General features: G+C 43.4%; 3 protein-coding genes across 3 annotated transcripts; 1 reads left to right on the forward strand and 2 right to left on the reverse strand.

Moving 5' to 3' along the window:
- Nucleotides 1-4,284: 4,284 nt before the first annotated feature.
- LOC139284920 (transient receptor potential cation channel subfamily M member 1-like) lies at nucleotides 4,285-35,578 on the forward strand. The gene is made up of 28 exons (XM_070905293.1): nucleotides 4,285-4,290; nucleotides 4,372-4,448; nucleotides 5,415-5,607; nucleotides 5,705-5,918; nucleotides 6,490-6,614; nucleotides 6,886-7,057; nucleotides 8,757-8,931; nucleotides 9,827-9,950; nucleotides 13,907-13,979; nucleotides 14,434-14,534; nucleotides 15,541-15,729; nucleotides 16,382-16,516; nucleotides 18,886-18,936; nucleotides 19,503-19,643; nucleotides 20,301-20,330; nucleotides 20,416-20,708; nucleotides 22,523-22,751; nucleotides 23,355-23,486; nucleotides 23,566-23,706; nucleotides 25,845-25,973; nucleotides 26,566-26,817; nucleotides 29,231-29,423; nucleotides 30,188-30,208; nucleotides 30,594-30,738; nucleotides 31,403-31,605; nucleotides 32,039-32,171; nucleotides 33,098-33,468; nucleotides 34,833-35,578. Exons 1-28 carry the CDS (start codon nucleotides 4,285-4,287, stop codon nucleotides 35,576-35,578), a joined length of 4,794 nt encoding a protein of 1,597 aa, XP_070761394.1.
- A 3,989-nt stretch (nucleotides 35,579-39,567) lies between these two features.
- tppp3 (tubulin polymerization-promoting protein family member 3) lies at nucleotides 39,568-48,212 on the reverse strand. The gene is made up of 4 exons (XM_070904589.1): nucleotides 48,130-48,212; nucleotides 44,142-44,342; nucleotides 42,538-42,691; nucleotides 39,568-40,563 (listed from the first exon to the last, which is right to left on the reverse strand). Exons 2-4 carry the CDS (start codon nucleotides 44,327-44,329, stop codon nucleotides 40,369-40,371), a joined length of 537 nt encoding a protein of 178 aa, XP_070760690.1. The 5' UTR covers nucleotides 44,330-44,342; nucleotides 48,130-48,212; the 3' UTR covers nucleotides 39,568-40,368.
- Nucleotides 48,213-53,419: 5,207 nt separating this feature from the next.
- Nucleotides 53,420-74,636, reverse strand: zdhhc1 (zinc finger DHHC-type containing 1). The gene is made up of 11 exons (XM_070904438.1): nucleotides 74,525-74,636; nucleotides 73,354-73,573; nucleotides 72,306-72,481; nucleotides 67,929-68,030; nucleotides 67,693-67,817; nucleotides 67,108-67,263; nucleotides 62,470-62,591; nucleotides 61,729-61,817; nucleotides 57,075-57,189; nucleotides 56,470-56,545; nucleotides 53,420-54,563 (listed from the first exon to the last, which is right to left on the reverse strand). Exons 2-11 carry the CDS (start codon nucleotides 73,570-73,572, stop codon nucleotides 54,040-54,042), a joined length of 1,704 nt encoding a protein of 567 aa, XP_070760539.1. The 5' UTR covers nucleotide 73,573; nucleotides 74,525-74,636; the 3' UTR covers nucleotides 53,420-54,039.
- Nucleotides 74,637-137,150: the final 62,514 nt, after the last annotated feature.

The raw sequence follows: 137,150 nt of genomic DNA on the forward strand, positions 1-137,150 counted from the left end.
TGTTCTCACAACAGGCTTCGAAAGTTTTAATTTCTGCCTGTATGCGGGAATCAGGTGGACCATGTCGTGGTCAGAGTGTCCCAGTGCAGCGCGTGTGACGGCGTGAAAAGCGTTACTGACTGTGGTGTAACAGTGATCCAGAGTGTTCCCCTCCCTGGTGGGGCATTTAATAAACTGTTTGTATTTTGGGAGTACATGACTGAGGTTACCTTTGTTAAAGTCACCGAGGACAATAACTAAGGAGTCCGGGTTGGTCCGCTCCGTTTCCAGTATCTGGTCGGCGAGTGCGCGCTGTGCGTCCTGCACATTGGCATCCGGTGGAATGTAAACACCGACCAGAATGAATGAAGTGAACTCACGGGGGGAGTAGTAAGGTTTAATGAAAAAGGTTTCCAGAGAAGGAGAGCAATGTCGTCGCATCACTGTCACGTCGTTACACCAGCTACTGTTGATGTGGAAACAAATACCTCCACCCTTTGTATTGCCGGAGAGGTGCGCGTCGCGGTCCGCTCGGAGTAGCTGGAATCCGTCCAGCTGCAGCCATGTCTCCGTGAAGCACAGAACAGCAGATGAATAAAAGTCCTTGATGATTTCTCATCAGTGGCTGGAACTCGTCCATCTTATTCCCCAGTGAGCGCACGTTAGAGAGAAATATTCCGGGTAGCGGTGTGCGTTGTCCTCGCCGGCGAAGACGCACGAGCGCACCGGCACATTTCCCTCTACGTCGACGTAGAGCTGCAAAGGTGAGAGCACCTTTGACCAGAATGTCCCACAAAACAGCTGAGGGTGCAAGATACTCGGGTAACAAATCCACTGGAGTTGTTCCCCTGATGTTCATGAGCTCTTCTCTGGTGAAAGAGCTCCGTGAACCAAAACAAAAAACACTTTACAAAACAATGCGTTCCAACAGACTGAGGCAGCCATCCGTGGTACCATCTTGAATCAAGTCTGATGTCCTCCTGTCTCTAACTGTGTCTGAGCCAGGTCTCTGTTGTAGAGCAGTTTATACTATGACAGAGGAGCTTCAATAAAACTGATGCTAACATACCACTAATAAGCTATGATAGCTTCCTCCATGTTGGACTCTGCAGCTCTCCGTCCACTCACGAAGTTCACCAAAGTTGAACACAAAAAGTCTATGTGGATTTACTTCCATGTTCCACCTTCTACACTGAAATTAAAGGATTTTGCTGCAACATTTTTTAAGAGAAACTTAACACTAAATTGACTTGATTGACTTGACATGACATAATCACTTTATTACATTAACTACTGATCCTGCTCCCTTTGTTAGTGTTTGCAACATGTCACAGAAAATTCAATAATTACTCAGAAAATTCAGTTACTCAGAACAGTCTGCAGACTAAAAAACAAATATTAAAGATTGCTGCAGTTTGTGCTTCTGTGGAGATTTAAACCGACTGATCCCAGCAGATGTCTGTCCAGCTGAAATTATGAATTATTAGTCAGGGTTTCACTGGGAGAGCTGATCGGAGGATGTCGAGTAACAGACGGGTGGGGGGGGGGGTGATGATGGTGGTGGGATGATGGTGATGATGGTGGTGATAGTGATGATAGTGTTGATGATGGTGGTGGTGATAGTGGTGGTGATATTAGTGATGATGATGATAGTGGTGGTATGATGGTGGTGATAATAGTGGTGTTGATGATGGTGGTGATGATTGTGATGGTATGATGGTGGTAGTAGTGATGATGATGCGGTGTTGATGATGACGATGATGATGATGATGATAGTGTTGATCGTGGTGTTGATGATGGTGGTGATAGTGGTGATGATGATGATGGTGATAGTGGTGTTGATAGTGAAGATGATGGTGGTGATAGTGGTGTTGATGATGATGAACAGCTGTCTGAGAAACACACAGGAACACAGTAACACACACTAACACACAGTAACACACAGGAACACAGTAACACACAGGAACACAAAGTAACACAGCAACACACAGTAACACACAGGAACACAGTAACACAAAGTAACACAGTAACACACAGGAACACACAGGAACACAAAGTAACACAGTAACACACTCGAACACACAGTAACACACAGGAACACAGTAACACCCAGGAACACACAGGTACACACAGGAGAACACAGTAACACACAGGAACACAGGAACACACAGGAACACACAGCAACACAGGAACACACGGGACGACAGTAACACACAGGAACACATAGGAACACAGTAACACAGTAACACACAGGAGAACACAGGAACACACAGGAACACAGTAACACACAGAAACACACAGGAACACACAGGAACACAGTAACACACAGGAACAGAGGAACACACAGGAACACACAGTAACACACAGGAACACACAGCAACACAGGAACACAGTAACACACAGGAACACAGGAACACACAGTAACACACAGGAACACACAGGAACACAGGAACACACAAGAACACAGTAACACACAGGAACACAGTAACACAGGAACACACAGGAGAACACAGTAACACACAGGAACACAGGAACACAGTAACACACAGGAACACACAGGAGAACACAGGAATACAGTAATACACAGGAACACACAGGAACACACGGGAACACAGTAACACACAGGAACACACAGCAACACAGGAACACACGGGAACACAGGAACACACAGCAACACAGGAACACACAGGAACACACAGGAATACAGTAATACACAGGAACACACAGTAACACACAGGAACACACAGTAACACAGTAACACAGGAACACAGTAACACACAGGAACACACAGTAACACAGGAACACAGTAACACAAAGGAATACAGTAATACACAAGAACACAGGAACACACAGGAATACGGTAATACACAGGAACACACAGGAACACGGTAACATACAGTAACACAGGAACACACAGGAATACAGTAATACACAGGAACACACAGGAACACAGTAACACACAGGAACACACAGGAGAACACAGGAACACACAGGAGAACACAGGAACACAGTAACACACAGGAACACACAGGAGAACACAGGAACACAGTAACACACAGGAACACACAGGAGAACACAGGAACACAGTAACACACAGGAACACACAGTAACACAGGAACACAGTAACACACAGGAATACAGTAATACACAGGAACACAGGAACACACAGGAATACGGTAATACACTGGAAAAACACAGGAACACACAGGAACACAGTAACACACAGGAGCACACAGTAACACAGTAACACAGGAACACAGTAACACACAGGAACACACAGTAACACAGTAACACACAGGAACACAGTAACACACAGTAACACACAGGAACACACAGGAATACAGTAATACACAGGAACACAGGAACACACAGGAATACGGTAATACACAGGAACACACAGGAACACGGTAACATACAGTAACACAGGAACACACAGGAATACAGTAATACACAGGAACACAGGAACACAGTAACACACAGGAACACACAGGAGAACACAGGAACACACAGGAACACAGTAACACACAGGAACACAGTAACACACAGGAACACACAGGAACACACAGGAGAACACAGGAACACAGGAACACACAGGAATACAGTAATACACAGGAACACACAGTAACACACAGGAACACACAGTAACACAGGAACACAGTAACACACAGGAACACAGGAATACAGTAATACACAGGAACACACAGGAATACAGTAATACACAGGAACACACAGGAACACAGGAACACACAGGAACACAGTAACACACAGGAACACACAGTAGAACGCAGGAGCACAGGAACACACAGGAGAACACAGGAACACAGTAACACACAGGAACACAGGAACACACAGGAACACACAGGAACACAGTAATACACAGGAACACACAGGAACACAGTAACACACAGGAACACACAGAGTCTTTCGTGCTGCTGGGATTTACAGAGATTTAAAGCGCCGCTCTGTGTTTCAGCAGCAGGATTAGCCGAGAGGATAAGAGGATTTAATGCATAAACAAATGCAAAGCTCCATTCTCCCAGTAATTAGCCAGATACATTCAGATTGTTTCAACTTTGTTTTAATGTGGAGCTGCACTTTAATATAACGTCATTCCATTCATCATTAAGCTCTCGTTGTCTCTGCCCCCCTCCAGCAAGCTACAACAACACATTTCATATGTGAAATGAAAAACAATAAAACAAATCACTGTCTTTAATGTTCCCGTTGTATTTGCACAGTTATTTAACCAGGTTAATGAAAAGTTAATGAAGCTAATGAATATTATTGAAGGTCTGCAGGAGGCGAATGAGAGTTTGTGTGTTTGAGTTTCAGAGTGTAAAAGAGAAACAGCAGTGTTCGAAGAACTGATGTTTACTTCCTGTTTGTCCTCAGATTCAGAGAGCGTGGATCGAGAGAACTTTCCAGAAGAGAGAATGTATCCAGATTATTCCCAGCAAAGACACCAGCAGGTACCGACACACCTCTGCTGCTTCACATTCATCACAAAGTGAAACTTTCATTTTAATGCATCCTTTAACTGTCTCCTGGTCAGAGTCCAGCTGTGTCTTTTAATTGTCTCCTGGTCAGAGTCCAGCTGTGTCCTTTAACTGGGTTGGAGTCCAGCTGTGTCCTTTAACTGTCTCCTGGTCGGAGACCAGCTGTGTCCTTGAACTGTCTCCTGGTCGGAGTCCAGCTGTGTCCTTTAACTATCTCCTGATCGGAGTCCAGCTGTGTCCTTCTCCTGGTCAGAGTCCAGCTGCATCCTTTACCTGTCTCCTGGTCGGAGTCCAGCTGTGTCCTTTAACCTTGTCGGAGTCCAGCTGCGTCCTTTAACTGTCTCCTGGTCAGAGTCCAGCTGTGTCTATCTCCTGGTCGGAGTCCAGCTGTGTCCTTTAACTGTCTCCTGGTCAGAGTCCAGCTGTGTCCTTTAACCGGGTCGGAGTCCAGCTGTGTCTATCTCCTGGTTGGAGTCCAGCTGTGTCCTTTAACTGTCTCCTGGTCAGAGTCAAGCTGTGTCCTTTAACCTTGTCGGAGTCCAGCTGTGTCATTTAACTGTCTCCTGGTGAGAGTCCAGCTGTGTCCTTTAACTGTCTCCTGATCGGAGTCCAGCTGTGTCCTTTAGCCTGGCCAGAGTCCAGCTTTGTCCTTTAACTTGGCCAGAGTCCAGCTGTGGCCTTTAACTGTCTCCTGGGCGGAGTCCAGCTGCGTCCTTTAACTGTCTCCTGGTCGGAGTCCAGCTGTGTCTATCTCCTGGTCGGAGTCCAGCTGTGTCCTGTACCTTGTTGGAGTCCAGCTGCATCCTTTAACTGTCTCCTGGTTGGAGTCCAGCTGCGTCCTTTAACTATCTCCTGGTCGGAGTTCAGCGGTGTCCCTGAACTGTCTCCTGGTCCAACGCTGTGTATAAACTATAAACTTGCTGTATTGTTGTTGTTCAGGTGCAGTTGTGGTCAGCTGGTGACGCAGCACAACTTCGTCCCTGCGGGGGCCCGAGAGGACGGGGCCCCTCAGGTCCAGTTGGAGGTCCAACCTGCAGAGAGATGGAGTCCCTTGAAACACACACAGACGTCCCCCACTGACGCCTACGGAGTTATCGAGTTTCAGGGAGGAGGACACGTCAACAAGGCCATGGTGCTGAATAACACTTTAATATTTAATATTATTAATCATTTAACGTTTCTGTGGTAGATCAACAACACATACCCCCCCCCCCCCCACCCACCCACAGTATATCCGGGTCTCCTATGACTGTAAACCGGACCACCTGCTCCACCTGATGGTGAAGGACTGGCAGTTGGAGCTTCCCACGTTGCTGATCTCCGTCCACGGAGGCCTTCAGAACTTCGACCTGCCTCCCAAATTGAAACAGGTTTTTGGGAAAGGACTGATCAAAGCAGCCGTGACCACCGGAGCCTGGATCTTCACCGGAGGAGTCAGCACTGGTACAACACACCCGGTCACAAACTGGGTTTAACTTTACATCAGAAACATCAGATGTCCCGTGTTGATCAGCAAGGTGTTTGGTAGCAGGTGTATTTTTGAACTCTGGACAGAGCCAGGCTAGCGGTTTCCCCCTGTTTCCAGGCTTTATCCTAAGCTAAGCTAACCTAACCTCGTCCTGACTCCAGCTCTGTACTGATAGACAGACATTAGATCTGAACATCTCACTCTGAGACAAAGAGAAGAAAAGGATTTCAAATGTTCAACTGTTCCTTTAAGTTAAGAGTGACATTGACTAAATGTGACTGATGAGTCCTTTTAGTTTTTCAACTGTATAAACACAATGATGAATGATGTCATAACACACATCACGTCATTAGCAGTAAAACACTGATTGATTGCTTTGGCTAGCGGCTGCTATGCTAACTGAACAGAAGCTATGAAGCTAACAGCTATATGATCCAGTTTGAGTTAAAATACAGGCTGAGTGTTAAATGAGCTGACGACCAACCTGACCATGAAAACCTTATCAAATATTATCTTTATAAACCAAACATCTCTGTGGTGTTTCAGGAGTGATCCGCCATGTTGGAGACGCTCTGAAAGATCATTCGTCAAAATCCAGAGGAAAAGTCTGTGCTATTGGCATCGCACCGTGGGGTATCATCGAGAACAAGGAGGACCTCATCGGGAGAGACGTAAGACGATGTGTGGTGTTTGCTACTCTGTGTGGTAGATGAAGGCAAACACTGTATGAGTTAATGTTCATTTCAGAAATCATCCACAGACCCCCTGCAGTGCCGGGGCACAGACCACTAGAGGACCACAGAATCTCCCAATGACCACTACAGGCGTTTTGAAAAATGCTGTATAAATAAAGTTTATTATTATTTATTATTAATATGAAGACTCAGTACTTTCCTGTCTCCTCCCACCTCTGATTGGGCCAATCACGTCTGTGTGTTCCAGGTGACTCGGCCCTATCAGACCATGTCCAACCCGCTCAGCAAGTTGTCTGTCCTGAACAGCAGTCACTCCCACTTCATCCTGGCCGATAATGGGACCAACGGGAAGTACGGAGCCGAAGTCCGACTGCGCCGGCAGCTGGAGAAACACATCGCTCTGCAGAAGATCAACACACGTGAGTAACACACCTGTGACATGTGACCTACTCCAACAACCAATCACTGCTATGAAACACACATGTGGTGTACTCGGAGGTTCCTCTGTCAGTGTTTGGCCATCAGCAGTTTAAAGGTTCACAGTTCACCCAAACTACTACAAACTTATTCTCTCTTCGCTCTGGTGGTTTCTATCCAGTCAAATTCTTTTGGTTTTATTTGTTCAGGCTTGGAGACATTCAGGTTTCTGCCTCCACCACAGTATAATATAATAATACAAATTTAGTTTTCATCGGGGCTATGTATATCTTTACGTGTCTCCAATGTGTTCTGTGGACGTCCATCCATAACTCCTGTAACTCTGTCAGACTCCACAACCTCTTCCTCATCAAAACCTGGCGTCTACATTACCCACAATGCAACTGGACCATCTACAGTTGTGGTGTGTTATGCTAGTAGTGGCTTATATAGCCTGGAGCCTCCAGCCTGCAGCACAGATGAGCAGCTACAGATCTCTGGTCAGCTCACTTCTTTCTGACTCCACACCAACAGATTGTTTTCAGTTTCAAACTTGTAGTCTTCAACCAACGCTGACTCAAGACACATCACTTGAGGACATTCATCAGACTTCACACAACTCCCTCTGAGACGCTGAAGACTTATACTACTTTAAAACAGGAGAACACCTGGAAACACCTGGAAACAGAGGCTGAGGTGTAAAATCAAGTTCAACTTTAATGTTTTCAAATGTTTTTTTTAGCATCAGTATTTTTGAAAAATACAGTACATACTGCATACTGCACTTGTTTGTAGTATGTAGTAGGCGGTTCTGAATACAGCCTCTGAGCTGGACCAATCATGTGACCTGTGGGTTTCCCTTTGTCATCCTATGCCTGGAGCTGTCTGTAAGGCAGGGACAGCAAAGGGAGGCTCAGCCGTCACCTCTCACTTCAACCACATACAAGTGCTGACCGAAAACACCAACAAGATTCGACTGTGCTCTTGAACCAAATGTCCTCTCAGGGACAGTGAAATGTGGAAAACTGAGGACTTTTGGCTCTGTTATTGTTCTTAACCTGGCTTAGCATGGAGACTAGGAGCAGGGGAAAACTGTTAGTCTAGCTCCATCAAAAGAGAGGAAAATCCACCTTCCACCAACTCCAAGTCTGTCCGATTCACGTGTTGTGTGTTGTTAGCTAACCAGCTAGTCAGCAGTTCGTCCTGTAGTCAGCTGGTTTAGTTGACAGAGTTCGGACGGTGATCAAACCAATAACTCCACTATGACTTCAGGAATTCAGAGACGCTGCGTGCAGTTGTTGTTCAAAAAATAGCTCCAATGCTAACTGCTGCTAAAACTGAAACTACTTTCTTTACATTTGTTTCAACACCTGATCAATAAACAACAGATGACATGTTCTGTCCTTCTGTTCCTTCCTGTATTAGCTTTATCCAATCAGTTAGCATTAAAATGTGTGACTTGTGTTACTCAGCCAGAATTAACTTAGCATCTTGTGCATCCATGTTTGTTATGTCATTAAATAACTTTACGCCATGAAGAGTGAGCCAGTAGTTAGCAAGCGAGCTAGCTGGTAGCTGGTTTGACAAGATGACAACAAACTGTCATTTAACTTCGGATTTCGACTAAATGAATGAAAGACACAGTAGCTCGGCTACCCCCATCTCCCCGTCAGATACTGTGAGTGTGTTTCTGTGTGTCAGGTCTGGGTCAGGGTGTCCCTGTGGTGTGTCTGATCCTGGAGGGGGGTCCTAACGTCATCTCCATCGTGTTGGAGAGTCTGAAGGAGGAGCCTCCGGTCCCCGTCGTCGTCTGTGACGGCAGCGGTCGCGCCTCTGACATCATTTCCTTCGCACACAGATACTGCGGGGAAGATGGGTGAGTAACATTCAATAAATTTACAATCCAGATAATCAAGTTCTTGTGTTCTCAGAGGAAACATGATGTAAATATGAGCAGAAATGTAACTTACACTGATCACCTGCCTGTACTGTGTTATACTGCTGATGGAGGCTCAGGCACAGTTCAAAACCAGGTCACACAGAAAAAAACACAAACCAGTACAATCTGCACTCCCTCCCTTCCTGTTAGGTCCCTGAAAGAGATCAGTACAGACAGACACTTGTAGTCCATGTTAGTTCTGCAGCGAAGTTCACACTCATCACACATGTAAGTGATTCTTTTGTTTGCATTCAAGATGTGCAGCTCCCATGATGCTTTGGGAGAGCGCTGGACTGAGCTTTAAACTTTAACTTCAAAGATTTTAATATTATTGACTTTGTAAATGTGTGTCAACTCTCCAGAAAAAAGCAGCAGTTTTATATATATATATATATATGTATATATATATATATACGTCTGGGAGCCCCGACTGCAAACGCTCTATCACCTTTAGAATCAATCTGGACCTTGGAACAACAAGGACCGAAACATCTGCAGATCTCAAGGGAACGATAAAAGATCTGATAAGTAACTTGGGCAAGGCCACTTAGGGTCAGAAGTGTCAATCAATTCTAAAAGCAGCTGGTAGCCAGTGTAAGGAAGCCAGGTCAGTGAAATGTGCTCATGTTTCCTGGCAGCAGAGTTTTGGATGAGAGTTACAGAAGTCTCATCGACCAGTTATAAAGGAAATGGTCTAAACCATGAAATGTTTCTGAGGTGATGACAGGAGGATTGCACCTCTGATTTTACATGTTTGTCTAAGCTGAGGTTTTGATCAAAAATCACACCAAAATTTATGCAATGTTGAGTTATTGAATGCTTCTCTGCTCAGGTTGGTGAGTGACAGCGTCAAAGATCAGCTGCTGGTCACCATCCAGAAAACCTTCAACTACAGCCGCAGCCAGGCACAGCAAATCTTCCTCATGGTGATGGAGTGCATGAAGAAGAGAGCTCTGGTAGGTCAGACAGGTCCTGTCTGACACAGCTGTATGTATATTCTTACATCACTGTGTTTATCCAAATCCACTTTCCATCAGTGCAACAATAAACCGGTTGTGTTCATTCATAACTTGTCCTGTGTGTCATTCTTCATCTTTCTCACTGCACTCATCATCATTAAGCAACTCTGTCTAAAAGACATTTATATATTAATATCATTGTTCTCCCAATGACTGTGCCTGGGTTATGTTCACATTCAGGTCAGAGGTCAGAGTGTTGGAGGTCAGACGTTGGACTGTTGGAGGTGAGAATGTTGGAGTTCAGAGGTCAGAGTGTTGGAGGTTAGAGGTCGGACTATTGGAGGTCAAAGTGTTGGAGGTCAGAGGTCAGAATGTTGGACTGTTGGAGGTCAGAGTGTTGGAGGTCAGAGGTCAGAATGTTGGAGTTCAGAGGTCAGAGTGTTGAAGGTCAGAGTGTTGGAGGTCAGACGTCAGAGTGTTGGAGGTCAGAGTGTTGGAGGTCGGAGTGTTGGAGGTCAGAGTGTTGGAGGTCAGACGTCAGAGTGTTGGAGGTCAGAGTGTTGGAGGTCGGAGTGTTGGAGGTCAGAGTGTTGGAGGTCAGACGTCAGAGTGTTGGAGGTCGGAGTGTTGGCAAAATAAGGTGGCAGGGAGGTGACCACGCCCACTTTGGAGACAGGAAGTGTATACCATTTCATACCATTGGTGCAGCTTGTAATGCACCATCTTCTGTTATAGAGTGTTGGAGGTCAGAGGTCAGAGTGTTGGAGGTCGGAGTGTTGGAGGTCAGACGTCAGAGTGTTGGAGGTCAGAGGCCAGAGTGTTGGAGTGTTGGATGGTCAGAGTGTTGGAAGTCAGAGGTCGGAGTGTTGGCAAAATAAGGTGGCAGGGAGGTGACCACGCCCACTTTGGAGACAGGAAGTGTATACCATTTCATACCATTGGTGCAGCTTGTAATGCACCATCTTCTGTTATAGAGGATCTGTGGTCAGGGGTCGAGGTGTTAGACATAAAGACTTCAGAGACTCCAGAGGCCAGAGGTCACATCCTGAGTCTGTCTGAGGTTCAGACAACAGAAACACTTTATTGACGGGTGTCAGTTAAATATTAATAATCACGTCACTAGATGAATCCAGGCCAGGATCTTTGTTTAACATGAACACAGGGCTGAGAGAGTCTGAATAGAACCAGAACACAGTTTCATGATGCTGTTGACATTGTGTCCTTTTCAGATATGGTCATTACGTTGATAACAATATGATCCAGGCTGCATCATGCTCCTTACAGAATGTACAAATGAAATGGATATAAAGGTAATTTCTACAGAGTTGCATTAACCTTTAATTTTTTTATTCAACACGAGCAATGACTCTGAGCAGCTGCTTCATTCAGTTTAAGTTCACATTAACAGTTTAACTGGGTTCTGAATTAGCAGCAGCTGGTTTCTCAAGTGTTTCTCCTCATTCTGGATTCTTCTTTTAAATGTTACTGAACACAGAAACTCATACAGGTTCATGTTCTGAACAAACAGATTGTAAACACCCCCACTGGGCTACATAAATAAAATTGTCAGTCTGGTGGACAGTGAGGTGAGATTACCTCAACATGTTTCTAATAAAAATAAACTTCATTGCACACAGATTCAAATAACCTCACTGCACTCTTTACAAGAGAATAAGACTTTAGCTCCTCTTAGGCCATAAAAAATATAATTTAATATTCTCCTAAAAAGACGCTTGATACAGATGCAAAAATCATCTCTATAAAGGAAACATGATTTAAAGTCACTGCATCAACAATGCAGCAGCTTTACACACTGTATGTTGTTATGCTAACATCATTATAGAAAAGCTCATCATCAGCTTCATCATCTTTTATTTAGATTGATTTAAATGTAACCTAACTGAAGAACACTAACACGGACTGTTACTTCCAGTATACTGCAGGTAACCACGGCAACAGTACTGATGACACTATGAATCCTGGGTGTAGGTGTGTATCTCCCTTCGACAGTACACAGCCAGCAGCTGACTGGGACATTAACATAATGACAAAGGTTTTACCTTTGACCCAAAACTGCACCACTTAATGGAGATTGTTCTGTGACCATTTATTTAAGCCCACAATCCTCTGCTTCTTCCTGAGAACAGCTGCAGCAGCAGACTGCACATACATTTAAATAAAGCAACATCAATTCACTTAAAATTTCTTTGTCGCATTAAAATGCTGCAGGTTCAGATGTTTCTCACACAACTGAAATAAGATGGAATAAAGCAACACTCAGAGAACAGATAAAGATATAGGAGTTTCAGAGTTAGTTCATGCTGTGACTCTTTAATCAAATGACCTCCATAGGGGCCCAACAGGAAATGTTTGTTTAGGGGCCCCCTGACAGGTGAATCTGGTCAGGGATGTTAGCATTTAAGATAAGATAAGATAAAATAAGATAATCCTTTATTAATCCCTCAGTGGGGAAATTTGCATTGTTCCAGCAGCATACAGGATGGTGCAATAGCAGAGACGTAAGCGCAAAATCAAGATATAATAAATAAAAACAATAAAGACTGTAATAAAAAAGCTACTAAAACTAAAAAGAACTGTCATTTACAAATTTACAAATTCACAGAAATAAATAAATAAAGGTAAAGGTATTATGCTGGATTGCACATAGAGGTGTGGGTATTGCACCATTGTTACATTCAGAAATATGTGGATTATCCATTCCCGTGTGCGTGGTCTACTGGGAGCACGTCTGATTGTAAAGCCTGAAGGCAGCTCAAATCACAGCTGTGTCTAATACACAGAGCAGCTAGCATGCTGCAGACTCTCCACTGGCTTCTCGTCAAGTTCAGGATTCATTTTAAGGTTCTTGCTTTCACATGTAGAGCCCTGCATGGTCAGACCTGCTCCACCCCCACATCACCAGTAGGTCACTTAGGTCTTCTGACACCAGGACACCTTCTCCTCATCCGGCTTCACTAACAGCCGAATCATGTTATCAACTCGGTGAGTCAACCCAGGGTCTCACAATCCAGCCACGAGCGTGTTCACATGAAAGGGGCGGGGTTTGCAGCATCTGACCAATCACAAACATGGACACGCCGACTGGCAGCAGAGCGGCATATTTTACAAACATATATATGTATATTTTTTTTTACAAAGAGCAAACTATAATATTAGACTCCGCCTCGACGCATACTCTTCCTCCTCTGCCTCTCAGATTGTTTCTCTCAACATTCAGCTCACCTGTGCCACCTGTAAACTCTGAACTGGCTCATATTCTGTTCAGCTGCTTTGTGAACACTTCTGAGTCGTTGTGTGTAAATGATGACGACTGTGTTGTAGCTGTGTTCAGTTTCTCCTGCCCGTGTTCACCATCCCACAACACAAGAATGCAGAATGTGTGTTAGAGAGTGCGATTGTGTTCACAGTGAATGACTGAATGAATGGGCTCTGAGGATCTGGTCTAGAGAAACACTCTCAGGTTTGATTCAGTTTTATCGTCTCATTTTAAACTTCGTGAAGGACTTTGTGATGTCACTCTCATATATACACTGTCATGTACACAGTCATGTACACGTCACAGTGTGTACATGACAGTGTGTACATCACTGTGTGGACGTCACAGTGTGTACATGACAGTTTGTACGTCTCAGTGTGTAAATGACAGTGTGTACATGACAGTGTTTACATGACAGTGAGTACATGACAGTGTGTACATCACTATGTGTACTGTACCACGACATGTACATCACAGTGTGTACGTCACAGTGTGTACGTCACAGTGAGTACATGACAGTTTGTACATGACAGTGTGTACGTCACAGTGTGTACATGACAGTGAGTACATGACAGTGTGTACATGACAGTGTTGTTTGTGTAGATCACATTGTTGTGTGTTGTGTGTGTGTGTGGATCACAGTGTGTATTCACAGTGTTGTGTGTTGTGTATGTAGATCACAGTGTTCAGGATGGGCTCAGAGGGACAGCAGGACATCGAGATGTCCATCCTGACAGCTCTGCTCAAAGGTAAAACCTCGTACCTTCAGTTTCTACACACATCACATGAACATCACTATAATCATATAATAACTAATAAAAAGTCATATTTTTAGTTTCCTTGAATCAGAATCAGAAATACTTTATTGATCTCCAGGGGGGAAATGATACAGTACAGGTGCTCCCATTCAAAAGTAGAAAGTAGCATACATTTAGAAAGGAGAGTATGTAAAAAAATAAGATATAAAAAATAAGAAATACAAAATATACACATTGACAAAATGTAAGTGAAAAATAAAAGTAAAAAAAATATACAATAACAATGTATACGAATATATATATTGCACTGTTGAGTATGCATATATATGTATTGCACTGGTATTGAGTTACACAAACTCTTGATTCACATCAGAGTGAGTTGTGTTTTGTGTGTTCAGCCAGTGAGCGACGACAAAGAATACTTTATTTGTTGATGTGATTCCAGGTACGAATGCTTCAGCCTCTGATCAGCTGAGTTTGGCTCTGGCCTGGAACAGAGTGGACATCGCTCGCAGTCAGATCTTTGTGTATGGACTTCACTGGCCTGTGAGTTTACAGATGTTGATAAATCAGATTACATCACTAATTACACTAGTGTCTGGATTCATTTCACTATCAATATGTTACATTCTTGTCACACACAGAATGGTGGAGCTAGGTCCACATCCCAAGTTACACTTTGGTTAATGCTGAAGTATTTTTTCTACAACATTAAATATTTATGGCTAAAGCAACAATCAAAGTGTTGACTATATCTTAAAGTATATTATGTATTTTTCTTATTGTAAACAAATCCCTACATACAAAAGTATTTTCTGGGTTAGTCACACACACACCGTCTTGCTGCCCCAAACACTCACTAGAGCACCAAATGTGGATTCATCCGCCGCTGAAAATAGTCCCCAACAAATGCACTATTTCCTGCTGTTAGTTTGATAAAAACTACAGAGAGCAGCTGTTGGAGGAAATGACTGAGCCTTTTGAAACATGAAACTATATATTTGTGAGGTGTTATTAAAGATTCACGTCTTCAGTAGGAACCAATGGGCTGTGAGCTGAGAGCCACAGACAGGAAGTGAGACAGGACTGAGAGACGGACTGACAGGTTGCTAGTTTGAGTCTGAACATGAGAAGAAAAATATGGAATAACACCAGACTTGACCATTAACCATCATGCTTTAGTCGTCATACTGTAAACATGTTGGTTTTGTCGATATTGTTTAAAGTGACACAGCATTGTTCATCCATTCATCTTTGTAAAATGTGTGGTTCTAGTCTTGGTGAGTTGGTAAGTTGGTTGCTGCGAGTTGATGTTTTAAATGCTTATAAGCGTTCTTGAAAGAAGTCAGATGTGTTGCCTCGACTTCTCCTTCCTTACGTCTCACAGATGAGGAAGAAAAAGATAGAAGTGAAGGAAATAAGAAGTCAATAAAGAGAATGAGACAAGCCCACAACGTCATTCTCTCCATAAACTGGCTTTCTTTCAGCTCTCAGGGAATTTGTCCTAAAGTCTGTTATTTCTGTCACTGTCTGTTTGATGGTGTCTCTGCAGCCTGTGAGCGCTTTACCCACCGATCGGCCTAAAAGTCCAGCAGCCCAGCGAGCAGCAGCAGGAGGAGTAGGAGGAGGAGGAGGAGGAGGAGGGAAAGGGAAAGCCAGGGGGAAGAAAGGAAAAGGAGGCAAAACCAAACCTGAACCACCTGAGGAGACCGACCCGAGGAAACTGGAGCTGCTTAACTGGGTAAGAGACATTATGATCCACAATAACCACCAATAGGATCAACACATACCCAAATACTTATAAATCTATTTATACTGAACAAAATCACAATGTAGTTGATATTCTACTCTTTGTATTATCTGCCAGGCTCTCATCATGTACACCACCACATACATTTTAGGCATTATTAAAGGTAAAGACCCTTGCACAGTTGCCGAAACACTAAAGTTAACAACCTGAATTAAAATGTTTTAGCTACTAGACTAAAAGGCGTGTACCAACAAATAAAGAGACAAACGGTGAAGGTTAATGAAGCGTGCAGGAGCTCTTTCTTCTGGTTGCCTGGGGCTCACGTATCAAAGCTGAAAGCTTGGCAAAGAAATTCTGGTGTCAGCTGTTAACTAACATGTTAACTCAGTTTAAAGTTAACCTTAGCTACCCCTCACCAAGTCTGTAGCTGCTAAACTGTCATTAGCCAAACAATTTCAGATACAAGTGAACTGAAGAATCTATGCAGCTGTTAAACTGACCCAACAGCTAACCTCTGCTCACTGATTTTATTCTCAACAAGTCATCAGCATTTCTGAGTGAGAAGTTGTTTTTGAGTCTTGTGGTCGTCAGTAATTATTGCGGGTTAGTCAGGTGACTGATGATGAAAATGATGTTGTGGCAGGTGAACTCTCTGGAACAGGCCATGATGGATGCTCTGGTGTTGGACAGGGTGGACTTTGTCAAGCTGCTGATTGAGAACGGCGTCAACATCCATCACTTCCTGACTATTCCTCGTCTGGAGGAGCTGTACAACACAGTGAGACTCACCTGATTCACCTGACTCTTCAGGGTGGCACCAAAAACTCATGTATCACCTGAATTTAAACTCTAGCAGCTATAAGTAGAGGACAAATCATTTCAGAGTCCAGTTATCTGCCAGTGACAACACTGAGGTCATGTCCCAGTAATAAATTTGGAATTAGAAGTTTTTAGAAACCTGGGGGGTTCATTCTGCAAAGAACATTTAGTTTATAGGCATGTTCTAGGATTTTGAGATTGAATACTATAGATTCTACCCTTACTGAAAAAGCACATCTGAAGTACATTCACACGAAGACAGCATTTCACAGCATGTCAATATGTGAAAAAAAAAACACATACAGTATATAACTTTTTAACCTTTAAGGAGGAGCCCAGGGACAAATTTGTCCATTTCCCCTTTTTGTTGTGCAGTTTTAGCAGTTGTGTATATGAATATTGGATATTTATCTGCAGATCTGCACAGCAGCAGAGCCTAAAACTGCAGACTGTCTATATTATTTCACTGTTTTTATCATTATTTGGGGGCTGGGGATGAGAGGGAGGAGTGGTTAAAACTATGCCAACAGTGTTTCTGGAGTTTTGAGCTCTTCAAACGTTTGTCTCCTCATTCTGAAGATGAGTTATGAAACAAAAGCTTTGTGCTTTAACCTCTTTACTCTCGTGTTTATCTGCAGCTTAACTTCCATCAGTGGTCCACTTCATCTTGCGTTATATCACTGCCTCACTGTCTCTAATCTTTATCTGCTTCACTCAACGTGCTGCTCATGTGAGTCACATTATTGTCAGATGAAAGTGAAGCTTTCTGCTGCCATCTGTGAGCCACCAGCTCTGCTTTATGATGTTCACACTGTGAATTATCAACAAGTCCAATTCGAGCAAACAGATGTGTCTGTAATCGAACAGCTGCACTTTAATCCGACTTCACACTTTAAACTAATTTTCATGACCAGCATTCTGTGATTTCTGTGTTTACATGAAAATGATTAGAAACTAACCACAATAATTCCCTACTACATTGTCTGAATGAGATGATCACATCAGGTTTTCATTTTAGAAACTTCTGCTGCTCAAATTAAAGAATCAAAGCAGTTTGTAATAAACAAAACTATTAAGTTAAGTTTGGTGTGTAACAGTAGAGCACAGTTCACTTGGATTATTATGCATGAATACACACACACACACACACACACCTTCTATTTGCATTTGTTTTCATGACAAATGATAATATCAGCTCAACGATTTGAGTGAAAAGTTGAATCTTTAAAAGATGTTCAGAGATTTCAGAGAATCTTAGTCTTTGGTATGTTCCCCTTTTGCTTTAATGACAGCATGCACTCCAGCTGGCATGGACTCCACAGGTTTGTGCCAGACCTGATGACCCATGTTATCCCAGCATGACCTGACAATGTTCCAGAGGGCTTCTTGTGATGTCACAGAAGGCTTGGCTTTCTGAGTCTTCAAGTGTCCCCATAAATAGTTCTATGGGGTTGAGGTCAGGTGACTGTGGAGGAAAGTCCATGACAGTCAGGACTCCTTGGTCTTCTTTGGTCTTCAAGTAGTTCTTGCAAAGCTCTGAGGTGTGTTTGGGGTCCTTATCCTGCTGCAGTATGAATCCCTCTCCACAAAGATGCAGACCAGAGGGTACAGCATGTCTCTGAAGAATGGCGTGGTGCTTCTCCTTGGTCAGGGTGTAGTCGATTCACTGCAGGGGTCCAGCTCCAGAGTAGGCAAACCCCCCCAGACTTGAATATTCCCTCCACCATGTTTCCCTGTTGGTTTGATCCACTGCGGTATCATTCTCTCTCCTGCTCGTCTCCTTACATACACCCTTCTGTTACTGCCAGAAATCTCTAACCTGGATTCATCAGTAAATAGGACTTTTCTTCATCCACAGTAAAATGCTGCTGTTTCTTAGCTCACCCCAAGAGTTTGGCCTTGTTTCCCCTTCTGAGAAGTGGTTTAGAAACTGCTACTGGTCCTCTGAGACCACTACAAGACCGCCTTCTTTTGACAGGCCTTTTGCTGATTGGAGTTTGGCGTTCTTTATTTAGCAGATTGTGTATCTGTGATGAAGGTGCTTTTCTACCTCTCAGGGAACTAAGCTTGATGTGTTGATCTTCTGATGGTGTGGTCACTGTTTCTGAGAAAGCCCCTCTTTGACATGTTTCCCACTATCACAATGCTGCTTAGTGAGCAATGACCTGCTGAAAACTAGTTAGATTGAAAATATCTTCCATAACTTTTTCAAAACCTCTTGTGATTTCCAAAACTTTTCCAGGCCTGCAAAAGTCCATTTTCAAATTCCATGACTTTTCCAGGTTTTCCTTTCATCAGTGTCCTGTTTGTTTCCTGTTTTGTTTGTAGAAGTTGGGTCCGGCCAACACACTGCACTTTGTGGTCAGAGATGTGAAAAAGGTGAGTGTTGTGTTTTATATTTATTAGTTTATATATATAATGAAGTCAGGTTAGGAGAAGGGGCATGTGAGGAGAGGAAGCAGGGGAGGAGGGGGGGCAGGTGAGACTTCACTGTCTTGGTACAGTTTCTAATGCTACCGTTATGAGCTGTTACACAGGTTTTTAAAGATGGAGGTTCGACCACGTCAGCAACTAAGATTTTAGAATGTTTGCAAGTCAATGTCTCAGCTACACTGGAGACGTTTTATGGACATGAATCAATCATGAGTTTAAATGAAAAAGTTGGTAAAAGTATTGTTTTAAAAACAAACTTTCCTCCCGGATTTCTCTTAATGTTTTATTTGCCTGCAGCAGCAATGATGGACACTATCTTAAGAAGTATGATTTAATAAATATGTAATCATTCTGAAATAAATACTAATTTCATTGCAATATTTGTTTTTGTTAATTTACCAATCATACATTAACAATAATATTGTACTTGATAATTATTGAATAAATACGTCTCTGTTGCAGATATTAAAAGATGTAAGAACTGATCAATAAAACAACGATTTGTGTTTCAGGGGAATCTTCCTCCAGATTACCAGATCACGTTGATCGATATCGGCCTGGTGCTGGAACTCCTGATGGGGGGTGCTTACCGCTGCAAATACACCAGGAAGAGCTTCAGGACGCTGTACAACAACCTGTACGGCCTGAAACGAGTGAGCAGACCTACAGATTACAAACAGAGTCGACATGTTGCTCACTGGTTTTAATCCACAACATGGAGAACTTCACACTTCAGAGATGAGCCACTAGATGGCAGCACAGAGGCAGTTAGAGAACATGTTAGAGAAGAACTTCACACTAAATCCACTGTGTTGAGTTAATAAATGACAGTACAGTCTCTACAATCAGAAGAAATTTGCTTTTGTATTTTGGTGCATATGCTCACAATAAACATGCGAATGTTAGAGAAAACTATTCATCCTCGTCCCATTTTATAGTGTTTATTGGACAGCAGTAATTCTGTCCTCGAGGCCCCCAGAACATCTGTGAAACATCTGTGATGTAACGTGAGACACTGTGACCCCAGAGCTCCCAGACAGCTGAGAGCAGCAGATTTATTGGATTTGTTGACCTCAGATGTAATAAACACTATGAAAAGGACCAGGATCAATAGACAGTGTAATAAAGTGACTGTACGTGTCATTTATTAACACAAAGTGAAACACAAAGTGGATTCAGAGAGAAGTTTCACTTTTAATTGAAGTTCTGTATAAATATCTTGTGGCTCTGTACATATATATATATATATATATATATATATATATATACACACACACACAAATATCAACCTCTTGCATTTTCTTTTACAGCCGAAAGCTCTAAAACTTCTTGGAATGGAGGTTTGTTCTTTTTGATTTTAAATATTTTTGAGTTGATGGTGGATTTAGTGTCTGACATGTGGACTCAGACATGTGGTTCCTGCAGGACGATGAGCCCCGTCCGAAGGGGAAAGGAAAGAAGAGCAAGAAGAAGGAGGAGGAGGTGGACATCGACGTGGACGACCCGGAGGTCAGCAGGTTTCAGTACCCCTTCCATGAGCTGATGGTGTGGGCTGTGTTGATGAAGCGCCAGAAGATGGCGCTGTTCCTGTGGCAGCGGGGGGAGGAGGCCATGGCCAAAGCTCTGGTGGCCTGTAAACTCTACAAGGCCATGGCCCACGAGTCGTCCCAGAGTGAGCTGGTGGACGACATCTACCAGGACCTGGAGAACAACTCCAAGTGAGTCCCACAGAGCCAGAGTCCAGGTTTCAGACCAGAGAGCCCACATCACATAGATCTCTTTCAGATCATTAATGATATAAATATTCATCATATTAATACCATAGACAGACATTTGATTTTCTCGTTATCAGTTAGTTCACTTTCTACAACTGGTGGAATGTAACTACTACTTTACTCAAGTACTGCATTTAAAGTACAAATTTGAGGTACTTTACTTGAGTATTTTCTTTCAGCTTCAGTGACTTTACAGATGAAAACATATGAAGAGTTTATGAAATGATATTTTGTTATTAAACAGTTTATTAAGTCCAGCTGAATCGATCAGTCCATTAATAGATCAGTGGACTGACAGGAAGTGAACTGATGGGGTAAAACCATTTCCTGGTTCCAGCTGCTCAGATGCAGATGTGCTACTTTCCCTCTGAATGCTGTTAATAATTGTAATGTCTTGTTAATAATGTGGAGCTTTGTGAAGGCGTCACTTTGGGCTCTGGGTCATTGTGACCAAACAATCGATCCATTAATGGAGAAAATAATCAGCTGATTCATCCACAATGAACTAATAATCATTAGGTGATAGTTCAGAATGAGCTCCACCTCAACCAACTCCAACAGTAACATCCTGCTTCACATAAATGATGAGGAATAATCATCTAATGACAGAATCTACAACAGGAGGACAGTCACAGGAGGACAGTCACAGGAGGACATCTGACTGCTGGAATACTTTAAGGACATTTTACTGATTATACTTAAAGACTTTTACTGGAACAGAGTATTTGTACTGTGTGGTATTAGTACTTTTAATAGGAAAAGGCTTTCCTTGAAACACAAAATTTCTTGAGCTTTCCCAAAGAATATCATCCGTGTTGAGACTGAAGGTTTGCAGAGATTTTAGTGCTGAGTTTGTCACCTTCACCTGTCCTGAAGGTTCACATGATCGCACCTCCCTCCTGATTCGTCGGTTACTAACTAACAGTAATCGACTGCAGTCTCATCAGCACAGGTCAGTACTTTCACTGAGTCCTCATGAGTAAAACAGTGGACGAGGAACACGGCAGAGATCTGTGAGTCTGCCAGTGTAGAACTGAGTTTGACATGTCCTAAGAAGGTGTCACGGCTGGTGTACGTAGGGTAGCAGAGACACATGTGGCGTAGGACCCAATTGCAGACACAGGGACAGAACTGATACAGATAAAAAAAAAAATATTGCAAAACCAGGGGAACAAATACTTAAAAGGTGGTAAGGCAGGCAGGGGTCAAAACCAGGAAAGCAGTCCAAAGAGGCAAACAGGACAGACAAGGAGCACGCAAGAATCAATAGTCAAGAGTCCAATAAACAATCCAAGAGTCCAAAAAGAGGTAGTCCAAAAAACACTGGGAACACTAGGAACACTTAGAACGCAGGGGAAACAGGGAGCCAAGACAAATAACAGAAATGATATACAACGAACTGGCACTGGACAGAGGGAAACACACAGACTAAACAGAGAATCAAGGTGGGATAATGAGGGGCAGGTGAAACCAATCAGGGCAGGTCCAGACAAACACAAAGGCAGGAAGTGAAGTTGTCAGAAAAGAGAGGAGAGTAAATTAACAAAATAAAACAGGAAACATGAAACATAAATGACTGAACTAAACACACATAGGAAACAAACTATGACACAAGGCCACCATACTGACAATTAATCCTTTGATTTAATTACCAACACCTCATGACAAGCTTTATTCCACTCGTGGTGAAGAGCTGAAAAGTTTTCTGGTGTGCAGTGAACATCACAGCCTCTAGACTGAGTGTGTTTTCTGTGCAGGGAGTTTGGTCAGCTGGCCTACGAGCTCCTGGATCAGTCGTACAAACATGACGAGCAGGTGGCCATGAAGCTGCTGACGTATGAACTGAAGAACTGGAGTAACTCCACCTGTCTGAAGCTGGCTGTCGCTGCCAAACACAGAGACTTCATTGCACACACCTGCAGCCAGATGCTGCTGACTGACATGTGGATGGGCTGTCTGAGGATGGGCAAGAGCAACAGCCTCAAGGTACCCACTCTGTCAGGTCTCAGGTCTGGATCTGGACTGGATCAGTCAGACCACATCTGGAGGAGGTCTGACTGTGAATGTAAAGAGCTGTGATCAGATACAGATCACATGTTGATACCTGGTGGAGACGAGCTCAAATCCACTACCGTGATTATGAACAAGTCATTTAGTTCCAATCAGGGGCAGATAACCTCGTAACTACACCCAAAAAACGCTTTTTTGATTGGTAGACTTTCATCTTAATTTCTCTTCTGTGAAATGTTGATAAGTGGTATATCAACAGAAAACAGCTGGAAAGACCAAATATAGATTTAAATACACTGCATGCACACATACACACACACACACACACACACACACATATACATATTTAAAGGAAAACTAATGAACAGGTAAAAGATTTGTGGAAGATTAAAATAAAAGTTGTAATTATTTCATCAGCTGAGGTAAAGAAACCATTTCTCTGTTGTTACAAACTAGTTGGACGTTAAAGGAAAAGTTTGAAGCCTTAAGATGAAGAACAGATGTGTAAATTCTGATGTCGTCAGGACAAACAGCAGGCCGCTGACGTGTGAATGATCAATAATTCTGTCCTCGTCCCAGGTGATTTTAGGGATTGTTTTCCCTCCTGCAATTCTCCTCTTGGAGTTTCGTCTCGGAGACGAAGCTTCGTATCATTCATCCAAAGAGAGCGACGAAGGCAAAACTAAAGATGACGACAACAAATCCAGCAAGGTATCAAACTACCAGAGCAGCTTCATCAGAGAGAGTCCATTAGTTCAAAGCAGTTTGAGTGATGAAGAGTTTGTTTCAGGACGCCGTCTCTAACGTCGACACTACGTCAAAGAAAGGAGATGAAGAAGAAGAGCAGAAGAAACACAGGAAGAGGACTCCCGTCGGGAGGAAGATCTACGAATTCTACAGCGCTCCTTTCACCAAGTTCTGGTTCAACACGGCAAGTTTTAAAATAATATGTATACTGTGACATGGATGTACTTTGAACTTACTTAACAGATCCAAACAAATTCAAAGACAAACATGGAGGAGATTCACTTTAAAATGAAAGATCTGCTCTGGTTTAAAAAAGGGGCTCCACCTTCAGATTGAAGGAAATCTGGAATAAATGGAATGAATCGTTAAAATGATCAGTCTCGTCAGAAGGAATCAGAATTCTTTTTGGTACATTGACTTCTGTCTTCTGCTTCGAAAGAAACACACAGACAGCTTCTTGCTGCTAAACGAGAACATTTATTTATAGCTGAACGTCTAATAACCGAAGGATTAATGAAGAGTACATGATGAAGAAAATAAACAGATGAATACAAGATCTTAAATGATAAACCTTACTCACTGGGCGAGAGTGAAGAGAGCTAACTCCGTTGGCCTGAGGAAAACTCTGTAAAAGTGTGAGGCTTAGCTTTTATAACAATATAAAAATCAAAAGAAATAGCTCTTCAATTCAATTCTGGAGATCGAGCGGGCTCTTTGAACACTGTGCCAAATAGGCGGAGTTTGTGATTCTGGACATATTATAACATAACAGTTACAAAATCATTCCTGGAACACATCCAAAATCATTCAAGCAGTTATCTAATATTCCTAAATACTAACTATCAAAACCTATTTCCATTATTGCTAATAGGTGAACAGAGAGTTAATACTTAATTTGATTACACAGTACAGTATAATAAACTACCATTTTACACACTTATAATTGCATCCTTAGTAAATAGAGACTCATTCTCTACAGTCAGTAGATGGCACTGCGACCACATGGTGCACAATATATTAAACCATGAATTAATAATTCAGTTGTCTTACATCGTACAGAGATCGGAGGTGCACTATTTTCCAGTGGAACACATGTTAAGTAATGTTAGCCACGTTACTGATTTCAATTTACCTCTTATTTTTATCTTGATTCAGGCTTGGGCTGGGAAAAGAATATCACAGTCTTGGAATGCACTTAAGTTTTATAACAGGCCTGGTGGTCATCTGATCTCAGACCAGGTCAGAGGTGAAACATGTTGCATGTGTGTGTGTGAGAGAGAGAGAGAGAAAGAAAGGGGGAGGAAAGTGGTGTTTTCAGTCTCTCCTCTTTGCCTTTAATCTTCAACTAAAATAATCAGAAGAGTCATGTTGATTCGTCACATCTGGGTGTTACTTTGTTATCTTGACAAGATGTGTATTTCTCAGGGACAGAAAGTCCTGGTACTTTCTCTGGGAAGTGTCTATAATCTATGTATATATACAGTATCTATCTATCTATATCTATCTATCAATCTGGTGCACTTTAAGGGCAAAATCTAGGCTAAATCTATGAAAACTGTGCTTTAGCAAACAATCAAAAACACATTGGCTGTGTAGTATCGCACTGAAAAAACTTAAGTCCGCTCCCACCTGTTGTGTGGACCTCACCTTGGTCTTGCCTTGGGTATAAATTGCATGTATGTATGGTGTGGTCACCTGTTCATGTTGTTTAGTTGTTAAACACAAAACAGTGACAAATGGTTGTTAAAGGGAGTATTTGGACATTTTGTGAAGCACACACTCTTTCTTGTTAGATGTTCAGATTGATACCTTTCTCATGTCTGTATGGTAAATATGAAGCTACAGCCAGCAGCCGGTTAGCTTAGCTTAGCATAAAGACTGGAAACGGGGAAAACAGCAACCCTGGCTCTGTTAACCAGTAACAAGCAGAGACAACAGGAAGTCAATTCCAGCCACGAATACAGTCCAACAGATAACCCCATCATAAATGTTGATTCGTCAAATAAGTAAGACAACATATAAAGAAATAAGTAAATGAAAGTTATTTACTGTTTGGTACATTAGACCATAAATGAAATGTAGATCGATATATGCTATTTTTGACATATATACATATTTATATTTTATATTTTCATTTTAATTCAAATCACTTTATTTGTCCCTGCGAGGCACGTAAAATAGTACAATGAAGGTAACACAACACAGGAAAACAATTTGAAACAAAAAAAACCCACATAACATAGTGTGGTTTAGAGTTATGCATTGTATGACATACAGTGGTTGCAATGTACAGCTGAATGTGAAGTTAAATGTGTGTGTCAGATCTCCTACCTGGTGTACCTGATGTTGTATAACTACATCATCCTGGTGAAGATGGAGCGATGGCCGTCTCTGCAGGAGTGGATCGTCATCTCTTACATCATCACTCTGGGACTGGAGAAAGTCCGACAGGTAAACGCTGAAACACACCGGAAGTCACTGAACCAAAACTCTCTGTTTTTATACTTTTACTGTTGTGACTCATCAGGTGAGACACTCTCAGGTTCTGGTCCATGAGGAGCTGTTACATTTCAGTCCAAGTGTTTCACTTGTTGATCTTTATTATCTTAAACGACTGATTAGTTCAACATAAGAGTCCAGCTCTCTGTAAAATGTGTGTTAATGTTAATTAATAATAATAATAATAATAATAATGATAATAATAATTAAACAAGGCCTCACTCAGCCTGTAAATACGTCTGAACTAAAATGGAAAGCTATTTGACAGACAAGTCAATAGTCCAGCTCTGTGATAATGCAGTAACTACTGAGGTAATAACACAGTAAGAACTGAGGTAAAATTGCTGTAACTACTGAGGTAATGATGCAGTAACTATAGAGGTAATAGCACAGTAACTACTGAGGTAATAATATAGTAACTACAGAGGTAATGATGCAGTAACTATTAGGGTCATGATGCAGTAACTATAGAGGTAATAACGCAGTAACTACTGAGGTTATTACAACATAGCTACTGAGGTAATAACGCAGTAACTGTTGTCAGATCCTGATGTCGGAGCCGGGGAAGCTGAAGCAGAAGATCAACGTGTGGTTGGAGGATTACTGGAACATCACCGATCTGGCGGCCATCTCCGTCTTCCTGCTGGGTTTGCTGCTGCGGCTGCAGAACGAGCCCTCCATGGGCTACGGACGCGTCATCTACTGCGTCGACATCATCTTCTGGTACATCCGAGTCCTTGACATCTTCGGAGTCAACAAGTACCTGGGACCCTACGTCATGATGATCGGAAAAATGGTACGACCGCACGTGATGACATCAGAGATACAGTTCAATTGAACTTTATTCTTCAGGGACGTGTGCGTTTCTAGTTGGGCGAACAAACTGTTACAAAGGAAGGCAAAATAAAAGCAATTCAACATTTAAAGCTTTATTGTCACACACACCAGAAATCGAGAAATTATAGTTTGTAAACTTTAACCAAACAATTGTCTGTCTGCTTTCATCTGTTGTATTCAAGATCTTTATTGTAGGTGATTTTCACATTCATATAGATGATCCCTCTAATCCCCTTGCCACAGAATTTCTAAACACTGCAACATCATGCAACATGTTTCTGGCCCCACACACAACCGTGGGTACACCCTTGATCTTGTTTTTAAATTTGACCTGACTCTGAACTCCATGCACGTCTGACTAAGTTTCTGATCACAAATGTATAATTTGACACTTCAGTCAATGCTGACTTCTCAGAAATTAACTCTACAGTCTCGCATCTTTGATGAGCACTCTGCAGCTCAGTTTTCAGCTCTCTTCTCTGATATGTCCAAGACAATTCCTAAGTTCTCCAATATTAATGACACCATTAACTGGTTTAATTAATTGTGCTCCTTAGCTCTTGATACTGTTGCTCCAAATTAGACCAGACTAGCCCCATTCCATTCGAAGCCATAGCAGAGATTATAGAAAGGCTGAGCGTAGATAGAAAAAACAAACCTCCATGTTCACTACCTTCACATGAAGGACCTATTAACCAAGATCAATCAACTCATCAAAGATGCGAGAGCAACATATTTCTCTGGCCTGATTAACAACCCTCAGTTTTTGTTTATTACTATTAAGTAACTTCTTACTGAATCCTGCTCATTCTGGATTTCCAGCCACCTCCTCTGATGACTGTTATACGTTTCTAAATTAAAGATCAGTGTTCACAGATCAAATTTCAACCCTGGAGTTTAACATTTTGTTCCAGTTACCTGCCTCGTTCTGCTGTCTGAGTTCAACCCAGTTTCCATGCAAGACCTCTTGGATATAGTTTCTCATTTGCATCTATCATCCTGCCCTGTCGACATTCCTGCTAAATTCCTTCAAGAGGTCCTGCCAGTCACTGCCCCCTGTCTTCTCTCCATTGTCAATCTCTCTCCTCTGTCTGCATACCTGACTGTTTCAGCCAGTGTCTTCCCTCCCTAGATACCACCGTTTTAGTTAGATACAGGCCCATTTCCAAATGTCTAAAAATTGGATGTCTCAAAATGTCCTCCTTCTCAATACCGTCAAAACAGAGGAACTTCTAGTGCATACTATGATCTCTTCTTGTTTAGAGAGACTGTAATTCCCTCTTTACTTGCAGTACTCTGTTTAGCCCAACTTCAATTTGTGCAAAATGCAGCGGCTAACAAAAACTAGTCATCAGTCTCACATCACAATTCTTACCTCCCTTCATTGGCTTCTAGTAAAACATAGAATCAACTTCAAAATGTATGCATGGCCTGGCTCCAGCATGAATAACAGAGTTGTTGAGAGGGGACTGTGCTTTTGCAGATCTTCTGAATCTGTGGTTTGTTTTAGGCAGCTGCTGAAACCTATAGATTAGTCTTTTTATGAATACTCTGTTTGCCTTTAGTTTTGTTTAATTTGGTCATGTGCTTTCATTTTTGTCTATGTATCATGTATATGTATGTGTATGTATATATGCAGGTATATATAATTGTATTTGTATGTATATTTTTTTCCTATATGTGAAGCACTTTGTTACCGTGTGTTTAAAAAGTGCTATATAAATAAGTTATTATTATTATTATTATTGTTATTATTACTAGTAATTAGCATCCTGGCTAACTAATAAAAGAAAGTTTCGAAGCAGAATGACTAGAGGTGAATGGACAAACTTGGATGAACTTCTTTGTCAGCTTAGTAGTCTCATGGGTGGACTGCGTTAGCCAGCATTAGCTTCACTAACACTACTAAAATTAGCATTATCCATGTTACCTGAAACGGGTATTTGGTGATATTCAAAACACTCTTCTCTTTTAATCAGTAATAGTCCAATAGTTTGGACTCTGATCAAAGGGTCTTTTATTTTCATTGTTTCAAGTTTTTTATGTGAATTTTAAACTTAGTTGTAGGAATAACAAACTGCCTGTTTTATAATAGCTTTTCACATTTTATTGATTGATTGATTTTATATTTTATATTTATGCTTTTTGACTCGCAGTACTTGCTATCTATCTTTATATTTTCTACTCACTATGTGTATTGTTATGCACCAATATACCAAGGCAAATTCCTTGCATGTGAAAACCTACTTGGGAATAAACTTGATTCTGGTTCTGATGATTGTAAAATGATTTTAATATTAATTTAATAAGATGTCCATGAATGAACACACAGTCTATTGGTAGTAAATGCCTCTGGTCTGATCGTCCTCCAGATGATCGACATGCTGTACTTCGTGGTCATCATGCTGGTGGTGCTGATGAGTTTCGGCGTAGCTCGGCAGGCCATCCTCCACCCGGACGAGGAGCCAACATGGCGTCTGGCTCGAAACATCTTCTACATGCCGTACTGGATGATCTACGGAGAGGTGTTTGCAGACTCCATAGACCGTAAGACTAGAGTTCATAGTAAGACTTCCAGTCAGCCGCCTGTTAGTCCTCCCCCGCTGTCCTCACCCCCTGTCTTCAGTCCTCACCCGCTATCCTCTGTCCTCACCCGCTGTCCTCTGTCCTCACCCGCTATCCCCTGTCCTCGCCCTCTGTCCTCACCCTCTCGCTGTCCTCACCCTGTCCTCACTCGCTGTTCTCACCCTGTCTTCTTCTTGCTGTCCTTATCTACTGTCCTCATCTGCTGTCCTCAAGCGCTATCCCCTGTCCTCGCCCTCTGTCCTCACCCTCTGTCCTCTGCTGTAATTATCTGCTGTCCTCATCTGCTATCCTCTTCCTGCTGTCCTCATCTGCTGTCCTTATCTGCCATCCTCTTCCTGCTGTCCTCATTTGCTGTCCTCTTCTGCTATCCTCACCTGCTGTCCTCTTCCTGCTGTCCTCATCTGCCGTCTTCACCCTCTGTTCTCACCCTCTGTCCTCCTATAAAGTTCTTCTTTTAGTATTGATTTGATGAATACAGATTTTTAAACATACATGTCCTTCTTGTAAAATCTTAAGAGGTTTCAAAGGAGTCTTGTTCCATGGTCATATTCAGGGTCATCCTGAACAAGACATGAAGAAATTTTCCACGTGGTATAATGTAATTATTCCGTTTAATTATCTCAATAAACTGCAAAGTAAAACAACCTCATATGTTAAATGTGTTCACCGACTCTTCCTGTTGTTGTTTCTCTTCTGTTGTTTATTATTTTCTGTTTCTTTTACCTTCGACTGTTCACGGAAAGTTTATGCGATGGAAATCAATCGTAAGTATCTCAAACACAATTTACTGTGAACTGTAAATGTAACAGTGTAAAAGATCTCAGTACTTCTTATTCTTATATTTATGGTTAGAAATACTACCATAAATCATTTTTCCAGCCCACTAAAGTTTTGAGTGGAAAAAAATGATATGTTTCCTTCCTTCCTTGTTTATTATTATTAATTCTATTTAGTTGTGTAATTTCTTTGTTAAAGACCAAGTATGACATTAAACATAAATGTTACTATTTGATTTATTGAACTTTATAGCTTGAAGCTAATCTCATCTGCAGTCCTGTAAGCACTTTCACACATGTGGGTCAACGTTAGAGTCCTCTTTGTATCAAGTGGACATTAATGAGACTGAGTGTGTTGTTTGTTGTGTCTCAGCTCCGTGTGGAGACAACATGTATGATGAAGACGGGAAGAAGCTTCCTCCCTGTATCCCAGGAGCCTGGCTCACTCCGGCCATTATGGCCTGTTACCTGCTGGTCGCCAACATCCTGCTGGTCAACCTGCTCATCGCTGTCTTCAAGTCAGTGCTCACAACCCGAAAAGAAAGAAAGAAAAAAGATATAAAATAATGCCAGAAAAGCAAAGTAAAAAGGAAAGAAAGACAGAAAAGACAGAAAAGAAAAGGAAGTCACAGGACTCATCACATTTCTAGTTCAAAGTCTGATTTGATATTTATATATTTATTGTATTTTTTCGCATCGCCAACTGTTCAGCAGAATAACAGATCAATACAAATCACATGTTTCATCAGACATTTCTTATTTTACACAATCAAATATTAAAGAGAAAAAGAATAACCAATGAAGCCCATTTCAGGCAACAGCTATATTTATTTTACATGGGATGTAAAATGTGATTCTACAAATTTAGCTAGAGCTGAAACAGTTAGTTGATCTGTAGGTTAATCGATAGTGAAAGTAATCATCATTTGCAGCCCTAAAATGAACCAGTAACTCCGGATAAATCTAGTGGAATAAAGTACAATATTTCCCTTTGGACGAAAGGAAAGTCTTCAAAATGTACCAAAACCTCTAAACTATACTGAAGTAGTCCCGTTTACTACACATAAATCCTTAACGTAAAAACTTAGTGATGGATTCATGAATAGCCGGCTGAACCCAGTCCATGAGGAAATAGGCCTGAGGAGACAGAAAATCAAACCTGCCTCTTCCTCCTATCCACAGCAACACGTTCTTTGAAGTGAAGTCCATCTCCAACCAGGTGTGGAAGTTCCAGCGGTATCAGCTGATCATGACCTTCCACGAGCGTCCCATCCTGCCTCCCCCACTCATCATCTTCCCCCACATCTACATCGTCCTGAAGAGGCTATGCTGTCGCTGCAGACGGAGGCCAGAGGGAGATCATGACGACCGGGAGAGACGACTCCGTAAGATCTGTCCCTCCGACAGCAGCACTTCCGATTCAAACAGGGATGAAATAACGTTTGTTTCCTCAGAGATGAAATAACGTTTGTTTTCTCTGAGTTGAAATAACGTTTGTTTCCTCAGAGATGAAATAACGTTTGTTTTCTCTGAGTTGAAATAACGTTTGTTTCCTCTGAGTTGAAATAACGTTTGTTTCCTCTGAGTTGAAATAACGTTTGTTTCCTCAGAGATGAAATAACGTTTGTTTCCTCAGAGATGAAATAACATTTGTTTCCTCTGAGTTGAAATAACGTTTGTTGTCTCTGAGTTGAAATAACGTTTGTTTCCTCAGAGATGAAATAACGTTTGTTTCCTCTGAGTTGAAATAACGTTTGTTTCCTCAGAGATGAAATAACGTTTGTTTTCTCAGAGATGAAATAACGTTTGTTTTCTCAGAGCTGGTGCTGAGTGCAGACGAGCTGAAGAGTTTGCATGAGTTTGAGGAGCAGTGTGTGGAGGAATATTTCAGAGAGAAAGATGACGAGAAACAGTCGTCGAACAACGAAAGGATCAGAGTCACGTCTGAGAGGTCAGGAAGACAAATATACTGTCTTTATAAACTTATATGTGTCTCTGTAGTATTTGCAAATGCACAATAATAGTATGATGTTCCCAACAACGTGCAGTGATCTACACTACTTTTATTGATTTGTTGTGAAGACAGTGGGAGTCAGGATTATAATAAAACACCACATACACAAAAAGGTCATTGAGCAGAACTAAGGAGACATTCAAGCTTTCAATTTTTTCCACTTCATGTTTTTTAATTAATAGTAATTTCATGATTTCTATTTGATAATAAAGATTCAAAAATCTTAATTTCCACATCAATCTGACGAGCAAAAAATACAAATTTAATGAAATGTTCCAATTTTCTACTATTTAATTTTTAAATGTAAAATGTAAATAAGTGTTACACAGACCCTAAACTATGGAGGCTAAAGTTTAGTTTTGTAAACAAACCAGTGAAATGTACAGAAAGCTGCAAAAACACATTTTGTTTGTAGATACTGAATTTTTCCCACTCGTTATCAAAAGGTAGAGGGCATTTTTAGGTATTATGTAGGTTTTATATCAATGTTTTTTATGGGTAAAACTATTCATTAAGAAAGACCTAAAAATAAAGTCAGTATAACCTTTCTGTTACACAGTTAACAAGCTAACCAGTCTAAAACTTTAAACCTTCTTTTTTTCTCCACTTCACTGCATCTGTAGTTCTTTAGTCCTTTAGAGGGCAGATTTGTTGAGACAAATAATCCCAAATTGAGGATGTGATTAATTGCAATAAATAAATACAAAATTGCAAGAAATTGAATGTGGTGAATCTGGTAAAGTGTCTGCAGATAACAGTAACAGCAGCATGAAAATAAAGTTCTACTCACAGCAGTAGAACAAACAGAAATATCATATTCACAGTGAAACCAGTCAAACGTGTTTCTTCTGTCTTCTGTTCAGGGTGGAGAACATGTTTATGCGCCTGGAGGAGGTGAATGAGAGGGAGCACTCGATGAAGGCGTCCCTGCAGACGGTGGACCTCCGCCTTGCTCAGTTGGAGGAGTTCTCCGGCCGCATGATGAACGCTTTGGAGAAGCTGGCAGGCGTCGACCGGGCCGAGCTCGTCCGCACTCGCTCCAGAGGATCGTCCGTCTGCGAGCCAGCCACTCTGCTGCGACACAGCAGCATCAACAGCGCCGATGGATACAGTCTGTACCGATATCAGCTGGAGCACGACGACAGGATCTCTGTGGCCGGAGACATGGATGGAAATGACAGGAGGGTCCAACTGAGTCCAGAGAGACGGGGGGCAGAGGGAGGAAACACAACAGGTAGGATGAGACTCATGATGCCTTACAACAAGGGAAATGTGACAAGACCTGTATGTAACATTAGTAATTATGATAATTAACAATAATTATTGGTCTATGTTCTACCTTAAAATAATCTTTCAAATAAGGTTTTAGTTCAATAAAGGATTATATTTCATTAGTTTATCTGTTTTTAGATAAGGGATATTTGGTGGTGAGACGTATCTAATGTTGTAATAGAAGACCAGCTCAGCTTCTGACTACTGTAATGTCTATCTGACTACTGTAACATCATTCTGACTACTGTAACATCATTCTGACTACTTCAATTCAATTCAATTCAATTTTATTTATATAGCGCCAAATCACAACAAAAGTCATCTCATGACACTTTACAAAACAGAGCAGGTCTAGACCGACTCTTTATAATGTTGTTACAGAGACCCAACAGTTCCCACCATGAGCAAGCACTTTGGCGACAGTGGCAAGGAAAAACTTCCTTTTAAGAGGCAGAAACCTTGAGCAGAACCAGACTCTAGGTAGGGGGGTCATCTGCTTTGACCGGTTGGGTTGGAGAGAGAGAGAGAGAGAGAGAGAGAGAGAGGGAGAAAGAGAGAGGGGGAGAGACAGACAGACAGACAGAAAGAGACAGAGAGAGATAGACATAGAGACACAGACAGACAGACAGACAGGCAGAGATGTATGGCAGCCCTAGCAGTAGAAATAGCAGCTATAATTATAATAATAATGGAAATATGACTGATAATAGTAGTTACATCTGTAATAATAGCTGAGATTAATAATAGCAATAACAGCTTTAATAGTATCAAAACTACGACTAAACATAATAACTGTAGTGATGAGAGTCAAGCGGGCCCATGGCAGCAGCAGCCAGGCGTACCAGGACCACGATCCACAGGAACCTGCGAGACGACAAAGCACAAAGAAACTCCAGGAAGATATAAAGTTAGTAACATGCATTGGAGGGACATGAATATGTTAAGATGGAGAGGGAGTGGAGGAAAGCTCAGTGCATCATGGGAAGTCCCCCAGCAGTCTAGGCCTATAGCAGCATAACTAGGGGCTGGTCCAGGCAGGCCTGAGCCAGCCCTAACTATAAGCCTTATCAAAAAGCAATAAGTGTAACATGACTAGTGTAACATCATTCTGACTGCTGTAACATCATTCTGACTGTTGTAACGTCTATCTGACTGCTGTAACATCATTCTGACTGCTGTAACGTCGATCTGACTACTGTAACGTCTCTCTGACTGCTGTAACGTCTATCTGACTACTGTAACATCATTGTGACTACTGTAACGTCTATCTGACTACAGTAACGTCATTCTGACTACTGTAACATCATTCTGACTACTTCACTTCAGGTGAAGTGAAGGAGTTTGGGTGGACCCTAGAGGTTAGTGGACTGAAGGACAGGACTCAGTCTCCATCCAATGTCGACATCCTGATCTCCCACTGCAGCTCCGACCACACCTGTCTTGCTTCACTTCAGTCTGACACGACGGAAGCTAATGTGGAGAAACCAGCAGAGAAAACCCGACTGGAGGCGACGGTGTCACTCCCTCTGGAGAGGTCAAAGGTCACACAGTATTTATCTTCTCCGACCCTTAGTGGATCCCCCTCCTCCAACAGGAAGTCCATCAGCACCATCGTCTACAGCCCTGCCCATCAGGACCAGGAGGGGGTGACCAGTTTGCCCACCCTCGGCTCACATCAGGCCTCCAGATCTCCCACCATGCCTCACTGTGGAGTCCACCCCTCCCCCAGAGTAATGGTAGAGAAGACTGGAAGCAACGAAACAAACCAGGAAGTGGAGGAGAGAATGTGTAGGTCGTCCGACGGTGAGCTGGGGGGTGAGATGGTGGACAGTAACCATGGTAATGGAGGGGGGGGGGAGCCATCAGAGGAGCTCCTGGTGGGGGAGGACAGGATGTACCCGACGCTGCGCTCCAAGAGTCTGAACGCCAACCCGAGGAAGATGAAGATGAAGAGGAGGGAGAGCAAGGAGACGCCTCACTCAACCGGCAGTGTCAGAGACCTGGTGTCAGCATTCAGTGGTGGCGTGGAGGGGACATGGTCCAAGATCAGGTCCAGAGACTCTGACTGCTGATCCTGAAGGACTGAGGAGACTCTGAACTGTCCACTCATTGTGTTTAAGTTCACAGCAAAGGTGTTCATTAAAGCAGCTCTAGTGTATATATTTATAATAACAATGGGTTGGGTGTCTCTTGTGGTGAATTATCAGCTGAATCTGAGTTTTATTGTGAGTTTCAGCACATTGTGTATGTGTCGGGCCCACAGACAGCAGCCATCACAAGAACTCCTGGAGGGTCTGACTAATGAGAGCAACTGAAAGAAACTACCGAGCAGTTTTTATGTTGAGATTTGATTTGATGGTGGGAGATATCAGATCCTTTATTGCAGTAAAAGGGTCAAAAACCAGAATGTGAAGTAAACGTTCTTCAGGGCTGCAAATAACCATTATTTTCATTGTCGATGAATCTCCCAATTATTTTCCCAATGAATCGTTTGTCAATAAAATGTTAATAATTTATAAACCAATAGACTAAATTATGAAAATAATTTACAAATGAAATATTAGGTAATCAATAAATGGACTAGTATTGCATTTGTAAATTAAATGTATAATTCCTCTTTTTATTCCCCATTAAAATATTAAATAATGAATTACTTTTATATATTAGTGTAGTCTATTTATTTATAGATTCATGAATTAATTTGTAAACAAATGTATTAATGCCTATTTCTATACTACAATATGTTATTAATTAATGAAATGCTTTATTACGATTTCTGTGACACATGAGGTCCTCCATACTTGTGGTCCTCCACAGTTCAAGGCCCAAAGTGTCACAGAAAGGCTAAATGGAGAGGCTAACAGCTGAACAGCTAACAGGAAAAGGAAAAGCAATGGGGAAATGAAAATGCCAATGGGAAAGGAAATTGCCCTAAATGCCTGATTAAAATCTGTATTCTCAAGGCAATTTGTGAATCCAGTTATTTATTTCTCTTTTTAAACGTCACTTTCAAATAGATTTTTAAATTCCATAATTTATTTATGAATTATTTAATGTATTTTTGAATTATGTACTGAGCATGTGATGCCTGTTTGATGTTGGTTTTGTAAATCCCTTTTTAATTTGAACTATTTATTCATATCTAATTTGTAAATTAGTTTATTATTATATTATCATAATTCCTCTTTTTATTGACATTAAAATACCAAATAATGCATTAGTTTGTTATTTAGTCTATGTATTTATAGATTAATTCATTAATTTCTAAACAAATATATAAGTATTAATGCCTATTTTTATTGTACAACTATCTATTAATTAATTAAATGCTTTATTACTATTTCCGTGACACTTGTGGTCCTCCATACCACCTCATTATCTGTCCTTAGCTATAGGATATTACTTATTACATATCTGCGATTTATTGATATTATTTCATATTAGAATATTTAAAGTAGTTTATTTGGAATTAATTTATTACATTGAATAAACAATGTAACCATTAATAATGTGCAGTTAAAGATTAGTTTGAAGTTAATTTATATTATTTGTGGAGGGAGTTTTTATCTAATTTTCACGTTTTGCAATTTCAGCACGAATATTAGTCAATTTAAACTGTTTTTCTCTCTCGTCTCTGATTCTGATCTGAGGTTTGAGACAGTTTTGTAAAACAGCTAAGATCAAGATGTTCAATCAGAGTATATTTAATGGAAATCTTTCAGCGAACAGCTGACAGAAATTAAAGGGAATGAAATCTACCTCTGAATAATTTCTTCTGAAAATAAAAAACTAAATCATCACAGATTTGTTGTCTCTGGATTCATCTCCATGTTTCCTTCTCTTGTCTGTGGTCACGTGAATTACATGTAAATGTCCCTGCAGATATAATCATAGGTCAGTAAAATATGAAAAAAAATATCAGACACATATTATTTGAATTATTTGACAAATATTAATAAAACATCTGACAAAATATTAGTAGAGTATGTAAAATATCAGCATAATATCCCTGTAACAGACACTAACATATCTGCTAATTATCCGACAAATATAAGTGAAATATCAAAAAAGTATCTGACAAATATCAGTAAAGTATCAGAAAAATATAATATCCAACAAGTATAATTAGAATATCAACAAATATGAGTAAAATGTCAAAGAAATATTGGCAACATGTCCAAAAAACATTAATGATCTGAACAAAAATATCTGAAAAATATTTGACAAATATTAGTAAAATATCCCCCAAATTAGTAAATATACTAATATTTGTATATAGTATAGTATATAATATTAGTATTATTATAATATTAGTAAAATATGCTAAACAATTCAGCATAATATCCCATAAATAGACAGTAACATATCGGAAAGGTATCTAACAAATATCAGTAAAATATCAGAAACATATTAGAATAATATCCAACAAATGCAATTAGAATATCTAAGTATCAGTAAATTATCAGTAAAATATCAGTAAATATCATTAAATATCAGTAAATATCAGTAAAATATCTGTTAAACATCAGTACAAATATCAGTAACATTTCAGTAACATTTCAGTAAATATCATTAAATATCAGTAAGTAAGTAGTCTGATCAGGACTCTGCTGAGGCAGCAGCTCTGGATCTGATTAGACCAGAATCCAGACAGACACACAGAGAGCTGCTGCTCAACTGTTGTGTTGTGTACACTGTGGCTGCCATGACAACAAGGAGCTGCATCTGCTTTCTGTTTCTGCTGCCGAGGACACACTGGAGGTTCGGGTCGTTCATGCCCCCCCTCAGCTTTCACTTTGTTTCGTACCCGCGTACACGTGATCCGCACTCCGTAGCAGTTGGCGGCGGTAATGCGCCGTAATGTTGTTTACCAACCGCCATAAAACATCAGAAGAAGAAGAGTACAACACACATTTGTTGTAGAGAAAAGTACTGTGTTTGTTATTATCGCTGCCGTGGAGACGATGTCAAGAACGACCCGCTCGCCTTCCTTCCTGCTTCTTCAGAGAATAGTTGAGATCGACGCGTGCTGAATGGTGCAGTCAAATAGTTATGACGTCACATTCATTAAGAAGGCGTCTACTTCCATTTTGGTACAATAGTTTTCGCACCTGAGGTGAACACATGAACCGTACTCGAGACCACCTTTTCAAGTAGTACAGTACAGTGTTCACACTTTAGGGTCAAGTGTACTCTGATCCGGACCCAGGTCCCTGATGTGAAAGCCCCCTTAACCTGACATTAACCTTGAACCAAGTCTGAAGTTTGAACCCTTGTTGGGACCTGCTTTTATCTTGAGTCCTCACAATGTGCTGAGTGCACAGACTTATGTCCCCATTAAGATACGTTCACACACACAGAGAGTCAGCAAATCTTTAAAGAACAAACAACAATTAACAATGAACTCGGCCAACGTCAGCTGAGATCGGCTCCAGCCCACAGCGACCCTCGGTGTGTGGATGGTGAATGATTAAATGTACCTTTACTGCCTCAGCTAGTAGCACATATTTAGGATGGTTGTATAAAAAGAAACATGGCGTGGTTTTCAGCCGGCTATGAAATGATCTTATTATAAACTCCCCTTTCATTTGTTTCTTTTGTTTTTGAATATGTTTTTCTGTATTTGTTTTTTCTGCATTTCTTCTTCCCTCTTTTGCAAAATGTGAGAAAATAAGAACAAAGGAAATAAAAAGGTGATCTTATCATAATGTTTTTGTGCAACAGGTTACTGAGCTCTGAGGAGTTTGTGAGACTTGCATTATATTATATCTTTACCCAACACGCAAAACAATACATTTTCAAAAGCTAATCTCAAAATCAGCTCAATAATTCTGCCTTTTGGGAGAAAGTCTAGTTTCAATAAACCAGCTGAGATGATGAAGGAACTGCAGGGACCAAGAACTTTATAGGAACGTTTAACCAACTTTACGTACGTTTCCAACGTAAAGAACAGGGTCTAATACGTTCCTGAGTTCCTAAAAATGTTCCTGAAAAAGTTCCTGTCGTGGAAACAGACCACAAGAGAACAAAGAGAGAACAGAACACTTTTTTTTAGCTTTTATTCATTCAACAAAGTCACTGCAGTCCAGTTTCTGCACCTGCATCAAGTCCAAACATAAAGAGTTTCACACAGAAACAAGACGTTTAAAATAATTGTATTGCAGAGGAAGAACAAGGCTGTGAAAATGTATATATTAAAAATCAAAGACGGTTTCAGGATGCTGATGATTCAGTTTCATTCAACATGGATCCAAAAGCTGCTGCAGATTAAAGACACACAACTGAAACTATTACTGACACTATTGAAGGCTTTTCTAAGACTGTCTTGGTAGTTACTCAGAATTTAACAAGAAGAAAAACTTTACCCAAACTACAGCCTCCTTCAGACAGGATGGACATGACACTGACTTTCTTCAGTATCAAAGTAACTGATGAGCTTTTACTGGGTCTTGTTCTGCTGATGGTTTCAGTTGTTTCTGTCATCACATTGGTTCCTAAATAGGCCTTAATGTTGGTGTTAGCATGTCAGCATCTATCAGATTAGCAACAACATGTTCACCTCATAATTCATTACTTACAAACTGCAACACTTCTGTCACATCCTCGTGTTTACAGAGTTTACAGACCTGATCTGAGTGCAGCTCATCTGACTGAACATAAAGCTCTGTCAGTCTGTCCAGTTCAAACACAACATACACACACAGACACACACACACACAGACACACACACACACACACACACACACACACACACACACACACACACAGAGGGGTCAAAGTTCAAGGTTTGGTCCAGACTTAGTGCTGTAGAGGAGCTGTGCTTCCTGTCAGCTCCCAGCAGGCGGCGCTGCTTCCTGCCTTGTTATTTCTCTGCCTTCACCTTGGTGTCGTACGTCCCGGCGTTCTTGTACGCTCCCACGTAGCCAGTGTTCTCCACGAGCTCCTCCCGGCCCTCCCGACCTTTTCCCTTGCCGCTCTCGTCGAATCGCTCCTTGTGTGATCCGGTGTAACGAGACGCGTCAGTCAGGCGGTCCACCGCCGCCGTCTTTGCCACTTTCTGATGGACACACAGAGGACGGGAAATGAATAAGACCAGACTGAAGTCAAAGCACCTTATTACTGCTGACTCTATGCTGGCTCCATACTGCCCCCAACAGGTTAGAAAAGTACACAGGTACCCAACATGCTGCCCTCTAAAGGCCGAGAGCAGGAAACAAACAAAATGTGCAACTCGTAAAAAGAGCAGAAGAATGCTCCCTTTAAAATGTTTTAACTTTATTATATTTAGAAAAATGTTCAAGTCAAGTCCAAACTGACTCCTCACCAGGGGCAGAGGATAAAAGGTTATTTTACAGCAGACATTATTTTAATAAATCCACCACCTATTCAAAATCTAAGTGGTTACTTTCTCTGTTGCAAATGTAACATGAATTGGTATAATACTGATTGATGACGTTACACAAGAACAGACAGGAAAGACCGTTTTCCTCCCTCATGCATGATCACAAAGAACTGGAATATAATTATCAGCGATTATCATTTTAAATGTGAGTATTTCAGTCAGATTAGAGTTTACTGGGTCTTCTCTGAAGATGATCCAGACTGTCTCGCCTCTTGGCTCAGACTCTGATGACTTCAGCATTATAATAATAAACCTCTCTGATGAGTTTCCAGACATGTTCAGAGCACTCTCAATGAGCAACGTTTAATGAGCAGAGTGAGAGGTGTGTCTGTGGAGCTCTGGACTGAACGATGAAACATGAAGATGAGCCAGAGGTGATGTAACACTGAGCTGCTGTTTGTGCTGAATATTAAACATGAGCAGCAGATCATCCATCATGTTTGATCATGTTTTAATGAAGCTGTCTCTGCTGTCTCTTCTGCTCTTGACTGAATATCAAACCATCAGAGTTTAAAGGGCCACACACAATTTCCACTGTGGATGGGTGACAGGTGAAATCTCTGTAAACTAATCACTACTAATCAGTACTTCAATGTCCATTTTTCCATATGCCCCAGGGTGGGTTTAGAAGAATGGGGGGGGCGGGGTGGGGGGGGGGGGGGCACAGATTCCAGGGGAATTATTGAGGGTGAAAAATGAAAGCAACTTTAAATATTCTATTATGAAATAACATCTTCTTATCATCTAATATATAAAGGATTACCATCAGTCTGCACAGGACGTGAAGTTCAGATGTATGCCGACGATACTATAATTACAGATTGTGGCAGGCTTTATGAGTGAGGAGAAGGACTTTGAATTGCATCCGTTGTTGGACAGGGAGCCACTGGTGGTTCTGGAGGACAGAGGGGATGTGGTCACGGGTCAGAGTTAGCAGTGGGAGAGAAGGGGAGCAGCAGAGTTCTGGATGTACTGGACTTTATTTTGGATTTTGGATGATGTGCCATAAAGAATGCCGTTGCAGTACTCAATTCTGGATGTGATGAAGGCATGGATCAAAGTGTTGGCGGCAGACAAGGAGAGTGGAGACGCGCAATGTTTTTAGGTGGAAAAAGGCAGCTCTGGTGATTTCATTGACATGGTGTTGGGAGACATAGGGCCCTATTCACACGATCTATAGTGCATGATCTAAAGCGCAAGTGCATTTAAGACGTGTCCTACTCCCCTTTTGCTAGTTAAACGGCGCATAATCTGGGCTCAATGTAAGGAGCAAGGCTCAAAACGGTTGTATTTAGTCTCTTCATTATTCATAGGTGTGTTTTGGGCGTAACATGAATTAAACCAATCGGAGTGTCATCTTTAATTTTAATTTAATTCCCTTTAAAGCCAGGTGTGCCTGCCGATATTTAACTGACGAGGAGGAGAACTGCTGCGCGTCCCTGAGAGTGTAACAAGCGTTCAAGCGTTTTCTTCGTAGCTGTAGAGAACAACTTCTGAACATCAGAGCTTCTGTACTGAGTGTTTGTGTTTTTTGATGTCAGGTGATTGTTTCATCTCATGAAGTGGGTGTGTGTTTGTGCTTATGGTACCGGACGAAGCCACTGAGGGTCTACATAGACTATATCCTACCGTCACACCAACGTTGGAGGGTTCTCTGCCTTCTACCAGTTTGAAGATGGACTCCAGTGCCTCCTGTTTACTTTGACCTTTGAATCTCTTTGGAGCCAACTCCTCCAGAGCTCTCCGAAACTCCTCATAGGTGATGACACGAGTTGTCTTCTGTCTTCACACAGAAACACAAAAACACAGACAGATTCCACAGAGAACACTAAACTAGATTCACTGTTAACGTTACTACTCTGCGTTAACAGAGCTGCGGCTAATGTCAATTAATCCGTGGAGTCTTTTTACCATGAATCCTTATAAAATGCCAAGTATCCTCCAACCATCTATTTTACTTGAATTGTCTTTTTATTAGATTTATATTTTGTCCCCTCAAGAAGCCAGATGTCAGTGGTGAAGTGCTGTGTCTTTAACAGACCTAACCCCACCCCCCAGGACAGGCCTGTCTTAAAACAATAGTTTTCAACTTGCTGTAATTGTTGCTCTTGTTCATACTAGACATTAACAGATCTCTGTGATTCCAGTTGAAATCCACAATCCTCATTCTATGTAAAAATATATTAAGTTTATCTGAAGTTAATACGCAGCTTAAACAGTCCACATTAGTCAAAGCAAATGGATGTATTCCATAGTGGCAACCTTTTTGATGCCCTCTTTATGTTACGATCCTTCCACTGCAGCACAACAGGGAAACATAAAGAGGGACTTTTGTACTGAAAAGACTTTAACTATGAAAACTGGGGTACTTCTGTTGAGACACTGCCTTATAGACTGATGTCAGAAAACAATATTCTAAAATGAATTAACATCTTCTTGTTATCTTATATCTAAAGGATTTACAGTCTGCACAGGGTGTTTAGTTCAGATGTATGCAGACGATACTATAATGAAAGTCCCAATGTCTGTCTGGACAGACAGGAGCTACAGAACACTGACCCACACAGAGGCAGAGGAGGTTGATACAAGGGAAGAACTTCAATCCGACTGTCCAACATTAAAAGTGATCAGAAATCACAAACTATCATAATATGAAATTGACTCATTAAAGGGGACCTATTATACTCATTTCTCTATATTTTTATTCTGGGACTCCACTAGAGCAGCTCTGCATGCAGCTCCTCAGTTCACCCTCTGTCTGAAACAAGCCATTTCATTAAGGCCCCCATACCTAACAGCCCAGTTTCTTCTGATTGGCCAGCTCCCTGCAGCCTACAAGCTGCTGCTAACTGTAGCTGCCATTAGCTTAGTTAGCGCTGAGCACCAGGGGAGTGTTGGTGTTTACACCGCCAGCACAGGAGCTTTGGACCGCCGGGAGGAGGAGGTTTTAGAGTTAGAGTCAGCTAGCTAAGAGCATAGATATAGATATATATATCTATGACTAAGAGGACTGCTAGCTGCACAGCTAACTAGTGAACGGCAGCTACAGTTAGCAGTAGTTAACCATTACTTTAGCAACAAGTAAATCCATCTGTCCATCAAGAAACTAACCGACTTTCCTTCACAAAAAAAAGCATAATAGGTCCCCTTTAAGACTGGATGAGTTGCTGTATCAGCAGCTCTCTGCAGGTCCTCTCCTCAGCCGTCACACAGAAACTCGTCTGCAGACTCACTTGACTTTGGAAAAGACGATGTCCACGTCGGTGCTGGTGACATTCTTGCCATCAACAATCTTGCAGTCTTTGCACAGTTTGGCCCAGTTCTTGCCGTTCAGCTCTTTCCCCGTAGCCTTTGTGTCTCCGTGGATGGCAAACTTCTTAAAAGATGTCAGGAGCTGCTCCATGTCTGCACTTTCCGCCATGATGGGAAAATATCTGCAAAACAAGACAAATGAGAAGAAAGAGCTGATGATGCTGTGAAGGGAGTCTTCACCCGGCACTGGAGGCAAATGAAATGACACAATATGTCACAATAGGCCTCATGCAAGTGTTGAACTGAACATTCACCAGTATCTCTCAGAGAGTCTGTTACAGTATAACGCTGAATAAATAGATAGATACATAGAGGCAACATAACAGTGGTTGACTGGTTGTTATTTCTGTCTTTCAGAGGTGTTTAAAAAAAGAAATATTTGGAAAATCTCAGCTGTTACTCAGGTCAGTGGTTAAGGTTAGTTAGGGTAAGTCTCCAGGAAATGAATGTAAGTCTATGTAATGTCCCCAAAAAGTGATGTAAGTCAATGTGTGTGTGTGTGTGTGTGTGTGTGTGTGTGTCGGGTGTGAGACATGACCTCACTCTGGTTTCTCAGACTTGTGTGATTACACACACATTGATGCAATCCCTAACAGTGGTTGTCATTGTTACTGAGTTTCCACGCCCTTTAAGATTTTTAATTTCTGTCTTTTTCAAACAGTTTGTTTTCTGATGCTCACCTCCATCAAGTGTTTTCTGGCAAACAGCCATACCAATCAGAGCCAGTGTGAGCCATGGTGGGCGGGACTTAAATTAGTGATGTTGTTATTATGAATCCTGCTGTTGTTACGAGCAGAGAGAGAGAGCGAGAGAGACCTTCAGTCTGTAGTAAACGTGTAGCTCTGTGTGTCTGCCTCCCAACACACACACACACACACACACACACACACACTTCTTGGAAGGTGTGTGTGTGTGTGTTTACACTCGTGTGCAGGTGTCAGATTCCAGACAGTTGAGACATTTACAGTTTCAGTTCAGTGAGTTGAACATTAAGCTTCAGCCTCCGTTCCGTGGTATTAGAATGCTGCAGGGTGTGAATGTTAAAGTGCAGCTTGTTTCAGAGACTTTGACAGTAAAGTTAACTTCCATCACCTTAAACGTTGATTCATCTGCTGTCATGAACCTGATTCATGACGTCATGATTATAAAATAATGATTTTATCAGCAGCAGCTTGTTAATGACAGCTGGTTAACATGAAGTGTTTGTCCTTGTTCAGTCGTCATGACAACAGAAAAAGAAAAAACACAGCCTTTATAAAGAGACTAACAGAGTGACCATCAAACTGTAGCTACCTAAAGCATATTTTACTTGACGTTTTAGGTAGCTAGCATTAGCAGGATAGCTAGAAAACTAATAATTACATTACATGGATTTAGGTCACTGGCAGATTGAAGAAATAGCTCCCAGCAAGCAGATAGGCTGAGAACTGAGCGTGAAGATAAATCCCCTTTTTAAAAAATAAACTCTGAGCTCTCCTCCTGAAGGTAAACGGCTCCGGATCACAGCAGATCTGTTTCTGGTTAGCAGGAGATGTGGCCGACGCAGATGTTACGTCTTTTGCACGCACAAATTCCTTATTTTCAGAGGAGACGGGTGACAAGCGTGCTCAAAACCGGCATGCATTTGTTTCCATGCAACAGCAGGAAGGAGTTCAAAAATACTGTAAAATATGTATATATGTTTATGTATATATATTTGATGTTTACGTTCAGACAAAAAAACAACACGTTTGGTTGTGTGTCGCTCTCACATCCAGACGACAACGTTGATTCTTCATTTGTTGAGCTGTTGTCATCATCAGAATCAGAATCAGAATCAGAAATACTTTATTGATCCCCGGGGGGAAATTGTACTAGAGTGAAAAAAAGTACCAGAACTCTCTCCACCAGCATGTTTGAAGAGGGCACAACTTCAAAAGTCAGTACTTAAAAAAAGTTCTGAGTTAAATAAAGAAATAAAGAAGAAAAAGTCAAAAAAAGAAGAAAACAAACAGGAATGACTGTAACAGGCTGCATGCACGGTCGGCGTATGCGCACTAATCATGCTTCACTGTGAGTGGCTCAGCTGTTTCAGGGCGATGAGACTGGTGATGTGATTGGCTGAGACTGTATTTATTATCCAGCACACCCTCCCCCTGACGTCCTGACGCCATCTTTGCCTGCAGTTAATGACAAACCCACTCCACCACCTGAGCTACAGCTGCTGCTCCCTTTCCTAAAACATGAGTGTAGTTCTTTAAAAGCAGAGATGTTGAAGTGTTACGTGAACTTCAGCCTGTCGAACTGTGCACTGTGTGTTCAAGAGAGAGGAGAGTCTTTCATGTCTCATCCGTCCTGATCCTCTCTGGTTTCAGCAGGAGGTCTGGATTTCTCAGAGCCCAGCAGCTTTCCACCAGGACTCAAACACACGTGTGTGGATGTGGGCAGACATGTCTGACATTACTCTGGGATCAGTTGTCAAAGCAGAGCGTGTTGTGTTTAAGAGGCTGGATGGCGTCCCGGATTAGAGGCAGCCAGTTTCCTGGTTCACATCTCTACTCTTAACACTGTGTCCACACAAGAGACGTTCAGGTACACTATTGAGTGTAGGTCACCTGCTAGTTGAGCGCATAAAAATACGTTTCAAATTGCGTTGATTAATTAAATGAAATGGATTAAAATAGTAACACACGAGACGGATGACTGAAACAGTTTCTGTGTCCGTCTGCAGGAAACATTCATCGCAGCAATATGCATTTTATTTTGGCGGTGCGTCTCTGCTCATGTGATGCTGTGGAACAAAACTGAGCAGTTTGATGCAGACAGTCCCTGAGCTCACAACCCCCCACCAGAGCCTGAGATACCCAACAGGGTGGAGGCAGCAGCGAGGCTGCATCTCAGAGACACTACAGGTGGAGGACGTGATCAGAGGGTGTGCAACGGATGGACACTGTGTCCAACCTTGGTGACGGTGTACTGAACATGTGCCTGCCTGAACAGCACGTTTCCATATAGAATGAAAAGGATTCTTCCTGCTGAATCATGAGTTTAAAGTTAGTTCTCATGTAAAAACTCCAAATATGAGTTTGTTTTGGCCTGAAGATGGACTTTTGTCTTTACCTGGACATTTTAAAGATCAAACAATTGCTAGACAACATTAATAATGAATAGAAATAATTATTAACTGCAGGTCACTTTGAATATTAAAAATAAAGCTGATTTATTTACAGCAGAAGGTTTCTGTATGTGTTTGAGTTGTAGTGTGTCAGACTGTGTGTACTGTATGGGTGTGTCACTGTATGTGTGTGTGTGGTGGTGTGCACACTGAGTGTCGACACACAGTGTCAATCAGCCCAAAAACACTGAAACGATCCAAATATGACAGCATTAAACATTAAATGTGATTTTGACATGAAATGACTGTATTCTAGTGTTTGCACGTAAACCACCTCGCTATGTAGAGTCACTTATTATTCATAATTATTCATAAAACACATACAGTATTTATGTACAACACAATACCAACTACAGCTGAAACTACCTGCTGGTTCTTTCATTAGTCAATTGATAGAATAATAATGGCAACAGTTTTTAAAATAGATTTTAATAGATTAATCATTCAAGTCTTTTTTCTACGAATGAACTGGTTACATGAAAGGTTGCCTGCTTGTCACCTAAAACCTCTTTCACTGTTTTTCTCAGTTTGTTTGAGAGATCAGACTGTTGATTTTAACACGCCTGAAATTATTTCATGAAAAGTCTGGAGTCTCTAACTGTAGAAACATGATCAATTATTCAAACTAAAACATCAAGTTCGTTTTCTGAACATGTTTTCTGTCTCTGAGTTTTACATTTCTCAACATTTTCCTAAAATCCAGTTCATTCTCCAGAGTCACAATAAAACACACAATCACTGTCCTGCAGTCTTACCTGTCTGTCCTCTGTCCTCCTCTGTCTCTTCTTCTTCACCTCTGTCTCTCCTCTCTCTCTTCTGGCCCTCAGCGGCAGTCGCAGCATTCAAATGAGCTCTGCGGTGCAGAGGGCTTGTTATCATCTGTTTATCCCGTCACCATGGCGACATCCTGTCCCACATCAGGGGAGGGCAATAAAAAAGAGGGAGGGAGGAGAGGAGAGGAGGAGTGTTGGTCCTCCGGCAGGACGTCCATGCAGGCTGCTGCCTGCTCCCAGAGCTGGAGGTCAAAGGTCAAATGTTGGATGGGGAGGGACCTTTTAAAAAGTGCTAGGTGCCGTGTTCAAATAGCAATAAATCACTACAACATTAATACTTCTATACGTACACTTTAAGTGATCCGAATAAAGTGCAAATATAAAACAAAACAAGTACTCACCCTCTTCAGAGACGGCTGCATCTTCAAATCTTCACTGCTGTTTTTAAAAGCTGCACAATAAACTGAAGGAACATTTCATTTAATCAATCAAAGAGATGCAAAACCACCGCAAAGAGACGCAAAACCACCACAAAGAGACGCAGCAGCTGTATGAACATTGAGACCTGCTGATCCGGTCTGACTGGATTCTACCTGACGGTTCACCTGAACAACATAGAAGCTCTTAGTTTAAATAAGTGAATCCCACACATCACATCACTATGTAATCTGGAGCCATTGTCATGATTCAATTCAATTCAATTCAATTTCATTTATATAGCGCCAAATCACAACAAAGTCATCTCATGACACTTTACAAAATAGAGCAGGTCTAGACCGACTCTTTATAATGTTATTACAGAGACCCAACAGTTCCCACCATGAGCAAGCACTTGACAACAGAAACACAAACAATGACAACATGTGTAACAGAAATAAGTCGGAGGAGATAGGAAGTGTGTGAGGTTTGACAGGAAGACGGACATTTATGGATCTACAGACGGCAGATTCAATTAAAACCCATCAAACGGTGTTGGTGAACTGTTGATCCTGGTTTTAGTCTTAGTTTTAGTCTTTTGATGAAAATGTAAAATAGTTCAATTCAACTTTTACTCATTTCTCATTTACTCCCTCACTGCACTCTACTGCATTTCTTTACTGAACTCTACTGTGTTTCTTCTACTGCATTTTTCACTGTATTCTAACATGTTTCCTCTACTGCATTTCTTCTACTGTGTTTCTTTTACTGCTTTCTTTATTGCCCTCTGCTGCGTTTTTTACTGCATTCTACTGCGTTTCTTCTACTGCATTACTTTATTGTACTCTACTGCATTTTTTACTGCACTCAACCGTGTTTCTTTACTGAACTCTACTGCATTTTTTACTGCACTTTACTGCATTTTTTTTACTGAACTCCACTGCGTTTCTTTATTGAACTCGACTGATTTTTTCTTTATTTTTTATTTTTTATAATATCTCTCTCTTTCTGTCTCTGTCTCAGAGGAGACAGCAGGATGTGACCTCATATCAGTGGTTGTGTCGGCAGGAAGCAGCTGTCAGTGTGGGAGGACTTCAGTATGACATCATGTCCACAGTCACATGCTGTTGTTCAGGGCGGGAGAGTCTCCAGGGACCAGTACGACCTGCAAGTAGGGAGTCATGTGACCGTCAGTGGGCTGCAGTTCAGTTGCTTCAACAAACAACAAATCAACACATTAATCTTCATCCCCAGACTCCCTTTAAAAACTCTGTGAAATGCAGTCAACAACAAATTATTAATTATTCATGCTATAGCATTAAATGTATCTATCTATTATTTATCAATTTATTCTCAAACTGCTTTTTTACAAATTAAAGTAGTCTGCACGTTACTCCATGTTTCCATTGTCAGCTAGTTGTTGTGTTGCTGTACTTCCTGTGTTCAGTCAAAGTTCTGTAGTGAAGTTCTTTGTACTGCAGGACTACGATACCAGGTACAGTAAGCGGGGATTTCAGAGGCGCTCCACTCACAGATGCCACCTGGTGGTTGTTGGAGCACACAAAACCTGGGTGTTCAAATGCAAATTAACTGAAGTGCCCCCTGCTGGTACAGTAGTGATACTACACAGGCTGGCCACTGTTTCTGGGGCAGAGTGGCAGAATAAAAGTTTTACATTAGAGCTTTAGTGTGACAGAAATAAAGAGAGCGGTTTGATTTGACATGAAGTTTGATGTTGCAAAGCACTGAGCGAGCGTGCACGTAAACACATGCGTGCATTAAAACCATAGACTGTTTATAAAGATGCACGACATGACAGCTCCCCAAGACTGAAGTCAAAACATCTCGATCGCCCCCTGGTGGTTGGCTGCAGTATAGGTCATAAACCCCTCCTCCTTCAAGTTAGTGGATGGGACATGGGCCAAACAAAAAAATCAAAGCAAGTGTCGGCCATCTTTATATACAGTACATATACACGTTTTAACACATACAGTAAAGACTCAGAATCATTGGATGGCAATACAGGGTTCAGCCCCTTTTGATGTATATGATTACCATCATCCTGCCTCCTTCCTGTCATTGCACACTGTGGTCATGTGGGTTTGTACCTGGTCCTGTTGATGTGTTTCCATGGTTGCATAGAGGAACATATTTGGAACCATCCATTTAGTTTGTGTGAGCTATTCTGCACACCATCAGCAGAAGGTTGTGGCAACGGTCGCTGGACAAATGTCATTCATCCGAGATAGTTCATCTTGTACATCGTATAATGCTCCTTTTCCTTGTACCAGTTTTACATTTATGGAGAGCCAAAGTGTTCTAGAAGTAAGAAAACCTCATTGAGAATTACCTTGATATTTGAAACAATCCTAATAACGAAACATCCAGTGTCTTTCTCAACAGTATGTCATGTGGCTGGCTTCATATGTTTGATACTCGCAGTTCCTGCAATTGTAGTTTTTCATGAGAGCTGTAGTTTTTTTTCTGTGCTCCCAAAGTAATCAACATTTAACTTTGTTACAATCACAAAGGTTTCAGCTTCTAATATCCAGCTGCTGTTGATTTGTCTTAGAATATGAAAAGTAAACCTTGGGAACTGCTTTTTATTTATTTTTTTACAATGACCGATGATAGAAACACTGAATTGTATTGAGTTACAGAAGCTAGTTTCCCTCTGGACAATAAATCTAAATCTCTCTATCGAACACCTGGTGGCACTAGAAACAGGTGAAATGTGAGCCAAATGTGTGTGTGGTGTTGTATGTCATCATCCCTCTGTGATGTGGAGGGGTAGAACAACTGGCTGATCTACAATCTTCTTCACCTGAACTCTGGAAAGACCAGCTGCCGTTCAGCTCACTGACTTATCTTACTTCAGAGTGGAGAGGCCAGAAGCCAGACTGAGTCTCAGGTGGACTGAGACTGTTCTCACCTCTGACCTCGGCCTCTCCTTAGTTCTTCTTCTGCTCGATCTGAGGGACACATTTGATACTATTGATAATATTAAGTAATATATGAGAGTAATATTGGCATCACTGGCAGCCCACAGTTGTGGAGAAATTCTCATTCATGCGTTCAGCTCCTCGAGACTTCACTACAAGCTGCTGCTGCTTTTCACCAACAAAAGTATTCATGGTTGAGCAGCATCCCACATTCAGATCAGGACGCAGGTTATCTAACGAACTCTCCAACAAGAGCGTTTCCATTCTGAGCTCCATTACTGTGGAATCTCTTACCGTTAAATCAAGACTCAGGTTATAAGTTCTCCATCTTCACTTGCTTACAGTTGTATCATTTAACCCCGACTGTAAAGCCTGCACCTTCCTAAGTATTTGTTTCTGTTCTGTTCTGAATTTTAGTGTCTTTTGTTTTTATGCATTACAATCTTCTTATTTAGAGAGTGCACTGGACTGACTTTACATTCAGAATGAACGTGCTTTCCTCTGATGGATATCACTCTGAAAATGTGTCTTCTTCACACTGTGTCACTGGGTGACATGTTCCTTTATCACCTTGAACACACACACTGTAGTTTATCTGGACTCAGTCCCACACACACTGTCCTGCTGCCCCAAACACTCACTAGAACGCCACATGTGGATTCACCCGCCGCTGAAAATAGTCCCCAACAAATGCACTATTTCCTGCTGTTAGTTTGATAAAAACTACAGCCAGCAGCTGTTGGAGGAAATGACTGAGCCTTTTGAAACATGAAACTATATATTTGTGAGGAGTTTTTAAAGATCCACGTCTTCAGTAGGAACCAATGGGCTGAGAGCTGAGAGCCACAGACAGGAAGTCTGAACATGAGATTCAGTGATAAGAAAAATATAGAATATCGACAAACTCCACTCCAAGCAAAACTTTTTACTTCAACTAGCAAGAGTAGAGCGAATACATGTAAATGTTGCTCCCAGATTTCTGATTGGCCTGGACCAGTGTGCCTTCGGCCCTAAGTTGCATCATGTGTTTGGACCCCAGTATACCTGCTTGTAAATCAAAATTTAAAAAATTCAAATTAATCAGATTAATTCAACGTGTGGCTCAGGAAGCATCAGGATATCAAAGTGTAAGAAACTGATCAGTTTTTCATTAATTTCTCATTTATCATGTCATTTATTGTTAAACAGGTAAAATCAGCTGACCGGTGAAAAAAATCACAAGCATCTCAGAAGCAGCGACTGCATGTGTAGTTTGAAAATGTGTCATGAAATGAGAAACTTACAGCAACAGTTGAACCTTAAGTGAAAGCCTCTTCTTCTGAGAGTCAGATGCTCAGATCGATGCCACTCTCATGTCTGTACGCTAAATATGAAGCTTAAACCAGTAGCTGGTTAGCTTAGCTTAGCATAAAGCCTAGAAACGGGGAAACAGCTAGCCTGGCTCTGTACAAAGGAAACAAAATCCACCTACCAGCTAATCTAAAGCTGATTAACATGTTATATCTCATTTGTTTCATCTGAACAAAAACTGTAAAAGTGTAACAACAACAATTCGCCATTTTACAGGTTATCTGAGGGACTATTTATTGGCCAGAGCTGCAGTTTGCTGCAGTTTGCATCATGGCAATGAGGGGGCGCTAAACAAACTACAGCACGATGACACTTGACAGAGAGGCATGTGATTGGCTGAAAAGTGTCAGAAAGCTTTTTGAAATAAAAATATGTATGACTTTAAAAAAAAATGGAGTTTTATAATATTATAATTATGATATAACATTTTATAGTCATGAGTTTTAATAGTTTAATTATTTTGTTTAATTTATACATTTGACTATAAATGATTATTTCATGTGGTATTTATTTCTTTAATATTGGTCCTTTTGGAGTTCTACAGAGGTTTAAGGGGGTATCTATTCTGATATCAATGTATCCAATTCCGAACAGGCTCACAAGGCAGACTATCACTTTCCAGGAGTTCATTCTGTACGCCTTCATACTCGACATGCAGCAGATAAACTGAACTGTTGTATGTGTCTATTATTCAGTCTACTTTGCTTAATTTTCAAGCTTTAGAAATAAAACTAACTTGGACACTGTTCTCATTCGTCGCTCGTGGGGAGTCCCGCTGCAGCGGAGATGTGCAGTGGTGGAACAGAAGCTAGACCAGAAGTGATGTCTACCACTCCGTCCCTTTGGTCCTGGGTTACCATGGATACCAGCAAGACACAGTAGGTGCAAGTGGGACTTGGTCTCCACAGGAACACAAACAGCTTTTCAATGACATACCAAGATAAGGTTTACAGGTTCAGGAACAAAGGTCCAGTCAGAGAGGAAAGTTTTCCTTCATTTATAAAGATTGTGCACAGACAGATCTCACCTTTGGCATTCAAAATTAAAAAAGTCAAGTCATCGTCAAAACCAATAAATAGTCACAAAGGTACAAAACAACTTTTAAAAATCAAATAAAGATTGTTGTGCGTGGCTACAGACAGCGCAGGTGATTGTAGAAAGATAAAAGAGATTGTTCCTCAGGTTACAGCTCCATCCAGGAGGCTACACCTGAGCCCAGCGACGCCTGAGATGCCGGTCTGGACCCGGGCCTGGAGACGGGCCTAGAGCTGGACTGCAACCTGCTCTGAGTGAGGCCTCCGTCCCGGGGCTCAGCGGCCTCTCCGCTGGCTCGGCTGACGAACACCGTCGGGGGGTGGGTGGAGGCCATCTCAAACCTCTGCTCTGCTGCGCTTTTATTTGTGCGGGAGGAGGCGGCCTTCCTCTTAGTTCTGGGCTGGGGGGAGGGCAGGGGGAACGCTGGGACAACTCTGTGTGAAGACGTGGAGGCGTCTCCGGCAGCAGCAGAGGACGAAGAGCCCAGTTTGGCCAACACCACTGGGATCTCCTCCAGAGACTCTGCAGAGTCCGAGTGGTACTCAGCGGGAGGGGCGGCGGCCTGCACGGGGCCCGAGGTGGGGGCCAGAGGGGGCAGGGAGGCTCTCAGAGGAAATGCTGGGAAAGGAAGTCGCTGGCCCAGGGACACAGTGGACACACTGCTGAACTCTGCTGGAGGACAACACACACACTGAGGTCAGCTGGCTTTCAAAGCAGATTTACTGCAGTTCACTTTACATCCTGAGATATGACTAAAACTATTGAGCATGTTTAGAAGGTGGGAAGAGACTGAGGGACATAAAGCAACGTATCGTCTGCATAGAGACGTAGTGTCATGTAATAGGTTCAAGAGAGACAGCAGTTAACACAGGAGAGGAAACATCTTCGTGAACGTTCGTCTTTTCTCTCTCTGCATGTCAGACGTTAGCAGCGCTGCTACGATAGAATATCATATGAGGTTCTTTGGTGTTTGAGGTAAAATAATCTGAAGGTTAACAACAAACATTTTCCAGCCTGAATTGATGGTTATTACATTGAATCCACCATCTTTGTTTGAAAGATATTTTTGTGGTATAACCCAAGAACAAATGTAAGTAAATGTTTGTTATGGTGAAAATGAAGAAATCCAGCATTATTTGTTGATGGTGGTTTCCTGGAAAATGTCTTTTGTGTGACCCTGATGATATAGGATGATATACTTGTCAGTAAAAGTAAACATGTCTTTAATATTAATTAACACAGTCATCTTTTATTAGCCCCCTTTTACATCAAAATATTACCCCAACATATGATTACCCCATTACTTTGCTATTTGCACATCAACTTCAAAGATTTTAAATTATTTTAGAATTATTTTGGAATCATTTCGTTTTTAAATGTTATTCTAATACATTTTCTACATTTCTATGTGCAGCACTTTGTCTAAATTCAGCCTTTTCATAGTTGAGTTGAAGTTTTAGGGGGGGCTGACGGCCACTGCTGAAACTCAAGTCAGACACTTCATTCTGTTTGGCTCTATTCCATTTAGGGTTGCAAATTTCGCACGTCTTTTTCTCAGTTTAATTTTCGTTTAAACAATTCTAGCGGCACATAAGTTATGTGAAACATAATTTCTAAACACAGCTAGTAATGGTACCTCTTGAGGGGATGTGGTAGCCTAGCTCAGTGTAGTTCAGCAGCTCATGAAATCCCTCACAGTCCATCAGCATCATGTCTTTATCCACCATAAATAAAGCCTCTAGTTATTGCCTCTGAACGCTCATCACTACAGCCTCTTCCAGCTGACACGACAGGATCATTTGCTGGGAGGATGAAGTTTCATTTTAACTTTGCACTGCGGCCGCCGGATGCCGACTCTTCAGGTGGTACAACAGGTAGGTGGAGCTGTATTTTAAGACGTGTCACAGTATTCATAATAACGCTCCACGTTGGACTACGTTTTGTTTTGTTCTTCTTGCCTCCCCATGTCCCCCTGACTGCTTCTTCCTTTGTTGATCCAGTATTTTTGGTCGGTTATTACATTTTTAATCGGTTTAAGTCTGAACAAAAATTAATTGATTAATGATTAATCATTAACATCCCTAATTCCATTTACTTTACTCTAAATGTAAAACAGTATATTGTCCTTTTCTCTGTTGTTTTGCCACCAGCTTCTTTCATGGTTGATGAATGCTGGCCAAAAACAAGCCTTTTAACTTAATATTAACATCGTATATCACAACCACCAACATTGAGCTAGCACACAGTGGAGCTACAGAGCCAGATATTTCCCTCAGGTGTTGGAAGAGACCAAAACAGAGAGCTCCATTCATCAGGTGACACAGACACCACATGAAGGATCATGTTGCTCCGTAGCTGCTGGATGTAAGAAGCAGCATCACAACTTCAACATATCAACTTAAAAAGTGCTGATATGTTAATGTTATGTTCACTATGTGTTTCTGCTGAAAACAAGTACACAGAAACACCTGTCTGTGCTGATTTAAGGTTAGAATTAGGTTTAGGCTAGGGTATAGGGGATGCATTGGTCCAGTGAGGGTCTTCACAAGTATAGAAAGACAAAAGTAAGTGTGTGTACCGGGGGGCGGGGCTGTACTCGGGCAGCGCTCTCTGGTCACCTCTGCTGGAACTTTACGGACCTTCTTCTTCTTTTTCTGTGAAAGCACAAAAACATAAACCAGACGAAAGTTTCCAAACATCCCAGATGTGTCAGGCCGAGTCCAGCTGTGCTCGAACCCTCCAACGAGCTTCGCTGTTGGCTCCTCCTCACCACTCAATCAGGAGGGAGCGTTCATGCCTGAAGTCACACTGAATCTGACTCTGAGAGGAAGACTAAGTGCTCGATAACAAGTGTGTTTCCACCCACCTGCTTTTTCAGCATTTTCAGATCTAAAAACAGTGTAAAGGTGTGGAAACAGTTGACGTATAACAGTCGCTGTGGATGGACACACAGACAGACTCAGTGAATGAATGAACACGAAGCATGTATCGAACAGGGGCCATGAACACCTGTTGAGCCAAAGTTAGCGATATTAGCTAGTTTAGTTAGTTCATTTACATCTGTGGTCGCTGAGCAGGAAGACGTGACTGAAAGGTCGGGTCGCTAAAGGTTCTGCACGTCTGGTGTGTTTATCTGTGTGCGTCGGTGCATGTGTTTACCTGTTTTTGAGTGTGTGTGTTTACCTGCGGGCGTCGGTGTGTGTGTGCTGCTGCTTTCAGCTCTGTAGACACAGTGGGCGGAGCTTCTTCTTCCATGACCGGACTGGATACAGTCCTCACTCTGCCGTTAGCCAGGAACCTGACACACACACACACTGAGGTTAGTGAGGTTCTATCAGGTTTTACAGCTGTTTCTGAGATTCCTGTGTTTGAAGGTAAGGTACCACAGCAGGTGATCAATTTTGTCTCTAATAGTTAGAATTTTATCATTAAAGAAGCTCATGAAGTCATTACTGCTGAGGGTTATAGGAATACATGGCTCCATAGAGCTGTGACTCTCTGTCAGCCTGGCTACAGTGCTGAAGAGAAACCTGGGGTTGTTCTTGTTCTCTTCTATTAATGAGGAGTAATAGGCAGCATCAACAATATCAACATACTGGTGCCTTGAGGAATGCGAGTATTGTGGGATGATGACATGATTGGGGGAGTAGATTCATTTAGGCTAACATATGTCTTTGGGCAAGACACTGAACCCTAAGTTGCTCCTGATGGAGGCCAGCACCCTGCATGGCAACTTGGTCGCCATCTGTGAGTGAATGTACGAATGAGACCATAAAGCGCTTTAGGAACAGATAAGGTTGAAAAGGTCACAAAGTCCATTTAATGGAGGCGCAGAGAAGCGAGTAGGACTGTAACTCTGCCTCCTGGTCTCAACTGTGGGTTGTCTACATTTACGCTACATTTTAAATTTGATTCAATGCCGCCCGTTCTGTCTCGCTGTTTTACTGTCTCGTTGTCTTGCTGCCTTGTTGTCTTACTACCTTGTTGTCTTACTACCTTGTTGTCTTACTGCCTTGACTTCTTGTCTTACTGCCTTGTTGTCTTACTGTCTTACTGCCTTGCTGTGTTACTGCCTTGTTGTCTTACTGCCTTGTTGTCTTGCTGCCTTGATGTTTTTCTGCCTTGATGTCTTTCTGCCTTGTTGTCTTACTGCCTTGTTGTCTTACTGTCTCCTTGTCTTACTGTCTCGCTGTCTTACTGTCTTGCTGCCTTGTTGTCTTACTGCCTTGTTGTGTTACTGCCTTGTTGTCTTACTGCCTTGTTGTCTCACTGTCTTACTGTCTTGATGCCTTGTTGTCTTACTGCCTTGCTGCCTTGTTGTCTTGCTGCCTTGTTGTCTTACTGCCATGTTGTCTTACTGTCTTGCTGTCTTACTGCCCTGTTGTCTTGCTGCCTTGTTTTCTTACTGTCTTACTGCCTTGCTGTCTCGTTGTCTTACTGTCTTGCTGCCTTGCTGTCTTATTGTCTTGCTGCCTTGTTGTCTTGCTGCCTTGCTGTCTTACTGCCTTGCTGCCTTGTTGTCTTACTGCCTTGTTGTCTTACTGCCTTTCTGCCTTGCTGCCTTGTTGTCTTGCTGCCTTGTTGCCTTACTGCCTTGTTGTCTTACTGTCTTGCTGTCTTAATGCCTTGTTGTCTTGCTGCCTTGTTTTCTTACTGTCTTACTGCCTTGCTGTCTTGTTGTCTTACTGCCTTGTTGTCTTGCTGCCTTGTTTTCTTACTGTCTTACTGCCTTGCTGTCTCGTTGTCTTACTGTCTTGCTGCCTTGTTCTCTTACTGCCTTGTTCTCTTACTGCCTTGTTGCCTTGTTGTCTTACTGCTTTGTTGTCTTACTGCCTTGTTCTCTTACTGCCTTGCTGCCTTGTTGTCTTACTGCCTTGTTGTCTTGCTGCCTTGTTTTCTTACTGTCTTACTGCCTTGCTGTCTTACTGTCTTGCTGTCTTAATGCCTTGTTGTCTTGCTGCCTTGTTCTCTTACTGCCTTGTTCTCTTACTGCCTTGTTCTCTTGCTGCCTTGCTGCCTTGTTGTCTTACTGTCTTGCTGTCTTAATGCCTTGTTGTCTTGCTGCCTTGTTTTCTTACTGTCTTACTGCCTTGCTGTCTTGTTGTCTTACTGCCTTGTTCTCTTACTGCCTTGCTGCCTTGTTGTCTTACTGCCTTGTTTTCTTACTGTCTTACTGCCTTGCTGTCTCGTTGTCTTACTGTCTTGCTGCCTTGTTCTCTTACTGCCTTGTTCTCTTACTGCCTTGCTGCCTTGTTGTCTTACTGCTTTGTTGTCTTGCTGCCTTGTTGTCTTGCTGCCTTGTTGTCTTGCTGCCTTGCTGTCTTACTGCCTTGCTGTCTTGTTGTCTTACTGTCTTGCTACCTTGCTGCCTTATTGTCTTGCTGCCTTGTTATCTTGCTGCCTTGCTGTCTTACTGCCTTGTTCTCTTACTGCCTTGCAGTCTTACTGCCTTGCTGTCTTACTGCCTTGCTGCCTTGTTGTCTTGCTGCCTTACTGCCTTGTTGTCTTACTGTCTTGCTGCCTTGTTGTCTTGCTGTCTTGTTGCCTTGTTGTCTTGCTGCCTTGTTGCCTTGCTGTCTTATTGTCTTACTGCCTTGTTGTCTTACTGCCTTGTTGTCTTGCTGTCTTGTTCTCTTACTGCCTTGTTCTCTTACTGCCTTGCTGTCTTATTGCCTTGCTGCCTTGTTGTCTTACTGCCTTGTTGCCTTGCTGCCTTGTTGTCTTGCTGTCTTACTGCCCTGCTGTCTTGTTGTCTTGCTGCCTTGTTCTCTTACTGCCTTGCTGCCTTATTGCCTTGCTGCCTTGTTGTCTTACTGCCTTGTTGCCTTGCTGCCTTGTTGTCTTGCTGTCTTACTGCCTTGTTTTCTTACTGCCTTGTTTTCTTACTGTCTTACTGCCTTGCTGCCTTGTTGTCTTACTGCCTTGCTGTCTTGTTCTCTTACTGCCTTGTTCTCTTACTGCCTTACTGCCTTGTTGCCTTGCTGCCTTGTTGTCTTGCTGTCTTACTGCCTTGTTGTCTTACTACCTTGTTCTCTTACTGCCTTGCTGCCTTGTTGTCTTGCTGCCTTGTTGTCTTATTGTCTTGCTGTCTTACTGCCTTGTTGCCTTGCTGTCTTACTGCCTTGTTGTCTTGCTGCCTTGTTGCCTTACTGTCTTGCGGTCTTACTGCCTTGTTGTCTTGCTGCCTTGTTTTCTTACTGTTTTACTGCCTTTCTGTCATACTGCCTTGCTGTCTTGTTGTCTTACTGCCTTGTTCACTTACTACCTTGCTGCCTTGTTGTCTTGCTGTCTTACTGCCTTGTTGTCTTGCTGCCTTGTTGTCTTACTGCCTTGTTGTCTTACTGCCTTTAGTCTTGTTGTCTTGCTGCCTTGTGGTCTTACTGTCTTGCTGCCTTATTGTCTTACTGCCTTGTTGTCTTGCTGCCTTTAGTCTTGTTGTCTTGCTGCCTTGTTGTCTTGCTGCCTTGCTGTCTTATTGCCTTGCTGCCTTGTTGTCTTACTGCCTTGTTGTCTTGCTACCTTGTTGTCTTACTGCCTTGCTGTCTTATTGCCTTGCTGCCTTGTTGTCTTACTGCCTTGTTGCCTTGCTGCCTTGTTGTCTTGCTGTCTTACTGCCTTGTTTTCTTACTGCCTTGTTTTCTTACTGTCTTACTGCCTTGCTGTCTTGTTGTCTTACTGCCTTGTTGTCTTACTGCCTTGCTGCCTTGTTGTCTTACTGCCTTTCTGTCTTATTGCCTTGCTGCCTTGTTGTCTTACTGCCTTGTTGTCTTACTGCCTTGCTGCCTTGTTGTCTTACTGCCTTGTTGTCTTACTGTCTTGTTGTCTTGCTGCCTTTAGTCTTGTTGTCTTACTGCCTTACTGCCTTGTTGTCTTACTGTCTTACTGTCTTGTTGTCTTGCTGTCTTTAGTCTTGTTGTCTTGCTGCCTTGTGGTCTTACTGCCCTGTTGTCTTACAGCCTTGTTGTCTTACTGCCTTGCTGTCTTGCTGCCTTGCTGTCTTACTGCCTTGTTGTCTTGCTGCCTTGTTGCCTTGCTGTCTTGCTGCCTTACTGCCTTGTTGCCTTGCTGCCTTGTTGTCTAACTGCCTTGTTGCCTTGCTGTCTTGCTGCCTTGTTGCCTTGTCTTGCTGCCTTGTTGCCTTGCTGTCTTGTTGCCTTGCTGCCTTGTTGTCTTGCTGCCTTGCTGTCTTGCTGCCTTACTGCCTTGTTGTCTTACTGCCTTGTTGTCTTATTGTCTTACTGTCTTGTCCACCTCGTCTCCTTTCTGTCTCTCCTGTTGAACCCACAGCTCTGAGAGCTGCAATATAAATAAAGTTCCTTGTCCATCGCAGCAGACGAGGTTCAGGGCAAACCGCCACGGTGAGTGGAGTTATTTATGAAGACTTTCTGTTAGACTAATACACACACACACACACACACACACACACACACACACACACACACACACACACACACACACAACCTCCCTCCTCCCTCCTCCCACAGCTCAAACACATACACACACAATACACACTTTGTTTGCTTCCTGGAAGTCACGGCCAAAGAATTTCATTTTGCACACTTTGTTTTCTACAAAGAAAACGGTGTCCATGGCGACGAGGTCCAGCCTCATTGTGTTATGAAATGACTGTTGCCGGCTGTTTACTGAAACATGACGGGACCCGGTCTGCCTCAGCCAATCACAGCAGGTTGTGGGCTGAACCAGGACCACCACAGAGAGCAGACTCCAACAACACGTCTGCAGTGATCCAGAGAACTGGATTTAATTCAGTTTTAACGAGGTGTCTTACGAATATTAGACCATCAGAACCAGAACAGGAGGGAACTGAAAGACTTACTCTGCTTCCCCCTGCACAGTCACAATGGTAGGTTCCTCCATGTCCAGCTGAGGGTTGGTGTAACCCAGAGTCCCTGAGTAGTTCATGTCCTGAAGGGGGACAGGAGAGGACAGACATTTAGGTCCAGGAATTAAACCAGACCAGCAAGTGTGTGATGTTTACTGAAGCGTTTGAATGTTCGGAATGATGAACAACGTTATATTCAACCTTTTCACCAGCTGATGGGTTCAGATGAAATAATATTCTGAAAAGACGATTGTAATATTGTTTCTTGTGTATTTACGGTCATTGATATTTCTTGATTTTGTATCAGCTAACATAAATGATATTTTGATGATAACGATAACTATGGTGATGTATCAGTCGCATGACTAATCAAAGGGCCTCAGACACCCTGATGAAGGACGGACAGCTGAAACACAATGAGCTCTCTTTCATTCAGACCGGACTTCTGTCTGTGGGTCATTTTTCACTCCCAGTAAGAATTACAGCCACGATTGTTGGGGAGTTTTTCTTCATCTGAATCGAGGGGCTAAGGACAAAGGGTACAGATTGCAAAGCCCCTTGAGACAAATATGTGATTTGTGACATCAGGCTGTATAAATAAAGTTGACCTGACTTCAGACTTTGAACGACCTTTTAACTTTTATGTTACCTAGACGAGGAGTAACAATCACCAGTAGGTTATGACTGTCGCTGTGTGAAGCTAAAAGTTCAGGTTAGCAGAGCCAACTCCGTTACCTTCATGAGGTTGACTGACGGAGCTGCTGTCTCCTTCACTGATCCTGGTTTCTTCGAGTCTCTGCTGTCCTGACGGTGACGCTGCCGCACAATATACTCATAGGTACTGAGTCTGTTCCACACTGTGCACACACACACACACACACACACAGAGTAATGATATAACCTTCAGTCCTCTACCTCCACCTACTGGTGTCTGTTTCAAAGTTTGCCAGAAAAAAATATATTTTTTGTATTATTTTTTCCCTTCATATTTGAAATTCAAATTTAAAAAGAACATTTATGATTTCTATTTTTAAAGGACAATAAAGTGTTCCAACACACACTTTGCACTGGGACACTGAAGGGGGGCTGGAACATGAGGATAAACCATTTTAAACAACACATTTATATCTGCACTGAGATATTTGTGAAAATCATCAATAATGATGAAATAATATGAAATATATGAATGGTAAATCCGAGAAATATTATTTCCTAAGACTCTACCATGTCTTCTGCTGTAATAGACTTACATAAATAGTAATTAAAAAGTTAAACTATTAAAAAATGAACTACTGTACACACACAAATATGAGTTTCGGGGAACTTAATAAAATAATAATAAAACCCAGATGGGAGGATGAATTTATTGTTTTGTTTAAAAAGTTATGATTTAATTTTGTTTTAATATGTCTACAAATTACTTTATTTCAAAAATGTGAAAGATCATGTTTTAAAACATATAAAATACATATAAATGCTTTGAATAATAATAATAATAATCTGATATGTTTTTCCTTTAAAGTACATCTGCTCCGCCTCCTTCATGTAATAAGTCTGTGAACATTTAAATATTGTTGTTCATCTAAAGACACAACACGTCTCCTGCATCGCTGTAAAGTCTGTGTTTATGACCTTGAGGCTTCACGTTTCCACATCACGCTGTGAACCGGTCATACTGGACCCTGATTGGCTCCGAACTAGTTGTGATGTCATAAATTCTGCATGTACATTCAGGTGAGATTTAAAGAGGACCTGTTATGCTTGTCCTTATTTTCTGTCATATACAGTGCATCCGGAAAGTATTCACAGCGCTTCACTTTTTCCACATTTTGTTATGTTGCAGCCTTATACCAAAATGGATTAAATTCATTTTTTTCCCTCAAAATTCTACACACAACACCCCATAATGACAACGTGAAAAAAGTTTTTTTGAGATTTTTGCAAATTTATTAAAAATAAAAAACCTGAGAAATCACATGTACATAAGTATTCACAGCCTTTGCTCAATACTTTGTTGATGCACCTTTGGCAGCAATTACAGCCTCAAGTCTTTTTGAATATGATGCCACAAGCTTGGCACACCTATCTTTGGGCAGTTTCACCCATTCCTCTTTGCAGCACCTCTCAAGCTCCATCAGGTTGGATGGGAAGCGTCGGTGCACAGCCATTTTCAGATCTCTCCAGAGATGTTCAATCGGATTCAAGTCTGGGCTCTGGCTGGGCCACTCAAGGACATTCACAGAGTTGTCCTGAAGCCACTCCTTTGATATCTTGGCTGTGTGCTTAGGGTCGTTGTCCTGCTGAAAGATAAACCGTCGCCCCAGTCTGAGGTCAAGAGCGCTCTGGAGCAGGTTTTCATCCAGGATGTCTCTGTACTTTGCTGCATTCATCTTTCCCTCTATCCTGACTAGTCTCCCAGTTCCTGCCGCTGAAAAACATCCCCACAGCATGATGCTGCCACCACCATGCTTCACTGTAGGGATGGTATTGGCCTGGTGATGAGCGGTGCCTGGTTTCCTCCAAATGTGACGCCTGGCATTCACACCAAAGAGTTCAATCTTTGTCTCATCAGACCAGAGAATTTTGTTTCTCACGGTCTGAGAGTCCTTCAGGTGCCTTTTGGCGAACTCCAGGCGGGCTGCTATGTGCCTTTTACTAAGGAGTGGCTTCCGTCTGGCCACTCTACCATACAGGCCTGATTGGTGGATTGCTGCAGAGATGGTTGTCCTTCTGGAAGGTTCTCCTCTCTCCACAGAGGAACTCTGGAGCTCTGACAGAGTGACCATCGGGTTCTTGGTCACCTCCCTGACTAAGGCCCTTCTCCCCCGATTACTCAGTTTAGATGGCCGGCCAGCTCTAGGAAGAGTCCTGGTGGTTCCGAACTTCTTCCACTTACGGATGATGGAGGCCACTGTGCTCATTGGGACCTTCAAAGCAGCAGAAATTTTTCTGTAACCTTCCCCAGATTTGTGCCTCGAGACAATCCTGTCTCGGAGGTCTACAGACAATTCCTTTGACTTCATGCTTGGTTTGTGCTCTGACATGCACTGTCAACTGTGGGACCTTATATAGACAGGTGTGTGCCTTTCCAAATCATGTCCAATCAACTGAATTTACCACAGGTGGACTCCAATTAAGCTGCAGAAACATCTCAAGGATGATCAGTGGAAACAGGATGCACCTGAGCTCAATTTTGAGCTTCATGGCAAAGGCTGTGAATACTTATGTACATGTGATTTCTTAGTTTTTTATTTTTAATAAATTTGCAAAAATTTCAAAAAAACTTTTTTCACATTGTCATTATGGGGTGTTGTGTGTAGAATTTTGAGGAAAAAAATTAATTTAATCCATTTTGGAATAAGGGTGTAACATAACAAAATGTGGAAAAAGTGAAGCGCCGTGAATACTTTCCGGATGCACTGTACAGTGTTACAATGTTGGATATTCCTATTAAACGTTACCAACGTTGCCAAATAATGAGGAAAACGTATGTAAAAGTAAACCCTGTGAGCCGAAAGCTCAGTCTTCAGACTGCTCTGAACGCTCCCTTCACTTGTTGTGTCTTACTTCTGTGAGACGTATTACGTAATAAGCCTCAGGGATGGTCATCTGCTCAGGGCGTCTCACAGAAAGCTTTTTCTGTAGTGAATGAAAGTAGGTAGGTAGGAGGTCGTTTCTTGATGTACAGATGGCTTTACTTGTTGCTAAAGTCATCGTTAACTACTGCTAACTGTAGCTGCTGTTCGCTAGTTAGCTGTACATCTAGCAGTCCTCTTAGCCATAGATATATATATCTATATCTATGCTCTTAGTTAGCTGACTCTAACCATCGGACTCTCGGAGCCCGGGTCTGAAAACCTCCTCCTCCCGGCGGACCAAAGCTCCTGTGCTGGGGGTGTAAACACCAACACTCCCCTGGTGCTCAGAGCTAACTGAGCCAACGGCAGCTACAGTTAGCAGCAGTTAGCAGTTACTTTCTAAAGCTTTCTGTCCATCAGAGAGCTGAGGCAGAGCAGCCGGAGGACATCAGAGGGAAAACCAGAAAACATTTTCTCCATCAAATGATGGAGTTTCACCAAAATCAGTGAATAAAGTTGTGTGTTTTTGTACAGTAATCAGTGAGGCCCAGTCCCCAGAAACACTCTGACGGTTTGTGTCAGACAGAGGGTGAACTGAGGGGCTGCATGAAGGGCCACAGTAAGATGAATCAGGACGTATCTGATCTGTGAGTCATGTAAAGCTGCTCTAGTGGAGTCCCAGAATACATATATGGAGCTGGACATGAGTAGAATACCTCCTCTTTAAGGTTAATTTAACGCGGTCACTGATTCATGGTCATTCACAACAGAAGTGAACTCGACCAAAGATCCTCTGTGAGGGAAGACGTCTTCTCTAATAAAGCCATCAGCTGATCTCACGTCAGTTGCAGGAGTCACATTCTCCAGTTAAACTTTCACTCAAATCAGCTCAATAATTTAAGTTGATCAGCTCAATAGTTTTGAATCAGGACCTTCAGTATTTGGATCAAGTAGCTCATGAATAATCAGGTGTGTCAGACCTACAGCTGATATTTCATAGGGATGGGAAATGACAAGATGTTATTGATAACAATGCCACTATCGATTCTGCTTATCAGCCCGATTCAATTTTCTGTGTGGAAAGAATGTAGGCCTACACAGGTTTTCAACGCAACTGTTTTGTTTAGGGGTGTGTCCATCTAGGTTTTTTGGCCCCGTTCCTGATCCGAGTCCTTCAATATTGGGTACCTGCTGACACCGAGTCCGATCGATACTGAGGATATATTTACAGAAACGTAGATTAAATATCTGACACCTTGAAATATCAACTACAGAAGGTCCTGAATCAGCTTAAATTAAAAAGCGCCGGAGACTTTTTCATTTTAACAGATGAAGGGAAGGAGAGATAACAGCTTCACTACCGTCGCTTAGAGCATCCGTGAATTTTGCCAACCCAGGTGTCAGAAAAACGTGCCGGCAAGTTCGGAGGCATGCGATTCCAGTGGATCGGACAATTAGGAACCGGTTCTCGATTCCCATCTCTATATTACAATGTGTCAGAAACATTTAATTAATATTTAAGTAAATAAAAGTATCAGATCGGACCAGCACACAATCAATATTCAAATATTCTGTTATAGTGATCTGGGCCTCAAACTTTTCATCAGGACGTCAGAAATCCTGCAGGTATGACCAAGTGTTAAACAGACACCATTCAGTCAACAACGTCACCATCACTGGAGGACTTTAAACAGACCCCCCACAGAGTCGCCTCATACTGACACTTTCAGTCTGGATCTTGTGTTTAGAGTGAAACCTGCTTGACAGACAGACAGGTGTGTTTGTTGTCTCTTACTCAAGTAGACATGGAAGCAGAGCAGGTGACAGAGAAGTATAGATGACAGCAGACCCAGAGCGATGGTGACAGCCGCCAGACCAGGAATCACTGCTGCTGCAGACCTGACCGGAGCCACCGGCAGGAACACGAACCACACAGCTGTCTCATTCCTCACTGCAGGACACACACACACACACACACACACACACACACACACACTTTTAAAGTGACGTCTGTGATCGTTTCTGATGCTGTTAGTGCTTTTGGGTTTTTTTCTGTCTCTCTGCCGTTCTCAGATCTGTCTTGATCTCAATGGGATTACCTGATGAAATCAAAGGTATACATTAGCTCTGCTGAAAGGAATCCTGGGAGTTTTCATCACTGCAATACTTCTGGGGACATTTTAGGATCAAATCTAGAGAACGTCAGGAAGAGAGCCATGAGCAGAGGACAGAGCTTCCTGTTATTAAGTGGTTATTATTATTAATAACCTGAGCACGTTGACCAACAGAACAGTTTAGAAAAACTCTGTAAAATGACACAAAGTCTCTTGCTGCTCAGAGGCCAGAGGTCAGGGGCCAGAGGTCAGGGGTCAGATCTTACCCAGGAAGTGTTTGTCAGTGCGCAGTTTGGATGGGTCCAGAAAGAACTCAATGAAGACGTAGGAGGCAACGACCAGAACCAGAGAGACACCCAACAGAGCCGAGACCACACTGTGGAGGAACAACCTGCAGGACACACAGAACTACTGAGTACTACTGAGTAAACACAGCACTCAATAGCACCTCAGGGCTCCACAGGATGACAAAACAACAGAAGAAGAAGTGAAACAGACTCACTTGTAGTTCCTGCTGCCCACACAGTTGTTGAGCCACCGACAGTGATGGTCAAAGTTGGCAACACACTTGTTACAGGCACTGCAGTGCTTTGACTTTGGACCTCTGAAACAACACACAAACACAAGCAAGCACACACAGTGCTAATGATATTAGAAAGGTTGAGACCCCCCCCCCATCATAGATGTATTGTCTAAACAGACATGTACTTGATTACTATGTAATCACTGTTCTACAGAGCACACTCACTAATGTAATGTAGAAAGCACTACTGTGCTAATTGTCCACAAAGAGACAAACGAGACTACAGTATATACATATATATACATACAGTCATGGAAAAAATTATTAGACCACCCTTGTTTTCTTCAATTTCTTGTTCATTTTAATGCCTGGTACCACTAAAGGTATATTACCTGAAGAATACAATGAACACGACAAAAAATGCAGCTGATTACATAATACTTTATGTCCTATTTGACATGCTTAAGCTTAATTGTATTCCCAGGGTATATAAGAGGCCATTTCATGTCATAAGCAGCACTGCACATGCAAAGGCCTGGAGTGGTTTCCTGCTTACATTCAAGCCGTAGCACAACTCAGAAGTTGTCAGCTCTCACATAATGCCTAAAACAAAAGAATTATGTGAAGCCACAAAGGCAGCCATCTTGGCACTGCTGGAAATTGGCATGAGTGAGAGACAGGTAGCCAAAAAACTGAAGATCTCCAAGACAGCCGTTCACTACACCAAGAAAAAACATGGTACTACCAAATTGCTAGCTGGTCGAGGCAGGAAACGTCTTTCTACCCCACGAGATGACCGTGCACTCATCCGTTCCTGTGTCAGGAATCGTCGTCAGACCTCCAGGGACCTTGAAAATGAGTGGGCACTGTTGAGAAATGTGACTTGTTCGGCAAGGACAGTTCGATACCGACTTCTTGAAGCTGGTCTGAAGTCACACAGGGCACGGAAGAAGCCCTTCATCAACGAAAGGCAGAGGAAGGCCCGGTTACTCTTTGCTAGGGATCACAAGGATTGGACTGTTGATGATTGGGCTAAGGTTCTCTTCAGTGATGAATCCAATTTTGAGTTGATGCCCACTCCAGCCAACTTACTGGTTAGGAGGAAGCCTGGAGAAGCCTACAAACCAGACTGTCTTGCCCCTACAGTAAAACATGGGGGTGGATCAGTGATGATCTGGGGTTGTTTCAGTATGGGTGGAACAGGGCAAATGCAATTGTGTGAAGGGCGAATGAACCAGGTCATGTACAGGGCTACTCTTGAAAACAGTCTTCTTCCATCAGCTGGAAAACTCTTTCCTGCCTCGAATGACTGGATTTTCCAACAAGACAATTCCCCTTGCCACACGGCAAGGTCAGTTAAAGCCTGGATGGAGAACCAGAACATTCGAACCATGCCTTGGCCTGCTCAATCACCAGATCTAAATCCAATGGAAAACCTGTGGAAAATCATCAAACTCAAAATGGAGAACCACAAGCCCAAAAACAAAGCAAATTTGTTTGAATTTGTGCAACAGGAATGGGCTGCTGTGACAGCAGAACAATGTCAGAAGCTGGTGGAGAGCATGCCAAGACGCATGGCTGCAGTCATCAAAAACAATGGTTATGCAATCAAGTACTAACTCCTGTGTGTATCATGTGACTAAAACAGACAGAAAAGAAAACATGGAATGCCTAAAAGCACTGTTTTTGGCAGTACAATGCCATAGCTATTGATGTAAGAACTTAAGTGATTTTGGTTATTATCAAGAAAACCATGGAAAATGGCTAGATATCAGCTCTTAAATTAAACTCTTATGAGCTATTTTTGTTGTTATCATTATATTTGTCCAAACAAATGTACCTTTAGTGGTACCAGGCATTAAAATGAACAAGAAATTGAAGAAAACAAGGGTGGTCTAATAATTTTTTCCATGACTGTATATATATATATATATATATATATATATATACACACAAATATATATATACATATACACATATATACAGTACCAGTCAAAAGTTTGGACACACCTTCTCATTCAATGGTTTTTGAGATTTTTGGTTCTACCCGTCATGTCTTTGTGAGACGTAGAAAAGGTGAGCGGATGGTTTCTACATGTGTGGTTCCCACTGTGAAGCATGGAGGAGGAGGTGTCATGGTGTGGGGGGGCTTTGCTGGTGACACTGTTGGTGATTTATTCAAAATTCAAGGCACATTTAACCAGCATGGCTACCACAGCATTCTGCAGTGACATGCCATCCCATCTGGTTTGCGCTTAGTGGGACCATCATTTGTTTTTCAACAGGACAATGACCCCAAACACACCTCCAGGCTATGTAAGGGCTATTTGACCAAGAAGGAGAGTGATGGAGTGCTGCGTCAGATGACCTGGCCTCCACAATCACATGACGTAAACCCAATTGAGATGATTTGGGATGAGTTGGACCGCAGAGTGAAGGCACCTCTGGGAACTCCTTCAAGACTGTTGGAAAACCATTCCAGGTGACTGCCTCATGAAGCTGATTGAGAGAATGCCAAGAGTGTGCAAAACTGTCATCAAAGCAAAAGGTGGCTACTTTGAAGAATCTAAAACATAAAACATATTCTGGTTTGTTTAACACTTTTTTGTTTACTACATAATTCCATGTGTTCCTTCATAGTTCTGATGTCTTTGATATTAATCTACAATGTAGGAAATAATACAAATAAAGAAAAACCATTGAATGAGAAGGTGTCCAAACTTTTGACTGGTACGTGTATACACATATATACACACACATATATATGTGTAAAACCAAGCAGAATGTATGCTACCTATTTAACATGCAAACACATAAGCTCATTTATTTTGCCTCACATCAAATTGAATGCCTCCCCCTACAAAAACTACATATTTAGACACTGAATATCAAAAACAAAATTTTAGATGTTTCAGACTTTTTAAAGATCCGTGGGGACCCTGGTTGACTCAATACCCACACCTCTATGTGCAATCCAGTAAAATCCCTTTACCTTTATTTTTTTTTTCCTTTCTGTGAATTTGTAAATTTGTAAACTACAGTTGTTTTCTGGTTTTACTAGGTTTTTTTTGTTATAACAGTCTTTATTGTTTTTTTATTTATTATATCTTGATTCTCTACTTATGTCTCTGCTATTGCACTATCCTGTGTGCTGCTGGAACGATGCAAATTTCCCCACTGAGGGATCAATAAAGGATTATCTTATCTTATCTTATCTTATCTTATTGTGTCATCCCAGTCAACAACGTGTGTGACATCTGGAATCAACCAATTCATTCTTAAATTATGGCTAAAAACCTATTCAGAGGTCACAATGACCTCACCTATTCAGTGTCTGACCAGCTGTGAAAAAGGTCACAGTGACCTTGACCTTTGACCACCAAATTCAAATCAATTCATCTTTGAGTCCAAGTGCATGTTTCAACATCTGCAGGAGTTCCTCCTGACTCTGACACTTAACTGCTTTTAGCCTCAAGGTGTTTGGTGAGACAAAGTTGGAACGACAGCATGAGGAGCTGCTGGTTCTACAAGTATTTTTGCTTTGATCGGGCTGCTCAACGTAGAACATAGAAGCACAGGACTCTCCTGGACAACATAGCAGACTACAGGTTCATGTCTGTCAGTTTGGTGCGTAATGGCTCCTCTGACCCAGTTCTCCGGGGGCCCCCTGGGAGAAACTAGTCCACTGTCCTGGTTTTCTGAGGCTTTACATGCAGCTCAGGATCAAGTCTATCAGAATGATTCTCATCAGAGCTCCTGCCTTCAGTGAGCACTTTTATTATTTACTCCATGTTAAGGAACTGTGCTGCATTAAACATGTAGACATCTGAGAAGCAGCAGTCAGTAGCTCCGAGCTTCCTGCCAGCAGACATCAATGCTTCCTTAAAGGCAGAGTTCACACAAATTACAAAACAATATGTTTCAGGAGGACATCAGGCTGACACCGCTGTTAATAAACTCTGGAGCATCACACTAGCAACCAATCACTGTGGACGTTACTACATGGATGTGTGTGTGTGTAAACAGTGAGGAGCTGCAGCCTGCAGAGACATACTGTCCTCCACTGAGACACATCCAGCTGGGACATGATGTCTGAAAACTGAAATATCTCAGCAATTACTGGATGGATTGTCATGAGGGTCATGTTCCCTTCAGGGTGAACGAATCCTTCTGACATTTCAACAACAGGAATTTTGAACTGATAGAACATTAGCATGCTACAGGTAAACTTTCTATAAAGCACATTTTATTCAAAAAAGTAAGTAAATTATTAATGTTGAGTCTAGAGAGACAAAGTGGCAACCACGTGATCTAACACATAGATCGAACACAGCTGTGTGAGTGTGTGTTACTCACACGTCCACCTGGCAGAGGTAGCAGTGGCAGTTCTCGATGACGTGGGCGTGTTTGGAGCGGTCGAACATGGGGACCGGACCTTTGTCGCTCTTTGTTCTGACGTTGTAGTCGGCCGGGTCGATGGACACGGCCATCACGTGGACACACAGGTGACAGATGAACATGATGCCCGTACACTGACGCACAGATCAGGACTCACACACGCTGGAAGATTATTGTTCCACTGGCAGCATTTTCAATTCCCTCATTTAAGGGATCCTAATATCCTAAACAGCTAATGTCAGCCAATATCTCAGATTTCTTAAAGTGAAATATCAGCATCAGTCGGGCTCTTCCTGTCCTGCTCTGTGTCCTTCCAGCTCACAGCTTCACATCAGCTTTCTGACACTAGAAGACTTTACAAGGTCTCAGTTAAACAAACAATAAAATACAACGTACAACAGAGTATTAGGGCCACTGTTAAAATATCATCTCAGATCCTGAGAATTAAAGTTTTCTTGTAAACAAACAAAAGTTCTGAGTTAAAAACCTGAACTCTGGTGTTTCCTTCCTCATAAAACATTTGCAAAGCAGATTGTTTAAATAGTTTAAATCCATGTTCACTAGCTCGCAGTCTTCTTCTGCACTGTTTTTGCTTGCACATTGCATCTCTTGCTGTGTTACTGCCACCTGTGGGTCAGTGAAATAATGTGAAGCCATTGATGGGACTGTGCATCGCGTCATCCTCGTGCACGTGTACAAGACAAACACAGAAGAGCAGCTCTACACCGCTACTGGTGGTGGAAACCTCCACAGGGAACCTTTAGGTTGTAACATTTAAAGACAACCTAATAGAACAGGAAGTCATTATAATGTTGAGACTAGGTGGACTGGATTACATGTGCATGTTCAGTCAGTCTGGTGAAAGCTCTCACTTCATCCAAATCTTGTAATATTACAACTTTTTTCTCAAAATATTGTGGCTTCATTCTGGAGGCCTCAGATTTTTTGGTTCCGAACGGCGGCCCTAATGCTCCACCCTAGCGACGGTGCACAGGTCTAAGGATACGATGTAGCCTGCAGGGATCCAGTGAGCGGGCAGCAGGGGGACGAACACACCGAAGCCGGTGACGGCAAAGTAGACGTAGAGCAGCCAAGCCAGCAGCTGGAAGGGGTGAGGCGGCCAGCTCCAGCCGTTGGTCCGAGAGCAGAGCGGCACGTCGGCTCGGTATGTGCCGTCCTCGCCGACCGGCGCCGTGCGGTTCGGGTTCCTACTGCACACATCCATCCTGCACACAGATTCAACACCAACAGCAAAGATTTGTTTGCTTCTTGTTTTCAGTCAGAGAGCATAGTCTTCTTCACATGACCAGCACTTCGCTGCAGGGTGACGCTGCACAAAGAGCTGCTTTATGATTCTTTAACCATCACTGGATTTTATTAGCACACCATTATGATGTAATAACAGACATGGTGCTCACTAAGCTGCTCATAAAGCCTTCGTGACATATAAATGTAAGAACATTTCACGACTAGTCAATTAATTGATTCGTCAATCAACAGAAAATTAACCTGCAACTATTCACATCTAATGTTGCTTGAGGCTGCAGCTTCACGTGTTCCTATTGTTCTTCTCACTGGCTGTGTCATCTGTGCAACATGGGCAACATGTGTAATCCGGGGTTGTGATTTGGTGGTTTGTATGTTGTTTGTCTTTATTTACTACTAGTCTGGAGGCAGTATGTCAGTCCAAGACAAATGATCATATCATATATTTAGAGATCAACATGGTGTCGTCAAATGTCTGGTTTTGTCCAGCAGTCCAAAAAGACATTCAGTTGATATAAAACAGAGACGCACAGAACACCTGAGGCAGCAGTGAGTGGAGGTCTTTCTTAAAAACGTACTTAAGCGATTAATAGATTATCTAAATTGTTGTCGATTGATTTTTGACTGATCGTTGCAGCTAATCAAAAACTGTTTTTGTCTGATTGTTATCATCTCTGGGAAACTGATCGAGTATCGGCAGATGAACCTACGAAGAAAACAATGTTTAGCTGCAGCTCTAACACAACCCGGGATATTGTGATCGGTATGTATCTGAACTGTCTGACATTGTATAGATCAAACGATTCATCGATTAATCAAGAGAATAATCTGTGGATGAGTCGTTAGTCGTGGGTTCATGTTTGTTTGACAGCAGCTGAGGTTCCGTAGACCTGGAACATTAGACACCTCACCTGTTTAGCGCGACTTAACGGGGCTCGGGGTGTGGATCGGCCCTCCGGTCGGCCGCATCTCATCCCAGAGACCGGGCCTGACCGGCGGCGTGGAGCACTGCCGTCCCCCGGCTGCTGCTGGGCAGAACCGCTCGGCTCGACTGGACTCGCAGGCTCCGTCCAGATAACCACAGACCCGGTCAGACCGTCCCAGTCCAGCTGTTAACTCACAGCCATCCAGACTGAAGACTCGATTCGTATTAAACCCGCCAGCTGAGTTAGCTCGGTGCTCACCGGCTACATCACCCCGCTGAGCCTGCGGACATTCTTGAACAATTATCGGATAATATTTACATGAACACGTTAGTTTCGGTGACTGGTTAGCGTGCTAAGCTATCCACCACAGCTAGCGCTAGCCTCGTTAGTCGGACACCGCTGCTGCTATGCTAGCTAGCTGACGCCGACAGACAGCGTAGCGGTGACCGCGGAGCCGAATCAAACGCCGGGCCTTTATGTTGCATTTTTAACGTGGAAGGTCATTTTAAATATTTAACGGCCGCTGCTGATTCAACTGCCCGCTAACTAGCTAGTTAGCATGTTAGCCTGGCTGCTAATGCCTGCCACCGTCTCCAGCCCTGTACGCCGTTTCCTTGGTAACGCTCCAGGCCGCTGTTATTGGTCAGTGGAACTGATCCCACCCACTGCCTGCTATACGTTATAAACCGATCTGAGAACAGCCTGCAAACACTGACAGTTGTGTAAAGGTGTTCTGTCCAGCAGGGGGCAGCAGCACTAAACACTGTTACAAACTGAAATGAACAGAGCCACAGTCACACGTTGACAAGCTATCATGGACCAAAGCAACAGTCCTCAGGTAGGAGGAGCTCCGTCTGCACGAGGAAGTATTTATCATCTCAAGAGACTTGATTACTTTTAAAGCTGAGATATTTTACTTCTGAAACCTGTTTGATACTGTCAACCATTAACCTTACTGATGAAGCCTTTTTCTTCCATGACAGTCAGGACTCCTTGGTCTTCTTTGGTCTTCAAGTAGTTCTTGCAAAGCTTTGAGGTGTGTTTGGGGTCCTTATCCTGCTGCAGTATGAATCCCTCTCCACAAAGATGCAGACCAGAGGGTACAGCATGTCTCTGAAGAATGGAGTGGTGCTTCTCCTTGGTCAGGGTGTAGTCGATTCACTGCAGGGGTCCAGCTCCAGAGTAGGCAAACCCCCCCAGACTTGAATATTCCAACCACCATGTTTTCCTGTTGGTTTGATCCACTGCGGTATCATTCTCTCTCCTGCTCATCTCCTTACATACACCCTTCTGTTACTGCCAGAAATCTCCAACCTGGATTCACCAGTAAATAGGACTTTTCTTCATCCACAGTAAAATGCTGCTGTTTCTTAGCCCACCCCCAAGAGTTTGGCCTTGTTTCCCCTTCTGAGAAGTGGTTTAGAAACTGCTGCTGGTCCTCTGAGACCACTACAAGACCGCCTTCTTTTGACAGGCCTTTTGCTGATTGGAGTGTGGCGTTCTTTATTTAGCAGATTGTGTATCTGTGATGAAGGTGCTTTTCTATCTCTCAGGGAACTAAGCTTGATGTGTTGATCTTCTGATGGTGTGGTCACTGTTGGTCTGCCTGATCGAGCTTGGGATACAACTGATCCCATTTCTGCAAAGTGTTTTAGAGTTCCATGCACTGACCCCATAGAAACCTTTAGTCTGGCCATGATTTGACTCTGAGAAAGCCCCTCCTCAGAATATCAGTTTGACGTCTGACACTTTCACATAGTTACTTACTTTTGAAACTTTAAAGAGGAGGTATTCTGCTAATTTCCAGCTCTATATCATTCTGGGACACCACTCGAGCAGCTTTGCATGATTCACAGATCAAATAAATCCATTCAATTCAATTTTATTTATATTGCGCCAAATCACAACAAAAGTCATCTCATGACTCTTTACAAATAGAGCAGGTCTAGACCGACTCTTTATAATGTTACATAGACCAACAGTTCCCACCATGAGAAGCACGATGGAGACAGTGAGGCAGAGAGAGAGACAGAGAGGGAGAGACGCAAAGACACAGAGGGATGGAGAGACACAGACGGACAGACAGAGATGTATGGCAGCACCAGCAGTAGCCATAGCAGCTATAATTATAATAATAATGGAAATATAACTGATAATAGTAGTTACAGCTGTAATAATAACTGAGATATGATTAATAATATCAATAACAGCTTTAATAGTAACAGAACTACGACTAATAATAATAATTGTAGTGATGAGAGTCAAGCGGGCCTATGGCAACCACAGCCAGGCGTACCAGGACCACGATCCACAGGAACCTGCGAGACAAGAAAGCACAAAGAAACTCCAGGAAGATATTAAGTTAGTAACATGCATTGGAGGGACATGAATGCGTAAAGATGGAGAGGGAGAGGAGGAAAGATCAGTGCATCATGGGAAGTCCCCCAGCAGTGTAGGTCTATAGCAGCATAACTAGGGGCTGGTCCAGGCAGGCCTGAGCCAGCCCTAACTATAAGCGTTATCAAAAAGCAAAGGTTTAAGCCTACTCTTAAAAGTAGAGAGTGTGTCTGCCTCCCGGACCCAAACTGGGAGCCGGTTCCACAGGAGAGGAGCTTGATAGCTGAAGGCTCCGGCTCTTGTTCGGCTTTTGGAGACTCTAGGAACCACAAGTAACCCTGCATTCTGGGAGCGCAGTTCTCTAGTGGGGTAATAGGGTACTATGAGCTCTTTAAGATAAGATGGTGCCTGACCAGTAAGAGCTTTGTAGGTCAGGAGAAGGATTTTAAACTCTATTCTAGATTTTACAGGGAGCCAGTGCAGAGAAGCTACAGGAGAAACATGATCTTTTTTCCTGGTTCCTGTCAGTACACGTGCCGCAGCATTCTGGATCAGCTGGAGAGTCTTCAGGGACTTATTGGGACAGCCTGATAATAAGGAATTGCAATAATCCAGCCTAGACGTGACAAATGCATGGACTCATTTAAATAAGTCCTGATTCACCTTACTGTGGCCCTTCATGCAGCCCCTCAGTTCACCCTCTGTCTGACACAAACCGTCAGAGTGTTTCTGGGGACTGGGCCTCACTGATTACTGTACAAAAACACACAACTTTATTCACTGATTTTGGTGAAACTCCATCATTTGATGGAGAAAATGTTTTCTGGTCTTCCCTCTGATGTCCTCTGGCTGCTCTGCCTCAGCTCTCTGATGGACAGAAAGCTTTAGAAAGTAACTGCTAACTGCTGCTAACTGTAGCTGCAGCTAGCTCAGTTAGCTCTGAGCACCAGGGGAGTGTTGGTGTTTACACCCCCAGCACAGGAGCTTTGGACCGCCGAGAGGAGGAGGTTTTCAGTCCCGGGCTCCGAGAGTCAGATGGTTAGAGTCAGCTAACTAAGAGCATAGATGTAGATATATATATATCTATGGCTAAGAGGACTGCTAGATGTACAGCTAACTAGTGAACGGCAGCTACAGTTAGCAGTAGTTAACGATGACTTTACCAACAATTAAAGCCATCTGTCCATCAAGAAACGACCTCCTACCTACCTACTTCTATTCACTACAGAAAAAGCTTTCTGTGAGACACTGAACAACCTGAGTAGCAGGAAAGAGCAGCCCTGAGCAGAGCAGCCCAACAACTCAGACAGACTGGGGGGGGGGGGGGGGGGGGGTCTTCTTCTTCACGGAAGACACGACAAGTGAAGACTGAGCTTTCGGCTCACAGGGATTACTTTTACATACATTTTCCTCATTATTTGGCAACTTTGGTAACGTTTAATATGAATATCCAACATTGTAACTCTTTGCATATGATGCATACGTATATTGTCCTGATTATACTTCAATACTTTTACTTTTACTAACATTTACATTTATAATGCAGTAATTTCACACTGTGGTACTAGTACTTGTAGTAGTAAGCAAGCAAATGACAGAAAGTGTGACAGAGCTTCTCTCGTTCTTGACTTTAATGCAGTTTGAACACAGTTGAACTGAGATTCATTTGTTTACAGCTGTGACTCATTAAAGGGTGAAACATGCTGCTGATGTCCTGATAATGTTATTTGTTGTTATTAATGTTATTTCCAACCACAGACCAGATCAACAGTAAGCACTCTTTTTATACAGCGTTATAAAGTACAGCTCAGTGTGTCTGATGATCAGCTGGTATCCAAGACCCTTTTCATCTCCTCCGGTGGGGTTGAAGAGGTTAAATGTTTCACCATAAAAACCTCCTCCTGGGGGGTTTAGACTGCGCTTTAATGTCCTTAACAGAATATCTGTTTTCTGAATCTTAATGACTGTGAAAATGGAACAACTCCCACATTGAGCTCTGACTGAGAAACATGCTGGAATCCACAGTTTGTTCTGCTGTAAACGTTTGGCTGCGAAAGTCCCTGAGTCAGCTGACAGATGTGGGTCCCACAGGGGCCTCCAGCAGGGCCCGACCACAAACAAGAGCCTGAGTGGGAAGATGTGGTCGGTCTGCAGGTTACATAACAGAGTCGAGATGAAGGAACGCCAAGACTGTGGGGGAACCTACCTACAACACACACACTGACACAGACAGACAGACACTGACACACACAGACACACTGACACATTCTCACACAGACAGACACACACTCACACACACACACACACAGCCAGACACACAGACAGACACACACTGACACATTCTCACACAGACAGACACACTCACACAGACAGACACACACTGCCACACACACACATAGCCAGACACACAGACAGACACACACTGACACTCACACACACAGAGACACACACACTGCTGTTTGTTTGCATGTGTGAAAACACCCCGTGAAAGCTGAGTCAGTTGTGTCGTATCCGTGTCTGTGTGGTATTTATGTCTGCGTCGGGTCTGTGGCGCGTCTGTGTCTTTGTCGTGTCTGTGTTCGTGTCGTGTCGTGTCTGTGTCGCATCTGTGTTCGTGTCGTGTCTGTGTTCGTGTCGTATCTGTGTCGTGTCTGTCGTATCTGTGTCGTGTCTGTGTTGTATCTGTGTTGTGTCTGTGTCGTATCCGTGTCTGTGTCGTGTCTGTGTTCGTGTCGTATCTGTATCTGTGTCGTGTCATATCCGTGTCTGTGTCGTATGTGTTTCTGTGTTGCATCTGTGTTCGTGTCTGTGTCTGTGTTCGTGTCGTATCTTAATCTGTGTCGTGTCTGTGTCATATCCGTGTCTGTGTCGCATCTGTGTTCGTGTCGTGTCTGTGTTGTATCCGTGCCTGTGTCGTATCCATGTCTGTGTTGCGTTTGTGTTCGTGTCTGCGTCGTCTCTGTGTCACATCTTACTGTGTTTGTGTCGTATCTGTGTCTGTGTCGTATCCGTGTCGTATCTGTGTTCCGTGTCTGTGTCGCATCTGTGTTCGTGTTGTGTCTGTGTTCGTATCGTGTCTGTGTTCGTGTCGTATCTGTGTCTGTGTCGTGTCTGTGTCGTGTCGTGTCTGTGTCATATCCGTGTCTGCGTCATATCTGTGTTGTGTCTGCGTCGTCTCTGTGTCGTATCTGTGTCTGCGTCGTGGCTGTGTTCGTGTCGTATCTGTGTCGTGTCCGTGGCATATCTGTGTCTACGTCGTGCCTGTGTCGTGTCTGTGTCATATCTGTGTCTGCATCGTGTCTGTGTTCGTGTCTGTGTCGTGTCTAAATCGTATCTGAGTTGTGTCTGTGTCGTATCTGTGTCTGTGTCGTGTCGTGTCTGTGTCGTATCCGTGTCTGTGTCGTATCCGTGTTCGTGTCTGTGTTGTCTCTGTGTCGCATCTGTCTGTGTTCGTGTCGTATCTGTGTCTGTGTCGTGTCTGTGTTGTCTCTGTGTCGCATCTGTCTGTGTTCGTGTCGTATCTGTGTCTGTGTCGTGTCGTGTCTGTGTCATATCCGTGTCTGTGTCGTATCCGTGTTTGTGTCTGCGTCGTCTCTGTGTCACATCTGTCTGTGTTTGTGTCGTATCTGTGTCTGTGTCGTGTCCGTGTCTGTGTCGTATCCGTGTCTGTGTCGCATTTGTGTTCGTGTCGTGTCTGTACCTGTGTTCGTGTCGTGTCTGTGTTCGTGTCGTATCTGTGTCTGTGTCGTGTCGTGTCTGTGTCATATCCGTGTCTGTGTCGTATCCGTGTTTGTGTCTGCGTCGTCTCTGTGTCACATCTGTCTGTGTTTGTGTCGTATCTGTGTCTGTGTCGTGTCCGTGTCTGTGTCGTATCCGTGTCTGTGTCGCATCTGTGTTCGTGTCGTGTCTGTGTTTGTGTCGTATCTGTGTCTGTGTCGTATCCGTGTCTGTGTCGTATCCGTGTTCGTGTCTGTGTTGTCTCTGTGTCGCATCTGTCTGTGTTCGTGTCGTATCTGTGTCTGTGTGGTGTCTGTGTCGTGTCGTGTCTGTGTCATATCCGTGTCTGTGTCGCATCTGTGTTCGTGTCGTGTCTGTGTCGTATCCGTGTTTGTGTCGTATCTGTGTCGCGTCTGCGTCATATCTGTGTTGTGTCTGCGTCGTCTCTGTGTCGTATCTGTGTCTGCGTCGTGGCTGTGTTCGTGTCGTATCTGTGTCGTGTCCGTGGCATATCTGTGTCTACGTCGTGTCTGTGTCATATCTGTGTCTGCGTCGTGTCTGTGTTGGTGTCTGTGTCGTGTCTAAATCGTATCTGAGTTGTGTCTGTGTCGTATCTGCGTCATGTCTGTGTCGTGTCTGTGTTAGTGTCGTGTCTGTGTTCGTGTCGTGTCTGTGCCTGCGTGGTGTCTGTGTCTGCGTCGTGTCTGTGTCGTATCTGTTTGCTCGTGCGTTGCTGTTTTCTGCCGTGATTTTTCGCTATATAAATAAAATGGAATTGAAATCATTGAATTACTGGTTGCCTGCTGGTTTGACAAAACAAGTTTTGTTCTATTTTCTTATTATTTGTCAGACTTGACTCTGACTGGCACCCCGCATTATTAATCAGTGTTAAACCCACTACAACGTAGATCATCCACCTGTCTGCTTCTACCTGATGACATCACAGATCCAAGACCTGCTGTCCTCCCGCAGGACTCTGTGACCCGGGTTGTGTCCGTGCTGTCTGCCTGTGAGTGACCCTCATTAAAAAGCCTTCATTAGTGGAAACAAAGCAGCCATGAAACAGTGTGCTGCAGGCCTGGCAGACAGGACGGATCAGGTTCTGTCCCAGCGGGTCAACCTGTCCTGGACTCGACCTTAGGACCACAAACACTGAGAGGAAAACTCCTCCTGTCCTCTGGCTGGTGCTTTGAAACAAAGAAAGACAGTTTGAGTGAAGACATCACAACCCTTTAACGTTTTCACCACAGAACCATCTTGTTCTTACAGAATCAGAATCAGTTCCGTTTTAGTTGCATTTAAACTGCCAAAATGTAGATTTTAGTTTTCTAGGACAGAATCGTTGATACATTCAATGTTTTAATGCAAAAGGTTTAAACTGGCAGTTGTCGGTGGTGCAGTGATTTGTGTGTTTGTTACCCAACTGTGTTTTACATTTTACCATCAATGTCTTTTGTTTTGTGAACATGCGTTGTGTGTTTATTAGTGAAGACACATTCTGAGTTTTCTCAACTCAAACATAACTGAATAATAAAGAACACCAAATGAAAATGGAAAATGTAGTCATTATAACTTCAAAGAGTTGGCAGAAAGCCGATTTCACTGCAGGCTTTTGTATTTTACTGCAGTCTTAGTCTCCTGAGACTGACACCTGTGACTGGACTGGGACTGAGAATGGGACTGGGACAGGGACAGAGACTTGTGGACTGAGACTGGGACTGAGAATGGGACTGGGACTGAGACTTGTGGACTGAGACTGGTGACTGAGACTGGACTGGGAATGAGAATGGGACTGAGACTGAGGCTGCAACTGGTGGACTGAGACTGATACTGGTGGACTGAGGCTGCGACTGGTGGACTGAGACTGGTGACTGAGAATGGGACTGAGACTGAGGCTGCGACTGGTGGACTGAGACTGATACTGGTGGACTGAAGCTGAGACTGGTGGACTGAGGCTGGGACTGGTGGACTGAGACTGGTGACTGGGACTGGTGGACTGAGACCGGTGACCGCGACTGAGGCTGGGACTGGTGGACTGAGACCAGTGACCGAGACTGAGGCTGGGACTGGTGGACTGAGACTGAGACTGGTGGACTCAGACTGGTGACTAGGACTGGGACACATCAGTCTGCTGTGAGGCTTTTGGATCCTGTGATGTTGACCCGTTCTCTAAGAGCTGGAGTCGTGTTTTCATAGGACGAAGCTCTGAGTGATAAAGAAGAACAAAAAAGAGCGTTCAGATACTCAGTGGCAGAAGCTCTGCTGCTTCCAGGAAACATCATGACAAAGTGTTTCCATCATAGTTCAGAGGGACTCTGGCTGCTCCTCTGAGACTCTACACAGACTGAGGTCTCCATTCAGCCCACTGACCCTCTTCTTCTGCTGCTGCTCAGCGTCTCGCTGGATTATGGTTTTTTTTTAGGCGATTGAAGCGCTACATGTATGTATCACTCCAAAGTCTCAGGTAAGCGGTCAGAGGTCAGGGTGGATGTTGGCTGTACATAGTTCAGGAATTTGATTCCAGAGAGTCCACATTGTTTGTATGAGGTTCAGACAACAGAAACACTTTAATGTCGCTGACAGACGGTGGTTTCAGTTAAATGTTAATAAACATGTCGTGTCTCAAGTCACTGCTGACTGTTTCTGGATTAATCCAGACCAGGATCTTTGTCTAACATGAGCACATGTAACTTGTAACTTCATGATCCTGATCCAGGCACCGTTACGTTTCCTCATAAACGTATTTACTGTTGAACATTAGTTGTATATAAACATAATCAGATCAACCAACCCACTGCTGAAGACTGGTCATCCATTGTAACTGAGGAGAACTGGTCTTCTCACTTCACAGATCTTTTTATTTTGACTCCCTGAAGCAGTCCTTCTATGAATCCATTACAGTCCACTATAGTCCTGCAGATCACAGCTGTTCTCTCCTCCTTCATCTGGTTTATCAAACCTGATATCCCCTCATCCCCTGCCTGACCTCAGATGCATCCAGTAAGCCTGGAGGAAGGAAAAGGTGAGACCTGAGGGAGTCGAACACTGTTCAGATCTCAGTGTTTCCTCAGGAAGGAGCTCCGTCCAACACAAACTCTACTCAGATGAACTGTGGTTGATCCTGGAGGACTGATCCTTTACCTGCTGCTGTTCGGATGATACTGATGCTTCACTGCACCTGTTGTCGCTCCACAACAGGAACATTAACCTCCTCAGATGTCTGTGATAGAGACATGCAGGTGTTCTGGATACAGGGTCACGTATGTGATGAAGGTGAACACATGTAAGCAGCTCTTTCAAAGACTACGCCCCTCAACGCTTCAGGTGTGTGATTTAACCAATGACACGGATTTCCTCCTCATGTGCAGAGGATTGATACCACAGAGCAGCTTCACTGCTGCTGCGTGAGCTTCCTGTTGCAGGTCAAGGTCCAGGTGTGCTGCTACTTTGTTTACTTCAGGTCACTGAGTTGTAATTGAATTCCAGGCAGAGGTTCTGGTACCTTCAGTAAGACGTGCAGAGGCTCGGAGGGTTGTGGGGGGCTACGACAGCCCAGGTCCCCCTTTCAGTGTACCAGACTGGTGATTAATGTCAACATGGCCGCTGCTGTGTTGCCTCTGCCTTAAGCCTTCAGTTAGTTTGTCTTTATTTGGTTTCTGGTTGCTTTCATTGGCTATGTTCTGCTGAGGATGTTCATATGTTGTTTGTATGTTGTTTGTTTGTTATTGGCTCACGCTAAGCCAGCTGCTCTGCAGATTTATTTGTTTATTCACTTATTTGAGACTCTATAGTTGAACATTCTTGTGTGTGTTATTTATATATATGACAGCGACAACTGCAACAAATACACATTCATTGAACATGTCGAGGATGACAAAATAAAGTTGAAGTCTCTCTGTGGTTTTGCTCCTATAGAGTGCTTTTTTTGTTATTACTAGTTTGTAGTATTTGTTGTCTCTGGGAGTCTCTTGCCCCACAATAACCCCTGCTGCACTTGCAGTTGAGAAATAAATAAAATGGTCTTGTGTTTGCACATGCATACATCTCTGTAGTCATTTCAGGCTTACCTGTGTTTTATGGGGAACCCTCTGTAAAAGTTCAGATAGTCACTGTGCATCTACATATAGATCAGAGGGTTTGGTGATTAATAAATACACTCTCAGCCAATCACATCACTGGTCTCATCAGTCTGAAACAGCTGAGCCAATCACAGTGAAGCATAATGGCAACAGCCCGGCTTCCAAAGAAGTTTATCACAGAGAACAAGAACTCATCAACACAAATTGCAAAATACAGCTGAGTCAAGAAATGTGACAGCAGCCACGGTTACAACTATAAACCCATTACCAACATAAACCACGTTCTGAACAGAACACTACAAACACAAAGTAACATTTGCATTTTTGAGCATAAAACAGCAAACTTAAACTACTCAGTCCAGCACAATGCATGATGGGAAATGTGGGCCGTCGCTGCATTACTCTCAGTCTGCAGCTCATGCAACAGCTGAGTAGATGGTGGGCGGAGTCAAGCAGCGTTTTCACAGTAAGTTCAGTTGCCAGTTTGTGAAATACATTTCTGGAAATTTAATAAACAATGACCCCATCATCTTCCGATAGCATTCTAATATGAGCCTGTCCCTGACAACCGTCATGTAGCTAGCTGGCTAATCATGCCACACCTCACCAGTGTGCCTATATGTTATAACATCAATAGAAGTGTAACGGTATCGTTACATCTCTAAGATGACATGTTTTTCTAAGCAAGAAAGAAGCATTTCTGATAGTTCAATAATCCAAACAACAAAGCTGTACCATGACTCTCACAGCTAGCTTGATAGAGTATTTTAGTAGAGACGTCATCAGGTGTTTTTTTTGGTTCCACTGGAGATCAGTGCTTATAGATCCTATTCACAACATATAAACAGCCGTAGATCTGTGTGATTCAAACAGCTGTTGAAGTTGATATTTTCTTCAGTGAAACAAGTTGAAACAAGACCGGCTCTAACTTCATGCTCCTACTGATCCCAGTCAGGACTTGTTGTTCTGAGGGGGCACATTTACTGTAATCACACAACGTGACAGGACCAATGTGTGGACGTGAGGACGAGAAACAGGGACAGTGATCTCAGCGGGAGTTACAAACTGTAAGAACAAACAGAGCAGAAGATCACGTCTGAAACAACACTGATGGAGCGATGTGGACGTCCTCCGCCTGCTTCCTGATGGACTCGGACAGTCCCACTCTCCTGCTGTGTGATAACCAACACTGTAACAATGGGGACGCCTGGGGGGGGGGGGGGGGGGGGGGGCATCACAGTGTGTCGTCCGTCCACACAAACATCACTGCATCTTCTCCTCCTCTGCTGGTAAACCATGCGGGGCTGAGGCATGAAACTCTGACAATGAGTCCCACTCCGGACCTAGCCCTAACTATAAGCCTTATCAAAAAGCAAAGTTTTAAGCCTCCTCTTAAAAGTAGAGAGTGTGTCCGCCTCCCGGACCCAAACTGGGAGCCGATTCCACAGGAGAGGAGCTTGATAGCTGAAGGCTCTGGCTCCTGTTCTGCTTTTGGAGACTCTAGGAACCACAAGCAACCCTGCATTCTGGGAGCGCAGTGCTCTAGTGGGGTAATAGGGTACTATGAGCTCTTTAAGATATGATGGTGCCTGACCAGTAAGAGCTTTGTAGGTCAGGAGAAGGATTTTAAACTCTATTCTAGATTTTACAGGGAGCCAGTGCAGCGAAGCTAATACAGCAGAAATATGATCTCTTTTCCTGGTTCCTGTCAGTACACGTGCCGCAGCATTCTGGGTCAACTGGAGAGTCCTCAGGGACTTATTTGGACAGCCTTATAATCCAGCGAACCACAGGTAATAACACTATTCATAACACAGGTTATAACACAGGAACTTAAAAGTACTGGGCTGTCATATATACTGTGAGTGACAAGTGTGTCTCCTGAGAGGAGGAGGGACAGACATGCAGGGAGGAGCAGGGTCAGATGACCAGTCAAAGAGCAGGAAGCTGTGAGGATACCTGGTGGACAGGTGAGGAATGACAGGTCTGGGAAGATGCAGCACCAGGGGAACAGGGAGGCTAAAGGGGAGATACACTGTGAGTATAAATCTATCTATGCCGGGCCGGACCAAGATTATCACGTCAGCTCAGGCTAACCAGTAATCTCCACACATTCACAGCAGATCACGTTTACTGGAACTTCAAAAACATCCAAAACATGTCTTCATGTCTTTAATGTTTGTTTCCTCAGAACTGTGGTGATCCTCATAAAGCTCTCAGTAACTGAGACAGAAAAGAGTTCAGCTCTGTATTCGTTAAGTTTCTCTTCCTGTTCATTTTTCTGTCTCTTTGTCTTGAGTATGTTGGTTTTTCAGTTGCACAACAGCTGTTTTGTAACATCAGAAACATTAAATTCAAATCTATAATTGCTATCAGCTGTTCCCATTATCCATGTTTGTAGCCACAAGGCCATAAAAGTTTCTAACAGTGTTATGACTGAAACTCTGTTAACAGTTTCCTGGAAGACCAGAGTCCCTGGATGTGGGGGTGAAGCTCAGTGCAAACCAGCTAATGCTGAACCAGAACCTCCCTAACAATGAAATAAAACTCTGGGAATCTCTACAGGAGGCTTTGTTCCTGAAGTTGAGTCTCATGTGTTGTGTTTAGTCACTGATTCAGTCTGTCTCTGTCTGGCTGCATTCAGACCAGATCAGGCGTTGCGGCGATCAACGCAGGATTGTGCAGCGGTGTCGGAGCTCTGACTTTGGGTGGCACTACACTGACTACCCACGTTCAAATGAATGCCTGCAACGCCGGGTTTGGTCTTGATGCAGTCTTAGTCCTGATCCAGGACCACCAGACTACATATCACAGTTATGAGCTGGATCTTTAAGCATTTCAGTCACTCAGCAGCTCATAAAATCTGTTGCTCTAATGAAAGAAACCCTGTAAAAGAAAAGGATTTCTTACACACTAACTTTGTCTCTATTTCATACTATTTACGTTTATATTTTCAACTCATTTCATTTCATGCGACTTGGCGTCCCCTACAGGTTTTGGAGTGCAGTTCAACCTCATGGGGTTAAGGATCTGGATTTGGTGGGCCAAAACTGTGAGTCGACAACTTTGCTAACAGCCAAACATCAAGCAACAACACGGGGCGTAGAGGCCGGCTGATATTACTGACTAGACCAGCAGCAGAAGGCCAGCTCGCCGTCCATGAAATCTACTCTTGTCCGGCCTGTTGCTTGGTCACTCTCTCTTCTTCCATTCTCCCTGTTAGAAGTCAGTGTATCATCTAAATCATGGGTTACTAACAGGCGGACCGCGGTCCGAGTCCGGACCCAGACGCCGTCCTATACGGACCCAGACCTATAATCACTAAATTATTAAGGGATTTAAAATTTTGACGGGGCGCTCCTATTTTAGCCAGCGCAGCGTTTCTAGTCTTTACAACACTGTTTTGGCGGCTCAAGAAACTCACAGACCAGTTGCATACGAGTTACGCCAGCCAACGTGACGCTACTCAGCCAATCAAATCTGTGCATTCCAGGCGATAAACATTGCGACTCTGAATACAGACAGACGAGAGAGGTGAGAGGCGAGTGACAGATGATAAGATGAGTGAATGACAGGGAGAGAAGACACATTATTTATTGTGAAATTGATTGAGACTGTTAAGTCAAGATGTGAAACAGTTAACAAAGAAAAAGGGAAACTCAAGCTGCTGCTACACTTCATTTAGTTTTTGTAAAATTAAGCACTTTATTTTAAGATGAGATTAATTTTTCAAAAAGCTACTTTATTTATTTTTTCTGTTGTATTTTTAAATGCAGCCCTTCTTTTACTTAATGAGAGAAGAACATTATACACATCTACAGTATTATATATCTGTATAGTTCAATGTTAAGTGACAATAAATATTGTCAAAATGTTTTTGAATTGTACTTTCTTTATTTGATTTGACAGTCAGTTGTTGATTACGGGCAGACGTTGATACAGCTGCTATGCTACTTCAATATACAGTGCTTAACAAATTTATTAGATCACCACCCAGTGTAAGGTGTTTGCCACCGCTGCACTAAATTAACAGTATTGCTGATTACATTTCTGTAATGGTTAATCCACCAGTATGTGCAAGCTCTTTAATCCAAATTATATCTTTAATGCTAAAATATAATTATTGTTGTTATCCATGAATTTTCAAATTTACAGTTTTACAAAAAAGCAGAAAAAAAATAGTAAAGCACATTATTATTTTTTGATTGAGATGCCAAATTACAGTTATTTACTTGCATTCCTGAACAGAAAATTTTGTTTTGTGGTTGCAAGAATGCAAGCTGTTATCAGGGCCAAAGGAGATCATACAAAATATTAGGATTTTTGGTTAATATATGTGAATGAGGACTATTTAGTTGTTCCAGTTTGTTATTTGCCTAATAAATAATTTTAGTTTGAAACAAGTTTTTGATAGATTTCTAAAATATTTGTGTTTTCTCATTTTTATGACAGGTGGTCTTAATTTGTTAAGCACTGTATGTCACACTAAATCACAACGCAAGTTAGACATTATGATGTTCCAGACCTTTGCTTGAGGAAGTCTTCTCTAACTGGACCTCTTCGAACTTTACTTGAATACCCCTGATCCAAATGATTTGAAAGTTTTCTGTCAGAGTCACAGTGACTTCAGTAAGGAGCTCTAACACAAACGGGTCACTTCCCTCAACATTCAGAGGAGCCTCTTTCTCTGTTTGAGTTGACGTCTTATGAATTTCTAAGTGAGTTGAGAGTCATGTTCAGGAATTTAGGTTTATATTTTCTCACACTTCCTCTGAAACATGCTTTGCAACGAGCCAAGTTTATTTGTTAGTTTAGTTTCAAGAGGTGAGTGACATGCGACTGTTCATCAACCACTTTGTGCTAAAAAGTTAAATATTTAAAGGTTTATGTACAGTTAAAATACAGTGTTTTAGCATCTCAGCTCATTGTTTTAAACTTTTATCTATGACTCAACCTGCAACATTTGATCGTGTTCATTTACAGCTCTGATTTAATCCAAACTGCCTGCTGGTTGCGGAGGTTCCTGGTGAGTCTGAGGATTTAAGGGGATCAGGTATCTGGATGTCTGATTCTGACATGGAAAACTCCTGTAAACAAGGCTTCATTACACCAGAGCAGATCCCTGTTTTATGGATGTAAACATGCCTATAGTTTTTTACAGCTGCTAAAAACAGAAACAAACAAAACTCTTCACACAGAACAACAGAAGTCAACGTGGCTAAACTGTGGATCACTTTTCATTTTTTTCACACAAAATGTATTCAATGACCACATCATTTCATCAACTGTTTTTTCCACTCAAACTCAACCACCAGCCCTGCGGTCACCTGAGCTTCCCCAAAACTCTCTCCACCTGCAGCTCATTCCCTAATCGGCCCTCACTACATAGTTCACTTCCTTTGTTCCCTGCCAGACCGTTAATGAAGTTGCCGTGTGCTACATGTCTTCCTCTTTAGCCCCTGTTTCCTGTTCATCCGTTGTATCTGTGATCAGGTCCAAAACAGCTGTGCTTCGGTGTTCAGAATGAGGGTGGAAGAGGTGTGTCCACCCACCCTCACCACCTGGGGTCTGCCCGTCAGGAAGTCAAGGATCCACATTCACAGTGAGGTATTTAATCCCAGGTCCTTGAGCTTTGTGAACGCTGAACTGAAGTCAATGAACAGCAATCTCACAGCTTCCTGTCTTGTCGTGGAGTCAATCATCGGGTGGGACGGTAGGCAAACTGTGGCGGGTCCAGTGTGCTGGATAGTGAGGAGCAGATGTAATCCTTGACCAGCCGTTCAAAGCATTTCATCACTACAGAAGTGAGTGCCACAGGGCGGTAGTCATTCAGGCAGGCTGGTCTTGTTTTTTTGGTTCTTCTTTCTTTCTTCCTCCACCTTTTCCTTGTTCACTCTGATGTTTACGTTTGAAATCTTCGATAATAATAATCACAAAATCGTTCGAGACTGCCACATCACCAGCACAATCCATGCCAAGTGACCTTGTTTTTGTTGTAATGGAATCTGGGTTCATGCTAAATAAATAAATAAAAGATACTTCAATTGTAATGTTAGCTGTTGTTAGTGTTGTCTTAGGTCACCAAGTGTTTTGGTTGCATTAGTGCATTTAGGATGTGAGATCACAGTAACTGTTGTGCTGAGCTGCATGTCGGTGAAGAGACGTGTGTGTTAGAGAAGCAGGGAAGCCCCTCCAACCAGTTTCTCTGGAGAAGACCGAGATGAAGACTACACTGCTCCTTTAACAGTTATGAACCGTCAGTGTGTCATTGCTCAATCCTCCTTCACTGATTTGAGTAGTGAAGCTTTTGGATTCCTGTTGTTCTTTGTAATCCTTCAGTTTTCACGCTGCATTGAGTCTGTTTCAACCATCAGACCTGCAGAGGACCGAGAGCAGCCAGAGGACGCACATCTGCTCACACTTAACTCTGTGTGTGTGTGTGTGTGTGTGTGTGTGTGTGTGTGTGTACATTATGAATGAATGCAATCAAGTGTGACTTCTGGAACATGTGTACTTTCTGGAAAACAACACAAACACACTCACTCAGTTAATCCCTTGAGGAATGTGGATGTAAATTAACAGCGTGTGCAGGCGTGTTGAAGAGTCGTGAACTCAGATGAAACTTTAAAACTAAACTAAACATCCCTCTTTGATTGGACATGGCTGCTGGAGACAAAGGCAGTGATACATTCTGCTTAAAACACTGTTGGACCAAATCAGTTCATATATCTTAATATACTGGCCTGAAAATAAAATGACCCTGAAGACATAACCCCCTTTCACAACTGCTTGAAAATGATTTGATTCAGTTCAATTTTATTTATATAGTACTTAATTATAACAGAGATTTTCTCAGGGCATTTTTCATATAGGGTATGTTGGATGTGTCCCACGGGTGTCATGAATGAGAATTTACAGTTTATAGATTGTCCCAGGTTGGGAACCCCCAGGTGGGATCTAGTCAGTTTTTCAGTTTGACATTCAGCTAAACACTAAACACTCTGAGTCAGCAGTGTGAGTCACTTTGGATAAACTCAGGATATAAACTGATGCTCACATTGTTTTTCTTTCACCCTCATCAGTAAACAGATCTGTTCGTTCTCCTCCTGCCTCCCACCGGCCTTCTTATCTTTTAATCTGATTTGATGAGCTGCAGGGAATGTCGGCAGTTTGACTGAAAATAGAAACTTATCTTCTCATCTCTTGTTTTGTTTGTCAGGACACGTTTGGGCTTCTTCCTGTTGTGAAACAGCTTTTGACCAGCACTTCATGACAGCTCCTGATGAAAACATGACATGCTATATTACCTGCTGCCGTCAGTCCCACTATACCTTGGCAGAATTGTCCAATACTGATGTTCTTGTCTGGGCTATGTTTTACCCAAATCCACTCCTGCATCACTAACAACAGTGGACTCATCTTTTTGGATCTGCCCACATGCAGCTGTGTCTGTTGGGTCTCTGTGGTTCCTGGTGGACTTGCTGAATTCTGTGTGTTTCTACCACACATCTCACAGCTGCATCCTGATGTGTGTCAACACGTCAGGATACACCATCGTCATTTGTCATCAGGTGTCAGAAAATCAGCACGCCTCTGTTTCCTCCAGGAACAGACTGGTTCAGTGTTGGTGACTGACTGAGTTTGTGAAGAACAAGATCTGCTAGAAAAGATCTGCTCCTTTGATAAAAAGCTACAAGAAGCCTGTGATGCGCACTGACTCAGACTGACTGTTGTGGTCTCAGTTCAGTTGGTAACTCCAGGTTTTTACCACTTACAGGAGCTATGTTAGCCATTACATCATTTCTCTTTACTCACTTAAACTCTGCTGCTGCTGCATGAAGCATTTCAACAGTGTGATCAGCTGATTAACATGAAATATATTACCAACAAGATTTAAAAAACTGTTCAGGAGTTGTTGTCCTCTTTTATTTAATTCCCTCTAATCTTCCCTTTAGATCAGCAGGTGTGGTGGCCTCCTGCAGGCTGACCAGAGGACTCATGCTGATCTTTATTTCAGGTCATGTGATGCTTTTGTTCTGAATGTTTCTGTAATGTGCTTAAACTGCGTTGGGATGTGAGGTCACTTCCTCCTCCTCCTACTCAACATTTAGGAACAATTAGCACATTATGATCAGGATTACGCTTCATAAGAGGTCTATAATGCCGGTCCTCGTGCTAACTCCTGATCTGTCATATGCAGGTCAGAATGTTCAGAGGTTTAATGGTGTCAGGTCATTGACTCGAAACTGAACACACTAACAGCTTTTCACAGGAGGTACAGCAGCATCACATGAAGCTCTGGTGAAAGTTCAGTCAGGAAGACTTTTCTATTGCATGCTTCATAGAGTAGTTTATTTCTGTAATATAATCATTCTATAATGCCATCCTGCCATTCACTCACTGTCATAGTCTGAGGCATTGCTTGACATATCAGCTGATCTCATCTACCCAATAGCTCAGCAACATACCTTCATTGTTCATCTGGCTGGTTGCTCAGCTCCTGTCTCCAGGCCCTGCTCACTTGTCCATTCCATGTTCACACCTGCCTTCCTCTAGTTGTCCACCAGATGTCCTTGGACATTCCATCCTTGATCCTTATCACCTGACTGCCACACCTGTTCAGCTTCTGTGTGTCCTGTTTTCCATTGTTCTTGAGACCCGTTACCTGCCTGTTTGGACTTTTGCTTTTAGACCTTTTGTTCTGCCTCACCTTCCAATACCCCTTTTTGTTAATACATTCACTTTATGGACCACTAGGGGTGCAATGCGCGACTGACATGTTTTCCCACAGCTCCCATTAATATGTAAATAATTTAGCAATTTTTGCAGTTAAAACTTTCTATTCTTCTATTTATTACCTCAGTACCTTTATTAAGAACATTCGGAATTTAGCAGCCCGTTGTAGATGAGACTAAGAAGTGCAGCAGGTTGTGTAAAAGACAAAGGCCTAGCCACGGAACTAGCTTAGCAACCACCTGTCACCCATACCGCAGACAACCCCAAAATGGCGAGTCAACGAGGTAACAAGGCGGACTCTGCTATTGTTGAACTGAAGTCGGAAATGTCCACTTTGAAAGCGGACCTTTGTGCTAATATTGATGCACAAATTAAGACTGTCACGCAACTGCTGCAAGGGGACATTACTTGCCTTCAAGAAAAGATTTGCCCCCAATCCTCTCGCTGTCAGAAACAACGGAGTCTCACTCCACTTAAGTCCGAGACCTTGAAACTGCCACCACTGCTGCCTCAGATGCTATTACGATGCCGAACAACGAGGCGAAAAGACTCTCTAAGGAAATGAAAGGTGTGCAACAGAAATGTTAAGAATTGGAGGGACGTTCACGCAGAAGGATTTCTAGAATCAAAGAGAACGAAGAGGACCCCCATCCCACTGATTTCATAGCAGAGGTGCTGAAAGATAAGCTATCACTGGATAGTAAGCCTCTCCCTGACCGCTGTCACCGCTTCTTGCAGGCAAGTCCACCCAACACAGCAAGGTGTGCAAGGGACAGACCTTGTGTGTCATATGAAGAATGAGATCCTCCAACGGGCACATAACATCTACCAGGACTATACATCAACGGTGGCGACGGAGTGAGCGGGACTCTGAGATGTTAAACGGAGACTACGCGACTATCCCGGCGTGAAGTATGGGCTGTGTTTTCCTGTCTGACTCTGGCTGTCATACAAGGGAAAGGACTTTACATTCGACACTACAGAGGATGCTTTGGCCCATTTTAAACGGTACATAAAGAAAAAGTCTCTTTTCACTAACGTTACCTGCCAGATTGTTTGCATGGAGTAGACCAGACCTATCTTCAACACAATATATATACATATACATATATATATATATATATATATATATATATATATATGTATATATATGGTAACGTTATTTAGCCTGTCAGGCTCTCTTGCATGCATGTAGTGGTATGTTCTGATATTCATGTGATGCATATCTGAGATATGTCCATGTTATTGTTATTGCTTCATTCGCTGTCTTGAAATTGCAATATGAGTAGGGAGCAAGGGGTTTGCTTCACAAACAACATTGGGAAGAACATGTTCTGTTTAGGCTTGTACCTTAATTGGGAAGGTATTGCCTGGGGGGGGGAAACCATTTAAGAACAAGTGATCACTTTAGACTTTGAAAGGACTGAATTGGTCAACTGTTTCATTCTAACTTCCATAATAAATCAAGAGGTGTTGCCATTTTGGTTAATAAATTCACATCATTTATTGCTTCAGATGTTATTACAGATACTAGAGCAAGATATGTAAGATATTTTCCATTCCCCTTGTTGTGGCCAGTGTATATACTCCCAACTGGGTTGATACAAATTTTATATCCACATTTCTATCTACCATTCCAAATTTGGATTCACACTATCTGATTTTGGGGAGCCACTTCAAATTAGTGATCCCCGACTTTAGATAGGTACTCGCAGAGGGTCACTGGACCATTGAAATGTGCATTACTAATTCAAACTTTCCTCCAGAAATATGGCCTGTGCAATGCAAGGTGCTTTTTACATCCATCAGTATCCAATATTCTTTTTTATTCACATGTTCATCATACGTTTTCCCGCTTTGATTATTTCTTCTTCATGGACATAAAAATTTTACCTAACCTTCAGAACTCAAGTTATGAGAGTTGTTATCTCAGACCATGCTCCCTTGATTCTTAAATTGAAATTTCCACAATTGCCCCCTACTAGCTACCAATGGCGTCTTAACTCACTCTTGCTCTCCGACAAAACATTTATTTAATTGATGTCTACAGAGATCCCTTTATTCCTGGAACTTAATATGACTCCAGGCATGTCTTACTCCACTATTTGGGAGTCTCTCAAAGCATATCTGCACAGTAAATCCATTGCGTATGCAGCCTCTGTTAATAAGGTGTGCACACGACTTCATGACATAAGAAATTTAATTGCTTCACTTGATGGAAGATATGCAACAGATATTTCGCCAGGTCTATATACCCAAAGCCTTCTGCTCCAATCAGAATATGGTCATCTCGGTACTGTACATGCAGAGCAGTTGCTTCAACAGGCTCGCTTTAGGATTTATGAACAAGGTGACAAGACCACTAAATTGCTTGCTCATCAGATCCATAAATCAGAGGTATCACGTCTTCTTCCCCAGATAAGAACTAACTCTAACTAGCTCTACTACTGTTGTCCACAAGGAAATAAACAACAGATTTAAGCAGTTTTACACCTCTCTTTATACTCAGAATCCTTTCAAGACCCTCAACTGATTGAAAAATTCTTTGATGGTCTTAATAGTCCATCAATAAGTGAAGACTCTTATAATAATTTAGAGCAGGGATTCTCTCCTGAAGAAATAGAAGCTGCCATATCCTCTATGAAAAGTGGGAACGCGGCCAGCCCAGACCGCTTTCCGAATTAGTTTTACAAGGCATTCTCCAGACAGCTTTCTCCATTTCTATCTTTATTGTTTGCAGAGTGCGTGGAAAATTCAACCCTTCCTCCTACCTTTTATCAAGCATCCATCTCCCTACTATAGCTGTCCGCTAGAAAAATAAAGACCCACTAGAACCCAGATTTTACAAAGCAATATCCCTCCTAAACTCAGATTATAAACTTCTGACAAAGCTCCTAGCAAAACGTATGGGAGGCCCTCTACACGAAATAACACATTCCGATCAAACAGGAAGTATTCGAAATAGACATTCCTTTTACAACATTAGACAGCTCCTCAGTGTGCTGTACTCCCCTGCATCACAGGATCCTGAGGTAGTTGTATCATTTGATGCAGAGAAGGCGTTGTTGAGTGGGATTATTTGACGGATGTTCTTCAAAGATTGGGATTTGGCTCCATATTTGTGACATGAATCAAGACCCTCTACAGACCTGCTCAGACTGCCTCTCAGACCTCTTCTGTGGCTCTAATGTTAACTCAGTGAGAGTCTCTGACAGTCTGAACACTCAGCTGGAGGGAGAGGGAGAGAGAAAAGCCTGAATCTGATCTGAGAGCAGCGGAGGTGTGATAATGATTCTGTCTGTCATCAAGACATATTTTAAAGAGCAGGAAATGAGAGACAGAAGAAACCTCTGGAAAATTTTAGCTTTTATCTCTTTTTCCTCAAATGAAACGACCACATGAGACCCAAAGTTATGTTTCAATATTAAAGCAAGACCACCATCTTTCCCGAACCTTGAGAGTCCTCCACAGATTCATCTAAAAGGCCCTAATCGATGCAGCACAGATCGCTTTTACTCTCTTCTTCCTCATCAAAACCTGGCCGCTTACATTACCCACAATGCAACCTTTCCTCTGACTCAACATGAAGTCTCCTGTCTGAACCTCCAGACTCACCAAACCACTTTATTCTTTATTTTCAATCTATTGCAAAGAATGAAGTCCATTTAACGTGTTCTTCTTCTCCCTTTGACTAATTTTAAAGAGGTTTTGAGTAAACAGGATTTTGTTTGGAAGAATAGCAGCAGAAACAGACTTAACTTTATCTACACAAACCTCGAGACTCTCAGCGTCTCCACATCACATAGAGAACTGATAACTCGTATCTGCGTCTGAACAACAACAGGTGTCTGGTCCTGGTAATCCTCTCCTCCGTGCTATGCTCCAGGACAAAGGCTGGATTTGTTGGGGTTGGTGCTCCGCCCACACAGCCGCGGTGAGGACAGGGGGTTCACTTCATCCAGAACACCATGATCTAGAAATCTGTGTCACATTCTCTGCTGCAGCGTAAATAATGGAGAGCTGCCAACAGAGCTAACACCTCGGAGCAGGCCAGAGCTCAGCATAGCCCCACGAGCCAGCCTGGAAACATATATATATATACTCTTTCTCTCTCTCTCTCTCATATATATATATATATATATGTATATACAGTATGCAGCATATATGTTGTTAATTTATTACTGAAATGTCCCAGCAGTGAGAGTCATTGGAGGATATTTTATGTATTTAAACGATTTTTGCAGCTTCTGTGCAGATTTACAGCTTATTAATGTTTATTTATGCGCAAAGACAGAATCTTAAAGGATGTTAGGACACTTCTTTAAATAACATTAAACCATCCAGTTATATGGGATAGACTCGAAACCTGGCGCCTACAGTGCCCATAATGCACCTCTCCCTCTCACTGCTGCGTGTTGTGCTGTTATCGGAGCCTCCGGCCTTCAGCAGTCTGTCAGCTCTCTTCTTTCCTCCACACCATCTGCTGTTTGTGTATCAACGTAACTAATCTCTGACTTTTGTATTGATTTTTCAACAGGCCAGTTCATCTTTACACCGTTACAACACAACAGGTTCTGACGGTTTTAAGTTTATATGGATCCTTTTGTACAGAATGTTTGTCCAATGATTAATTAATAAACTCTATCTGCAGGATTATTACTGATTACTGATTTCAGGGTCCAACAAGGTTTAGGTTTGGCTGCTGTTGCCCTTGAGCCAGGCACTGCTGTCAGAGCCACCGCAAACAAGGAACCACTTAATACTGGGAGAACTGGGACACAGTTCAGCTCTATAAAACTGACTTTATGACCCACATGGCTAAAGTAGTAGTTACATACAGTATTTCAACAGAAAGCTGCTGCTTTGTCTCTCTGTTGGATTTTATTTTCTAGGCTGTTAAAAGACTTCCTTTGAAAAGAAATTGATTAAAATGTTGACGAAATCCATGTATCTCTAAAATGTCTGTTTTTCATGCAGGAGTCTTGCTGTAAAGCTACATGAGACAGATATATATATGTGTGTATATATATACATACACACACTGTTGTTACTGTTGATGTTTAAAAGAAAAGTCATCAAATGAAAACCCCATGGTGGCGTTAGTCCTTCTGTCCGTCTGTCTTCTGTTGAAGGTTACTACAATAATTCAAATGACCTCGAGACAACACACACAAACTAACTGATGATGGCTGAGGTTGCCATAGCGACAGCAGTTTGACAGGAAAAGATTATTATAATTTAACAGTAAAACGGGGAGGAAACACCTGCAGCCGATCTTCACTCAATACAATGAACTCTCGTTTACACTTTGTTTCGTGTTCTGACTAAATATCACTTCATCAGTGTTGAAATCTGTCCTGCAATCAGGATTTTAGAGGGCTTACTGAGGTCAACACCAAACAGCGCTCTGAATCTGTTTTTACATGGTATTTGTTCCATGACATTCTTCTGTATATGAACGTCTGAATGACGGAATATCTTTCTGCATTCCTGGATTATATCTTAACCTAAAAACATTTAAATATGTCGACTCCACAGAAGGATCAGGATCAGCCGTGTGTAATTCGTGTCTAATTGTAGAATATAAACTCGAGTCATGAAACCACATGATGGCGTGACCTTTGTATCCTCACTGGTTCAGTAGCTCTGATGAGAAATCAGCCAGATGTAATAATCCTTCACTGTTCAAAACCACACTCTCTCAACCCTGATGAGCTGGTTAATAACATGAAATTTAATATTTAGCCTCAAAATAAAGACGATCGAATGGAAGGAAAAAGAGAAATATGTTAAACGGCTGTTGATGACCTTTAATTAGTGGAGACGTGTCGGCCATCTTTATACGCAGGTCCAGGGGGTCGGACGGTGCTCCTGTGGCCACAAGCCTGGATCCTACGTATTTATGTGTGAATGAAGCGCAACATTTCTCTACCGCAGCACGCTCGCAGGTCAGAGGTCAGAGGTCGGGTGGATGTTTGGATGTAAAGACTTTCAGACAAACAGAAACACTTTAATGTCAATGAAAGTTTACATGTTTCAGTTAATAATCACGTCGTGTCTCAGGTCACAGCAGGTACTGTTTCTGGATAAATCCAGACCAGGGTCTTTGTCAAACCTGAACACAGAGCTGAGAATCTGAACAGTTTCATGGTGCTGAAGTCCCGACCAGCTGACACTGTGTTGTAACATCAGATATGTTGGTGGAAAACAGATGAAAAAAGTTGTCAGTGAACCTCCTCACTATGTTCATAGACAACAATTACGTTTCCTGTTACACTTATTTGCTGTTCCAAAGGAGGAGGAAGGACGTTCTGGCTCAGATGGTGGGGGGGGGGTCCACCAGACCAGTTAAATCTGATCTGTGCTGATTGGTCGGGTCAGGAGGACATGGTGTTCCACACACGCACACACACACACACACACACACACACACACACACACACACACACACACACACACACACTAATCCTGTCCTTCCTGGCAGCTCAAACACTTTGGTCACATTCACAGAGTTCTGAGTAATTAAGCAGAGAAAGCAGCATGTTCCTACTGATTTGATTATCAGTTTATGACTGTGTGTGTGTGTGTGTGGTGTGTGTGTGTGTGTGTGTGTGTGTGTGTGTGTTATTACCGTAATGGCTAGAATACAACAGGTTTTTTTCTCAGCTATAAAATGTTGCAGGTCATTTGTGTTCTGAGCTGGAGAAGGAAACATGCTCCCTGTTGGTCAAATACAGGACAATAACGTTGCTGATCACAGCCAGCAGGCGACGCTCGATTTACTCTCTCACCAAGTGACTATGGTCCCTCGGACTCACTCTATCAATGCTTAGAGCAAGTGAACAGCTGGATGCAATTACATTTCCTTCAATTGCAAAAAGACAAGACAGAGATCGCAGTATTTGGCAACAAGGAGGAAAGAATTCAAGTTATTGCTCAACTTAATTCCAGAGCTGTGAAGACAAAAACCCAAGTTAGAAATGTTGGTGTTTTAATGGACTCAGATCTGAGCTTCAGCAGCCACATCAAGGAGATACAATTGTACAATTTCCCCCCGGGGATCAATAAAGTATTTCTGATTCTGACTGATTCTGATTCTGATAACTCCATCGGCATTTTATCATCTCAAACTGAGCACATTACTGCTGTTCTTAAATTTTTTCTCTGGCTTCCAGTTAATTACAGAATACATTTTAAAGTGCTGCTGCTAGTTTATAAATCACTCAATAAACTCAGACCAAAATACATTTCTGATCTCCTTGAAGAATATAAGCCCAGAAGAGCTCTTAGATCTTTAGGAAGCAGTCAGCTGGTAGAACCTCGAGTCAGAACCAAACAGGGTGAAGCTGCTTTCAGCTACGATGCTGCACACAGATGGAACCAACTTCCTGATGATCTGAAATGCATCCCAACTTCAGCCACTTTCAAATGAAAAGTAAAGACTCTGCTGTTCTCCTGCCTTTGATTGGTTGGTTGGTTGGTAGGGAGGAAAAGTGAATCTCCTCAAATCCCAAAGACAATATAAAACATATCTTCACCAAATATGACCGTATATCACCACAAACATTTAGCCTACGAAACACTGATGATCCACCTATGAGACTACTCCTGTAACTTACAGTGAAACGTGTTAGCATTATTACTATTGTTATTTACTCTAATGATTAGAGGTGCTCAAAAACAAATATCTGTGCTTTTGATGTCTGAGCTCCACTTTAACATCACCCCCGCCGCCCCATTACGTCCCAGAGTGCACCGCAATACACCAAACGCTAGCATAGCATCAGCTAACTTAGCATCAGCTAACTTAGCTCAATAACCCAGGACCAGCTATTGCGCATTTAAAAACATAGGATTAAAATCATGAAACAGCACTGGGAACTTTCTAACAGCAGACTGAACTGGAATTGTGGACGAGAGAGAAGGTGAAACAAGAACATGATTGGATGACGCTTCACCACGTCATTTGAGCACTGAAAAAAGTTGAGGCTAGCTCAACTTTGAATTGTAGTGCGCCAGGCGTCAGTTCATAGCTTCACGTCCTTCCACTGAAGATGACTGGAACTTGCTTTGTCAGCACAGCATTAGATCCTGGTCCTGTCGCCACGTCTGGAGCTTTTAATGATTAGTTAAGGTTCACAATGAGCACAGAGCTTCTCACAAATTGGAGACGCATGGATTGATTCTGCTGCTGCATTACGACTGCAGGTATTAATTCAAATGAAAGCTATATTTTCATTAGGGAGCGGCTTTGTGGGTTCTTCAAATTTGGCATGAGATTTGTTTGAGAACTTGTGAGAGTTGGCAACCCTGATGAAAATGTTTGTGTGTATGTTAGCATCTTAGCATAATATATAGAAGGAATCCTGCTGCTAAGCTAATGTTCTGTATTAGAGACGTAGCAGCAGAGTGAAGCTGGTGTCTGGATCTGCAGGTCCACGGGTTTCTGTTGGAAATGTGTGAGCTCACTCTCAGTGACTCTGTAGTTCGTTGATGATGGTGATGAATGCAGCACATTTCCATATTTCCAGCTAACATAAAATGCAGCGACTGTGTGACTTGGCGGCCTGCTGATGTTTTCCACTGCAGGTTTATCCATTCTTAACACGGGGGTTTAGGTCAACATGTTTTTTGGAAAGGTCCTGTTCAATCCTGCTAAAGCTGTCTACTATCTTGGTACACTCCACCTCCATTTATTGCAATGAGCTACTACTGTAAATCTGCTTATCGGCTCACCTAGTACCTCCCCATCAGGAACATTACGTTTGGAATAGTAACCATGAGAAGTAGTATTCACACCTCCGTCCAAAACAACAACACAGCCCTCTTTATGTAACCATGTTGTCCAGAACTCTTGTTTTCACAGCAGATTATAACGGATTCCTGGAAGAGAACACGAAGCTTTCTCTGAGTTTGTAGTAAACAGAATTTTATTTTCATGATTACCTTCAAAGTTTTCTGTGATAGCAGCAGATAAAGAAAAAATGAACAGACAGCAAACAGGAAGCTGATGAAGATTTAAGATTTAAAAAGACTTTGGTGGACTGCAGTTTACAACATGACTAAATCATGTTTTGAACTGTTTTTGAACTCCACAGAAGTCGAGCGTCCAGGTTCCAGCTGGTTTCTGTCTTCAGTCTGAAGAATAAAGCTGCTGTTTCTGCTGCTTCTTAGTGCAAACACACACATGCTTTTTTCTCCTGTTGAGTAACACTTTTATGACTTCATGACTGAAATTGTGGTTTGACAAAATTATCTTACCTCAAGGTCCACTTGCAAGCTTTTTCTAGAGCTCTCAGACGCATCTCACTGCCTTCATGGAGTTTGCTCAGTTGTGACCAAATGGAAAGCTGAAGAAACCATTTTAGTCTTAAATTCATCTGTAGACTAAAACCACTGAATCTTTCTTTGGCTTGCCTGACAAATCCAGGATGAGGATCTGTGTGTTGGCACCTCACCTCACCTGCGTATGACACTGTGATGTATGAAAAGGATTTGTGTCCAGCAGGTCCTGTAGAGCCCTTCTCCAAAGTAAAATCCACAATCCTCTGCTCCATGAAATCTATTAAATCCTTGTGTCTACAGACCAGGGGCCGCTGAAACTGGAGCGGTCTACACGGGGCCGATGGCGATCTCTGTCAGCTTTGTATCTCTGATGTTTCCACGGTTACAGCTGCATGTGTTTCAGACCCTGACTGGGTCCAACTCTATTTACATCCATTACCTGTGATCGTCCATTACATCCATTACCTGTGATCGTATTCATTCACTTGATTTACATGTATAAATATAAATATATGTAACAATACAGCAGATCTGCTGTATAGTTACATATTAGATTGTTAGCTTAGCTCAGAGAGAAAGAGACACATATGACGAACTGAATTTACAGCCTGGATTTCATTAATTTACTCACACCTGAATGTGTATAATCCAGTAAAGCTATGAACAGACTCAGGGTCAGTTAGACTGTCTGGCCACATAATGCACGAGATATCAGAGCCTGAAAAGTTCAGATGAAGATGACAAATGTCACATGTGCTGCTGTGAATGACGTGAGCCCCTAAAATGTGTTTTTAATGGAACTGAACTCATCCGTCTTCGTTTTGTATTTCGGTCTGAAAATGAACTCTCTGAGCGTCAGAGCATCAACCGTGAGCCCAGAGGGGATTTGGGGGGACCACCGACAGGAGGTGAATCTTCGCGTCCCACAAGACAACACGATTGGTTTGTTCAAACTCCAGAGGGCCTAGCCAGAAAATACACCTGGCGTCAGGTGTGTTCTCTTATGTGTTTATAATGAGCAAACTCAGGTATTGTTGTGTCACAGGTGACACAGACCCAGTCCTGCTCAAGGTGAATGATTGTGTCATGGAAAAGAGTTTTTACTGAACTAAAAGCGAGCGGATTAAATCCTCCACTGGACTTCGACCTTTCAATCCACGACACACAAAAACACGAGGCAGTCGAGTAAATAACGAGGCGGTCCAAGAACAGGATCGTGGTTTGGTATTACTGTCTCAGTCATGGACACTAATGGCCTCAGGATCAGAGGCTTTGAGGCTCAGCTGGTGCCAGCAGGCCTGTGACCACACAGATTAACTGTTGAGTAATCTGGCAGCCAGAATCCTCAATTTTCTGTCTGAGCGTCGTGACCCTCAGCTCTGTCTGACAGGATGGTCATTGTTGTTTATGATCTGACGGCCGGGGGGACAGCAGGGTCTGACCCGGGCCTGATCCTTCAGAGGACACCATAACAGAAAGATCATTTTGCATGATGCTTGAATGAGTGCTCACTTAACCCTCGTTAACTCATTAACTCCTAACGAGATGGTCCTTCAGCCACACAGCCGGAGGACGGATCCTCCTGAGGATTAATGAAGTATGTCAGGTTTCTCTTTACATTGAACACAACTACCTGCTGTCGGGGTCTTAAACTACACCAGTAATTCAAATGTGGGGAAAAAACATGACAAATACAACCATTTTTAAAAGAGAGAAATACACTGTAAAATATTGTCATGTAGAGTAACAGTAAAATACTGGCAGTAGGGTGGCCAGCAGTTTACAGTTCTCCTACTGTAATCTACTTTACAGTATGTTACTGTAATAATACCATGTACTGAAGTACAGTGCATTGCTGTATGTTCTTGATTTCACAGTAGACTACTGGCAGTAGGGTTGCCAGTACATTACCGGTACCATGTACTAAAACAAGGTGGGAAAGGGAAAAGAAGAGACCTGGAAAATAAAAGATGAATTTTGTAACCCCAATTTATTTAACAAAAGAAAAAATACTTAATTTGTTAATACAAAGTGTTTTTTATTCATTACAGTTGGACATTTCAGGGATGCACACAGAGTATGGCAGTTATCCACTCATTCATCAAATGTAATAACACATTAATCAACTTTGGCAAGATAGTGCTGGGGAAGAGAGCTCTCATTGACCTTTATGAAATTCCATGAGCTTCTTCAGCAGAGTGGAGACATGGGGACTCTCCCCGTCCTCTGGCTGGCCTGTGTCCCTCTCTCTGGGTTGATGAAAAACACAGTAGTCTGAGATTAGAGGTTGGATAGAAATAAAGTCTGCTCCTATATGAAGTGGTCAAGAAGTCACGGCATGATGAATGTGAAAAAAGGAGAACACGAGCCTAACCGCAGCATTCTCTTGGTACTGTAGGTTGAAGATGTAGTACACTGAGGACTGAAATGACATCCTGTATACTGCATATCACATGAGCTTTTCAAGTTAAAGCATGATTGTTCTCCCAAGTAGAGATATTTACACAAGTCAAAATGCTTTCTTAAATTGCTCTAATTTCAAATTCCAGGTGGAACAGAGCATGTGACTGTGGGACTCTGGATGATCAGCCTTGAGGGTCACGTCATATGAGAGGACATCCAACCAGCCTTTGTGACTGTCACTGAATACATACCGAGAAGTATTAGCTGAGGAGTTCAATTCAATTCAATTCAATTTATTTATATAGCGCCAAATCACAACAAAGTCATCTCATGACACTTTACAAAATAGAGCAGGTCTAGACCGACTCTTTATAATGTTATTACAGAGACCCAACAGTTCCCACCATGAGCAAGCACTTTGGCGACAGTGGCAAGGAAAAACTTCCTTTTAAGAGGCAGAAACCTCGAGCAGAACCAGACTCTAGGTGGGCGGTCATCTGCTTTGACCGGTTGGGTTTGAGGGAGAGAGAGAGAGAGAGAGAGAGAGAGAGAAAGAGAGGGAGGGAGAGACAGAGACAGAGAGATAGACGTAGAGACACAGATAGACAGACAGACAGACAGACAGACAGGTAGGCAAAGATGTATGGCAGCACTAACAGTAGAAATAGCTGTAATATTAGCTTAGATTAATAAAAGCAGCTTTAATAGTAACAGAACTACGACTAAACATAATAACTGTAGTGATGAGAGTCAGGCAGGCCCATGGCGGCAGCATCACCCAGGCGTACCAGGACCACGATCCACAGCGACCTACGAGTCGACAAAGCACAAAGAAACTCCGGGGAAGAAATAAAGTTAGTAACATGCATTGGACTGTGATGAATGTGCAAAGATGAGGAGGGAGAGGAGGAAAGCTCAGTGCATCATGGTAAGTCCCCCAGCAGTGTAGGCCTATAGCAGCATAACTAGGGGGCTGGTCCAGGCAGGCCTGAGCCAGCCCTTAACTATAAGCGTTATCAAAAAGCAAAGTTTTAAGCCTACTCTTAAAAGTAGAGAGTGTGTCTGCCTCCCGGACCCAAACTGGGAGCCGATTCCACAGGAGAGGAGCTTGATAACTGAAGGCTCTGGCTCCTGTTCTGTTTTTGGAGACTCTAGGAACCACAAGCAGCCCTGCATTCTGGGAGCGGAGTGCTCTAGTGGGGTAATAGGGTACTATGAGCTCTTTAAGATATGATGGTGCCTGACCAGTAAGAGCTTTGTAGGTGAGGAGAAGGATTTTAAACTCTATTCTAGATTTTACAGGGAGCCAGTGCAGAGAAGCTAATACAGGAGAAATATGATCTCTTTTCCTGGTTCCTGTCAGTACACGTGCTGCAGCATTCTGGATCAGCTGGAGAGTCCTCAGGGACTTATTGGGACAGCCTGATAATAAGGAATTGCAATAATCCAGCCTAGACGTGACAAATGCATGGACTAATTTTTCTGCATCTGTTTGAGACAGGATCTTCCTGATTTTTGCAATGTTACGGAGGTGAAAGAAGGCAGTCCTTGAAGTTTGTTTTACGTGGGAGTTAAAGGACATGTCCTGATCAAAGACAACTCCGAGATTCCTCACGGTGGCGCTGGAGGCCAGGGCAATGCCATCTAGGGTAACAATATCCTTAGATACTGTGTTTCTGAGGTGTTCAGGGCCAAGAACAATAACTTCTGTCTTGTCTGAGTTCAACATCAGATAATTACAGGTCATCCAGGTCTTTATGTCCTTAAGGCATGCTTGAAGCTTGGCTGACTGATGAGGTTCTTCTGGCTTGATCGATAAATATAGCTGGGTATCATCCGCATAGCAATGAAAATGTATGGAGTGTTTTCTAATAATATCCCCTAAAGGAAGCATATATAAGGTGAATAGTATTGGTCCAAGCACAGAACCTTGTGGAACTCCATGACTGACTTTGGCGTACATGGAGGATTCATCGTTAACATGTACAAACTGAGATCGATCTGATAAATACGACTTAAACCAGCTTAGTGCGGTTCCTTTGATGCCAATTAAATGTTCCAGTCTCTGTAATAGGATATGATGGTCAATGGTGTTGAATGCAGCACTAACTAACTAACACTCTGTGCTATGATGAGCTCTGAAACCTGACTGAAAGTCCTCAAGCAACCTATTGTCATGTAAAAAGTCGCACAGCTGGTTGGCGACTGCTTTCTCAAGAATCTTGGAGAGAAAGGGAAGGTTAGATATAGGTCTATAGTTGGCTAAAACCTCTGGATCAAGAGTGGTCTTTTTAAGAAAAGGTTTAATTACAGCTACTTTAAAGGACTGTGGTACGTAGCCTGTTAATAAAGACAGATTGATCATGTCTAGTAAAGAAGTGCTGACTAAAGGTAAAACCTCTTTGAGCAGCCAGGTTGGGATGGGGTCTAAGAGACAAGTTGATGGCTTAGATGAAGAGATAGTTTTAGTAATTTGGTGAAGGTCAATGGGAGAAAAGCAATCTAAATATACATCAGGCTTTACAGCTATTTCTGAGATTCCTGTGTTTGAAGGTAAGGTACCACCTGAAGACAGGAGGTGATCAATTCTGTCTCTAATAGTTAGAATTTTATCATTAAAGAAGCTCATGAAATCATTACTGCTGAGGGTTACAGGAATACATGGCTCCATAGAGCTGTGGCTCTCTGTCAGCCTGGCTACAGTGCTGAAGAGAAACCTGGGGTTGTTCTTGTTCTCATCTATTAATGTTTAGTAATAGGCTGCTCTGGCTTTACACAGGGCCTTCCTATAAGTTCTAAGACTATCTTGCCAAATTAAATGTGATTCCTCTAGTTTGGTGGAGCGCCATTTCCTTTCAAGTTTCTGCACTGTTTGCTTTAATTTGCGTGTTTGGGTGTTATACCATGGAGCTGACTTTCTTTGTTTTATTATCTTCTTTTTAAGAGGGGCAATAGAGTCAAGTGTCAATCGCATTGAGCCTGCAGCACTGTCAACAAGATTGTCCTTTTGAGAGGGACGAAGGAAGCATAGGAGTCCTCAGTTGTATTGAGACATGGCATTGAATTTAATGCCGATGGAATCACTTCCTTAAATTTAGCTACAGCACTATCAGATAGATATCTGGTGTAGACTTTTTTGCCTAATGGCGTGTAGTCCAGTAATAGGAATTCAAAAGTTATTAAATAATGGTCCGATAACAAAGGATTCTGTGGAAAGACAGTTAGATGTTCAATTTCAATTGTTGGGGCTAGGGTGAGGGTCCACAGACAACTGTAGGGCACAGACAATAAAACTGAATAAAAATAAATTACTGCACCGCACACATCAACTTATGACAAAAATCAGATAAAAACTCATGCTAACGTTAATTTAACACCAAACAAGCTGTAACATTGCACCTGGTAGCGGAGTTTCACCAAGCTCCTTCTGGAGAAAAGTTCAAAAGTTAGCTTTAACTCCATTAAACTTAGTCTTTTAATGTCAGCCACAACTAGTGTCAATGTTCTTCTAGCCGCAAACCAACCAACAAACAGAAACCAATATGACTAACTTATTTGAACTATTCTGAAATCGGCCTTACCTAAAAGTTAATGTTACGGCTGTAGTCTCCAGTCACAGCATGACAAGTTAAGAGGACTGCATGAGAATGATCGTAGATAATTAGTCAGCTAACATGGCCCGACAGTATTTCAACTTCAGAGCAGGATTCAGGTGGATGATCTGAGCGTCGTGTTCAGTGTCTCCTCTAGAATTACAGTCGCGTTCTGTGTTTGCGGAGCCTCTCTGCCATTGATTCTAACATCACCCCCAGAATGCAACGCTATTCACAGTATTTTATTGGAAACTGCAAATAGAGTTAATATATTATATATAATATTTATATATAATAAATATAATGCATTGCTTTCTATAGTATAGTACCGTTTTAATGGGAAATGTATTTTACTGTAATTTGGCTGTTTTCTTAGTGTATGATCTTTTTCAACAGATTGTATTTGACATCAGACGTCATAAATCAGACTTCAATTCTGTTAACATGTGTGTCGTGGTTAATCAGTAAATCAGTCTGTAGGTGGATGTGTAACTTTGTGGTGGAACAACTGTGCAGGAAAAAGTCCTGGATGTTTCCCTTTGAAAAGGCTGCTGCTCTTCATCAGAGATGGGAACGTTAACCAAACGTCGATTTGCCAAAAGTCTCGGTCACACCTGTATTTCAAATGGAGAAAATCTGGGGGGGTGAAGTAAATCTGCATTTTTCAAGTCGACTTGACTTTGGTGAACTTTGACCTGTGAATTCACCCTGTTCACCAATAAGAAGCCGTCCTTACAGAGCTGAGCTCTGAGTGGACGAAGAGTCCAACATGGAGGAAGCTAGCGTAGCTTATTAGCTGTGGGTTAGCATCCAGTTTCACTAAAGCTCCTCTGTCAGAGAATAAACTGCTCCACAACAGAGACCTGGCTACAGTGCTGAAGAGAAGCCTGGGGTTGTTCTTGTTCTCTTCTATTAATGATGAGTAATAGGCTGCTCTGGCTTTACAGAGGGCCTTCCTATAAATTCTAATCTTGTCAAATTAAACGTGATTCCTCCAGTTTGGTGGAGCGCCATTTCCTTTCAGGTTTCTGCACTATTTGCTTTAATTTGCAGGATTGGGGGTTAAACCATGGAGCTGACTTTCTTTGTTTTATTATCTTCTTTTTTAGAGTCGAGTGTCAGTCGCATTGAGCCTGCAGCATCAACAAGAGGGAGGGACTAAGGTTAGCATAGGAGTCCTCAGAATCAGAATCAGAAATGCTTTATTGATCCCTGGGGGGAAATTGTACAGTACCGGTGCTCCCATTCAAGAGTAGAATGTATGTATTGCACTGTTGTGTGTGACTATATATGTATTGCACTGAAAATTGCAATACCATGTCCAAGATGGCCCGCAGCTTGGACAGCATCCTCCTCTCTGACACCACCGTCAGAGAGTCCAGCTCCACCCCTACAACGTCACTGGCCTTGCGGATCAGTCTGTTGGAGTCCGCCACCCTCAGCCTGCTGCCCCAGCATGCAACAGCATAGAGGATAGCACTGGCCACCACAGACTCATAGAACATCCTCAACGTAGTCCGGCAGATGTTGAAGGACCTCAGCCGCCTCAGAAAATAGAGACAGCTCTGGCCCTCTGGCATTAGTGTTCTTTACCCAGTCCAGTTTATTGTCTATGTGGACTCCCAGGTACTTGTAATCCTCTACAATGTCCACACTGACCCCCTGGATGGAAACAGGGGTCATTGGCACCTTGATCCACAGTCAGTTCCTTAGTCTTTGTCACGTTGAGCTGCAGGTGGTTCTGCTCGCACCATGTGACAAAGTTGTCCACAGCAGCCCTGTACTCCTCCTCATCACCCTTATTGATACATCCAACTATTGCTGAGTCATCAGAGACCTTCTGAAGATGGCAGGTCTCTGTGCAGTAGCTGAAGTCCGTGGTGTAGATGGTGAAGAGGAAGGGAGAGCAGGGCCCACAGTATCAAATCTGTTGAAAAACAGATTCAGTTCGTTGGCCCGGTCCACACTGCTTTCAACTCCTCTGTTGTTGGTTGGCCTGAAACCCGTGATGGTCCTCATTCCACTCCAGACCTCTTTGATGTTGTTCTGCTGGAGTTTCCACTCCAGCTTCCTCCTGTACTTCTCCTTGGCCTCCCTGATCTTTACTCAGTTATAGACAAGGCGTTGAATTAAATGCAGATGGAATCACTTCCTTAAATGTAGCTACAGCACTATCAGATAGACATCTGGTGTTGGCCAGTTAGACAGCGACATCTTCTTCGCCTCATTCTAGTCGAGTTGAGCCACAGAAAGTGGAAACTTTAACAAAAGCAGCTAGCTGATGATTTGCCCCTGGACTGAACTACAGTGTAACACAGAGGTAGATCCTCGAACACAGTCTAATGTTTGATTCCTACACTTCTGTTACTGCTGACAACCGCTCTTCTGTGCGACAAAAATAAAGAGTTTTCACAGAAGTGAAGACATCCCTCTAGAAAATACTGAATAATGACCAAGCAAACTTTCACTGTCATGTGTTTAAACTGTGTCTGATCATGTGACTGCTGTCCTGACACACACTGACCTTTCATTGCTATCTTGGGTGACTTCAACCACGTCACCATGGCTAAGACACTTCCCACCTTCACTCAGTATGTGAGCTGTCCTACGAGAGAGGAGAGGACCCTGGACTTGCTGTATGCTAACGTGAAGGATGCATACAGCTCCTCTCCCCTCCCCCCTCTGGGTAGGTCAGACCACAACCTAGTGCACCTCAACCCCTGTTATGTGCCTCTGGTGAAGAGCCAGCTTGCAACCATAAGGAGAGAGAGGAGATGGTCAGAGCAGGCTTATGAGACAGGGATGTTTTGAGGTGACTGACTGGCAGGCGCTCTGTGAGCCTCATGGAGAGGACATTGATGGGCTCACAGAGTACATCACAGACTACATCAACTTCTGTGTGGACTCCACTGTCCCAGCAAGGATTGTTCATTATTATTCAATAGTGTAATTTCCCGCTGGGGATAAATAAAGCATTTCTGATTCTGACCTCACAGGAAACTGAAATGTTCATTTTCTGAGCAGAAAAGTTTACCTGCATAGACCAGAGGCCTGAACTCTGAAGCAGGACCAACACGCCAGGACATCTTCTCCTCATCTGGCTTCACTGTGCATATATTAATAATATAATTTATAATTTATAATAACATATATAACACCTTCAGGGGAAGCCAATGGGCTTCTCTGGACTCTTAGAATCAGAAACTGTTTATTGCCAAGTAACATACGTTACAAGGAATTTGCCGTGGTCTGATGGTGCTGACAACAAACATGTAAAAATATAAAGGTAAAAGAATAAGATAAGATAAATAACAAACAGTGCAGTGACCAAAATAAAGTGTCCAGATAAAGTGTCCAGTAGGGGGGGTGTGCGTTAATGTAACACAGGGGGGACAGGGGCAGTGTACGTTAATATAACGTATAACTTGTGTTTGTGTTGGGGGGGGGGGGGGTCAGTGCAAGACTTTGGCCGTGTTCGTCAGGTTGACTGCAGAGGGGAAGAAACTGTTTTTGTGGCGGGAGGTTTTGGTCCTGATGGACCGCAGCCTCCTGCCAGAGGGGAGGGGGTCAAACAAATAGTGTCCGGGGTGGGAGAGGTTGGCAGCGATCTTCCCTGCTCTCCTCAGGGTCCTGGAGGAGTACAGGTCCTGAAGAGATGGGAGGTTGCAGCCAATCACCCTCTCTGCAGAGTGGATGATACGCTGCAGTCTGCACCTGTCCTTGGTGGAGGCAGCAGCGTACCAGACAGTGATGGAGGAGGTGAGGATGGACTCTATGATGGCAGTGTAGAAGTGAACCAGCATTGTTTGTGGCAGGTTAAACTTCTTCAGCTGCCTCAGGAAGTGCATCCTCTGTTGGGCTTTCTTGATGAAGAGGTCCTGGCTGATGAGCCCAGGAAATGGAAAGACTCCACAGTGTCCACTGGAGAGTCACACAGGTTGATGGGGGTGGGTGGGGCTGCACTCTTCATAAAGTCTACAACCATCTCCACTGTCTTTGAAGCATTAAGCTACAGGTTGTTGTTGCTGCACCAGGTCACCAGATGGTCAATCTCCCACCTGTAGGCAGACTCATCCTCACCAGAGATGAGTCCGATGAGGGTGGTGTCGTCCGCGAACTTCAGGAGCTTGACGGACTGGTGACTGGAGGTGCAGCTGTTGGTGTACAGGGAGAAGAGTAGAGGAGAAAGAACACAGCCTTGAGGGGAGCCGGTGCTGATCGTCCGCAAGACTGAGACGTGTTTCCCCAGCTTCACATGCTGCTTCCTGTCAGACAGGAAATCTGTGATCCAACTGCAGGTGGGGTCAGGCACGTTAAGCTGGGAGGGCTTGTCCTGAAGAAGAGCCGGGACGATCGTGTTGAAGGCAGAGCTGAAGTCCACAAACAGGATCCTGGCGTAGGATCCCGCAGAGTCCAGGTGCTGGAGGATGAAGTGTAGGGCCAAGTTGACGTCGTCATCTACGGACCTGTTGGCTCTGTAGGCGAACTGCAGGGGGTCCAGCAGAGGGTCAGTGATGGATTTAAGGTGGGACAAAACCAGGCATTCAAATGATTTCATGACCACAGAGGTCAGGGCGACGGGTCTGTAGTCATTTAATCCTGTGGGCCCTGTTCTTTTGGGGACGGGGTTGATGGTGAAGGCCTTGAAGCAGGCTGGCACGTGGCATGTCTCCAGTGAGGTGTTGAAGATGTCTGTGAACACCGGAGACAGCTGATCGGCGCAGCGCTTCAGGCAGGATGGAGAGATGGAGTCTGGTCCAACAGCTTTCCGGGGGTTTTGTCTCTTGAAGAGACTGTTCACATCTCTTTCAAGGACAGACAAAGGTGTTGGAGGGGGGGGGGCACTGTGGGGGGCAGCTGTGGTGGTAGGAGGTGTGAGAGTTAAGCCCCAGGTGTGATGAGGGGGTTGGGGCTGTTGGGCTGGAGCTGGTGGGTGATGGTGTTAGGACTGTCCCATTGTCTTTCAAAGTGACAGTAGAAGTTGTTGAGGCTGTTGGCGAGGCGTCGGTCATTAGCAGAGTTGGGGGCTCTTGGCTTGTAGTTGGTGATCTGCCTGAGCTCCCTCGACACAGAAGCAGAGTCGTTGGAGGAGAACTGATTTTGTCGTCTCTCCGAGTACAGTCGTTTAGCTTCCCTCACCGCCTTGCTAAACCTGTACTTGGCTTCCTTAAACTCTGCTCTGTTGCCACTCTTAAACGCCTCTTCCTTTTCAAACCTCAACTGTCGCAGTCTTGCTGTGAACCAGGGTTTGTCATTGTTATAACTCACCCTGGTGCGAGTTGGTACACAGCAGTCCTCACAGAAGCTGATATATGATGTAACAGCCTCTGTGTACTCATCCAGACTGTTGGTAGCAGTCCTGAAAACATCCCAGTCAGTGCAGTCCAAACACGCCTTCAGGTCCTCTGCAGCTTCACTGGTCCACTTCTTCGATGTTCTCGCAACAGGTTTAGAAAGTTTTAATTTCTGCCTGTATGCAGGAATCAGGTGGACTATGTCGTGGTCAGAGTGTCCCAGTGCAGCGCGGGTGACGGCGTGAAAAGCATTACTGACAGTGGTGTAACAGTGATCCGGAGTGTTCCCCTCCCTGGTGGGGCATTTAATAAACTGTTTGTATTTGGGGAGTTCATGAGTGAGGTTACCTTTGTTAAAGTCACCGAGGACAATAACTAAGGAGTCTGGGTTGGTCCGCTCCGTTTCCAGTATCTGGTCAGCGAGTGCGCGCTGTGCGTCCTGCACGTTGGCCTCCGGTGGAATGTAAACACCGACCAGAATGAATGAAGTGAACTCACGGGGGGAGTAGTAAGGTTTACAGTTTATGAATAAGGTTTCCAGGGAAGGAGAGCAATGTCGTCGGATCACTGTCACGTCGTTACACCAGCTACTGTTGATGTGGAAACAAATACCTCCACCCTTTGTTTTGCCGGAGAGGTGTGCATCGTGGTCCCCTTGGAGTAGCTGGAATCCGTCCAGCTGCAGCGTCGCGTCAGGAGTTCTTTCACCCAGCCATGACTCCGTGAAGCACAAAACAGCAGATGAATAAAAGTCCTTGTTCCTTCTCATCAGTAGCTGGAGTTCGTCCATCTTATTTCCCAGTGAGCGCACGTTAGAGAGAAATATTCCGGGTAGCGGTGTGCGTTGTCCTCGGCGGCGAAGACGCACGAGTGCACCGGCACGTTTCCCTCTACGTCGACGTAGAGCTACAAAGGTGAGAGCACCTTTGACCAGAATGTCCCACAAAACAGCTGAGGGTGCAAGAAATTCGGGAAACAAATCCACTGGAGTTGTTCCCCTGATGTTTATGAGCTCTTCTCTGGTGAAAGAGCTCCGTGAACCAAAAAAGAAAACACTTTTTACAGACAGAACAACGCGCTCCAACAGACCGAGGCAGCCATCCGTGGCACCATCTTGTACTACTCTGCCCCCCTAAGAGACCCTCTCATGATCAGCCCTGAGCTCCATGGCATCTTCTGTGACTGGTGATGCCGTTTTCCAAGAGAGCTGATTGGTCAGTAGGCGACGCTTTTATACGAGTTGATCTGATAGGTTAGGTGTGGAGCATAAGTTACCATGGCGATGTACCCCGGTAAGAAGTGAACCACCGTCGTGACCCTGGAAACACGGGGTTAACCCTGAAGCCACCTCGCTGACCTCAGATCCTGCTCTGTAGTTCAGGCCTCTGGAGGTGAAGATTTGTTTTGCCCCTCCCCCTCCACTTGCCTGCTGTCTCTGATAGGGTCTCACCTGCAGTGACAAATTATTGTCATTATAGTGGTCACACCTGGTGTTTGCTACTGAGTCCACCCGTACTGCACATGTGTGGAAGTGAAAATAGAAGTCATGTGATAATAGTAAAAAATAGTAACCAAAAACATCTGTTGGTTGTTGTTGGAACAGGACAAAGAAAACTCATGGAGATGTTTCACTGAAGTTGGACCCAACAGAAACCTGCATCCCTCTGCACGTATCAGGCATTGAGTTCAGGGACTTAAAGGATTGTGAACATGTTAGCATGCTGATGTTAGCATTTAGCTCAAAGTACTGCTGTGTCTAAATTCAGCCCCACAGAGCTGCCAGCATGACTGTAGACCCTTAGTCTGTTGTACTACACAAGAACAACCTTAACAAAAAGATGTAAAACACGGCTTTGTTTTATTTTCTCTTTTCCGACCTTCAACCTGAATCTGTGCATTTCAGGTTGCATGTTGGAAAGAAGGAAACATTAATGAATTTGAGAAAAGTTCTTTATTTGTTTGGATGCTCGAGTTAAGAATCAAATTTTGTTACAGCGTAGATGTTCCACTTATTTCAGATCTTAGTCCTTGTTGTTGACTGAATGTGTCAGAAAGCCTTATAGGTCATAGCAAAGATCTTAATTAGTATGAAATTTAAATCTCAGTGACACGTCGAGTATCGTCCATGTCCTCTTCCTGCTCCATCTGATCCAGAATCAGCTGAACATGAGCGAGGCTCACACAATATGTTGTTTACCGCTGAAGCACTAATTGTTAAATGAGGCGTGCGCAGCGTGCTATTGTTACTGTTCCTGTTTACTGTGGACATGTGGTGTTTTGACAGCGTCTCAATTGGTTGGTGTCCACGTTGGAGGTCCTCGTGTCACGCCATCCTCTAATGAGAGTCTAAATACAGACTGATCCCGAAGCAGCACCTCCACCTCCACAAAGAGGGCATTCTTCAGCCAGAGCGGGAAGTTGACTTAGCATCGTGACTGAGTGCTGACTGTTCTGATCATCCCCCCGTTCACATGTTCACCCGAATTATCTCTGAATCCTGTTGAAGAAAACAGCTGAAACCAGGTCAGAGTGTTCACATCCAAACTGGAGTCCAGCAGAGATCCACTGACTGGAAATGAAAACCAGAGGGCATTTCCACGAACTGGAAATGTCCCTGGTTTTCATTTCAGAACATTTATTCCACCTGTGATCCGATTGCCCAAAATGCAAAAAGTGTAAACAGGGTCAGTGTGAGGAGACGGAAACACAGCATCTCAACTGTCAAATGTGTAGAAATAAGTAACATGTTAAGAGTCTTAAATACGAGGAGACTCTCACAGACTCGATGATTTGTAAATTTGGACGGCCCTCGGACCCCCTTCATGAAGGACATTTGGGGCCCAAACCTGGTCCGGTTTCCCTCCTGTCACCTGACAGGAAGACACTCTACTGTCAATGCAGAATAAAACAAAGGACACATTTTCCACTCCCTCTGTGATGCTTCTGTATTCTGAGTATCTCCACTTCACTTGTCTGACCAGACAAACATCAGCTGGTGGCCTGATGAGGAAATGGAGAGCAGCTGTATTGGCAGGTAGCAACTCGGTCAGGTGATGTGCTCCTCGTCAACCTGTAAGTCTCCCAGCAGGAAGTTTCTCCTGTGTTTGTGTGATTTATGTTCTGGGTTGTTGAAATTAATCTGATGAACTTTGGTACTCTCACCTGTCCAGTTTTTATGCAGACGTTTATTCACTCGGTAACTATCTTCTAACTAGGAAGTTAACTACCGCTAGCTAGCCAAAATAAAAAAGTACAGATCTGAGTTAACTAACTAACTAACTGGCAAAATAACGGCTAGGCTAAGGACAGGTGCTTTGGTGGTTGCCTAGCAACAGTAAAAAGAAAAAGCAGTGCGGTGCGCTCTGTCGGATCAGGGTCAAAGGAGTCCTAAATCTCCGGAGGAGGAGTCAGGCTCATGTTGGAGTCACCTGACTGATGAAGCCTGCTCTCAGCTCTCAGTTCAGATAAAGTTTGTGTTCGTTGTGTATCAGAAGAGGATGAATGCTGTGTTGTGTCTGTGATGAGTCAGACACAGGGGGACCTGGTCCACGTCTGGCCTTGTGCAAGAACGACGTGTATGAAAAGATGTGTTTGTATGCTTCACCTCCAGGACACCGATGATCCAGTTATGTTTGTCTTTTTTAACAGTAAAAGTTGTTAAATCACATTGTCTACATACGTCGTTTACTATTTTATGTGCCGTTTTCTTCAGCAGGGATTTAACCATTTTAATGCCAGGGCTCGCCTCCCCACGTGTAAATGTTCCACCAAAATAAGCCCCCGCCCCCCCAACACAATGCAACGCCACCGTTGCTTCATCCTCGGCTCAGCGCCGCCCAAGACGGTTGTGATTGCCTCTCCTTACCCTATCCCAGAACGACGATGGGTTGAGCCGGACCTGATTGAATTTCGTTGCCTCAGAGAACAACCAACTCGTCTCAGCCCCGTGCTCCTGGGACCACATCTGTGCACATGGAGCAGAGGATGCTTTACTGCTCGCAGATACTGTTCTGTGCGCTTGTTTCACGTGCACACGCCTGGTTTTTATGTGCACAGGTTTTGAGACTAATTAAACGCTGTAGGCCTCAGAGGTCAAAGAAGTTCAGGAGGTTTGATGTCGGACTGAATAGTGACGGGAAGCTTGAAAGGACCTCTGAATGTTCTGAATGTTTCTGAGGATTTTGCTTTTATGTCACGTTACCTCATGTGATGTAAACAGTTCTTTAGTGTCCTCTGCTGAGGAAATCTGTGACACACTGACCTCAATCTGCAGCTCAATTGCTCACTGTGTCCTGCTAAGTAGACCGAGGTAGAGGCCCTGCGTGCAGAGCAGCTCTGACTGCTTTGTCTTCACACTCTGTAGGTGGTCAGATGATCCCACCGATCCCCCACAGATTGTTTCCTGTCTGCCACGTCCATGTCCTCAACAAACTACCTGTGATCTCTGGTAATGAGATGCGGTTCATATTAAGGAGTGACGTAACTTCTCTGACCTGGTGTCTCAGTTCGATAAACTTCAACTGACAGGATGTTGTCAGGCTGAGTGCTGCAGTCTTAGAAAGTCATTTACGACAATTTTGAATAAAGACGTAAATATCTGTGTCACACTGACAAACCAACGTTTGACTCTCTGGGTCTGTCCATCTGTCTTTCTGCCTGTCAGTGTTCATGGTCCCCTCAGGATGAACTTTAATAACTGATCCTCTGACTCTTCATCTAGCGCCATCATCAGGTCAACTTGTTAATGTGTCCAATACTTTGGTTTATGACCAAATACCTGCAGAACTGATGACATTCATCAACCTCAGCTGGACCCTGTGTTTACTGCTAGTTAGCGAATGTAGCATGCTAACACGCTAAACTACGATGTTGAACATGGTAAACGTTATACCTGCTAAACATTAGCATGTTAGCATTGTCATTATGAGCATGTTAACATGGTGACGTTAGCATTTAGCTCAAAGTAGCACTGTGCAGCATCACAGAGCTGCTAGCATGGCTGCAGTCTCTTCAGTTCAATTAAGTTTTATTTATATAGCACCAAATCACAACAGAAGTTAGCACTTTTCATATAGAGCAGGTCTGGACTCTATAAATCTTAAAGGCAACATGTGAAGCACAGCATCAACTTGTTGGCTCCACACAAGCATCTATTTTCTCACATTTGCACCCTGAATTGACACATCCAGGTTGCCGTACTTTGGCTGTGTCTTCTGTCTGTTTGATGCGTTCTATGTGTCCTACAGACGTCACATGAAGCGTATGAAATAACCTGGCGCTCTGCAGCAGCTGTGTGTTGCACTTCAGTCTTGTTTCCATGTGAATGATTGAAGCTTCATGGATATCATCCAGACAGCTTGTTATTAAATGCATCATAAAGTTTAGGCTGCTGTTAAAATTAAGCTAAAACTATGATGAAAGGTCAAATAAAGATTTCAGGACATTAAATGAGCCAAATAAAGGGCTTGCTGCTGGAAATACTTGATGACTTTGAAAATAGCTTTTTTTGTATTAATGTACTCATGTAGTTAAAATAGTAGCGTTGCTACATGTAGTGTCAGTACTCCTAAACTCTGATCCCAAACTAAGCTCATGTGTTTTTGCAGCTTTTTAAATCCTGTTAAAGTCTTTATGACCACATGTCATTTAGCTGAGCTCAGAGGTCAGAGAGGTTCAGGAGGTTTGATGTCGGACTGAGTAGTGACGGGAAGTTTGAAAGGACCTCTGAATGTTCTGAATGTGGTGTTTTAAATAGTTGTAGGTAAATGTATTTTAAATGTTTAAATTAACACTAACAGGCACGAGCAGTATAGTGCGCATGTGCCGACCGTGCATGCAGCCTGTTACAGGGTTAGGGTCAGGCCACAACCTAGTGCACCTCAACCCCTGTTATGTGCGTTAGTGAGGAGATGGTCGGAGGAGACTTATGAGACACTTCAGGGATGTTTCGAGGTGACTGACTGGCAGGCACTCTGTGAGCAACATGGAGAGGACTTTGATGGGCTCACAGAGTGCATCACGGACTACATCAACTTCTGTGTGGACTCCACTGTCCCAGCAAGGACTGTCCATTGTTATTCAAATAACAAGCCATGGGTGACAAAGGACATCAAAGCCATCCTGAATGCAAAGAAGAGGGCCTTCGAGGCTGGCAACAGGGAGGAGGTGAGAACGATCCAGGGGGAACAGAAGGTAAAGATCAGGGAGGGTAAGGAGAAGTACAGGAGGAAGCTGGAGTGGAAACTCCAGCAGGACTCCAGCAGGACAACATCAGAGAGGTCTGGAGTGGAATGGGGACCATCACGGGTTATAAGCCGACCAACAACAGAGGAGCTGAAGGCAGTGTGGACCGGGCCAACGAACTGAATCTGTTTTTCAACAGATTTGACTCTGTGGGCCCTGCTCACCCCACCCCATGACTCTTCTGCTGTCTGCCTCCAACCTTCACCTATTCCACTCCCCCCTCCCCCTCCTGCTCCTCACAGCCCCCGACCCCCGTGAGAGCTTTCCTCACACCTCGTTCCCCAGTCCCCAGGCTGACGGCACTCTTCAACCTGACGACTCCACCCCTCCCCCACTGGTCACCTCTACAGTGTGCTTCACTGCTGACCGTGTTAGGAGACAGCTGATGAGACTCCACTCACCCAGTGGCTCTAAGGACTACAGACCCGTGGCACTGACCTCCCACATCATGAAGACCATGTAGAGACTCGTCCTGGAGCAGCTCTGGCCCATGGTCAAGCCACACTTGGACCCCCTTCAGTTTGCCTAGCAGCCCTGACTTGGAGTTGAGGATGCCATCATCTACCTGCTCAACCGCGTCTACGCCCACCTGGATAAGCCGACGAGCACTGTGAGAGTTATGTTTTTTGACTTCTCCAGTGAGTTCAACACCATCCGCCCGGCTCTACTGGGTGAGAAGCTGGCGGAGATGCAGGTGGATGCCCCCCTCGTGTCCTGGATTGTCAACTACCTGACTGACAGACCACAGTATGTGCGCTTACAACACTGTGTGTCAGACAGAGTGGTCAGCAACACCGGGGCCCCACAGGGGACTGTCCTCTCTCCCTTCCTCTTCACCATCTACACCACAGACTTCAGCTACTGCACAGAGACCTGCCATCTTCAGAAGGTTTCTGATGACTCAGCAATAGTTCGATGTATCAGCAAGGGTGATGAGGAGGAGTACAGGGCTGCTGTGGACAACTTTGTTGCATGGTGCGAGCAGAACCACCTGCAGCTCAACGTGACAAAGACTAAGGAACTGACTGTGAATCTGAGGATTGTTTCAATAAAAATATTAAAACTGGTGATGCTCATGGTGGGATGCCAGTGAGTGCTCCTGCACAGTAGGGACTGGATTCATTGGTTGATATTTGGAAGATGCTACACAACCACAATGATCACCAAACAGTTCACGATGACCAAAACCCACAAAGTTAGCAAAAAAACAAAGATCAGACTTTATTTTAATTCACATGTTCCAGCAGCACAGAGAAAGACTGACATGGCCTTGTATATCCCAGATTTAAGTTCATTCATTTTGCTTTGTTCTACTGGGAAAAGACAAAGAACTGCAGTTACAATCAGCACCGTAGACTAGGACTAGGACTAACCACCGACTGGAATATGGTCACAGACATCATGAATGAAGCGTTGCATTTATGTACCCCACAAGTCAAGTCAATTTTATTTCAATCAGGAGAGCCTGACTTCAGGAAGTGCAGATTTGTATAACAGCATAATGAGGTACAAGAACTTACCAAGACAACGGGAGAAGATGGAAAACAAAAGGTTTCACAATAGATATGAGCAAATACCCTTATAGGACAGAAGAATTAAGAATTACATACCCGGCTCTAAAATATGCCGTCAAATTAATGCTGTTACCCTTGTAGTTTAAATCAAGACCTGGACACTAAATTTACAGTAATTGTTCCTAATCCTTTGTGTAGAGGTAAATCAACATCCAGCTGCTATTATAGAATTCATAGTAATAGTTTCTTCATCAAACAGGTAGACTCTGGAAAACAAAAACTGTGTTTCAGTTTGAAAAAAGCCTCAGAACATAAAACTGTGATGAATGTGCAGCCTGACCCGAAATGCATGAGAAAGGTATCTATAAACACTGACCCACCCAGGTGAGAAGACCAATGATCAATGCAACATTATTGGTGAGGAGACCAGTTCTCTTGTCTTGAAGGGATCCAGATGGAGTGCGGGAAAGGGCTTGGGAACTTCCATGACCAGTATTTCTGTGCCCAAAGAAGACCGGTTCAGTGTGTTTGATTGGGAATATAGAGAAAACCGCTGCTGGAGAATGATTTGGGATACTGCACAATGTTCCTTCCGTATTAGGATTCATATACCAGGAACTCGCTGGTGGACAGTCCCACAAAACCAGGGACCTGCACAACATGACCGCAGCCGACGTTTCCCTGCTGGTTATCTATTTGTCAGGGGATGGTAGGATGAGGCTCATTTTAAATCTTTGCCATTGATGATTTGACCTAAGACGAGCATGTATGTTCCTGCGTGAGGATGTTTGCCCACGCATGAGCGGAGGACGCTGATGATGAGGCAGAGGCTGAACTGGACTGGACAACTATAACTATTACTCTCTACACCTCGGACTTCAGACACAACACTGTCAGCTGTCACATCCAGAAGTTCTCTGACGACACCGCCATCGTTGGATGTGTGTCTGAAGGGAACGACCTGGAATACAGGGAGGTCATCAGCCACTTTGTCAGCTGGTGTGAGCTCAACCAGCTTCACATCAACGCCAGCAAGACGAAGGAGATGATGATCGATTTCAGGAGGAAGTCATCCAGCACTACACAGGGGTTTGGACATTGAGGTGGTGGAGAACTACAAATTCCTGGGTGTTCTCCTGAACAATAAACTGGACTGGTCTGACCCTGTACAAGAAGGGCCAAAGCCGCCTCCACCTGCTGAGGAGACTGAGGTCCTTCGGTGTGTGCAGGAAACTGCTCCGGACTTTTTATGACACTGTGGTAGCTTCGGCTTTCTTCTATGCTGTGGTTTGCTGGGGGGGGGGGCAGGGATAGGAGGAGGCTCAACAGACTGATTAGGCGAGCCAGCTCTGTTCTGGACTGATGTTAGCCAAGCTGACACCCATCATGGACAACACCTCTCACCCCCTGCACAAGACTGTGGGGGCCCTGAGCAGCTCCTTCAGCAGCAGACTGTTACACCCACAGTGTAAGAAGGAGCGCTACCGCAGGTCGTTCCTTCCTACGGCTATAAGACTGTTTAACAGCACTGCATAATTCTGTACATACATCTGCACATCTGTACATATTTATTTTCCCCGTGTAAATATCTATTTTTGTACCCCATATTTTTTTATATCTGTATTTATTATATGTATATTGTTTAAAAAAAAAAAATTCTGTTTTTTTATTGACACAGTGCTTGTCTGCTGTGTGTTTCTGCACCTTTCTGTCTTTGCTGTTGTGACTTGTAAATTTACCCGCTGTGGGATAAATAAAGTCAAAGTCTAAGTCTTAAACTATTGAAGACCAATCAAAACTTCCGTAAATTAATGGTCAGATAATCATGAAGTACCAAAGAACCTCTTTCTAACTACTCAGTATGATGTATCTTTAGCTGGGGGTGCACTAAAAGGGTAATTAATGATCTGATTCACAGGTACTTGAACTAATCATTACCTAATCAGAATCAGAATCAATAATCCCAGTCTATTCTCTGATAACTCATAATTATCTCAGGTCGTTCCTGATTCTTTCCCCTCTCGTTCCTTAGTAACTACTCATATTTTTATATTCCGTATTCTAAAGTGGTACAGAAGAATGGATCCGGGAGAACGCCGAGCAACGTCCGGCATCACCAAGTGTGACTGATGACACTTAATGTCAGTGAAAGTCAAGTCCCTGCAGACTTTTTCTGGATGAAACCAGACCAGGATCTTTGTCTAACGTGAACACAGAGCTGTGAGGGGAGATATGTTAATTAACAACATTTCCTCATTATGGGAATAATTCAGTCAGCATTACATTACGTATTTGCTGTTGCACATTAGTTATATATAAACGTAATTTGTTGAATTTACTGACTACAATTTTTATTTAAATTTCTGTGTTTAATCAGATTACCATGTAGCAAAGCTAAACCTGGTATATTTCAGCATAGAAACAGAAAAGGTGTGGTTGGACCGGGTGGTGAATCTGGGCCCAGCAGCTCATTTCTTCTCTCCACCTGCAGCAGCAGAAGTTCAGTCGTCGCCCTCTACAGTCAGGATCAGGTGATGTCTGCAGCCTCTGTGAGGTCTGAAACTCTGCAGCAGCCCACATGTGCACCAAAACAAACAGCCAATAGTGTCACAGTCTGTATTTAGGCAGTTCTCAGAAACGCGGCACACTGGATTCTTGGAGCTGCCCGACTGACTGAATATGTGATGCTTTCTGTCGCTGCCAGCCTGCTGTTGGCTCATAGACGGTGCAATGTAATAGGCTGCTTTTATTCAGAGCGAACTGGAGGCATGTTTGGCACAACGAGCCGCAATCAGACCCGGCTCGACTGGGCAGCAGTGAGGAAAAATGTTTATCTGGACGTGAGAGGTCTGGTGTGGGACAGAGAGGAGCTTCGTTACATAAGAGCAGATTTCTAATTACCATCTAAGAAATATGCAGTCTCATGTTTTTTCAAACATTGTTCAAATCCACAGAACTTTATTTTAAGCTCCAGTGGATGATGCAGCAGACGTGGAGTAATCCCATCTGATGGAGCATTGCAGCCTTAGAGCTGTAGTGTCTTGAGTTTGATAGACAGCGCAATGTGGAGAAATGTAGTTCATAATGAATGTAAAGGAACTTACAACTTACTGAAATTTAGAGGGAAAATCAAGACTAAACGGGATGAAGTTCTTTAGTTTTCAACAGGTGACTGCAGGTATTTTTGGCGTGAAACACTTTTCGAAAAATAAATTGTTTTCCAGGACTTCTCTCTACCAATACCTTCTATTAGTGATGAACAGAAACTAGTACTGGATGTGCAGGAGGAGGAACAAGACAGGGATTCCCTCTATCCCCATTGCTTTTAGCAGTGGCAATTGAACCTCTTGCAATAGCACTTGGCTTCACTTGTAAAGGAAATAATTAGAGGTTATGTGGATCTCTTTATGCAGATGATCTATTATTTTATACCATAGTCTGGGTGAATACGAGATTCTGATTGGCTGCAGGGTGTCCTTTAATTCCTGACAATGGACACCTTCTAAGTAGTTCCAGTTTTCCTTTCTAAATGAATATTCTGGCTACAGAGTGTCGGCCGAATGAGTAACCAGAGAAACATTAACATGCTAACATTTAATTGTGAAGATCTCAAATCTGTATATAGATGGCCCTTTTGCCTCTTTTCAACAAATTGTTGACAAATATAGATTCCCTAACTAGCATTTTTTCAGATACCTTCAGGTTTGAGACTTCTGCAGGACATCATAAGCTTGCTTTCCTACTCTCCCACCTGAATCGCCTGTAGATACTGTTTTTAAGGACAGTTGAATCGTTACGGGGACCATTTTTGTACTGTATTCTAGACTATCCAAACTTAGTGAGTCGACAAAATGCACTATAAAGACCTTATGGGCACAGGATCTGCACGTGGGGATTTCAGAAGAACAGAAAATACTCGAGTCCACTCCTCATTTGTCTGAGCCAGACACGTCATGATTCAGTGTATTATATTGGACAATCATATTGGACAAAACAGAGAGTTGCAAGAATATTTCAAGATATTTTCAGTCATGGAATAGATGCCAACAGACCCCCGCCTCATTGCTCCACATGATCTGGACATGCCCGTCTTTACATTCATACCAGCCCCTAGACCATTGACCACTTGCAGCCCTGTTTGAGGTTTTACCTGAGAAAAGTTGTGGTTGTTGTTGTGGTGCTTGTTGTGGTGCTTGTTGTAGTTGTTGTGGTGGTTGTTGTTGTAGTGGTGGTGGTTGTTGTGGTGGTGGTGGTTGTTGTTGTTGTTGTTGTGGTGGTTGTTGTGGTGGTTGTTGTTGTGGTGGTGGTTGTGGTTGTTGTTGTGGTGGTGGTTCTTGTTGTTGTGGTTGTTGTAGTTGTTGTGGTTGTTGTTGTGGTGGTGGTGGTGCTTGTTGTTGTGGTGGTTGTTGTTGTTGTGGTGGTGGTGGTTGTTGTGGTTGTTGTAGTTGTTGTGGTTGTTGTTGTTGTTGTGGTTGTTGTGGTGGTGCTTGTTGTGGTGGTGGTGGTAGTTGTTGTTGTTGTTGCTGTGGTTGTTGTTGTTGTTGTTGTTGTTGTTGTTGTTGTTGTTGTTGTTGTGGTGGTGGTGGTTGTTGTTGTTGCCGTGCTTGTTGTAGTTGTTGTGGTTGTTTTTGTTGTAGTAGTTGCTTTATATGTCTACAAATGCTTTATATGTCTACAAATGCATAAATAAAACATTAAAATAACACAACAGGTCTAAACTAATGACGAGACCAGGGGAGTGTTCCAGAAAAGCGATATTAGTCTGACTTCACTGAGACAGATCTGACAAATCCAAATTTCCAAGTTCAAGAACAACTGATGTCAGTTTCAATCACTGAGGTAAGTTCTGTACGTTCCACCTTGAAAAGTATCATCTAAAAGTCCTCATGGGTCAAACACAGAAAACATGATGTGATATTATTTCACCTTGTTCCTGAACACAGCTGAGCTTTCAGCTGCTACGAGGACATCAGATAAGACAGATAAAACGTATTTTATGGTTGCATATGACAGCTCATAGAACATCCAGATCCTAATTTGTGAATTATAGATTCAAACCTTTTTATTGCCTTCATCTGGTTCATTAACTTATTTTCCAGGACTTTTCCAAGACTGGAAACCAGTGAGCAGCTGTTTGAGGAAATCACTGAGCCTTTTTAAACATTGTGTTAAACAACATAAAGATTCACGTCTTCAGTAGGAACCAATGGGCTGTGAGCTGTGAGCCACAGACAGGAAGTGAGACAGGACTGAGAGATGGACTGACATGATGTTGGTTTGAGTCTGAACATGAGATCTGATGATGAGAAGAAAAATATAGACTAACAATGCTTTATTCACTGAATGTTTTCATCTCTCTGCCCCTCATCAGGGTGTTTCTGGTTTCCTTATATACAGTCCATTGATTAGTCATGTGACTAATTATTGATCGCCATAGATACTAAATATACAAAACAACATTGTCATCATCTTTTAAAAAATCACAGCATTTAGTCCTGGTGGATACAGAAATTAGAAGTCAAATTCCTCGTGTAACCCTCTGGAGCTGGAACAAATAGATCAACATCTGAAATCTTCTTCTGCTCTTCCTCTCTGAAAGTCAGGTGTTCAGATGTTTGCTACATATGAAGCTACAGCCAGCAGACGGTTAGCTTAGCATAAGGACTGAAAACAACTCTGAAGCTCACTGATTATGTGACATCACGGCTGCCACCAGTCACTTCGTGCAGTCTCGGAGGGTGGCATTAATCTTCTCATTGAACTCTTCAGCATATTTCCCAAATTGTTGAACTTTAAACTTTAAACTAAAGTGCCAAATGTAAAAATCCAGAGAACAGCCTCCCTGTTTGTCAAACATACCTTCTCTATTCCCAAATACTGTGCGTGAGCAGAAACATTGTGTTGTAGTTCCATTATTCTTGGGTGAGTTCTTAATATTTTTCCACATGGACATGTTAACAGGTAAGTGACACCTTTTGTGTAGCATTTTGTATACATCTCCTCTCACTTGTATTTTTTGTCCTGCATGTTGCTGGCTGAAACAGGTTTGTGTAGTTGTGGTGTCACATTGTCCACAGGTCCTGTATTTAGAATTTCCTCTTCTGCTAAATGTTGTTCAACATCCTGCTGCACTTCAAAGCTCCTCAGGGATTCATCTTCAGAGCAACAGATGACCTGAATGTGATGAAACGATGAGAGGAACAAAGTGTAGCTTCACCAAGGTGACCTGACAGCCTTGTGCCTGTGTCCTCCGGCCCTCTGCGTGCTGTCTGCTATCTGATGGTCAGGTTCCTGTGGTGTGTCTCTTCTCTTTAATCTGCAGATTGTGGGTTGCTGGGGGTCACGGTGTGATCGGTAAAGCTGGTCTGGGAGTGTCTCCTCTGTCTGTGTGGGACTTGACGCGTGTCAAACGCTGCTCAGATTAATGGAAAGGGGTAAGAGCAGCTCAGCAGGCATGTTCAAAGGTAATTGTGTCAGACAGGTGACGACGCCTGCTGTGTGCTGCTGACCTGATCCTGATCACTGTCACGTCAAAGTCACGGAGGAGAAGCTCAGACCTGCAGCTGAGAGGAAAACTACAATGATAACAAAACAAAATGATGATCAGCAGGGTCGTAGGAATACTGAGGTCATTCATCCCTCAGAAGTCTCTAATCTTCTTAAAGGATCTTTTACTGTCTCTGAATTTAATTTCTGGTTGGCACACATTTAAAAACACTGAAGCTCAAGGAGGAACCTCTTTCTATGTGAGATTCAACAAACTTTATTTAAAAAGTCCTCCACAGATTGAGAAGGGTGGGAGCATGCTCAGTAGAGACGTCCACTGACCGAGCCGGCTGACTTCCTGTTGGCTCCCCTCACACATGAATGGGTTAAAATAACTGAATCATATGGCTCTTTTAGACTTACTAAATGTTGTTGGACAGAACGATGGAAAAATGCTTTTTGGGCCAGTGTGTGCCACATTTCATTTTATTAGTCCATGCATTTGTCAGGTCTAGGCTGGATTATTGCAATTCCTTATTATCAGGCTGTCCCAATAAGTCCCTGAAGACTCTCCGGCTGAACCAGAATGCTCCTGCACGTGTACTGACAGGAACCAGGAAAAGAGATCATATTTCTCCTGTATTAGCTTCGCTGCACTGGCTCCCTGTAAAATCCAGAATAGAGTTTAAAATCCTTCTCCTGACCTACAAAGCTCTTACTGGTGAGGCACCATCATATCTTAAAGAGCTCATAGTACCCTATTACCCCACTAGAGAACTGCGCTCCCAGAATGCAGGGTTGCTTGTGGTTCCTAGAGTCTCCAAAAGCAGAACAGGAGGCAGAGCCTTCAGCTATCAAGCTCCTCTCCTGTGGAATCGGCTCCCAGTTTGGGTCCGGGAGGCAGACACACTCTCTACTTTTAAGAGTAGGCTTAAAACTTTGCTTTTTGATAAGGCTTATAGTCAAGGGCTGGCTCAGGCCTGCCTGGACCAGCCCCTACTTATGCTGCTATAGGCCTACACTGCTGGGGGACTTCCCATGACGCACTGAGCTTTCCTCCTCTCCCTCTCCATCTTTACACATTCATCTCCCTCCAATGCATGTTACTAACTTTATATCTTCCCGGAGTTTCTTTGTGCTTTGTCGTCTCGCAGGTTCCTGTGGATCGTGGTCCTGGTACGCCTGGCTGCTGCTGCCATGGGCCTGCCTGACTCTCATCACTACAGTTATTATATTTAGTCGTAGTTCTGTTACTATTAAAGCTGTTATTGCTGTTATTAATCTCAGCTATTATTACAGCTGTAACTACTATTATCAGTCATATTTCCATTATTATTATTATAATTATAGCTGCTATTGCTACTGCTGGTGCTGCCATACATCTGTCTGTCTGTGTCTCTTTGTCTCTCTCTGTCTCTCTCTCTCTCTCTCTCTCTCTGTGTCTCTCTGTCTGTCTCTTTGTCTCTGTCTCTCTCTCTCTGTCTCTCTCTGTCTCTCCGTCTCTGTCTCTTTGTCTCTCTCTGTCTCTCTCTCTCTGTCTCTCTCTCTGTCTGTCTCTCTGTCTCTTTGTCTCTCTCTCTCTCTGTTTGTCTCTCTCTCTCTCTCTCTCTCAGAGTGCATGCTGGGAGATTGTGGCGTGTCAGTGAGATGCTGAGCGAGTGGATTTTGTACTTTTTTTCATTCTTTTTTTCAGTAATGTGTTTAATTTAAAGTAGTTTCTTGGTGGTGATTTACTTTAGTTGATAGTTGGTGCACTTTTTGGGTTTGTGGGGGGTTTCTTTTGTCTCCTGCCAGTGTCTCTGCTGGCCGGCGTCTCAGACACCATGGTAAATGGAGACTTCACCAGGCTCATGCGGAAACACGTCATCAAGATCTCTGCCGGTTTCCCGTGCAGCGTGGAGGACATCGGACTGGCAATGGGGGACAGGGTTGGGGGGGCGGCTGGCGCTGCTCCGGGGCCGCCCGTTGTCTCGGGGCTGGGGGCGGCCACCGCTGGCCAGGCCATGTGGCTGCTGTGTCTGACCCGGTACACGGGGTGTCACGAGATAATGTACATGGTGGAAGTGGATGTGATACACAGAAAGTTAATGAGGGTGTAGGTGAGGTGAAGAAAGTGAGGTGGGGGGAGAAAAGGGATCAGAAACAGGTGACAGTGGGGGGGGGGGGGGGGGGGTGGAAAAGATAAACAGAACAGATGAGGTCAGTGAGACAGGTAAGTTAGGAGAGATACATGCAGGTAAGGAAAGTGCAACACAGGAAAATAAGTCAGGTGAGGAAAGTGTTGTGTGGAGGGAGCAGGTGGAGGAAGCTGAGATGGAGGAGGAGGCTGCAGCAGCAACAGCAGCAGCAAAACCAAAACCTGCTAACAAACGTCGGAGAAAGACAAAAAATGCAGCCAGTGAGGCAAAAACGAGTAAAGTTGGGGAGGACACAGTGAGGAAACAGGTGCAGACGGATGAAAGCGGGAGTGAGGAGGAGGAGTGTGTGTCGGACAGCAGTGATGTGCCGCGTTTTAAACTGAGCAGCAGCCAGCAGAGAAAGCTGTACACTGCAGAAAAGATCAGGTCGTTTCTCCAACAGACAAAGAATCAACATGGTGTCAAAGTAGAAGATCATTTCCCTGATTTATCAGTGTTTTATTCATCGGTCAGACTCCATATATATCCATATATAACTTATTGGTTTTAAAAGTTGTTTTTAACATCTCACTTAACATGGACGTTTTTAGAGTGGGGAGTTTAAATGTCAATGGAGCCAGAGAAGCAGGAAAAAGAGCACTTATTTATGAAACTGCCAGAATGAAACACATTGATGTCATGTTTTTACAAGAAACACACAGTGACACTGGAAATGAGGCAGACTGGAGGAGAGAGTGGGAAGGGGAAGCCATTTTAAGCCACAACACCACTCTAAGTGGAGGAGTGGGCTTCCTCTTCTCCAGGAACTTCTCTCCAGTCTCGCTGGAGGTCGAGCATTTTATTGAGGGGAGGTTACTTTTAACTAAAGCTCGGTTTGAACATTTCACTGCTGTTTTAATCAACGTGTACGCTCCAACAAACGGTGCAGAGAGGAAGCTGTTTTTACAAAAAGTCAACGATGTTTTAAGTAGCTGTGCCTCTGAGGATTTTTTATTCTTGGGTGGGGATTTTAATTGTACTGAAAATGCATCTTTAGATCGCAACCATGCAACTTTTAGTGCGCATGCGCCGACGTGCATGCAGCCTGTTACAGTCGCTCCTGTTTGTTTTCTTCTTTTTCTTACTTTTCTCCTTTATTTCTTTGTTTAACTCAGAACTTTTTTTTTTAAGTACTGACTTTTGAAGTTGTGCCCTCTTCAAACATGCTGGTGGAGAGAGTTCTGTTACTTTTTTTCACTCTGGAATTACTTTCATTAAAACATCTGACGGTCGCGCAGCAACTTCTGGGCCGCATTGTTTACTCCGGAGATCAGCTGATCGCTCTGAAGCCGGCCGGCTTGGAGACCAGATCACCGGAGATCCCCGCTGAAATCTGGAGAAAAACACGCAGAGGATGCAGAGGGGGAACGAAGCGACGAGGGAAGAGAGGTGGGTCGAGACAGCAGAGGTTTATGGAGAAAAGGAGATATAAACCGTGTCTCCCCTCTCTCGTCATGGGCAACGTGAGATCGCTGGCAAACAAGATGGACGAGCTGACGGCGCTGGCCAGGAGTCAGAGGGAGTACCGGGAGTGTAGTTTAATGTGCTTTACGGAGACATGGCTGCACCAGGACATTCCCGACGACAACGTTTCCATCGACGGCTTTCAGATCGTCCGGGCCGACAGGGATTGCACCGGGAGCGGTAAGCGTAAAGGAGGGGGACTTGCCGTTCTCGTTAACAACCGGTGGTGCAATCCTTCCCACATCACCATCAAGGATCGTGTATGTTGCCCGGACATTGAACTGTTGGCTGTTGGACTCAGGCCGTATTATTTGCCCAGGGAGTTCTCACATGCCATTGTTGTGACTGTTTACATCCCCCCCTCTGCCAACCCGAAGTCGGCGTGTGACGTCATTCACTCCGCCATAGCCCGTTTATAGACACAACACCCGAATGCACTCATTGCTATTTCGGGTGACTTCAACCACGTCACCATGGCTAGGACACTTCCCACCTTCACACAGTATGTGAGCTGTCCCACTAGAGAGGAGAGGACCCTGGACTTGCTGTATGCTAACGTTAAGGATGCATACAGCTCCTCTCCCCTCCCCCCTCTGGGTAGGTCAGACCACAACTTAGTGCACCTCAACCCCTGTTATGTGCCTCTAGTCAAGAGCCAGCCTGCAACCACGAGGACAGTGAGGAGATGGTCAGAGGAGGCTTATGAGACACTTCAGGGATGTTTTGAGGTGACTGACTGGCAGGTACTCTGTGAGCCGCATGGAGAGGACATTGATGGGCTCACAGAGTGCATCACAGATAACATCAACTTCTGTGTGGACTCCACTGTCCCAGCAAGGACTGTCCATTGTTATTCTAACAACAAGCCATGGGTGACAAAGGACATCAAGGCCATACTGAACAAAAAGAAGAGGGCCTTCAGAGCTGCCAACAGAGACGAGGTGAGAACGATCCAGGGGGAACTGAAGGTAAAGATCAGGGAGGCCAAGGAGAAGTACAGGAGGAAGCTGGAGTGGAAACTCCAGCAGAACAACACCAGAGAGGTCTGGAGTGGAATGAGGACCATCACGGGTTACAGGCCGAGCAACAACAGAGGAGCTGAAGGCAGCGTGGACCGGGCCAACGAACTGAATCTGTTTTTCAACAGATTTGACTCTGTGGGCCCTGCTCAACCCCCCCATGACTCTTCCGCTGTCTGCCTCCAACCTTCACCTATTCCACTCCCCCCTCCCCCTCCTGCTCCTCACAGCCCCCCCCCCTGTGAGAGCTTTCCTCACACCTCGTCCCCCAGTCCCCAGGCTGACGGCACTCTTCAACCTGATGACTCCACCCCTCCCCCACCGGTCACCTCTACAATGTGCTTCACTGCCGACCATGTTAGAAGACAGCTGAGGAGACTCCACTCCAGCAAGGCTGCAGGCCCCGATGGTGTCAGCCCCAGGGTGCTTAAAGCCTGTGCCCCCCAGCTATATGGAGTACTTCACCACGTCTTCAACATGAGCCTGAGTCTTCAGAGGGTCCCCGTGCTGTGGAAGACATCCTGCCTCGTTCCTTTTCCAAAGACGCCGCGTCCCAGTGGCTCCAAGGACTACAGACCCGTGGCACTGACCTCCCACATCATGAAGACCCTGGAGAGACTCGTCCTAGAGCAGCTCCGGCCCTTGGTCAAGCCACACTTGGACCCCCTTCAGTTCGCCTATCAGCCCCGACTTGGAGTGGAGGATGCCATCATCTACCTGCTCAACCGCGTCTACGCCCACCTGGACAAGCCGGTGAGCACTGTGAGAGTCATGTTCTTTGACTTCTCCAGTGCGTTCAACACCATCCGCCCGGCTCTACTGGGTGAGAAGCTGACGGAGATGCGGGTGGATGCCCCCCTCGTGTCCTGGATTGTCAACTACCTGACTGGCAGACCACAGTATGTGCGCTTACAACACTGTGTGTCAGACAGAGTGGTCAGCAACACCGGGGCCCCGCAGGGGACTGTCCTCTCTCCCTTCCTCTTCACCATCTACACCACGGACTTCAGCTACTGCACTGAGACCTGCCATCTTCAGAAGGTTTCTGATGACTCAGCAATAGTTGGATGTATCAGTAAGGGTGATGAGGAGGAGTACAGGGCTGCTGTGGAGAACTTTGTCACATGGTGCGAGCAGAACCACCTGCAGCTCAACGTGACAAAGACAAAGGAACTGACTGTTGATCTGAGGAGGACCAAGGCGCCCATGACCCCTGTTTCCATCCAGGGGGTCAGTGTGGACATTGTAGAGGATTACAAGTATCTGGGAGTTCACATAGACAATAAACTGGACTGGGTAAAGAACACTAATGCCCTCTACAAGAAGGGCCAGAGCCGTCTCTATTTTCTGAGGCGGCTGAGGTCCTTCAACATCTGCCGGACAATGCTGAGGATGTTTTATGAGTCTGTGGTGGCCAGTGCTATCCTCTATGCTGTTGCATGCTGGGGCAGCAGGCTGAGGGTGGCGGACTCCAACAGACTAAACAAACTGATCCGCAAGGCCAGTGACGTTGTGGGGGTGGAGCTGGACTCTCTGACGGTGGTGTCAGAGAGGAGGACGCTGTCTAAGCTGCGGGGCATCTTGGACAATGTTTCACATCCTCTCCATGACGTAGTGGTCGGACACAAGAGCAGCTTCAGTGGGAGACTCATTCCTCCCAAATGTACAACAGAGCGACACAGGAAATCATTCCTGCCTGTGGCCATCAAACTGTTCAACTCCTCCCTCTGAGGGTCAGACACTCAGGAAGAGACTGGAAATCTGTATATACTTCACCTGTTCATACACCACCTCACTATTTATTCAAAATGTTTAAGTGCAATACATATATAGTCACACACTTTAGTGCAACACATACATACATATACATTGTTATTGTATATATTTTTACCTCATTTCACTTAAATACTGTAAATGTGTATATTTTGTATTTTCATTTCATTTTTCATTTCACCTCATTTCACTTAAATACTGTAAATGTGTATATTTTGTATTTTTCTATTTCCTATTTTTATATTTTGTACAAACTTTTAGTTCTAAATTATGCTACTTTCTACTCTTGAATGGGAGCACCGGTACTGTACAATTTCCCCCCGGGGATCAATAAAGTATTTCTGATTCTGATTTCTGATTCTGATTCTCTGATTCTGAACCATGGTGGACATGTGGAAGAGGATGCACGCAGACAGCAGACAGTACACATGGTCCCATCTCAGAGAGAGTAGGATCTCCTCAGCCAGACTTGACCTTATTTATTGTTTTAAGCATCATTTTAATATATTTAAAATGTGCAGAATTATACCTGCTGGTTTTATGGATCATTCCCTGCTTTTATGTCGTGTTTTTATTAGAAATATTTTGCCAAAAAGTGCGTATTGGCATTTTAATTCAGTTTTAACATTTGACAAAAAGTTCTGGGAGGTTCTTGTGTATTTCTGGGGTGTTTTTAGACAGAGGAAGGGTGATTTTAGCAGTCTCAGGCAGTGGTGGGACCATGGGAAGACTGAGATTAAACTTCTATGTCAACAGCACACCCTCAATGTTACACGAGACGTCACCAGATCTATGAAGGACCTGGAGAGTGATATAGTGGAACTAGAGAAAATAAGTGAGTCCACAGGAGATCGAGGATATATTGAAGTCCTCAAAGTAAAAAAACTGGCTTTAGCCGACCTGCTAGACAGTAAAGAAGAAGAACGGACAGAGGAAGGTAATCCACTCCTTGCTGTCAGACACGGGGCAGAAGCTCATGGAACCAGGCCAGATAAGAAGGCGAGCGGTGGAGTTTTACTCCTCTCTCTACTCCACTGAGTACGAGGGGGAGGACACACTGCTGGAGGAGTTCTGCAGTGAACTGCCTCAGGTCTTTGGGGACACCAACTCCCAGCTCGAGGAGCCGCTGCAGATGAGGGAGCTTCAGGCCGCCCTGCAAAGCATGCAGGGCCGGAGGGCTCCCGGCATTGACGGCTTAACAGTAGTAGCAGTTTTATAAAGCCTTCTGGGACATCTTAGGTGCAGATATTTTAGATGTTTTTTATGAAAGTCTGGCCTCTGGTTCCATGCCGATGTCCTGTGGCAGAGCTGTTCTCACGCTCTTGCCCAAGAAAGGAAACCTTCAGGACATCAAAAACTGACGCCCCGTGTCTTTGCTGTGTGTGGATTACAAGCTTCTGTCCAAGGCCTTGGCCAACAGGCTGAGGGGAGCTATGGAGCAGGTCATCCATCGGGACCAAACCTTCTGTGTGCCCGGCAGGTCCATGGTAGACAATGTCTACCTAATTAGGGATGTTTTGGAGGTCTCTAGCTCGTTGGGTATAAACACTGGTCTGATTTCTCTAGACCAGGAAAAGGCTTTTGACCGCGTTGAGCACAACTTCCTCTGGAAGGTCATGGAGAAGTTTGGGTTCAGCGCAGGTTTCATAGCTAAGATCTAAGACAGTCTCCCTGTTCTTCCCCAGAGCCTGGCCTGGAGAAGAGACGGCCTAAAGTACCTGGGAGTGGGAACGAAAACATGGTCTAGAGGAACTGGGAGAACGTCACAGAAAAGATTGAGGGAAAACTCTCCAAATGGAAATGGCTGCTCCCTCAAATGTCTTTTAAAGGTAGGGTGCTGGTTTTAAACAACCTTGTGGCATCCCAACTCTGGCACCGTCTGTCATGTATCGACCCCCCCAGACCTACTAGCACAAATACAGAGGAGAATGGTAGATTTATTTTGGGACGGTCTGCATTGGGTGCCACAAGGGGTGCTGTTATTAGCCAGAGAGGAGGGGGGACAGGGCCTCGTCCACCTGGCCAGCCGAACAGCTACCTTTAGGCTCCAGTTTATACAGAAATATCTAACAGGTCCAGCAGATTTAGTCTGGAGAGACGTGGCCAGCTGCATTCTCAGACGTGCTAACAACCTGGGGCTGGACGCTGCTCTGTTTTTAACTGATTTAAAACTTTTAAAGTTAAGTGGGCTGCCTCCGTTTTATCAGGGTGTTTTTAAGTCCTGGGCCCTTTTTAATAAAAAGAGGTGTCAAAAGGCTGACTTTCTGCACTGGTTGTTGAAAGAACCACTGATACACGGGGCCAGGCTGGACATCAGCAGCAGTGTCACAACCGGCCTGATGGTGGTGCTGTGCAGGTCCAGGACCCTGCGTCTACAGCAGCTGGTGGATGCGGTGGGGCCAAACCGGACCCCGCAGACCCGTTTCCGGAGATCTACCAGAGCCCAGGGCTGGGAGACCTGACCGGCCCCCTGCTGACTGTCATTAATCCA

This window comes from Enoplosus armatus, chromosome 1 (assembly GCF_043641665.1).
Source record: "Enoplosus armatus isolate fEnoArm2 chromosome 1, fEnoArm2.hap1, whole genome shotgun sequence".
NCBI lineage: Eukaryota > Metazoa > Chordata > Actinopteri > Centrarchiformes > Enoplosidae > Enoplosus > Enoplosus armatus.

Excerpts from the sequence above, each read along its gene's own strand:
- LOC139284920 (XM_070905293.1), top strand. Across the intron at positions 23,487-23,565 it reads ACGACAACAAATCCAGCAAG|GACGCCGTCTCTAACGTCGA; the intron begins GTATCAAACTAC and ends AGTTTGTTTCAG. Across the intron at positions 30,739-31,402 it reads CTGCTCATCGCTGTCTTCAA|CAACACGTTCTTTGAAGTGA; the intron begins GTCAGTGCTCAC and ends TCCTATCCACAG.
- tppp3 (XM_070904589.1), bottom strand. The coding sequence starts at position 44,329 with ATGGCGGAAAGTGCAGACATGGAGCAGCTCCTGACATCTTTTAAGAAG. Across the intron at positions 42,692-44,141 it reads ATCGTCTTTTCCAAAGTCAA|ACAGAAGACAACTCGTGTCA; the intron begins GTGAGTCTGCAG and ends TTCTGTGTGAAG. Across the intron at positions 40,564-42,537 it reads CCTCCAACGTTGGTGTGACG|AAAGTGGCAAAGACGGCGGC; the intron begins GTAGGATATAGT and ends TGTGTCCATCAG.
- zdhhc1 (XM_070904438.1), bottom strand. The coding sequence starts at position 73,572 with ATGGATGTGTGCAGTAGGAACCCGAACCGCACGGCGCCGGTCGGCGAG. Across the intron at positions 62,592-67,107 it reads CTGCTTCCATGTCTACTTGA|TGTGGAACAGACTCAGTACC; the intron begins GTAAGAGACAAC and ends GTGTGTGCACAG. Across the intron at positions 57,190-61,728 it reads ACTGTGCAGGGGGAAGCAGA|GTTCCTGGCTAACGGCAGAG; the intron begins GTAAGTCTTTCA and ends TGTGTGTGTCAG.